At 41.1% G+C, this 144,179-nt stretch overlaps 1 protein-coding gene across 1 annotated transcript; it reads left to right on the top strand.

Moving 5' to 3' along the window:
• The first annotated feature begins 35,110 nt into the window (after positions 1 to 35,110).
• On the top strand, positions 35,111 to 37,876 carry LOC147461100 (uncharacterized). The gene is made up of 7 exons (XM_086500059.1): positions 35,111 to 35,496; positions 35,565 to 35,645; positions 35,743 to 35,928; positions 36,338 to 36,505; positions 36,602 to 36,655; positions 36,861 to 37,016; positions 37,378 to 37,876. Exons 1-7 carry the CDS (start codon positions 35,326 to 35,328, stop codon positions 37,744 to 37,746), a joined length of 1,185 nt encoding a protein of 394 aa, XP_086356185.1. The 5' UTR covers positions 35,111 to 35,325; the 3' UTR covers positions 37,747 to 37,876.
• Positions 37,877 to 144,179: the final 106,303 nt, after the last annotated feature.

Raw genomic sequence — 144,179 nt, 5'->3', positions numbered from 1 at the left:
GAAAAATGTTTTATACGGCTAATCGGTAATTATTCGGAGATACGGTGTATATTGACGTTTTATATGTATAATTTTTGTTATACGGGCGTATAAATGCAACGCAGCCGCGTGGTACATAATGAAATAACCTGCAATATGAATTAACCTGCAAACACATTGCCTATGTCTTTGCAATTTTGTATGCTCATAGCATATGCCAAACGCGCGAAGTCGCCACATACCCAAGATTCACATATGAACCAACTCTCCAACATAAGGAGTAAGAGACATAGCGTCCCAAGCATAAGGGTTACAACTTGCCTCAAGCAAGTCAACAACATGCTCTACAGATATGACACACGCATTGATCGAGTAGACGAGAGTATATGCAACTACTAAGGACATTCTCGCATCATGCTACCAAAGCCATACCCTCCGCAAGCACACATGGTTATGCCCCCTCCGCGAGAGCCATGTCCATGTCGTACATGTAGGGTAGAAGCCGTGACACACATGGAGTGTATTCCGAAGTAATTTGACACACACATCCATCTACTACGACTCAACCAAGTGTTCTATCGTAAGCATACCATATCAAGCATACAAGGTCGTATGCCTTCTCTAGGGGCATTCCTTGTCATGGATGATATCAAAACATCTAATGTACACTGTACTTGCAGTCATATTTCCAATTCCCCCGCCCAGGTTGTATGCTCATAGCATAGTCCAATTGCGGGAATCTTCAAGGCAAGATGCCCAAATTGTAGTGAACAGATGTTGGTATTGACGTACAAAGATCATGGAAAACAAGAATCGTCCTTATCAAGCAATTTCAATTGAAATTGGCTAGTGCCGTGTGGCGAGTATTTTTGCCTGCTGGCTGAAAGAAGTGTCAAGAAGTCGGCCATGCCGAGCCCTATGAACCCTTCATCAAGGTGAGCCACATGGTGTGCCGATCTCCTTGAGTGTCCATTGGCACAAAAATTGATCTGCCGATGATCCGTGCGACAGATCAGTGCGGCAGGTACTCAAGCCATGCTTGAGTCGATTTCGCAAGTTAAGCATTGAGGAGATGCCAACAATGAATGCCAAGAGCACCATACTAGGCGCATACCTTAATGGGTGTTGAGATACCTCAACTACCACTTAGCACTTGAGGAGTCAATACAAGCCGTGCTTGTAAAAGACAAACAAGCCATGCTTGTTACATGTCAACGATCCATAAAAAAAACAATTGATTGCATAACTCATTCATGAAGTAATGCCAAAACGTAGACAGAAATACCTGGAATCATGTCGAAAATCCGTGAAGGCATCATAGTACTGGAAGGCTCCTGCTCTTAGTCGAGCATGCCAAACATCGCGACTATCTTCATCAATCCTTGTTGGCATTGCTTTTGCTCTCGAAATCTTTTTGCCACAAGCATAATCCTTGAAACTACGACCTTGTCATGCATGGTATGCTTGGTAGGCCTTGCACTTTGCTCGAAATTTTGGACATCCGTAGATTTTCCCAAATCGACTGTCCATGATTAATTCCTGCAGCCTTGAGGATCGTCCATCCTCACATGGTCGTACAATCCCCGCACAAATGCATATGGTTGTGTTTGTGGTGCATGTGGGTGGACTGGCCTATTGGCAGCGGGTGGGAAAGGCCCCCTTTTAAGGGGATGACCAATTAACTCAAGGCCCAAAGGGCGGCCGCATCTGAATGAGGGGGTTGAAAGCCATGGCGGCAGCGGGCAGTAGCGCAGAGGAGGAAAAGAGAGAGAGCTCGTGCTCTGCAAGGCTCCTCACACCACCATGAAGCAACGAGACCTCATGATCTCCGCCTTGCGCATCTGACAAGCCTACGCATGTAGGGTTGTACCGAGGTCGACCTCGATCCTCATCCCGACTAAGGGCGCTTGCCCACGGTTGCCCACGGTCCTTCAACCTGCTCGACTTCGTTCCCGCCTAAGCAGCCATGCCCGCCATGTTGCATGAGCATGCTAAGAAAAGACCACACCCTCCTCCTTCTTTCCCAGAATAGCATGAGGCTCTGATACCAATGTAAGAAACTAGGCAACTAGGCCCCTCATAGATCCTCCTCCCAACCTCCCTTTATAGGGTGGGCTCCTAGCCCCTTGCCCTAGACGGATCCCCTGTCCACACTGCCTAGCCCGGCCCGTGGCCGTAGTCCCTCTGCCTAGCCTAGTTCTTAGGGTACAGGACCCGTGTCCTGACAATTGGAGCAATATCTACTTGCGGAGTTTGAACTTCAGTCTCTAGACCATGAGATCGATAATACAGGTCTTGTAGTTGCTCTATCGAAAAGAGACCGTGATTGCGTTGTCGTGCCATGGCACGTGCATAATGTGAAACTAAATTATCTACCTCACTCTCAATGCTTTTGCTATGTGGGACCAAATGCTATTATATGTACATAGTGTGATATATGCGAAAATAGATGCCACGGTTGCAGCTCTGCATATACCTTGCGAGGACAGCGAGGCCCTCGACGTGGCAATATGGCATGCTTTTTCACATAAATATATGCCTATTTTGCTTTAGAAATGTACGAATGTCAAGTGTATCGAACTGGCACGCTCGTTTTGCCTAGAAAGTTCAATGCGGGCGATCTCAGTCAAAAATAGCAGGTTTCACGTGCGGGCAGAAGAGATGCATCTAGAGTGCTTGGCAAGTGATAAAATGAGGTTCAAGATGAAATTTAAGCCCAATGGGATTTTTCCCAGCTTGTTTGGGCATTTTACGGGCAAAAAAGGGTATTTTTGGGCTAAAAATGACAAAAAATGGGACCTATAAAATGGTCAAAAATGACCCAAAAATGGTAAAAAATGGCTCAAAATGCCACATCACTCATGGTCCCATGACTATGAGAAGTAAGGGAGCATTTTAGAACAGGAATATGAGCACTACAAGCTCCTTTGGGAAGGGATACAAAGCCTGCACCTAAGGTACGCTAGTGCAGTCCCGTGCTGTTCCAACCCTGTATTCGAGGCTGTGAGGCCACCAATGAGAGTTTCCCCTCTTCAAATAACTACTTGGGAATGAATAATGAAGTTCTGAAGCTTCCATGAAATAGCTACAACGGAGAATTGAAGCGTTTCTGTAGGGTTTTTATCAAGGCGAAAGAGCACTGCAACTGTGTAATTGGCAGTGAGGCTACACCAAATCATCACACACACAAGAGTTGGAGTTGATCTTGGTTCTTTTTCAAAGAGAAGATTTCATGGCTAGAGTTTTGTTCAAGTTTTGAGTGTGTTTTTAGCCTCAAATCTTCTACGACTTGCTTGATTTTTTGCTGCGAACTCTCATAGTCAGAGGCCCGACGCTTTCCTAGCTGCACTCCGCACTAGCTTCTTGACACAAGTTTGGTGAACCCGACGCAAAGTAGGCTAGGGTGAGGGTTGAAAAGCTTCATTGAAGGTATCAAAACAAAAGTTTAAAGCTATGGAGCAACAAGAGCAACAGGGGATTCGGTTTGATCCTATCACAATGCAAATGTTTCAAGCTTTTGCAGTGTTTATGTAGCAGCAGCAAGCTGCGGAAAGGAGGGAGCTTTCCTCAACTAAAGCGCTTCAATCTGTGGTGAAGAAAATGGACCAATTTAAAGGTAAAGATGTAACAAAGTATCTTTGTGGATATGTAAAGGAGATGGAGCTTCATCGAGTGCCCGAAGCAGAGATGGTTCAAAGTTTTGAACTAGCTGTGGTTCCCGAGATCAGAGAGCATGTAAGGGGAATTAGAAGTGAGCATGGGGAAACTTGGGAAGCATTCAAATTATCCTTGAAAGAAGATTATTTCATGGAAGACTCCGAAAGGGTGACAAAGAGGACTTTTCTAGAGTGGGTAGTTTGGCCAAAAGAGGGACTTTCGCCTACCGAAATGCTAAGGGAATTTGAATGCCGCTATGATAAACTTTCAAGGATTGAGAAGGCTACCCTAAACTCAGAGAAGATAGAGCTCTTTTTGCAAGCTGCAGGTAAAGATATTCAAGAGAAGTTAGAGTTAATGCTTGAGGATAAGGATGCAGAACATGGCTTAAAGACTAATTGGAATGAGGTCGAAGATGCAATTTCACTACTAGCTAAGCGACAACGACGAAGAGACAAGATGATTGTCAACCCTACTCAAGCCCCAAGTATTCCCGAGAATCCCATGAAGCCTGTGATTGGGGTTCCAAAGAGTGACAAATCCATCCTCAATGATATTGTTAAGGGAATGCAAGAATTGAACTTAAAGCTTACAAGGCTAGAAGAGAAGGGGCAACCATCAGGTCAATCTACAGTGCAACGACTTCAAAGCAGAGAAGGTTTTGTAAATAGATGCATATGGTGTGATAGTATTGACCGTGGAAGGAGGGATTGTGAAAGTTTCAAAGATGCTTGGACAAAGGATCTTGTTTTTTTTAAAGATGTCAAAATTCACTTAAGTAAACATGTAAGCTCTTGGGTACAAACTTTGGCAAAGGTAGAATGAAGAAGCTAGTCAAGGACATGACTACCAGCCATGCCATCTCAATGGTTGAGGAAACCACCTATGGGTTGAAGGTGGAGCCTATAAAGCAAATAGGAGTCAAGGTTGGAGAAGAAGCATCTAATGGGATTGGAGAACTGTGGCCATGGGCAATAGAGTCTACTGTGAAAGGTAAAATGACTAAAGAGGTTTTACATGAAGCTGGAGACTCCATTCGTCTAGAAACAGGTTGGCATGACCCTATAGACTCTTTGTCAGTGCATGCATACATTGCCAAATGTCAAGCCAATGAGGCCGTTGTCGAAGAGAAATGTAGGCCTGAGAATGGGGATGAAGGGCCTTCAAAACGGGTGCCGAGGAGTGGGGGCAAAAATGACACAGTGCCTCCTAGATCACCTTCCCTGCAACAGATCCCTGTCCCCGAATTTCCTATGCAAGAAGCCTCTAAAGAAAATAAGAAGGATGCAACGAAAGCTAAAGCAAAGGGTCCAGCCTACAAGATCTAATCTTACATAGAGGCGGAAAAAGATCTCAAAAAGGTTTTGGAAGAAAGGATTTTGAACAGGAAGGTGGAATTTACATTGGGTGAGGTCCTTGGAATAGCAAAGAGGGAGTTCCATGAAGAGATAATTGATATCATCAAGAGGAAGCGGCAGTCTCTTACTGAATCTATCCATGTACAGGGTGAAGAAGAGACTTTAAATACACAAGGAGTACAAGTCTATGGTGAGCAAGGTGATCAAACTATTGCTGGATGCTACAAGTCAAGGGGAGGAGTAAAACAGGTTCACTTCTTGGACGATGAAGATGAAGTTGAGACCACTCACAAGAGTTACTACTTGAAGAGTCACTGGGCAAGAGCACTACTGAGACCCTAGTGAAAGTGGGAGACTCATTACGCTGTGATAGATCATGGGTCAGAAATTAATCTTATGTCAAAGAGTTTATATCAAAAGGGAAAATGGCCAATTGATATAAATCATGGATGGATGATCCGTGCAACAAAAAACTCATCAAGAAAGTTGTACGGAGCTTGTCCAAATGTAAAGGTGACTATAGGGGATGTGAAAGATGACAAGAATTTCTTTGTATAGGATATGTCTACATACCCTCTTATCCTTGGGTAGCCATACATCATTGTTACTCGCATGGAAACCAAGGTAATGGACGATGGGTCAGCTTATGCTAGGATAAGGAGCAGGGATCGGGGGAAGCGTGCAGTACAGTTCCTTAGTGTTTGTGTGGACCATGAAAGGAACCGTGAAAGTCTTAGAGAGCAACCCTTGCCAAAGACAAACAAAAAATTCAAGGACTACAAGGATATGAGGGGTTTTGGCCATGTACCATTGTAGAGCGGGATTGCAGTGGTACAAGAAGGGAAAGGTTCTCGCATGATGTATATACAAAGGAGATATTTCCTATAGATTTTGTAGGATTAACAGACTATGGATCTATTGCTTTTACAAAGTGGAGGACTTAAAGCGGGTGAACGACTACATGTAAATAGTGTACAAAGAGTTTTAAAGATGAATGTTTTTCTAGAAGATGGTGAATGCATTGCAGGTGTGTTTGATGAGTGTTTGTTTGTGGATACTATGCAAGACTTGGAGTCTTTAGTGGATTGCAATTTTCATATGATGGGAAGTGAGGTTGTGAAAGTTCGGTCAATAGAGATGTACAAAGTCATTGAGGATTTCAAAAATGCTCAAGGTATTGATGTACGAGTGGAGACTAAGGATAAGTCTGTGGCAAAGAAAGTGAAACTAGTGCCATTACCTCTACCAAAAGATTGCACAAATAAGATGGAACAAGCTGCTTTACAACCTAGCCTTCGTGATCCAAGCAAGATTGGACACAAGTTCATGCAGGATTGGACACAAGTTCATGCAGGATTCTTTGAAGGAGTTAAAGGTTGGTTGCGAGGACAGTTTGACAAAAGCTGAAAACATATGCTTTGAAGACATGCTTGCCAAACATGGAAAAGCTTTTGCATTTGAGCCTCATGAGATAGGGTGTGTTGATCCATCCATTGTTGCTCCTATGGTGATCTTCACTATCCCTCATGTACCTTGGAACTTGAGGCCTATTCCAGTTCCAAAGGCTCATTTGCCAAAACTCATTGAGCTGCTTAATGAAAAGATCAAGATGGGTATTTTGGAGCCTTCTTGTGCTCCATATTCAAACAGGTGGTTCACAGTTCCGAAGAAACATGGTTCTTTACGCTTTATTCAGGATATGCAACCTGTAAATAAAGTGACAATCAGAAATGTGGGTACAGGGCTAGTTGTAGATGAATTTGCAAAGGCATTTGCAGGAAGGGCAATATATTCTATGGGAGATTTTTACTCAGGGTATGATCAGTTCCAACTAGCAATGGAAAGCAGGGACCTGACTACCATGAGGACACCTTTGGGCCTGGTAAGGATGTGCACCTTACCGCAGGGAGCAACTAATTCAGTTTCACATATCATGAATGGTATGAACAAAGTCCTACGTGACTTCATATCTCAAACTACAATGCCTTTCCTTGATGATGTGCCAATCAAAGGATGTGATGTAGGTGATATAGATGTGGCTCTCGACTCGAGGGGGTGCCGCAAGTATGTGGCAAACCATATCAATGATTGTGATAAGATCTTTTGGACCCTTATGGAGCCTTCCTTGGCCTACAAACCGCATCAGTCATACACCTCCGCTGCTGCCTGTCAGCCCATGATCTTCCTAGCTGCTCCAACCTTTTGCCAAGATTTTGCTAGCCTGCACATATCTGTCCATGCCACCTTCTAGGGTTGACACACTTTGGCTGTACCAACGTGCTACCACTTGGGGTGGGGATGACATGCGTACAAGAAGCCCAAAGTGTGTCTCTATTGGACCTATATGCCTCAATTGTTTGGGACATCACTGGGGCTAAACAATTTTTGAAAGTGATTCATGGAAAACTTGACATTATTCACTTACTTAGGGATGTTATGGTCGTAGAGCGTGAATAGGGGATAGATCTCCCTAGCATTCTTCCTCCTTAGTGATTTGAACATTTTTTGGAGGGTTTATCAAACACACATGCCGACCCCTCCTTGAAAAGGAGCTATATGTGTTTGAGATTAAGCTCCTCCTCACCTTCGAGCCTAGGGCCCATTTTTGTGATGTGGCTTGTGCCGAAGGGCTAAGTGGAGCTGTCTCTAAATGAGCTAGCTGATCATGGAGCATTCCCATTCTTTGCTTGCAAATCTAGTGACTCCATTCCGAAATTGAGTAAGGCAATGTTGGATATCTCTTATGGCATGTCCCCAAGCTTTGGAGGGCTCTTGTGGGTATCAAATTGGTTAGTCCAAATGTGAGAGATTTGGTGATGAACTTTGGGAAGGGAAAAGAGAGAAGGGTCCGTGTGGAACCAATGGTTTCTACTTTTGGATGCCTAGTCATCCATCGCAATATAGAGAGGATAATGATCAGATAAGCACCTGGTGTGCTTATGTAAAGAAAGAGGATGCAAGAGAGCTACACAAGACAAGCACAAAGCACACAGAGATGGAAAGCTTCTTCTTCTTCGCACAGAAAAGAGAGTACAAAATGACTAAGTGCTAAAACTGAAAAGTAGCACATATGTACATGCGGTCACTAAGTGTGAACTCGCTAGAAGCGTACTAGGCTGGCACTATAAGTGTAGTCCAGCTATAGAATCACTGGCAGAGATCCTCCGTGTCGGTCACCTAACGTGCCAGTGATGAGTAAATGCCGTAAGCGGCCAAGACCCGTAGTGGATGCCAGCTCAAGATGTAGAGCTCGACATCTCAACAGCTTAGGCTTAGCTTTAAGCCGATTGAAGTTTGCAGCTAGGGACAATGCTATGTAACATCTGTCGAGCCTAGCTTTCTTAGCTAGTTCCCAATGAACTCTGCATCTTGACCTATGTCCCATAGTTGCAGGTTGTCTTTGAGGGCCTCCCACAAGATCTTCTCTTGGCCATTGAGTGTAGTGCCCTTTCTAAGGTAGTGGTCCTCAATGGATTCTACCATGTCAAAGTCCCCCATTATAGTGCAAGGCCCCAAGAGGGAGGATAGCTCCCTGTTAGGCCAAGGGCCTAGAGGTCAAGAGCCAAGTTTGAGCTTGGCTCGAGGGTTGCCTATTTAATGGCAAGAGGATGGGAGGAGAGATTAGAGTTCACTCCCTTGCCTCATATTGGTATTAGAGACACATGCTTTTTCTGAGACAAGGAAGGAGATTGTCTTCTTTTTTAAGAAAAGCTTTCGCATGTGGTGTGAGGAAGGTGACGATGATGCCATGGGAAGCAAGGCTTAGCAGTGGGTGGAGAGGGTAGGAGCAGAACTTCACCAAATCACTCACTCACTCTCTCTCTCTCTCTCTCTATGAGTTAGTGTTGGGCTACTAAGAAGTTTACGTCACAAGGACTTGGCCCAGTTTGCTACGCATGGGAAGTTCTCTCTCTTTCTCCCTTTAGTGCTAGTCGACCATTGCCATAGCCAAGATTAAAGCTCCCTTTCTCACTTAGCGCCCAAGAAAGTTAGGGTTGGCCCTTGAAGTTCAAAAAACAATTTAGGGAGGGTGCCCACATGCCATCCTTGGCTAAGAAGTTGGAGAAAAATGGGCAAAGGCAAGCTATGGCAAGTGGAAGTACGAAATCGTTGCAGATTTTGAAAGTACAAAATTTCAGTACAAATTTTGGAAACTTTTGAAAGTTTTTAAAGGTATACCTTTCTTCCAGAGTATTCGGAAACCCTTACCAACTATTCAAGATGGTAGTTGCAAAGAGCTATATCATATTAATTGGTGGTATTAGCAAAGTATTGTTGCTATCTTTGAATTGATAGTTTATGACATCAAAATCCAACACGGTTGTTTTCCAATAGACATTTACAAAGCCATGAAGCTCAAGTTGGGATGATGCTACAAATTGGTGGAATAAATTAGCAAGGCTTATCATTTCTAATTGTGGTGGTTTATAGTTGAGTCTGATCTATATCTAGTCACGACAACACTTTCTCTTATGTACCTCTTTTCTCTTGCCAGCACAACACAAAATTGCCATGGATTTGGATGTTCACATGTAGCATATTGTTGGAATTAGGGTTGCAGAGAAACACTAAAGCTTGGAGAAGACGAAGGAAGCTCAAGGCACACAATGGAGAGTGTATTACTTAGTGTGCAATGGAAAGATAGATAGCCCTAGAATGATGGGCGTATATACAATGCATGGGGGAAAAAACCTCCTAAAGAGGGAAAAAATGCCCCGGCGGTCCTAGTGTGTTCACACACATCACTACCACATGTATATGGTAACAAATCCCCCCTAGAGTGATGCGGTGACCGAGAGCGGGCACATGAGTAAAGGGAAGTGCCATGCCCTAAGGACATGATCAGTTCGCAAAGGGGAGTAAGCCCAAAGCTTTGCGGAAAGATTCAAGCTTCTCACGAGACAATGCCTTTGTGAAAAGATCTGCAAGGTTTTCCTGTGTTGGCACATAAGCCAAGATGATCTCTCCTACTGAGGGCCTCTCCCTGACATAGTGGTAATGCACCTCAATGTGCTTTGTGCGAGCATGAAAAACTGGGTTTCTCGCAACTGCTAATGCGCTCTGACTGTCAACGTGGATAGTGTTGGCAGTGTCCTATCCAACACCTAAATCATCCATAAGGCGTCTGAGCCATACACACTCAACTGTAGCTGTGAAGACTGCCCTGTACTCAGCCTCACAACTCGAAGTGGCCATAGTAGGTTGCTTCTTGCGCAACCATGATATACATGAACTGCCAAGCATGAAACACAAACCACTTGTGGACACTCGCGTGTCAAAACAACCAGCCCAATCTGAGTCTGAAAAAGCATGTAAGTCTGGAGGCAATGATCCCCCCTTGGGATAAACCAAGCCAAGATGTAAAGTTCCACTAAGGTAGCAAAAATCCTCTTGACAGCCTGCCAATGCTTAGACCTGTTGGGGTATAAAGCCCAATGTGGTTGCCCAGGTAAGTGGGCGGGCCGCCAGGTATGTACACATATTCTTTTGTAAAAACCTAATAAGAACTCACTATGCTCTACACATTACAGTAGAGCGAGTTCACCATATCGTCGTGCTCTTCTTCTCGCACTCTCTCTCGCGTCGCACTTCTGCTCGTACTCCTTCAACTGGTATCAGAGCTCAGATCGAGGCTCGGGGCAGCACTGCAGGAGCCTAGAGTCACCAACTCAGATTGGAGTGAAATTCTACAGGCGAAGACACGGCCCCAAATTCTGAGGTCATCTCGGCCATCGTTCGGCTTCGACAAAGGTCTGCGCAGGCCATTTTCGACTACGTGGTCTCGACGGGTGCAGATCCGACTCTGCAAATTTGGGGTTTTTGGCCTACGACTGCATGTGCTGAGGATATCGACACTCCCAGAGTGTTGTTTTGTGGCTGTCTACACATCGAAGGACGGCTCACAGTTCTTGGAGGCGTGTCACATACGACACGGGCGCATCTACACACAGATTGTAGGCGACATCCACTAGTTCATCAGGTAGCTTGTGTTTGCTGCTTGATATTCCAGATTTCATCCTGACATTGCAGGTACTTCCACATGGGATGTATTGTCAGAGATGATGTATGTCTGTTGAGGGTTTGCTGGCTGTGAGTCACACAGCAAACAACCGCCGCAGCGGTTACAACATACAGTGGGAAATATGTGGATGTATGACTTTGTGGGAAGTCTATGTACTGTCAGATTTACTGCAGCCTTTGTTGAGGGTCGAGTGAGGTTTTATTGAGCTGGGGGATTCTCGAATGTTGAGATCCTTTCGGTGATACAGGTCTTGGAGCGATCCCTCGAGCACCTTTAGATAGGCAGCTAGGATGTATTGACTGTGAGTTAGACAGTTGGGATTGCATCTTTGCTTTACTGCCGTTAAGGCATTGTTGTAGTCTATGCTTACAGGATAGTGACAGGACAGTGAGAGACAGTACAGGTGCAGGACAGGTTTACCCGCAGCTTATAGTGTCAGAGAGACAGTGTTTTTTGGTCTGTTTTTGAGTACACCAGAGCCATTTTACAAAGGAGACTCTGCCAAAATTTCTACAGAATCTGAAGCTTTCTTGGTTCATTTGACAGGTTGATATTGGTTCAGAGGTCAGTTTACAGAGGAAACTCTGCCGAATTTTTCCCAGGAAAGTAAACCACTGTGAAGCGTAGCTATGGCTGGATCACAGGACACTGCTCTTTACAATATCAAGAAGCTGGATGGAACCAATTTCCCATTGTGGAAGAAGCAGATTTGGCACGTGTTGGTACAAAAGAAGCAGATAAAACCTATAAAGCTCAAGGGGATAAAACTAGAAGATATGGACGAAGATGAATGGAACAAAATGGATGAATTGGCACTTTCTACCATTATGCTGACTTTGGCAGAAAGCATTTACTTCAATGTAGCAGACGAGATGTTGGCTTATCAAGCATGGCTAAAGCTGAGTGATCTTTATGAGAAGCAGAGTGCAGCTTCACAAGTATACTGGCTTAAGAAGCTTGTTGACTTGAAGATGAAAGAAGGGACACCTATGCCCAATCATCTGAATGAATTCAACACAATCTATAGTCAGTTGTCAGCTCAAGGTGTCAAGTTTGATGAACCTGTTAGAGCTATGTTCCTGTTGATCACATTGCCGGAAAGTTGGGACACTTTTCGCACAGCTTTGAGTAATTCTGCACCTCCAGATGGTTTGAACATAGCAGGTGTAGAAGGAAGTCTGCTTACTGAAGAAACCAATAGAAAGACAATGGACAAAGATAAAGGAACAGCCTTAGTTGTCAGGGGAAGGACCAAAGAAAAGTACAAAGGTGGAAAGAGGAATCAGTCTCGTAGCAAGTCCCGCAGTGCTAAAGGCAAGAGTGACATAGAATGCTACCATTGTGGCAAGAAGGGTCACATGAAAAGAGACTGCAGAGAATGGAAAGTAGAAAAAGGCAAAGAGAAAGCTGAAGACCATGGTGAGAAGAACAAGTCCTCAGTGAAGATTCAAGAAATAAATGTGACAAACACTGTTGCAGAGGATGACAGTCTAGTGTCAGGAGACATCTACTTCTTGAAGAATACAATGGACTCAGCTCTTCTTACAACATCTGATGGAAATGCACTGAGTGACTGGATTATAGACTCAGGGGCATCACTTCATGTGTCTCCAAACAAGGAGTGGTTTACCTCTTATGTGACCACTAAAGATCATGTTCGGCTAGGCAATGGGCAGACATGTGAGATCTTAGGTGTTGAAGATGTTTAATTGAAGTTTTAGAATGGCTCTTCTTTCACGCTAAAGAATGTGAGACATGTTCCCGCAATTACAAAGAGCTTGATCAGCAGAGGTTTACTTGATGATGCTGGCTATGTCACCATTTTTGGACAAAACATGTGGAAGATATGCAAGGGTTCTATGACAGTAGCACATGGAGTAAACTCTGGAGGACTTTACATGATTTATGTATCAAATGTCTCTAAAAATGTAGTCAATGTAACCGAGCAGCCGAACGTTTCTTTGTGGCATAGCCGGTTAGGACATATGTCCAAGAAGGGAATGGAAATCTTGTCTCGTTCTGGTTATTTGCCTGGCTTTTCATTTAATGATTTTGAATTCTGTGAACATTGTCTGTATGGTAAGCAAACACAACAGCCACATAAGCATAGAAGCAGTAGAAGAGATACACAGTTGGCACTTGTTCATAGTGATTTGTGTGGACCTATGCCTAACCTATCTCTAGGGGGAGCTTCTTACTTTATGACATTTATAGATGATTACTCGAGGAAAGTATGGGTTTACTTTCTCAAGCACAAGGATGAAGCGTTTAGTGTTTTCAAAACGTTTGTGACACTTGTGGAGAATTAGAGTGGCAAGAAGCTTAAAAGCTTACGCACTGACAATGGTGGAGAGTATGTTTCAAAGGCCTTTCAGGACTTTTGTGAGTCAAAAGGTATAAAACGTGAACTTACTGCTCCTTATAATCCTCCTCAGAATGGTGTTGCTGAGAGGATGAATAGGACCATACAAGAGAAGGTCAGAAGTATGTTGTCTAATGCACAGCTGCCAAATGGGTTTTGGGCTGAAGCTGTATCAATAGCTGTTCATCTTGTAAATAGATCTCCTAGCAAGGTTTTGCAGAAGGATTCAGTGCCAGAGATGGTATGGTCAGGCAAAATGCCCTCATACAAGCATCTCAGAGTCTTTGGCTGTGAGGCATATACTCACGTTCCAAAGGAATTTAGGAACAAACTTGAGCCAAAGAGTAGAAAGTGCATCTTTCTAGGCTATGGTAATTCTGGTGAGATGGGGTACAGACTTTGGGATCCCGAATCCAGAAAGGTTGTCCGCAGCAATGATGTTCACTTTAATGAATCCAAATATCATTCTAAACCAGAGAGGGTTGAGGAGATTAGAAGAGTTGTTTTCCAAGAAGATGGACCTGCACGTGCAAGACAAAATGTCAGGGCTTAAGAGGAGCAAGGACAGGATAGAGTGGAACCACAGGTTGTGGCTGAGCCTGAGCCACCTATTGTGCGTAGATCTGGACGTGTCACGCGACCTCCTGATAGGTTTGTTCCATCTATGAACTATGTCATGTTGACTGATTGCAATGAGCCTTCATGTTACAAGGAAGCAGTGCAAATGAAGGACTCCGGGAATTGGCAATTGGCCATGCAGTCAGAGATGACAGCTCTGCATAAAAACAAGACATGGAAGCTAGTTAAATTACCACAGGGAAAAAAGGCTCTACCCTGTAAATGGGTTTACAGGTATAAGATCACCGCTCATGATAGTCAGCCAAAGTACAAAGCAAGGCTTGTTGCCAAGGGCTTTAAGCAAGAACAAGGCATTGACTTTGATGAAGTCTTCTCTCCGGTGGTCAAGATGACTACATTGAGATGCTTTCTTGCATTGGTTGCCATATTAGATTTGGTGTTGCACCAAATGGATGTCAAGATAGCGTTCTTGCATGGTGATTTAGATGTGGAAATTTACATGCAGCAGCCAAAAGGGTTTGTTGAGAAAGGCAAGGAAGATTGGGTATGCCAGTTGTTAAAGAGTCTTTATGGCTTAAAACAATCACCGAGGGCATGGTACCATAAATTCCACAAGTTTATGCTTTCTCAAGGCTACAAACGTAGTGAGTTCGATCACTGTCTATATACAAAGAAGTCTAAGGATGGCAGTTGGCTGATCCTTATTTTGTATGTGGATGACATGTTGATTGCTGGCAAGCACTTGGAAGAAATCTCAGCTTTGAAGTCAAAGATGGCAAAATCGTTTGACATGAAAGACATGGGTGAGGCAAGTCATATACTTGGTATGCGCATTGAGAGAGACAGATCAAAGAAGTTGATTTGGTTATCTCAAACAGAGTATATTGACATGGTTTTGCAACGTTTCAATATGGAGAAGGGAAAGGCACTGAGTGTTCCATTGCCACCATATGTGAAACTTAGCAAACAAGATTGTCCTGTGTCTGAGGAAGAACATGCTGAAATGGATAAGATTCCATATGCATCTGCAGTGGGTAGTTTGATGTATGCAATGATTGCTACTTGCCCAGACATTGCATTTGCAGTGGGAGTAGTAAGTCGATACATGTCAAACCCAGGTAAGAAACATTGGGAGGCAGTGAAAGGAATATTGAGATACCTGAAAGCTACAAAGAGTATGTGTATATGCTATGGGAGTCAGGAGCTAAGTGTAAAGGGTTTTACAGACTCAGATTATGCAGGTGACTTAGACAACCGAAGGTCTACGTCAGGGTATGTCTTTGCATTGGCTGGTGGAGCAGTATCATGGCGTTCTAGATTACAAGATTGTGTTACTCAGTCTACTACAGAGGCTGAATAACAGATTTGGGAATTAAAGAAGAGATGCCTGTGCTATATTGTGATAGTCAAAGTGCTATACAATTGGCTCGCAATCCAGTTTATCACTCAAAGACAAAGCATGTGGATGTGAAGTATCATTTCATCAGGGAAATGCTCGAGGATAAGCAACTTCAGCTTGTCAAAGTTCACACCACAGAAAATCCTGCTGATCTACTTACAAAAGGACTTCCCTCAGAGAGCTTTGCGCATTTTCGCAAGCAGTTAGGTGTAGGGTAGTACATCACTTCTCTACATCTCTTGTATATTAGCTTGTATAGTAGCTTCTCTCACACTTAAAGTACCACATTGGACTTTAAGGGGGAGGTTGTTGAGGTATAAAGCCCAATGTGGTCGCCCAGGTAAGTGGGCGGGCCGCCAGGTATGTACACATATTCTTTTGTAAAAACCTAATAAGAACTCACTATGCTCTACACATTACAGTAGAGCGAGTTCACCATATCGTCGTGCTCTTCTTCTCGCACTCTCTCTCGCGTCGCACTTCCGCTCGTACTCCTTCAAGACCTTGGGCTATGCATAAATCTGCTGGCCTGTGAGACTACAAACTGAATATCTAGCCTCGTGTTGCATACATAAATGAGGCAGCCAACAGCAGTTTGGTAAAGAGTGACATCAGCAGGATCGCCAGCATCATGTAGACTCAACTTCAAACCTGTTTCCATGGGAGTGGCAATAGGTTTGCAATCCTCAAGTCCAAAATTACGTAGCAATGTCTTTATGTAACTTTTCTGACACAAGGCCCCAAATCTTTCATCTTGAAAGTAGCATTCAAATCAGCCTTAAATTCAACAATATGTCTCTCATTTGGTCCAGTGATCAGCAAATCATCGACATAAAGAAACACAATGAGAAGTACATCACCCTCACGCTTTACATACAATGTGCTTTCTGTTGGACTGTTACGAAAGCCTTGTTTGACCAAATGAGTGTCAGCTTTCTCATACCAAGCATGAGGAGATTGCTTCAACCCATACAAAGCCTTCTTACATTTGCACACTTTGTCCTCTTGTCCTTTTATGACAAAACCGCGAGGCTGGGTTACATAAACTTCCTCAAATATGTCACCATTCAAGAAAGCAATAACAATGTCTAAGTGATGTACATCCCAACCAAAATGAGCTGCCAATGCACATAGAAAATGAACAGTAGTCATACGACAAGTGGGAGCAAAAGTCTCTTCATAATCTATGCCTTTTTGCTGTGCATAACCCTTTGCAACAAGTAGAGCCTTATGGCGATCGATCTCACCATCCGGCTTGCGTTTCAACTTGTAAACCCACTTCGTACCAATGGCCTTTTTGCTAGGAGGCAAATCACATAAAGTCCATGTGTCATTTTCTATAAGTGCATCATATTCTGATTGCATGGCAGCCATTCAATTTTTTGAATTCTGTGCTTCATCAAAATACAGAGGCTCCTCAACATCATGCAAGCTAGACACAGCCAAAGCATAACAATCTGATGCATAAGATGCATGGTGAGATCCTGAACGAGTATGACTAGAAAAAGGTGCATCCAATTTACTGTCACGCAAAGTGTGCACCAGCCATTTTGGCATACCTCTAGCTTGCTCATTTTCAGCCCTTTCCTCATCAAGTACATCATGTACATCTGCATCAGTAATAGGTTGATCTAAAACATTTTCAGAAACCCCCATAGGCTGTACATTTGCCTCACTGGAACTTGCATTCGTATTTCCACCACTGAAAAGAGGCAACAGGTGTCATAAATGTCCAGTGAGCTTAAATTACTGTCTCTAGTACATGACAACAAGGGCTGAACAGAATCTTCCTCAAACACTACATCCGGTGAAACCAGAATACGTTTTGTTTGCGGATGATACAATCTGTAACCTTTGCTTTTAACACTATAACCAACAAAAATACATTTGACAGCCTTATCATCCAATTTTGTGTGCTGTGTTTGTGGCACCAAAGCATATGCCAAACAACCAAAAACACACATTCTATGCCATGCTTCATATGGAGTAATAGACTGCAAAGCTTTCGTAGGACACGTGTTTAGTACATAAGTGGCACACATGATGGCCTCAAGCCAAACAGAATGAGGCAAAGCTTGACTTTTGACCATTTGCACACTTTGTCCTCTTGTCCTTTTATGAAAAAACCGCGAGGCTGCGTTACATAAACTTCCTCAAATATGTCACCATTCAAGAAAGCAGTAACAATGTCTGAGTGATGTACATCCCAACCAAAATGACCTGCCAATGCACATAGAAAACGCACAGTAGTCATACTACAAGTGGGAGCAAAAGTATCTTCATAATCTATGCCTTTTTGCTGTGCATAACCCTTTGCAACAAGTCGAGCCTTATGGCGATCGATCTCACCATCTGGCTTGCGTTTCAACTTGTAAACCCACTTCGTACCAATGGCCTTTTTGCTAGGAGGCAAATCACATAAAGTCCATGTGTCATTTTCTATGAGTGCATCATATTCTGATTGCATGGCAGCCATCCAATTTTCTGAATTTTGTGCTTCATCAAAAGACAAAGGCTCCTCAACATCATGTAAGCTAGACACAACCAAAGCATAACAATCTGATGCATAAGATGCATGGCAAGAGCCTGAACGAGTACGACTAGACAAAGGTGCATGCAATTTACTATCACGCAAAGTGTGCACCAACCATTTTGACATACCTCTAGCCTGCTCATTTTCAGCTCTTTCCTCATCAAGTACATCATGTACATCTGCATCAGTAATAGGCTGATCTAGAACATATTCAGAAACTCCCATAGGCTATACATTTTCCTCATTGGAACTTACATTCATATTTCCACCATTGAAAAGAGGCAACAAAGTGTCATAAATGTCTTGTGAGCTTACATTACTGTCTCTAGTACATGACAGCAAGGGTTGAACAGAATCTTCCACAAACACTACATCCCGAGAAACTAGAATATGTTTTGTTTGCAGATGATACAACCTGTAACCTTTGCTTTCAGCACTATAACCAACAAAAATACATTTGACAGCCTTATCATCCAATTTTCTGCGTTGCACTTGTGGCACCAAAGCATATGCCAAACAACCAAAAACACGCATGTGCTCAATAGAAGGCTTTCTATCATGCCATGCTTCATATGGAGTAATAGACTACAAAGCTTTCGTTGGACACCTGTTAAGTACATAAGTGGCACACATGATGGACTCAAGCCAAAAAGAATGCGGCAAAGCTTGACTTTTGACCATGCATCGTGCGATTTCCGTTAGTGACCTGTTTTTCCTCTCAGCAGCACCATTTTGCTGAGGTGTATAAGGCACTGTACATTGGTGTTTTATCCCACGACTAGCCAGAAATGCATTAAATTCATGAGACATATACTCCCCCCCTCGATCGGAACAGAGGGTGCCCATAGTACATTTCGAGACATTTTCAGCCATAGCCAGAAATTGTTTGAAGCACATAAAAACTTCGGACTTCGCTTTAAGCGGAAATACCCATGCATGCATGGAGTAATCATCAATGAAATTCATGAAGTACAGGTACTTGCCCAAGGATGGAGTTTGCATGGGCCCACAAACATCACTATGCACAAGCTGCAACCTGCATGTGGCCCGAACTGAACCATCCTTTGGAAACTTAGAACGCTGCATCTTACCCAAAATACAGCCTTCACAAACATGTTTGACAGGTGCTTCAAGAGGCGGCAAAGAAGCAACCATATCAGATTTCTGCAAACGTAGCAAACTGGCAAAATTCAGATGACCAAAACGTGCATGCCAAAGTTTTGCATCTGAAATAGCCCTTGAATCTGCAACAGCATTTGCAAAATTTTGTCCACACTTTTCATACAAAGTGAGCTTATACAGCCCATGGCACAAAAGGCCAGATGCAACAATTTCCTCACCAAAACTGAGATCATGAACTGTACATCTGTCATCCACAAATTTGACTACAAGTCCAAGTCTAGCAAGTGCGGATACAGACAAGAGGTTCTTCTTGATCCCAGGTACATAAAGTGCATCAACAAGTGTGAAGGAACTGCCATTTGTAGCAGTAAGCACAATCTTTTCAACACCCTGAACTGGATAAGAGGCATTGTTGGCACAAGTGACAGAATTCCCATGAGGGTCAGACTCGAGAGAGGTAAACAATTCACGATGTGAGGTAATGTGTTTTGTAACACCACTGTCAAAATACCACACATGTGAATCTACAACAACTGACAAGCATGCATCATGGACAGCAGGATTGTAAGTGCACTCTGCGCTAAAATCCCATTTTGCATCAACATCAGCATTACAATCTCCTTTTACAAAAGACTCAACAATGGCTGCATTTGTAGTGGAACCAGCATTTTCAGTGGAACCACCCTCTTTCTTCTTAGCCTCGTTGGCCTTTATTTTAGGACACGACTTGATCAAGTGATCATTGGCTTTACAATAATGGCAACGCATCTTCTTTTTGCCTTTATCACCAGAATTTCCAGACGAATTGCTGCCAGCAGAAGCATTAGGAACAGAATTTTTGCCACTCGCAGTAGAACCATAAGAAGTGGTTGCATTGCTGTTACCACCCTTTCTTTGAGAAGCAATAAAAGCTTGTTCAACTGCACGCTGCCTAGTCCTGTTTTTTGTGGAATGTGACTCTTGCAACAACAATGTGCATAATACATCAAACTTGACCACTTCAGGATTTCCTTGGGTCATAAGTCTCCAAGTACTAGCAAAAGTCTGGTAAGAATCTGGTAAGGCATCAAGAACAGTCTGCACAAGGGAACTGTCTGAAATGACTTCACCTTTGCAGAAATAAGTTGCTCATTGATATCCTTGACACTAGCAAGGAAAGTGTCCATATCATCTTCCTCATGCATAATCTTCGACTCCAACTCTTTACGCAGCAAAGCAATTTTAGCCTCATTGCCACTTGCATAAAGACCAGCCAAGATATCCCAAACCTGTTTTGCAGATTTCGCTAAACGGATGTGAGGAAAAATGGTGCGCTTCACAGACAACGCAATCAATGCATGAGCCTGCGCATCCTTAACATCCCAACGAGCTTGTTCTCTTGTAGGCAAAACAACTCTAACAGCAGCAATCCTTGCAGCAAGACCTGCAACATCCTCAACATCGCCTACATCCTCAGAACCAAGACGTACATCAATGCCCTGCACAATGTTCCAGACGCCCTTTGACACAAGTACATGTTGCATCATATAAGCCCACATAGGGTAGTTGTCCCCATCCAACCTGTCCTCAGCAGCAAACATCTTGAACACATCTGTGTTGTTGTTGTCAGCCATGGTAAATGATGCACCTGATGTGAAAACTGCTCGAAAATAGGAGAAATCGAGTGAGAACAACACGTGCTATATAGCACAAACCGTAGAAGACTACAAGGCACCTGTTATGCAGAAAATGGCATTGACAGAAATTCTGCACAAAATGACGAAATAGCTTGTGTAGTACTACTTCCTGTAGTGGAAATGGAGGCCGAAATGAGCCCAAATAAAAAATCTGAGCAGACGCTCGCTAAAGCTCACTGAAATGGGAGAAAGTGAGCAGCCGTGTACTGGAGCAGCTGGCGACTAAGCCCGGGAGGACGCAACCTGCTCTGATACCAATTGTTGGAATTAGGGTTGCAGAGAAACATACACAACTTGGAGAAGACGAAGGAAGCTCAAGGCACACAATGGACAGTGTATTACTTAGTTTTCAATGGAAAGATAGATAGCCCTAGAATAATGGCAAAGAGGAAAAAAATGCCCCGACGATCCTAGTGTGTTCACACACATCACTACCACATGTATATGGTAACACATATGTTTGATTTTGAGAATCTTGGACAAGTTCCATTCGCTAATGCTCCACAATCAACTACTGTCACGTAGGGTACTTGCAGGGCAACAAGGTTAGATGATAGTTTCAAATTGCTTGACATCCAAGAGTTTAGAGCACTGCAAACATGCATGATTGTTTCAGAGTTTAATTTTGGAAAGTTTAATGAGAATGTCACCAAGATGTCTTATACGTTTATACAATTCATGCAACAATTACCCAAGGGCCAAGTTAATGGAAAAACTTGGGTTTCTACATTTCTCAGTTCTGGTGGGAGCACACTTGGTCTATAGGAGCAAGGCTACAATCTATAGGGGTTGCACCCCTCTCTCAAAAGAAGGTGGATGAATTGTTAAAGAATACCAAGCCACCAATTTTTAGGGGAGAGGAAAGGGCAACAAAGATACAATGAATATATTCTTGAGCAAATGGGATGGGATTCATGATCTTAGACACACTCAAGATGTGGTGAAGGCACCGTAAACGAGTCTGGCACTAGAAGGAAAGGCTTAAAAATGGTGGATGTCTCTCAAGGAGAAGGGCATCATACCCTAGACTTGGGAAGCCTTTGAGCCTGTGTTCAGAAAAGAATTTCTATCCACAAACACAACAGACAAAAATTGGTCTACTTGGAAAAAGTACTCTATGCATCAGCATAAGACACTATTGGAGTATATCTCACACTATTGTGATGTCATTCTCAAGCTGGAAAGTTGAAGTACCTTTCAAAAAGTGTGTGGGTTTATCCGTGGGTTGATAACAAAGCTTAAAAAGTTTGTCAAAACCCAAGACCCTAAGATACTCGAGGAGGCCATAGTGCAAGTGCATATACACAATAATCCCGATGAGAAAGCATTGCATATCACTCACATGTTTGACACTACTTATGCATTTTTATGAGACTAATGTGAGAACATACAGGGTGAACTTAATTAACGGTAGCAATATAACCATTATACTTAATTAACTTGGCATGAACAATACTTTTGCAAGAGAGAGAGAATTAGAGAACTTAACAACAGTTGAGGACTGGATTTATGTGGAGCTGGTCCCCCCTCCAATAGGCTTGGTATTATACCAAGTCTCTCTTCATGGAAGAATCTACAATACAGAAGCCTATTGGAGGGGGGACCGGCTCCACATAAATCCGGTCCTCAATTTTTGTCAAGTTCTCTAATTCTTTCTCTCTCTTGCAAAAGTATTGTCCATGCCAAATTAATTAAGTATAATGGTTATGTTGCTACCGCTAAATTAAGTTCACACTCTATGTTCTCAAAGTAGTCTCATATAAAAGCTCACTCTATTTCTCTTAATTCCGCTATTCTCAAAGTTCATGGGCCATTTCCATTACATCTCATGGTTCTTCTGCAAGTGGTAAATCACTTGTTCCTAATGCTTATGTTGAAATCAATTCGTCTAGGAATTTTGGTGAAAAGGGAAAAAACAAGATGCATTGCCATTATTGTAAAGATAATGATCACTTGACCAAGGAGTGCCCTAAATTGAAGGCAAAAGAGGCTTGAGGATGTCCCTCATGGGAATTTAGTCACTTGTGACAACAATGCCTCTTATCCAGTCAAGGGAGTTAAAAAGATTGTGTTGATTGCTATGAATGGTGGTTTTTTCACACTTGTTGATGCACTTTATGTACCTGGGATCAAGAAGAATCTTTTTTCTATATCTGCACTTGCTTAACTTGGTCTTGTTGTGAAATTTATGGATGATAGATGTACATTTCATTATTTCAATTTTGGTGATGAGATTCTTGAATCAGTCATTTTATGTCGTGGGCTGTATATCTCACTTTGTATGAAAAGTGTAAGAAAAATTTTGCAAATGAAGTTGTGGATTCTAAGGCTATTTCAGATGCAAAACTTTGGGCATTTAATTTTTTCTAGTTTGTTGCTGCGTTTGCAGAAATATGATGTGGTTGCTTCTTTGCCACTTCTTGAAGAACCTATTCATCATGTTTGTGAAGGCTGTATTTTGGGTAAGATAGATGATAGATGTACATTTCATGATCTCAATTTTGGGGATGAGATTCCTCAATCATGCATTTTATGTCGTGGGTTGTATATATCACTTTGTATGACATGTGTGGGAAAATTTTTGCAAATGAAGTTGTGGATTCTAAGGCTTATGTCATGCGTTGTATATCTCACTTTGTATGACAAGTGTGGGAAATTTTTTGCAAAGGAAGTTGTGGATTCAAAGGCTATTGCAGATGCAAAACTTTGGCATGCACATTTTGGGCATTTGAATTTTGCTAGTTTGTTGCATTTGTAGAAATATGATGTGGTTGCTTCTTTGCCTCCTTTTGAAGCACCTGTTAAGCATATTTGTGAAGGCTGTATTTTGGGTAAGATACAATGTTTGAAGTTTTCAAAGGATGGTTTAATTAGGGTTACGTGTAGTTGCAGTTTGTGCATAATAATATTTGTGGGCCCATGCAAACTCCGTCCTTGGGCAATTACCTTTCCTTTGTGAATTTTATTTATGATTACTCCACGCATGCATGGGTGTATCCGGTTAAGGCAAAGTCCAAAGTGTTTATGTGATTCAAGCAATTTCTGGCTATGGCTGAAAATGTCTCTAAATGTACTATGGGCACCCTTCGTTCCAATCAAGTGGGGAGTGTATATCTCATGAATTTAATGCATTTCTGGCTAGTTGTGGGATAAATAACCAATGTATAATTCCATATATGCCTCGGAAAAATGGTGTTGCTAAAAGGAAGAAAAGGTAGGCCATGGGTAGCCTATGAGCACGGTTAACTAGATGCTAGGGTAAAGCATTATGGGAAGTTGTTATAGGTGGATGGAAGGAACCAATGCCAAGTGCTTGATCCAAGTGAAAGGCATGCTATGATGCAAGGGGTGGGGCAACCCACTTGAGGTTTGGTAGGAGCAAGAATAAAACTTTGTATATATGGATTTGGTTTCTCATCGTGTTTGCCAGTGTGTGCAATTTGTAGAAGAATAAAGCAAAGTGTGTTGACCACAATAGAGGGCGCAAGAAGGTATGTATGGGCTAGTAGGTGCAAGCATGGGTAGTGAAGCAGGTATGAAGTGCAAGTTTGGCAAGGGAGGTCTTGAAGTGTATGTCCAAATTGCTAGAAGATTTGATCATATTGTTAGTCTTCTGGGTTGCATGATTTGTTATTTGACATTCGTTTTATTCGTGAATAATGGTCGATTAATACGTTTCAAAGATTTATTCGCGCGTATTATTTGCTGCCATGTCAGCTTTATTCAAAATAACGTTTCACTGTTTACATATCGATCGAAAGACTATTGATCGACAGGGTATCGATGAAAACAATATTAGTCAATTTTGAAATAGTATTAAAAGCCCAGATTTACGTGTTTTAGGTATAATTGCCTTCACCAACGTGTCAGGTTACCCCCTAACATAGAAAGGTTGAATTGTCACCACTTAAAAAATCCTTTGATTTTTTAAGAGAATAGATTATATTTAATGTTAAAACAATAAAAATAAAAAAATTGATAGATTTGAATCATCTATAATTCTAAGCAATAGAAGTTATTCTTTAACTCTATTGTTTTAGTATAAATAAATAATTCTAAGCACTAGAGGCTATCTTTTAAGCTATAGTGTCTTAGTGTGAGTGTATAATTATAAACACTAGAGGCTATACTCTTAGCTCTATTTGTTTAAGAGTGGATAAATAAATAATTATAAGCATTAGAGGCTATTTTTTAAGCTATAGTGTCTTAGTGCAAATGTATAATTCTATCCTACTTCTAAGTATGGATAAGATATACACATACATGTAGGGTCTTTTGATTGTCATGAACAAATGTTCTTACCTCCATATAGACATACAATAGGTCCACTTAGTGCCTCTTTGTTGTTATGAGATGATTCTCTTACTTCCAAGTGAGGTTTGAGGTATGAAGTAGGATTCACTTGGTTGTTATTGAGTTTATTCTCTTACCTCTAAATGAATATGGTGGATCACCTATAGCATTCACTAGGTTGTGATCAAGCGGAAGCTCTTACCTCCTAGTGAATATTAGTCATGCATAGTACTTAGGAGTGACATGGATGTTATTGAGCTCATTCTCTTACCTCTATGTTGATATAGAAATTAGAGGCTTCAATTATTTTAGGGTTGATTGGTTGTGTTTGAGCAGTAGCTCCTACCTCCAAGAGACATAGATAGTGGAATGTGAGATGACTCCATCGCTCATCTAAGTTGTCTTGAGAAAAAACTCTTTACCTCCTCCTAGTAGCCAGGAATTTCATATCCATTGGTGATTTTTCCTAAAATATTATGTTAACACTATTCATTCATCATTTTAATTTAGCAAATCATATCTATAACCTTTTGTCTTTCTCATTGCACGATTATGGTGAAAAATTATAATCATAGTGTATCTATTGATTGTAGGATATATTTTGTTGAAGTCAAAAAGCATGGTGCGAGGAAAAGAGTGGACATATGTGGAGGAAATAGAGTTTCATTTATAAAATGCAAACATTGTGGGCATAAGTGGCACGGCAATGCAACTCGCATGATCAAGGAAAATTTATTCGGCCCTAGCCCCAATGTGAAAGAATGTGGAGCACCACCTAAAGATATATGGGCCCATTTTGCAGGGTATGTAAAAAGATGAAAACAGTCAGGACTTCTCCCTAAGAGACAGAAGGGTATGACAGGTGGGTCATCTGTCAACATAGAAGAAGTGAGTGTAGATCAAGAGGACGTGCGAGCTGGCCAAGGACCTTTAATGGGAACAATCTGAACACCTCAAAGTCCTTACACTTTTCCAAATGGTGCCATGGGAGGGATGGATGCAAGTCCCGAGACATCCAGAAGAGCCGCTACGCCTAGGGCTCTACATGCAGCATTCGCTTAACATGACATGCTCGAATACATCTAAAGTGGATAGAAGCATTCATGGCTGTGGAATCCCATTTAATGCCATAAGAAATCCTATTTTCAAAGATGCACTAATGTCAACTGCAAAAAAAAGGATTCATCTATTTTGATTATAATAAAATGCAAACAGAGTATGTGGACAAAGTCAAGAGCAGTACAGAAGCGATTCTTAAGCAAACGGTGCTTGAATTTGTTCTAGAGTTTGACTGCACCATAGTGCTCCATGAATGGACCAGCTGTTTGAAAAAACCATTGATTAATGTCATGGTAATTTTTCCCAAAGGTGCAATGTTTTTGGAGGCCATTGACACCTCAATGAAAGAGAAGACATCTCTCTACTTGACGAAGGTATATGAGCGAGCTATTGTTGACTGGGTGGACTGAAGACTGTGACAACTATTGTATAGATAATGCTTCCAACTACAAAGGAGCGGGTTTAGCCATTATGAAAAAGTACTCAGAAATGACATGGCTTGGATGTGCAATACACACCCTAAATTTACTCCTAAAGGATATGGGGGAGGTACAAGGGTACTCTACTTGTTTGGATTTTCAAGTTATGAACATGGAAAGGGCTGATGTGGTTCTTGGTAGGGAGTGGTTGCATAGCCTAGGTCCATCACTGAAGCGTAGCTACGAGCACAACAGTGTGATGTTTGATTCCCATGGCGCATATGTGTTGTTGTTAGGAGAAAAGGATATACCATCATCACCACTGATTTGTACTACTGAGCTGATGCAACTCGTTTCTGATAATGAAATAGACCAGGTTTTCTTGTGTTACTCACTGTCTCATTTTCTTTTCAATCTTGAGTTTGTTGAACATTCCTCAACGCCGCATGCTTCTCTCTCCTCTATTCCACCAATTTCTAATTCTACACAAGCAAAAGTTTCTAATCAGTTACAAAAATTATTAAAGGAATTTTAAGATGTTTTTCGTAATGATTTACTCAGGTTTACCGCCGACACGTTCAGGTTCAAATGTCAGGACACGCCAAGGGTCGATGAGTTATTTGACAAGTTAACACATAAACGAATTTTTTCAAAAATTGATTTGAGGTCAGGATATCACCAAGTCCGTATTCGGCTTGCTGATATACCTAAGACGGCATTCCGAACACGGTTTGGACATTATGAGTTTTTGGTGATGCCCTTTGGGTTAACCAATGCGCCCGCAACATTCATGACACTTATGGATAGTGTCTTGAAACCATATCTGGGCAAATTTGTCATTGTGTTCCTCGATGACATTCTAGTTTATAGTGCTTCGTAAGAAGAGCACTTACAACATCTTAGGAAGGTGTTTGAGTTGTTACGAGCAAACAAGTTATATGCCAAGGAATCTAAATGTGATTTTCTCAAGGAAGAAATTCATTATTTAGGGCATGTTATTTCAGCTAATGGCCTATACATGGATCAATCTAAAGTGGATACCATCCGGCAATGGCCACCTCCTAAAAATCTGGAAGAATTACAGATCTTTTTAGGCTTTGCAGGTTTTTACCGAAGGTTCGTTAAAAACTATGCTCACCTTGCTGTACCTATGACGGACCAACTAAAAGACAAAGGTAAGTCTTTTCAGTGGGGTTCCGCTCAACAACACAGTTTTGAAACACTCAAGGATGCATTAGCTACAGCTCCTATACTAGCTATTGTCAATCCTTTGAAACCATTCGTTTTGGAAACGTATGCCACTGACCGTGCTATTGGAGCGGTCCTGTTACAAGACGGACGACCAATTGCATTTGAAAGTAAGAAGATGGATGCAGCTCATCAGAATTACTCTGCTTACGAACGTGAACTCTATGCAATAGTGTCTGCCTTAAAGACATGGCGTCACTATTTGTATGGTGCTCAGTTCGAGATTGTGTTTGACCATGAAAGCATCAAATGGTTTACACAACAAACAGATTTAAAGGGTCGAAAAGCCAGGTGGACCGAGATCCTTCAGGAATATGACGCCAAGTTAGGTATCGCAAAGGCCGATACAATATAGTGACAGAGACTCTCAGTCGAATGCCAGAGATCAATTCGCTATTGCTCACTGAACTTCGTAGTAGTGTATTTTTAGATTCTGTCAAGGGCAAATATGAGCAAGATGAAACATATTCCAAAGTGTGGAGCCATGTTCAAAAGAGGGATCCTTCTCACTCCAACGCAGGTAGTGCGCACTTAACCTCTACACCTAGTTCTCCTTTATCAAGTGATGAACTACAGCGATGGAAGAATTTTACCATCGACAATGGGTACCTACTCCACAAGGGGAGAGTTTGTGTAGCGATGGACACAGACATTCGGCGCCAAATTCTTTATGAATGTCATGATAGTCCAAGTGCAGGGCACCTGGGGATTAGAAAAACTTACTCTCTCGTACGACGACAGTTTTACTGGCTAGGTCTCTATGGCTTTGTTCAAGCTTATGTCTTGCATTGCCAAAAATGTCAAGTTAACAAAGCAGAGCGCGTGAAAGCAGGAGGACTCTTACATCCCTTGGAAATTCCCAATGGAAAATGGGAAAGTATCTCCATGGATTTCATAGTAGGTTTACCAACCACTATACGAGGTCATGACTCAGTATGGGTGGTCGTAGATAGGTTGACTAAACTATGTAAGTTTATTCTGACCAAATCAACGGTTAAGACACCAGAACTAGCAAAATTATTTGTGGACAATTTGTACAAATTGTATGGGTTGCCAAGTAATATTGTTAGTGACCGTGACCCAAAGTTTAACAGTCACTTCTAGCGAGCTGTATTTAAACAATTGGGTACACAACTCAACCTCAGTACAACTGACCATCCAGAAACAGATGGTCAAACGGAACGGGTTAACCAGGTGCTAGAGGATATGATTCGAGCATACGTTAGCAAAAAACAGACAGACTGGGAAGAATACTTCGAGTTTGCCTACAACAGTTCTAAGCATGTCACAACGAGCTTCAGTCCTTTCATGCTCATGTACGGGTTTCAACCTAGGTCACCAGTTACGGTGGGGTTGGCAATCGAAAAACTCCAACAGGTTAAGGATTTTCTCCAAGACCACATGGATATGCTGAAACTTGCTCGTCAGAATGTCCGACAACCACAGGATCGCTATAAGAAATACGTTGATGAGAAACGTCGGCAAGTTACCTTCGAAGAAGGGAAGAAAGTATTTTTACGTGTGCCAAAACATTCAGAAAGTATGAAAACTAGACCGACACCTAAATTATCTCCCCGGTAGTGTGGGCCTTTTAAAATACTCAAGCGAGTTGGTGATCGCACCTACAAGATACTACTACCATCACACTCTCGCATTCATTCGGTGTTTCATGTTAGCCATTTACGGAAGCGGTTACATGGGGACGACAACGTCATTGACCAACAGGGTTTTGGTTGATTACATTGAACCTCCTACGTTACCGCATGAACCTGAACGTGTTATGGATTATCATGAGTTGCGTACACGCCATCATGTACGACAACAAGCCTTAATCAAGTGGAAAGACCGACCTGAAGAAGGTGCCACTTGGGAAAACATTAGTGTTATTAAGAAGAAGTTTCCCACTTTTGTTTTTGAGGACGAAAACTCTTCTTTAAGGGGGGAGTAATGTCAGGACACGGGTCCTGTACCCTAAGAACTAGGCTAGGCAAGGACTAAGGCCACGGGCCGGGCTAGGCAGTGTGGACAGGGGATCCGTCTAGGGAAAGGGGCTAGGAGCCCACCTATAAAGGGAGGTTGGGAGGAGGATCCAAGAGAGCCTAGTTGCCTAGTTTCTTACATGAGTTGCCCATGCTCTTGTTGAAACCTTTCAAATCTCAACTTAGCTTCTTCAAATGTGTGACCCTGGAGCTGTAACATCCAATGTCATTAATGGAAACTCAAATGAACTTACCCAAGTAGGGACCAAAAACTCTATCCATCCACCCTTGGAAGGTAGCATTTGCGTTAACTAGTCCAAAAGGTATTCTCTTGTAGGCAAAACAACCATAAGGAGTAATGAAGGTAGTCTTCAATTGACCTTCAATAGCTATTCAGATATGAAAGTAGCCAAAAAACCCATCCATGATTGAGTAGAATTCATGACCTTCAACCTGATTGAGGATTTCATCCTAGAAGGGTAGTGGATAATGATTTCTTTTTGTGACTATGTTAAAAGGCTTGAAATCAACACATATCCTAAATCTTCCATTCTTCTTGGGCACAATAACTACTGGAGAGACCAATTCAGACTCCTCCACTCAAAAGATGAAATTTGCTTTCAAAAGCTTTGTTACATTTTCACAAAGTTCCCTCTCATAAATGACCCCCAACCTCCTAAGCTTTTGAACCTTTGGCTTGGCACCTTCTTTGAAGTTGATTCTATGCTCAACCCCTATTGCTCCTTGCAACTTTGTATATTCATTGGCAAATAGGTTTGGAAACTCTAAAAACATGTCTTCATACTCTTTCTTTTCCTTCTCAGTCAAGTCCTCTCCTAGCATGCTCCTTACGTTTACTTTGGTAGGCTCTCCAAGACACCTTGACTTTTTGTGGTTGGCCATCTTCATACGGATTGAATCATTCATTGACATCTTGATACCTACTTCCTTCATGATAGCCTCGGTCATGACACACACCTGGGAGCCTTACTTCTTCTTTCCCAGCATAGCTTCAACTATTGGCATCCTATCCACCTAGCGACTAACCCTCTAGGGTGAAACCATGCTTTGATGCTTTTCATTTTTGGAAGGAAGCCATGTACTCACACATTTTTTCCATTGCCTCCTCAATTTAGCGTTCAAAGCCACCAATTGACCAAAAGATATATTGGCCTTTTGATTTCATATGTCGTTGAAAATATCAGTCTTCAACACCCCGACCAAGAGGATAGTCCTTTGGACTTATTTCCCTTTGTCTCCACCTCTTTCTACTCTCTGGTTGATCTTCTAATTTAACCTTCCATTTCCTTGATCTTGTTTCCCTCTCTTATTTTGTCTCTTTCTCCCTATCATGCCTATCTCTCTTATTGGCCAAGACATCCACATCTTAATGCTCAAGGGTAATGATGTTGATAGACCTACCTTCTCCATTTGCAGACAACATTTGTGGTTGTTGTTGTGACGGTGGTGCTTCTAGTGCCTGCTCTTGATGGTTTTTTTCTACTCTCCCTCGACTACACCCATACAAGGGATACATCCCTCCTAGCTCTCTTGGTGGTTTAGGACAATCGGGGCATACTGGCCCTCTTCACCACATTTGTAGCATCTACCTTGTAGCCTTCGTCCCCTACCTCTCCTAGATGGCCACTCTTCTCTTTGATTCCTATCCATTATGTTAATACTCAATCCTTGCAACTAAATAGAAAGATCATGCAAAGCCTTAGTTGTAATAGGGTCTGAACTTTGAACCACTCAATCCACTCTATCATCCATTGCCATAGGAACCACTGGTTGCACCACTAGATTAACATGTGTCATATCTTGCTCCCACCTTCGTTTGATCTTTTTGCTTTTGCCCTCCCGAATTTCTAAAGATATTTCAAATGTAGTAGGATCCTCTTGATCAACCTTCTCCCTTACACTTGGATGAAGACAATCCATAAAATGACGCACTTTAAAGAAATCTCCTGGACGTACTAGGGGTGTTGCCTCTAATTGCACCCAAAGTCCTTTCTTGGGGGGTTCACTATGTGTAGAACTACCATATCATGTGCGTTCAAGACATGTTTGTAAAATCCCTATCTGTGAATTTTGTTAGGAATATAATATATCCTTTTCTTTCAAAATTTGTAAATTTTTTTCAAATTTGAAAAAATAATGCCCTTTTGTATATATATTTCTGTAAGTTTGAAGAACTTTAAATACCCTTCTGTTGAACTCACGTGATAGGTTACATTTTTATTAGGTGACCTCCCCGGGAGTCCTTTGTAGTGTTGCAAGAACTTTTGAAAGTTAGATGAACATCTTGTTGCAAACCTTTCAATTTTTTCATTGCTTCTAACGATGTTAGTCTCTTCCCAGACCTGTCAAAAATTTCCTGCTTCACCTGCTCCCACGTTTGCTTTTTATCTCCCTCCAAACCTTCAAACCACTTGTGATCTTCTCCTTTGAGTCCAAGAGGAAATACATGAAGCTTTGCTTCGTCATTCACAATGTGCATAGTGTGTGGATACCAAGTGTATGTTACTCAAAGTCAGAAATCCAGTCTTTCACATCCTCCTTCCTATGAACACTGACTGACTATATGCCATCTTTTTGAAGTCGCTTCTCCCTTGCGTGAGTAACTCCACAAAAGTTGAAGTCTCGCACCTCAACCAAACCACCACTTTTCTTCAATATTTCTCAAAATTCACAACAAAACCAATTCACCTAGGTGCACAACTGGCAAAGTTCTGCTTCCCAGCAGGATCACCAAAGGATGATGGATCAAAAGACACCGTGTGCACACTCACACACACAGACACCTCAACACAACACAAGGTATTCACTTAATTTCCTCACCTCACTCACCACCACTCAAGAGCTCAATGAAAATTATACCCACAAGCTCAATTCAATCTCCAAGGCTCTGGACCTACAAGCCCTTGCCTGCCCGTAGACACTACAAGGTGAGTCGAGTTGATCAACACTTGATGGGGACAAAATATACAATAGAAACCATAGAAACTCAAAAAATCTAGCCACAAAAGGACCCTTTCAAACCATTGCAAAAGCTTCACCAAACTCCACTCGCCTGACCCAAAGAAGGAAGAAGCTTTTTCTACAAGTTTTTAGGGATTAACAAAGCATGAGTCGGCATGTTTTATATAGCTTGAGGATATGAAAATAAGTGCACAACGATATGTATATAATGTACAACCATACATGAAGAAAAATGGTTTCATAGTGGATAGTGAATGCATTAATGTAACTTTAATATCATTTTATTTCCAATGAATGCAACGTAGGAGGTAGCACATGCTAGAGTGGCGAGCGGCCATACGTCCCACTTGGGCCGCATTGAGTATATATTTGTAGATTTTCATAGCATAGTTTTGAGAATGATCTGAATAAGAATAATCCTGAACTTTGGATCCGTTTTGTACAAACCAAAGATTACGATCGAACTCTGATGCTAATAGAGATGGAGACGGCAACATACCAAGGATACAGAGCCTTGTAGTGCATCCTTTCACCAACGTGTTTGTAACTTTGAGTTATCTGTTCAAGTTAAAATGAATTTCAAATTTGTTTTTAATTGTCAATTGATTTAATTTAACTTTTACAAACGTAGGAGGTTCACCGTGAGAGAGATCTTGAGCTATTGCGAGAGAGGAGGAGGTACGTAGGAGGATAGACAAGCAGCGCGCACGCGCTGCAGCCTCTTCACACGTTGGGGGACAACCTTCACGTGCTGAGGGGCATGAGGATCATTCAGACGAGTCTGACATTGATACATAGTCGTAGTGGCATCTAGATAGATGATCATGTTTTGAAACTGACATTGTTTATATACATACATTGATGATCTATATATTCAGTTTGCTTCAGTGAGTTCTAGTCTACTTACAATATAATACTGTTAAGTTTCTTCATTAACAATCATTTTTGTTTATACTCTCAAGTTTTGTCATTCATGTTCAGTTTATTTCACTCGTTTTTTTAAAACCGTATAGTGTCAAGGAAAAAAGAACATACCGTGATCATTCTATAAATTCACCGGTTTTCTTTTTGTTGTAGCGTATGTAGAACACTCCCGAGTGTGTACTTGCCACTTCAAATCTTGTTGTTGAGCGAGCGAGCGAGCGAGCGAGAGAGAGAGAGAGAGAGAGAGAGAGAGAGAGAGAGAGAGAGAGAGAGAGAGAGAGAGAGAAGACTAGAATTTTAACGTTGTAGAAAACTATTCCAAGAGACCTTAAAGATCTATCCGATGAGAGCCTTGTGTGTGTATGTGTGTGTGTGTGTGTATGAGAGAGAGAGAGAGAGAGAGAGAGAGAGAGAGAGAGAGAGAGACTTCTGTGTATGTGAGAGAGAGCTTTGTGTGTGAGAGAGAGAGAGAGAAAGAGAAAGCCTTGTGTGTGTGCGAGAGAGAGAGCCTAGATAATTAAGCAAGTAAAATATGGTTGGGCTCCCAAGAATCCCACAAATATGTGCTTAAAAAAAGAATGAAATAGTGCCGTTTAAACGACGTATTGAGCAATTTACGTCGCTTAAATGACTCCAGAAAATGATTATTATTTATGTCGCTTAAGCAATGATGAGCGTAGCATAAGCGACACCATTTTCTATCGCTTATAGGACATTTTTGCATCGCTATAAGCATCGCTTATGGGACGGTTCTATAACAAGGTTGATAGCGACGCTACTTTTGTCGCTTATGCAACGCAAAAAAGCGTCCCTAGTGACAAAGCATCCTAGTGGTGTTATATGTCGCATTTTGATTTTCTCTATGTTATCTTAAAAGTACTTAGATTACATCATGTACACATTAAAGCAATGAATTTATATCATTTTTATTATAAAGATTGTAGATGAATGTGACAAAAACTGAATAATTTTTGTGATGCCTAACGAAGGGACATATCGGCAATACACCACAACATGGCAATGTAGAATGATCCATGTTGGTAATGAGTTCTCGTACAATTGTAGTATTTTTACAATAAGGAAGTCCCTCCAACACTCGAGGAGAAACATAAGTCTCCCTTCAACACTAGAAAGAATAAAAGTGATGAAGAAAGAGTACATTCCCTACAATATTATTACAAATCTGGAGAATAGTGCCAACTCCACACAATACATACATATGGTCTTTTTTATTTTTATTGGCACAAACATCTCAAATGCACGAAATGCATGTCTCTCCATCTTTATTATAATGTATAAATTTTCACCTCCATACATCTTTTAATGCAAAATCTCATTTGTGATGCCAGGTCATAAATTTTTTTACAAAAGCTTCGAGAAAAGATGCTTCGAAACCTTCACAATAAAGAACGATATGAGATAAAAGATACAACACTATTCCTCTTGTTTAATTCACACCATTTCCACAATAAATCAATCAATAAAAACTAGTTATAATGCATATAGATACTCCGCATATGCTATAGAGAGACAGAGAGAGACAGAGAAAACGAACTTTTAAGAGTATATGCTAGGACGAAGAGGGAGATCATTGGAATAACTTATGTAAAAGCCGTCCTAGGGCGAGATTGTATATTTACCTTGGGAGGGATCCAAAGAGGAGTTAATTACGACGAAGAGAGGAATACAAATAGGGGGAAGAGATGCGGCTTCTTGATTGTGAATCCTATCGAGATGGGAAAGAGCCTGCTACAGCACGTATATTACGTGCTCATCAGCTGCTTCGCCATATTAAGCGCCGTCTCTGCCTCTAGCAGCTTATACCCGCGTTCGCTCTCTAACTTAACTCGAGCTAAGCAGCAAGCCACACCCGCCTTCTCTGTTGCCACCCTGCAGTCCTACCAGGTGCAAAGCCCTTTAATTATTTAGCGCAGCTGATCAGCTCTCTAATGGCGTTATTTGCTTTCATGCAGCTCTCTAATGGCGTTTTCATCGATTGTGTTCGGCTCTCCCCCGGCAACGACTCGATCTCCACGTCGGCTTCGTTTGCTGAGGTGTGTGAGAGAGAGAGAGAGAGGGAAAGAGAGATGATAAATGTGTGTGAGAGAGAGAGAGAGAGAGAGAGTAACTTTAGTTGTTGTCCCTTGAAAGGCTCGTGCACGATTTCCTACGGCTAGTTCTGGGTGGAGGAAACTGACCAACTCTGCTCGAGCTCATTTTGAAGCAGAGGTTCCCACCGGTTGCTCATCGCACCCAGAGTCGATGGCTGTCCAGCGGGGTGACATCTTTGAGGACATTGTTCATATCAAGACTCCTGACTCGGGTTTGGAACACCTCGTAAGACTAGACTCGCTACTCATCATCCTCCTCCTCCTCTCTCCAATGTGAGAAAGGAGCTCTTTCTCATCATTTTTCACTATAAGGTTCTACATCATGAGCTATTGCTCGGGAAGGAGTGCATGCCTAGCTAGGTGTGGTCGGGGTTAGGGGAGTGCTCGTCCCCAACCGCATCCAGCTAGGCGCGTGCTACCTCCCGCGTGACAACTCATGATGTAGTCTACAATGTGGGAATTATGATGAGAATTAGTCTACAACTCTCTCTCTCTCTCTCTCTCTCACACACACACACACACACACACACAAAGGTGTGCGGGGTTATCATTTTATGACATGTGCATGGAAGCTCTAGTGGACGGTTGAACTCATAATGTCTCAAACAGTAAGGGAGCATGGTCTTGTTTTGTAGTATGCTATATACTCATCGGTAACACCAGGCTACTTCACTGGTGCTGTATCGAGAATAAGCATCAACACCCCTTCTGTACAAGATGGTGAAGTCAGTATTGCCCAGATTTGGGTCGTGGTAAATCGTGAGGATAATGACAACTATTCCACTTTAGAGGCTGGTTGGATTGTAAGCAACTAACCCTTTTTTTTTTGTTCCTAACCAAAATAATGGTTCTTAATATTTTACTTTGTTCTCACTCTGTCACTCCTTGTATATTTCTAGGTGCAGCCCAGAGTGTTTGGGGATGGTGATCCACGTCTCTTCATCTATTGGACGGTATGTAACCGAAAAATGCCGACACGTCTGTCATATGATCCATTGATCCAATTTGCATTCATAAGCAAATTTTTCAATGACATAGCTGTGGGACTAATGTTGAACGTGCAAATTTCAGTTTAAAAAATGTTTCTTTGAAACCTCAAAGTTAATTTAACTGCAATATATGTATCTATATTGACTCTCATGAATTGTCTTCAAATAGAATGATAATTATGACCAAACTGGGTGCTTCAATCGTATATGCCCTGGCTTTGTACAAACCGACACAACGTGGACACTTGGAGAAAAGTTCCCATTAGGGGCTTCTGTACCAGGAAATGCGAATACACAAATATCGCACTATTTTGGCATTTACAAGGTATAAAATGCATGTGCGCGCTTGTGTGTGTGTGCACGCACGCACGCTCAACGAGTTTTCGACATTCTCCAATGTGATAAAGGAGATCTTTTCTCATGATTTTTCACTATAGGGTTCAACATCATGAGCTACTACTTAGGAGCGAGCACATGCCTAGTTCGGTGTTGTTTGGGACCGACACTACCAAGCCCCTAACCGCACCAAGCAAGGCATGCGCACCCTCCCTCGCAATAGCTCATGATGTTGTCGTATTTTGCAATGTGGGAATTATAGCAAAAATTATTATGAGAGAGAGAGAGAGAGAGAGAGAGAGAGAGAGTGTTTAAGAATACCAAATAGCTTGGTTTTTGCTAAAATGTAGGATCCAAACGATGGACTATGGTACTTTATGATAGATAACACTGTTGTGGGACATTGGGATCCCACTATACTAACCAACTTTCAAACTAATAATGCCGATGAGGTGCAATATGGAGGAGAGGTCCAAGTTGCAGTAGTTGGTAACCCAACTCAAATGGGCAGTGGGTTCCCGGCTTCTGATGGCTTTCCATGGGCTGCATACATGATAGGATTTGGGTATACACATGAGAGTCTTACTATAGAGTTCTTTGGCCCAGATGAAATCAGTGAGAGCGTTACCAATTCTGAACTCTATCCGGTTAGTGATCTCCAACTCAACGATGATGGAAAGGCTAGTGCATTCTTTTATGGTGGTTGGCAAGGCCAATAAATTATAATATCCTCGGCTCACTATTTTGTCCCTTGCAAGCTCACATGGACAAAAACAATAATGCTCCCGTCCAAGTTTAGCTCTTATGGATGCTATACACTAATACTTAACATGACGGTATTTTGGTAGTTCTTCCTAAAAAAAATTCTCTCTCCCTCTATTTCTCTCTGTGTCTTCGCCCTCCCACTGTCATCTCTCTCTCGCTCTCTCTCCCCCCCCCCCCCCCCCAACCCCCCCCCCAAAAGCGTTGACATCCTTGCCTTAATCAACTTTTCTTTTGATGTCACAGAGAGTATCTTCAAACATACCCTCTTATAATTCAAGCCAGCAGTAAAATTAGCAGAACCTATTTTGCATGTACTTTAAGTTGAGTGTTTATAAAGCATATGTGCAAAAACACCATGCGCAAGTAGTTACATTGGTATCAAAGGCTTGTGTCACTTGCATAAAGTTAATGCCTAGTTTCTCTATTGTAAAACCGGGCGGCGGGGGGAAAGGGGGGGGGGGGGGGGGGTTGGTTTTGCAAGCAGTGTCCAGGAAAAATCATTTTTCCAAACATACAAAACTCCTTTCCTTGGATTTGCCAAGAGAAAATTTTAGAAAAATAGGTTGCTTTTTTGGATTTTTCTCTCTTTTGAAGCGGAATTTCTCCTTTCCCCTCGTCCTTAGCTGGCATTTTTGAAATTGAAAATGGCACAATTTTAAGCTGGGACACATTTTTCCGGAACACTGGTTGCAAGTCTATATAGAGTTTGGAAGATGCGGTAGGCCAATATCAAAAACTCCAAGGTGGGTGTGCGGATCTAATGTTAACAAGTGGTTTGACATAAGATAAAGGAATTTGAGTAATTGTTTGGTTATGTTTTTTTTTTTTTGCAACTCACAATCGTGAGTAGAAGATTAAGTAAAAAATATAAAAATATGCTAATATAATATACTCACCATTGTGAGTTCTGAAAAGAAAAAAAGAAAAAAAAAGATGAAGGAATTTGATTAGTTAAACGTGCATTCCATAGATACCATGACATGTGTCTAAGAGCCTCGAGGGACTCACTATTAATAATGGGAGGAAGTCACCTGCGTGTCTCCAAATTAGAGAAAGTCCTCTATGTACGATATCTTACATCATAACCCACCCCTCTACATACGGAAAAGATATGGACATTCTTGTTGGGTTTTCCAAGCCCTCAATTATTTTGATGTTAACCCGTGGGAACAAGCCCTTGAGACATGCAAGTAAGATTCAGTTATATTTAGAAATTTGCATGGCTATGAGGCTTTATAGTACAAAGGCTATTGAATAAAATTACTACAAGCGTTTTTTTTTCTTATTCTCTGTATCGATCTCTCTCGCCCTCTCGCTTTTGTTCACCCTCCTTGCCTTGCACATGCATGCCATGGTTACACCAAGGTGGCACCCACCATAGCTGCTCTTAACATCTGGTATCAGAGCCACAAGCGTGGTGATCCTTGGCGCTAGTAAGGCATCGGCACTGTGTGCCAAGCCAGCAGGCAGAGAAAACGCAAGCGTCTCAAGAGGGGGCCATAAGCACATGGCACAAAACGCTGTGTGCTGCGTGGTGTAGGCCCTATTGATGACAAAGATCAAATCTAATGCAGGCATTTCAAAACGCATGCTGGAACACTGTTGGCAAGACTCGTAGATACTTGGAATGCTTAGTCAACGGGACATCATCTTAAAACGCACGTTGTTTAGCCTTTCAACGGGTTGCAAGCACGCAGTGCAATTGGAGCTATTTGCTAGCCTCTCGAAACGCTACATGGGATCCAACATCATTACTTGGCGGATGACTCTTGCGGTAGGCGGCCTTATCAACCATGCTCTCTCTCAAGAAGCTATTGTCCAAACAATCTTGAGCCCTCAACTTGTTGTGGAGCAAAAGTTTTGAGATCAATGTGCACAAGTCTATAGTGCATCCGGAAAGAGAATCCATGATACTATTTGGTTGCATTCAATCTCCTCCTCAGTCAACTAGATACTGCAGACAAAGTTAGAATATGCTTAGAAAGGTTGTTAATGCAAAAATAAAGCTGACAAAGAAAATTGTTTTATTAGCAACAATTTCCTATCACAGTTTTGTTTTCAATTTTGTCCAATATCAACATAACCATCTAGTTTTTGTTGAAAGCCTTGTTTTCTCTCATCATACGTCAGTCATATGAAAAAAAAAACTAGAAAACTTGTACGGGTTATAGACACTTCCACACATGCAAAGTGGTAAGACCTCTCAAAAATATTCGTTCTCAACCCATTTTTGTCCTGCTTTTCATGAGGTTACTAGGTACACCTTAAACCGCAGTGAACCAAAAACTCCACTCATTGGTAGCTAATTTTTGACCTACACCCTATCTGTTCAAGGGGGGGTTTACTATCATAGCATCAGGTTATGGATACACCAAAATCCTTGGTCATGAGAAAACCTAAAACTCACGGTTGCCGAGTACACCAAAAACTCGAGGTATCATGAGAGTGGTCTGTTTAGTTCTGGCTTGAGGGGGGCATTGTTGAGTTTTCCAAGCCCTCAATTATTTTGATGTCAACCTGTGGGAACAGGCCCTTGAGGCATGCATGCAAGATTCAATTATAGTTAGAAATTTGCATGGCTATGAAGCTTTATATGTACAAAGGCTATTGAATAAAATTACTACAAGAGTTTTTTTCTCATTCTCTGTATCGATCTCTCTCTCCCTCTCGCTTTCATTCACCCTCCTTGCCTTGCACCTGCATGCACGCTATGGCTGCACCAAGGTGGCACACACCATAGCTGCTCTTAACAGTCCTTGCAATGAGCCATCCGCCCTCATACGGATTTCGTCGGAATGTCATGGCCCACTATTTCATTTGAGATAACAAACCACCATGAAAAGCAACAAATATAATAAATACTGAACTAAAATAAACCAATCAATGCAATGTAATTTGTCAAAAAATGGGTAGCATTTGCCTTGTAAACTGATACAAATCTCAATCTCAAAACATATAATACTAGCCACCTACTCAGTAGGCTTCCTATATGGGATTTAAGGCACATATATGAAATGGATTTTTTTCTAAATAACAAATTATGCATACTCTTAAAACAACCATGAGAAACTTCACTTATCAAATCAAAACACATTACAAAACAACCCATTAAAAGATTAAACATTTTGAACAAAAACAACTACATAACTATCAACCTATAAGATTCAAAATAGTTACTCTTAGAATTAGAAAATAAATATAGATCTTTATTATACAAACCAATCCCATGAACTTTTCTCTTTCACATGCTTGAACCTAATTTGCAAATGAAGTCAATTTACCTTTCACATACTCATTGAAGACCTTGTAGTCCTTAGCATCAAGCTGGTATTTCTTATTATCTAAATCATATGCCAAGTTTGCAAGCGAAATTATAGACTCCAAGGATACACATTGATTGTCCAAAAGATCATATTTGTACCTCCTTTGCCCCCTTAGCTTTTTGATATCATGCAAGATGTATCTCTACATTTGCAAGCCGGTCAAGAAGATCAATAGGACCCCTGGTCTCTTTCATAGGAGCTCCCACTTTTCTTCTCATACACACAACTCTTCCAAGATACCATGTACCTTTATCTGCGCCTTTGCTAGTGCTACAAATCTTTCCTTTCCTCTTGCACCTTGTGTCATCTTGAAAGAAAAACCCTCAAATAGAAAAACACAATCTAGGCCTACTACAATAGAAGTTCATGTTTGAAACCTGATCGTTTTATCCATTGAAGAATAAATCCCACTTTTCACCCTTGTTACTCTGTCCTTAGACAGAGTTGTATTTCCATTTAGCTGAGTCACAAGAGTACTCATACACATTTTCATGCCATCTATCTCTACCAAAGAAAAAACCTGGCTTTTAACTTTCTCCTCTTCATCAACTATCTCATCAAACACATGGCATAACTCATATTCTGCGACTATCACCTCATCTTTGTCACATGTACTCAACTCATTTGCACCTTCTTCTATCTCAAGAGGAATGACATCAACAACTCCATAATCCAAAATTTAGTCATCTGCATTGGCAACCATTATATCTTCAAGATCTCTCTCTTGCCATGTGTCATGGCACCAAGAGATATCGTGAATGCCTAGTATTTTGCACACATCCTTCGCTTCACAAAATCCCTCTTAAAGATCATATTGTTTCCTTATCACAAGCTACAGAAATGTAGTCACCAAGATTGACTAATGGAACGCCAGGTGCATGATTCATTACAGTCTATATGCTTTCTTGCTTAGAGTGTGTTGTTGGAAAAACAAGCATGGAGCTTGATTTAATCTTGACAATCGTGTTTAGCACACCAACATTGCTTAGCAAGTCAACTCCATCATAACTCCTCTCATTTCTAACCATAATGCCAACTTTGCTAAAGAAATTTTTAAACTGTCTGACCCCTTTGCAGACAAAGGAGTTTCTAGATGTGTATACTTTTCTCTGAATAGCTTGATTAGAAGAACTACAAAGTGGCAAGAGAGTTGAATATCAAGGCATGTTCTTTGCTTATGAAATTCTCCTTGAGAGTGTATATCGCTTATTTCATGATCCAAGTGTGCCACATCCTAAGGAAACAACACAAGATATTTCTTAGAAAATGAATAACTATTACCTTCTTTTAATGGAAAACATAAAGAATGACACCTTGTCTAAACACTGAGTACCTGAAAAAGAAGGAAACCTTGCTGGAAGCTTTCACTCTCTCAAATAATGACAAAGTTGGAGACAAAAAATATCAATATATGAGGCTACTATTGAAAGATACATTTCTGTTCCAAGTGTTCTTTCTTGCTGAAATTGACTTCCAATGCGCAAATCCTTCAGACGTGCTTGCACCTTACGTCCTGCCAATCTTTGGGCTGATCTCCAGTTTTACCAGTCCTTTCTCTCCACATCACCCTCTTGAAATCCATGCTCATCAACCTTAAAATGTTGATATACAAGAGTAACACGATTCAATGTAGCGATATCCTTGCGAAGGATAAGTCTTCTAGAAGCATTATCTAAAGGGTTGACCAACTTTTTCCCATTATGGATGAAGTCCGAGTCATGCAATCCCAAGATACTTCCATCATAATCTATGTTCTCTATTAATGACCACCCTTTCCAAGGAATAGAGAATCGAATTATACCCACTTGAGAAGTGTAGTCATCTCTCATGAGTTTCCTTCTTTGAGCATCCCCATCATAAGCATGACTAATCAAAGGATCTACAATTTTTAAGATGCCGATTCCAAAGCAATGCTACTGCATTCCATTTCGCTTTAATGAAATTTTGAATCAAATTGGTTACATGTCAGCTGGATCACCAGGACAATCTTTGGTAGAGATAATGAATAAGTGGATTTACAATAAGAACCTGTGCCAAAACCAACGACCACCACAACCTCCTACACAATTGTGTTCTTGTTTACATCCACAAAAGCCAACAAGTTCATCATCCCTTGCATTCCACCTAACCATCCTATTTATAACAGTCTCATCTTCGACAATAATAACAGGAACACTGCCCATCGGGATGTTGTTTCTACCCATTTCAAGCTTGTAAACCTCAGCCACATGTTGAAATATATCCTCCGTGACCCCTGTTTATAACACATGGACTTCCTTGTTGCCCTCATGGTGGTTGAAATATGGGATCCCCCAAGGTTCAAAGTGAGAAAGTTGTGCATTCTTGTACCTCCCCAAAATTTAACAGCCTCAAAGAGACTCCTTGTCGTGTCAGAGTATCTCTTTCCCGGGGATCTCTTCCAATGTTTTGCGAGATATACATGAGAAATCTCCACAATGCTTGCTTTCCCTCAAACAAAATGAGGTTGTGCGCATTGATCATATCCATGCAAAAAAATTTCACATCACCTCTTCCCAAGACTTCAGAGACACTATCATGAAGGTTCCTGACTCTTACACTTAATGTTGCAACTTTGATTTTTGTGAACCACATTTGCTTTTTAAGTCTTTTAACTAGGATACACCTAGATAGTGCTATGCCAAGGATCTCTGCGTTAGTCATGTAATCAAATCTTCTGTCAAAACCTATATCTCTAAGCCCTCGACTATGTGTTGCCTGGGATTGGCGATAGACTCTCATCCAAAAATCCCGTTCCTTGGGAATTAATGGAGGTGCAATTTGAACACATTAGCCCATCAAATGGAATTCTTGCTTTGAAAACACATTGAACACACAACATTAGCCCATCAAATGGAATTCTTTCTTTTAACACACATTGAACACACAACAAAATCCTTGCTTTATTGAAGATCTTACTTACCATCCTAGCACTATATTATGTAATGACATGGAATTTGAGCATCACATCGCAGTGCATTGTAGACATGATTTGTCTGTCTCCAAATGGCCATTCTTATCACTACTAGAGCTCTCAAGAAAGTGTTCCCTCAGTCAAAACTTCTTGTGTGTATCTAGATCAATCTCGTTTTTCTCATGGTTTATCTATGCTAGCAAGTCATATTATTAATGCATTATGCATGTAAAATAGCCGGACCAGTATGATAGCGCCTAGGCTATCAACCTTAGAGATCACCATAGCATGCATAGGTATATGTTCCGTAGATCACCAGCCATTGATCTGGCTAGGAGGAGCTAGCGGATTGATAAGGCCACGTAGACTTATCTACTCTATGTAAAAGACTTGATTTTTGTGTCGTTTTCCTACTTCTCGAAGTTTCTTTCATGCAATGATAGCCACATTTTTTGTCGTTTCTTCATGCTTCTCATCCTAGACTCAGAAGTTTTAACTCTACACACCCAATAATGGCAGTATGGAGGTGGCTGAACTATCAAGCCAGGTGAGCAACTTGAGATAGAAGTGGAAGAACATGCTCATAATGCTCGAACAAAGGAGATTCTTGTAGCATACTACAAGAAGGTGGGTCTTGAAATTGATCCAAAGATCAAAGCAGAGTGCACCAAGGTAAGCTTATTTCTAGTCTATACTCAATATCATTCAAGAATGTTCACTTCTCTTTGGAAGTCACGGGTTCTCATTTGACATGCCCATTCAGGCTCTAAAACAAGGGGATTATTTGAGAAAGGATATCTGCAAGCGCAATTGACCAGTTTGAAAAAGTAATGCAACAAATGCCATATCGAGTAAAGCTGTTAGGTGCTTCTTATGGTCACTATGCTCCATTAAGCTTTCAAGCTGCATTTCTTATAACATCTTATTACTTGCATAAGGTTGGTCCTTCAGAAGCATGATATGATTTTTTTTTCACATTTGATTAAGTAGTATACCCATGAATACATCTCATAGAAGCTATCCATACACATACACAACCTGATGCATATATATGTACATACATAATACATGTATATTATATATATGTATGTATGTACGGAATAAGAGTGTGTGTGTTGGGAACTCCATCCTTAACTCCCCTGCATTAGGCCAGTAACAATCCTTGAAGAATAATTTATGGCATTGGCGGATATGTTGGCCGCATAATATTGCGACGATTTGAACAAGCAGTATCTGCCTTTGCAACACACACAAAATCCTAAGTTCAAAGGCGCCATTGAACTGAAATTCACAAACACGTTAGACTCTTATACCCTGCTTTACAAAAACCTTCCCACAACCAATGTTTGAGGAAAAGGGGTCTGAATCATACCTAAGATATATGAGTAATGTTGCAAGAAAAATCCCAATTCCCTGCTGGCGCTTCCAGATTTCCCTTGGCTGACCTGTGATTGGCACCGCATTTCTTTACGCACAAAAAATTTGTTTTCCTGTCGCACCAACTTTCAGAGCCGCCATTGAGCTGAGCCTTCCCTGTGCCTAACACTTCTCCCCACCTCCCTTTTGCGCAAAAAGCGTTGCAGCACGCGACGGGATGGATTTACCCCAAGTGAACATTTGAAGCTTGTGCAATGCTTGCAAAAAACCTAGGTTTAGTGTAATCCAAAATTGAAGGTGAGAAAACCTACAAAATTTAGAGAAAATTAGCATAATTTGGTGTATACACCTTCAAATTTAGTCAATTTACCACTAAAATTCTCAATGGAATTTATTTGATGGAGAGAGATCATTGCTAGACCCTCTTGGTGGTGGTGGGGATGGTCCTAGCTGAAAGGGTATACTAGAACATGTTGGAGTGCAATCTCTGATGGAATGTAGTTTTTTCCATACAAGATTGGCGGTGACATCCCTTTTGAAAAAGATAGTCTTCAAGATCTTCCAATCAAGTGTGTTCATGCTCTTGGGACTCATTCGCGAAGTGACCCAAGCGACAAAATGTCCTTCTTTGCTAGTTGTAGCATTAATAATTGTGTTGTGAATGTGTATGTGGGCAAGGAGAACATGCCAATTGGTGACTCTAGGAAGTAATGAATCTATGCACATAAGACTTCTTTTTCCTATCATTATTGGGTCTACTAGAAGTTTTTGTAGACTTTATGTGTAATTGTCATGGTGATACTATAGCACACCTACTCGGACGTAATGCAAATAACAAGATGCAATATTTTGATGATGAATGAGTTCTTCATCTCTTGGTTGAACGTCCTTGAGATGACGTGTTAGCTGTTGGTTCAATTTCCCTATGTTGAGATGTCAATAGATGGTTCAATTTCCCTGTGCTGAGATATCAATAGGTGGTTTAAATTCTTGGTGCTGAGTTGTTAGCAATTGGTTTAATTTCCATGTGCTGGTTTGTGAGCATGTGGTTTAATTTCTGTAGATTGAGTTGTTTGAAGCTAGTTTAAATTCCCTATGCTGAGTTGTCAAGAGCTGGTTAAAATTCCCTATGCTAAATTGTCAGCTTGTGATTTTATTTTTCTCTATTTTAGTTTCTCTAACATAATTAATGATGAGCTTCATGTTTATATAGCAAGCTGATCACTGTCTTTGTAGTCAGAGACATGAGTTTGTATGCTAAGTTATCATCTTTACATAGGCTATCATTGCAAGCTGACCAATGTCTTTATAGGCATCAGAGACCAATAATTTTTTGCGTGTTGATGTGGCAACCATCCAATGATGGCTAGCTTAGATTAGTACCGTGTATAATAATTGTGAATTCAGTGGTCCAGATGTACTTCCCCCTGACCCTAGACCTTGACGGTATGTACAAAAAACCCAGTGGATGTCTTGTGTGGAATCTACTTGATGGAGAGGGCTCATTGATAGACCCTCTTGGTGGTGGTGGGAATGGTCCTAGCTGGAAGGAAGCCCAAAGGGAGATATGTAAGAGGGACGTAGAAGTGAGATAGTGGAGAGAGACTTGGAAATGAGAGAAGTGATGAGAGAAAAGAGATGGGAGAAAATGTAGAAGGTAGGAAAGATAGAGGGTGAAGAGGGAGATAATAAGAGAGTATAGAGAGAAGGATGAGGGAGAGAAAAGAAAGGAGGAGAGAGAGAGAGATAAGAGAGAAGAGAACAAGAAGAAATAGGAGTGAGGACATATTTCAAATGATCTTTTCATTTCTTTTAATGAGAATCGTAGAAGATGCTCATGGACTAATGGAAATGAAAGGAAAAGAAAGAGGGGGTTGGGGGGGGACTTGTCTTTATCTCACACAGGCATGGGAGGAGATGGGATCTACGGTGGGATGATTGAGCACCGTAGATCTCAAGATCTCATGGACAATGTAAACTTGGAAAAAATGTAAACTCGGGTACAATGTAAACTCAAGTACATGAGGTTACTCCCCCCACCCCCGGGAGGCTTGAACCAACAACTTGGGGTATGAGAGCCATTTGGCCTAACACCTTCTGAATTAGTGTAGCAATTTTGGGTCCATTTGGACACTCCTAGCTATCTCAAAAGTGATATGGTAGAGTATTGGCCGTATTTACTAATTTTGAGTAACTAATGATTGCTTGAGAAAGATACGATAGAGAAAATTGGGAAAGCACTTTTCGAGAGATAAGCTATCTTATGTAGTCTCCATGCAATAGTTGGTCAGCTACATCCCACATATTGACATGTTATGTATGTGGTTCTCACTTTACTAGCATCATTATGGTGAGGCTTGGTAGACGACCAACATTTTGGTGTTGTTTCTGGGGATGAGGCAACCTAGACTAGAGAAAAATCCAAAGCATTCACAAAAAGTTCCATTAGTTCCTCTAGTTTTAACTAGAGTAAAACACTTTTGACTTTATCATTGATGAGAGGTGCTTGATAGTAAAGATATTGAGTACAGACCTCAGGAGCGTTAGTTTAGTAGGAAGAACTAGGAGAAGGGTCCTTGAGACTAGGTAGTAGTTGGGAAGGGTATCACCTAAGTACACATTAGAGATTTGGTAAGGAAAGTTAATTTTTTCCACATGACGCACTCTTTTTTCAAGTTCAGTAGGAGTGGGCTAAGTAGAAAATAGTCAAGACTGCATGTGATTTGAGGTGCATCGAAAAAAATTTAAAAATTGTCCAACTTATCTTTGGTGCAGACAGAGGCTTTTTGGGGATCAAACTAGGAAACTGGACATACAAGATGAAAGAAAAACTTATTTAGACCACCCCCATTGATTTTGGTATCGTTTAGACCACTAAAAACCTTGTTGGGTCCAAATCTGGTAAAAAACTGCCAAGTGTGAGGAAAATAAGGAAAGTAAAGCAATTTTTGGACCAAACATTGAAACCAGAGCAAGGATAGACCTCAAACCAAGGGAAATACTGTTGTGAAACCAAATCTGCAAAAAACTACAATTCTCAAGAAATTTTTGGCATGCCTAAGATAGACCTACCACACCGAAGAGTAAATTCTACAAAATTTGTAATTGATAGAGGTCTATTGGAACATTATACAACTCTTCAGAGCAAGTTTGGACAAGTTTGGAGCTGAGAAAGGGCAAGAAGCACCAAAAAAATTGAAAACCTTTTCAACGGGATCCAAAAGAGTGGCAAAACATGTTAAGTATGGAGCCTGATTTACCCTTGTAATTTTCTGTGGTAAAAGCGCACATTTGTAAGGCCCCCATTATGAGGAGAAGCCATCGTGCGTGAAGGAAAATCACTCACCGAAAACCAAAATTTTCACGGACAAGAATCAGGGGCAACTTTAAAGGCCTCGGGGGCCTCCGCCCCTGAGACTTTTTTTTTTCACCGGAATATTCTTTTTCGCCAGAATATTATGGCCAGACAGCGGCCGGAAAGTGGTCGGAAAACAACCGGTCGGTTGGCCGGTGGTCAGAAGTCAATGGCCGGTGGCCGAATTCAAAAGCGGACTTGTCTTCTCAAGGGCGGCCACACATGGGCGGATTGGAGGGTCCAATTTGGACTTATTCGCACAAGGGCGGCTACACATGGCTGTCTCTCATAAGAGAGGGCAACCCTTTTGGCCTATAAAAGGAGGCCATTTCTACACACATTTCATAGTGTGAAGTTGATGCAACAAGGTGAGTGTGAGGTGGTGAGAGTGAAGCAAGGCGGGAGCTCCATTAAGGGTATGATCCCTTTGTAAACTACTTCTTGTTTTGAAGTACTAAAGCCATTGAGTGGCTGCTTTCCCGTGGACGTAGCCCACATTGGGTGAACCACGTATATCGTGTGTACTCTCTCTCTCTCTACTCTATAATCTTGTGTATATAAATCTGTCTCTCTCCATTAAGTAATCTACTCAATTATCTATTTAGCTACGTCTTATTTTCTAACAACTGGTATCAGAGCAAGGTTTGCTCGTAGCTAAATTATCTCAAGGAAAGGATTCCTTGAATTGAGTGGGAGTTATGGCGGAGGAAGGGAAGCTCAAGATTGAGAAGTTCAACGGCAAAAACTACCAACATTGGAAGATGCAGATTGAAGACTATCTCTACCAGAAGGACCTCTATTTGCCACTAGGCGGTCTTGTGAAGAAGTCCGCAACAATGGCACATGAAGCATGGATTGTCCTTGATCGAAAGGCACTGGGAAAAATCTGGTTAAGCTTGGCGTCAATGGTGGCCTTCAATGTTTCGGAGATGAAGACCACGAAGGACTTGATGAATTCACTTGACGACTTCTACGAGAAACCATCGGCATCCAATAAGGTATTTCTTATGAAGCGCTTGTTCAATCTAAAGATGGCAGAGAATGGTTCAGTTGTAGAACACCTAAATGAATTTAACACAAAAATAAGTCAACTTCGATCAGTGAAAATCAATTCCGATGACGAAGTGCGAGCTCTCCTTATACTATCATCTCTACCGGATAGTTGGGAAAGCCTTGTGATGGCTGTAAGTAATTCTATCTCTGGCACAAATACTCTTAAGTTTGATGATGTTGTGGGTGTTCTCCTAAGCGAGGAAATGCGAAGGAGAAGCACATGAGAATCATCAAGTGCTTCACTATCAGTGGAAACAAGAGAAAGGCTAAAGGAGAGGTTCAAAAACCAAAAAGGTCGTGATCGCTCAAGGCGGAGCAAGTCACGCACAAAGTCAGTTCTTGAATGTTGGAACTGCGGCAAGAAGGGCCACGTCAAGAAGGATTGCTGGTCCAAGAAGAAGAAGGAGACACAGTTTCAAGACAACAAGCCAACATCGGAGGCCAATGTGGCAGGTAAAGTAGAGCAAGATGCTCTAATTCTCTCATTAGACAATGTGTCTAATTCTTGGATAGTAGATTCCGAGGCTTCATTCCATGCGACACCACACAAGCAACATTTCCAAGACTACACCAAAGGTAATTTTGGGTATGTATACTTGGGAGATGATGAAGCTTGTGAGATTGTTGGCAAAGGTACAGTTTCTGTCAAAACTGCTAACGAAAATGAATGGAAGCTTGAAGATGTTAGGCATGTTCCTTCTCTTCGCAAAAATTTGATCTCTACAGGACAATTGGACGATGAAGGTCACAACATTGCATTCGGAAACAAACGATGGAAGATCTCAAAGGGATCTTTGGTGGTTGCCAAGGGTGAAAAAGTCAGTACACTTTACTTGTGTACTGTTAGCACGCAACCTTCAGCTTGTGCAGCAACTACAGAAGTTGATAGTGCGGTGTGGCACTACCGACTTGGGCATATGAGTGCCAAAGGAATGCAAATCCTTCAAACAAAGAAGCTTCTACCAGGTTTGAAAGAAGTGGACTTAGAGTTCTGTGAAGATTGTGTTTATGGTAAACAAAAGAGGGTAAAATTTCAAAAATCAGGAAATGAAAGAAAAAATAAAAAACTTGAGTTGGTTCATTCTGATGTTTGGGGTCCTGCAAGTACACCATCACTTGGTGGCTCATTGTACTATGTAACATTCATAGACGATGCGACTAGAAAAACATGGGTTTATGTCATGAAGAATAAATCCGATGTATTTTCCATATTTCAAAGGTGGAAAGCCTTTGTGGAGAATGAAACAGGTACCAAGGTTAAATGCCTCAGATCTGACAATGGAGGCGAATATTGCAGCCAAGCTTTTGAAAGATTTTGTGCTAGCAATGGCATTCGGAGGCAAAGGACAACCCCAAGGACACCTCAACAAAATGGGATTTCCGAAAGGATGAACAGGACAATCATGGAACGAGCACGAAGCATGCGGCTACATGCAGGCCTACCACTTGAGCTTTGGGCGGAAGCTGTGAGTATGTCTGTGTACTTAATCAATCGGTCACCCTCAACGGCATTGGATGGGGGAGTTCCAGAAGAGGCATGGACAGGTAAACCGGTGAATTATGCATTTCTCAAAGTGTTTGGGTGTGAGGCTTTCATGCACATAGATAGAAGCCTAAGATCAAAGTTAGATGCAAAGTCCAAAAAGTGTTTCTTCATTGGCTATGGAGAAGGAGACTTTGGGTATCGCCTATGGAATCCTGAAGATGGTAAAATCTTAAGGAGTAGGGATGTAATTTTTAACGAACAAAATATGTACAAAGATTACTTGGAAAGAAAACAAACAAAAAAAGGTAAGGACAAAATGGTTTGCAGATTAAAGAAGAGCTTGTATGGTTTAAAGCAAGCATCAAGACAATGGTACTTGAAGTTTGATCGATGGATATTGGATCATGGATTCACAAGATGCAACTCGGATCACTGCGTCTACACGGAGAATTTGGGAGATGGAAAATTCATCATCCTAATGTTGTATGTTGATTGCAAGTGCTAACATGCAGGACATCAAAGACCTAAAAGAGGAGCTGTCCAAATCTTTTTCAATGAAAGATTTAGGTGCTGCAAAGAGGATACTTGGTATGAAAATATCAAGGGACAGGACGAAGAAGACAATAAAGCTATCTCAAGAAAATTACATCAAGAAGGTACTAGAAAGGTTTGCAATGCAAAATGCAAAACCAGTTTCTACACCTTTGGCTGGTCATTTGAAAATAACGAAGGATATGTGTCCAAAGACACAAGAGGAGATAGCCTATATGTCTAAAGTTCCATATGCTGCAGTGGTAGGTTCTCTAATGTATGCTATGGTCTAGACAAGGCCAGACATTGCACATGCAGTGGGAGTTGTGAGTAGGTTCATGGAAAACCCAGGTAAAGAGCATTGGAAAGCTGTGAAGTGGATACTTAGGTATCTAAAAGGGACAACAACAAATGCTTTGTATTTTGGAGGAACTGATATTTTTCTAGAAGGGTATGCTGATGCAGATATGGCAGGTGACAAAGATACTAGAAGGAGCACTACTGGCTATGTGTTCACGGTTGGAGGCACAGCTGTAAGCTGGGCTTCAAAGCTGCAGAAAGTGGTTTCACTTTCTACCACAGAAGCAGAGTATGTAGCAATGACGGAGGCAAGCAAAGAAATTATGTGGCTTCACAGATTCTTAGAAGAGCTTGGATTCAAACAAGACAATTGTGTCTTGTACAGTGATAGACAAAGTGCTATCCATCTTGCGAAGAACTCAGCCTTTCATTCAAGGACAAAGCACATTGAGGTGAGATATCACTTCATACGCACTCTTTTGGAAGAGGGACAACTAAAGCTAGGAAAGGTGCATACAAGTGAAAATCCTGCAGACATGTTTACAAAGGTGGTCAACAAGGAGAAGTTGAGCTTTTGCTCATCTTCAATCGGCATTCAAGGATAAGAAGCCAGAATGGAAAGCAGTCACAGGTTTGGTTTGGAGATCAATCTCCAAGTGGGAGATTGTTAAGTATGGAGCCTGATTTACCCTTGTAATTTTCTGTGGTAAAAGCGCACATTTGTAAGGCCCCCATTATGAGGAGAAGCCATCGTGCGTGAAGGAAAATCACTCACCGGAAACCAAAATTTTCACGGACAAGAATCAGGGGCAACTTTAAAGGCCTCGGGGGCCTCCGCCCCTGAGACTTTTTTTTTCGCCGGAATATTATGGCCGGACGGCGGCCAAAAAGTGGTCGGAAAACAACCGGTCGGTTGGCCGGTGGTCAGAAGTCAATGGCCGGTGGCCGAATTCAAAAGCGGACTTGTCTTCTCAAGGGCGGCCACACATGGGCGGATTGGAGGGTCCAATTTGGACTTATTCGCACAAGGGCGGCTACACATGGCTGTCTCTCATAAGAGAGGGCAACCCTTTTGGCCTATAAAAGGAGGCCATTTCTACACACATTTCATAGTGTGAAGTTGATGCAACAAGGTGAGTGTGAGGTGCTGAGAGTGAAGCAAGGCGGGAGCTCCATTAAGGGTATGATCCCTTTGTAAACTACTTCTTGTTTTGAAGTACTAAAGCCATTGAGTGGCTGCTTTCCCGTGGACGTAGCCCACATTGGGTGAACCACGTATATCGTGTGTACTCTCTCTCTCTCTCTCTCTCTCTCTCTCTCTCTCTCTCTCTACTCTATAATCTCGTGCATATAAATCTGTCTCCCTCCATTAAGTAATCTACTCAATTATCTATTTAGCTATGTCTTATTTCCTAACAAAACACGGGTGGACAATCCAAACCTTGTGAAACTCATTGGAAAAGCTTGAAATCACATATAGAGACCCAGACAAGTCACGTTGGGCAAAAATATCGAAATAGGGAAAATTTTTCTTTGGTGTGCCAAAGATAAAATTTTCACCAGAAGGATAACTTTGTTCATTTGACACCAATGTTATCTTCGTTAGGCTATGAGGACCCCATACAAGTGATCAAAGTTAGATCTACTCTCTCAGTAAGGTGTATCCATCTTAAGCACACCAAACATGCCCTGCACATAATAATAGAGTTTGGGACACATTGAGTGTAGTTGTTAGATATTTTATGATTTTGGGTTAAAATTTTTGGAATCACATACAATTTGAAGTGGTGGTGCGCAAGAAATCACGTCTTGGCAAGAAAAAGAACTAGACATAGAGAGGAGGCACTATGCCTAAAACAAAAGGCATTTTTCCAGGATTGAAGTACCTACTCAATTAAGTTGTTTGAATCCACATATGAACTTAAGATTTAGTAGAGTGTTGGGAAATTTGGGAGAAAACAGGAGTAGAGCATCCACGAAAGAGAGTGTTAACCAATGGAGACCTTCAAAGACTATAGCCGAAGAGGTGCTAGACACTTACTCCAACTCAAGTTCCAAGATGTCTTCTTTTTGGACTCACTTAAGGACTCGAACCTCACATGGTTCAAGCATATTTTGACCTTCTTTAGGACTAACAAGTATGATGCCCTGATTTATTTGGATCTTAGCAAGGAATTTGCATAAGGTAGATGAACACATTGTTGAGTTTAAAGATGAGGTTAGACAAAACAAACAATATACTTTCTATATGTATCAAAATGGGGTGCAATACCTCAAGATACAAGATCTTGATTCAATAGACAGATGGGGATTGAAAGTTGACACTCTAATTCCAACCAAGGTTGTAAAGGAAGAACCGCTTGTGCTAGAGTTAGAGGGATATGGTTTGATAGACACTAAACCTCTAAAGAGTATACCCAATGACAACCCTAGGCTTGGTGTCTATTGTTGGGAAGCCAACAATTTCATGGAATTAATTTGAACTGCTCATGCCAAACCAGGGCAGTCTACACCCTTGAAGATTGTGTATATTTTCAAGACAAGAGATAAGTGTCTAGGAGAGCTTCCCACTCACCTCTTTAGGGATTGTATAACAACAATTTTGTTATGATGACTCCAAAGGAGAGTGAATAAACTAGATACCAAGGATATTCAATTCAAGAATTCATTACGAGGACAATACCTAAAACTGAATAGAACATGGGGGCAAAAGAAGGAACCTATGATAGCATGGTCAATCAGAGAGGAAGCACCACCAGAGGCAGTCAACTCAATGATGGAAACAAGGGCAGAGATGCAAAAACCACCTTCAACAGGGGAAGAAAGAGTGACATAAGGACAAGAAGAGGTCCACACAGGTCACACCTACCAAGCAACTGGTTTGAAAGCCTAATGGGCAAAACACCAACTAGAAGAGCCAGAAAACAACCGTAGAGTCAGACCGACATATTTCTAAAAATGGGTCAAGAAATACATGTGACCACTTAGCAAGCTTCAGACAAGTTCAGAGAGCTGAACACATAACAAACTCTCACACATAGTTTGAGGGGTTTGGAATGACCTTAGAATGCATGGACTTGACTTGGTTCTAGACTATACCTCCTGGATCAATAAACAATCTACCAACTTTGGCAATGATATTTGTTGGTGCTTGCTCTAAAATGGGAATCAAACATAGCACTGTGGAAAGAATGTACAACTTCAAATAGAAACAAGGAGAAATGGTAAGAGATTGTGTGTGTCGAATGAGACAATATATTGAGATATGTCCGAAGTTCAAAATCCCAACCGAGGAGAGACTCGTCTCATTGTTTTTAGAGGGCTACTTAATAAGGACTTGCATGCTATTTTGTATAGAAAAAAATACAGCACTCTGGAAGCATGCAGCTTGGACGCAATTGGATTGGGAGACAATTGCAAGCTTTTTAAAGAGAAAAGAATTGTTAAGGATGCACAGAGTGAGCAAACCACATCTAATGTTCCAACACAAGTAGGACTAGTTGTGGTAGCTCCATTCAATGCTATAGAAGATATCCTTAAGCGCATGAACAACATGCAAAGGATGCCTACTATGAGAGGGCTAGGATAGGGTCCACCTTAGGGACAACCTATGAGACAAAAAAAACCTTTGAAATGGTCCACCATTGAAGGAAAATGGACAAACCATGAGAAGAAGAATGTTGTTATAAGCCAAAATACAATGTGTGTTGGGGTATAAAGCCCAATGTGGTCGCCCAGGTAAGTGGGCGGGCTGCCAAGTATGTACACATATTCTTTTGTAAAAACCTAATAAGAACTCACTATGCTCTACACATTACAGTAGAGCGAGTTCACCATATCGTCGTGCTCTTCTTCTCACACTCTCTCTCGCGTCGCACTTCCGCTCGTACTCCTTCAACTGGTATCAGAGCTCAGATCGAGGCTCGGGGCAGCACTGCAGAAGGCTAGAGTCACCAACTCAGATTGGAGTGAAATTCGACAGGCGAAGACACGGCCCCAAATCTCGTGGGAAAGCCTGCAGGGCTTGGTGTTGTCAGAATTTCATTCTGAGGTCATCTTGGCCACCGTTCCGCTTCGACAAAGGTCTACGCAGGCCATTTTCGACTACGTGGTCTTGACAGGTACAGATCCGACTCTGCAAATTTGGGGTTTTTGGCCTACGACTGCAGGTGCTGAGGATATCGACACTCCCAGAGTGTTGATTTGTGGCTGTCTACACATCGAAGGACGGCTCACAGTTCTTGGAGGCATGTCACATACGACACGGGCGCATCTACACACAGACTGTAGGCGACATCCACTAGTTCATCAGGTAGCTTGTGTTTGTTGCTTGATATTCCAGATTTCATCCTGACATTGCAGGTACTTCCACATGGGATGTATTGTCAGAGATGATGTATGTCTGTTGAGGGTTTGCTGGCTGTGAGTCACGCAGCAAACAACAGTCGCAGCGGTTACAACATACAGTGGGAAATTTGTGGATGTATGACTTTGTGGGAAGTCTATGTACTGTCAGATTTACTGTAGCCTTTGTTGAGGGTCGAGTGAGGTTTTATTGAGCTGGGGGATTCTCGAATGTTGAGATCCTTTTGGTGATACAGGTCTTGGAGCGATCCCTAGAGCACCCTTAGATAGGCAGCTAGGATGTATTGACTGTGAGTTAGACAGTTGGGATTGCATCTTTGCTTTACTGCCGTTGAGGCATTGTCGCAGTCTATGCTTACAGGACAGTGACAGGACAGTGAGAGACAGTACAGGTGCAGGATAGGTTTACCCGCAGCTTACAGTGTCAGAGAGACAGTGTGTTTTGAGCTGTTTTTTGGTCTGTTTTTGAGTACACCAAAGCCATTTTACAAAGGAGACTCTGCCAAAATTTTTGTAGAATCTGAAGCTTTCTTGGTTCATTTGATAGGTTGATATTGGTTCAGAGGTCAGTTTACAGGGGAAACTCTGCCGAATTTTTCCCAGGAAAGTAAACCACTGTGAAGCGTAGCTATGGCTGGATCACAGGACACTGCTCTTTACAATATCAAGAAGCTAGATGGAACAAGGTCAAGGTGTCAAGTTTGATGAACCTATTAGAGCTATGTTCCTGTTGATCACATTGCCGGAAAGTTGGGACACTTTTCGCACAACTTTGAGTAATTCTGCACCTCCAGATGGTTTGAACATAGCAGGTGTAGAAGGAAGTCTGCTTACTGAAGAAACCAATAGAAAGACAATGGACAAAGGCAAAGGAACAACCTTAGTTGTCAAGGGAAGGACCAAAGAAAAGTACAAAGGTGGAAAGAGGAATCAGTCTCGTAGCAAGTCCCGCAGTGCTAAAGGCAAGAGTGACATAGAATGCTACCATTGTGGCAAGATGAGTCACATGAAAAGAGACTGCAGAGAATGGAAAGCAGAAAAAGGCAAAGAGAAAGCTGAAGACCATGGTGAGAAGAACAAGTCCTGAGTAAAGATTCAAGAAATAAATGTGACAAACACTGTTGCAGAGGATGACAGTCTAGTGTCAGGAGACATCTACTTCTTGAAGAATACAATGGACTCAGCTCTTCTTACAGCATCTGATGGAAATGCACTGAGTGACTGGATAATAGACTCAGGGGCATTACTTCATGTGTCTCCAAACAAGGAGTGGTTTACTTCTTATGTGACCACTAAAGATCATGTTCGGCTAGGCAATGGGCAGACATGTGAGATCTTAGGTGTTGGAGATGTTCAATTGAAGTTTCAGAATGGCTCTTCTTTCACGCTGAAGAATGTGAGACATGTTCCCGCAATTACAAAGAGCTTGATCAGCACAGGTTTACTTGATGATGCTGGCTAGGTCACCACTTTTGGACAGAACATGTGGAAGATATCCAAGGGTTCTATGACAGTAGCACATGGAGTAAAGTCTGGAGGACTTTACATGATTTATGTATCAAATGTCTCTAAAAATGTAATCAATGTAACCGAGCAGCCGAACGTTTCTTTGTGGCATAGCCGGTTAGGACATATGTCCAAGAAGGGAATGGAAATCTTGTCTCGTTCTGGTTATTTGCCTGGCTTTTCATTTAATGATTTTGAATTCTGTGAACATTGTCTGTATGGTAAGCAAACACAGCAGCCACATAAGCATAGAAGCAGTAGAAGAGATACACAGTTGGCACTTGTTCATAGTGATTTGTGTGGACCTATGCCTAACCTATCTCTAGGGGGAGCTTCTTACTTTATGACATTTATAGATGATTACTCGAGGAAAGTATGGGTTTACTTTCTCAAGCACAAGGATGAAGCGTTTAGTGTTTTCAAAACGTTTGTGAAACTTGTGGAGAATCAAACTGGCAAGAAGCTTAAATGCTTACGCACTGACAATGGTGGAGAGTATGTTTCAAAGGCCTTTCAGGACTTTTGTGAGTCAAAAGGTATAAAACGTGATCTTACTGCTCCTTACAATCCTCCTCAAAATGGTGTTGCTGAGAGGACAAATAGGACCATACAAGAGAAGGTCAGAAGTATGTTGTCTAATGCACATCTGCCAAATGGGTTTTGGGTTGAAGCTGTATCAACAACTGTTCATCTTGTAAATAGATCTCCTAGCAAGGTTTTGCAGAAGGATTCAGTGCCAGAGATGGTATGGTCAGGCAAAATGCCCTCATACAAGCATCTCAGAGTCTTTGGCTGTGAGGCATATACTCACGTTCCAAAGGAATTTAGGAACAGACTTGAGCCAAAGAGTAGAAAGTGCATCTTTCTAGGCTATGGTAATTTTGGTGAGATGGGGTACAGACTTTGGGATCCCGAATCCAGAAAGGTTGTCCGCAGCAATGATGTTCACTTTAATGAATCCAAATATCATTCTAAACCAGAGAGGGTTGAGGAGATTAGAAGAGTTGTCTTCTAAGAAGATGGACCTGCACGTGCAAGACAAAATGTCAGGGCTCAAGAGGAGCAAGGACATGATAGAGTGGAACCACAGGTTGTGGTTGAGCCTGAGCCACCTATTGTGTGTAGATCTGGACGTATCACGCAACCTCCTGATAGGTTTGTTCCATCTATGAACTATGTCATGTTGACTGATTGCAATGAGCCTTCATGTTACAAGGAAGCAGTGCAAATGAAGGACTCCGGGAATTGGCAATTGGCCATGCAGTCAGAGATGACAGCTCTGCATAAAAACAAGACATGGAAGCTAGTTAAATTACCACAGGGCAAAAAGGCTCTACCTTGTAAATGGGTTTACAGGTCTAAGATCACTGCTCATGATAGTCAGCCAAAGTACAAAGCAAGGTTTGTTGCCAAGGGCTTTAAGAAAGAACAAGGCATTGACTTTGATGAAGTCTTCTCTCCGGTGGTCAAGATGACTACATTGAGATGCTTTCTTGCATTGGTTGCCATATTAGATTTGGTGTTGCACCAAATGGATGTCAAGACAGCGTTCTTGCATGGTGATTTAGATGTGGAAATTTACATGCAGCAGCCAGAAGGGTTTGTTGAGAAAGGCAAGGAAGATTGGGTATGCCAATTGTTAAAGAGTCTTTATGGCTTAAAACAATCACCGAGGGCATGGTACCATAAATTCCACAAGTTTATGCTTTCTCAAGGCTACAAACGTATTGAGTTCGATCACTGTCTATATACAAAGAAGGCTAAGGATGGCAGTTGGCTGATCCTTATTTTGTATGTGGATGACATGTTGATTGCTGGCAAGCACTTGGAAGAAATTTCAGCTTTGAAGTCAAAGATGGCAAAATTGTTTGACATGAAAGACATGGGTGAGGCAAGTCATATACTTGGTATGCGCATTGAGAGAGACAGATCAAAGAAGTTGATTTGGTTATCTCAAATAGAGTATATTGACAAGGTTTTGCAACGTTTCAATATGGAGAAGGGAAAGGCATTGAGTGTTCCATTGCCACCATATGTGAAACTTAGCAAACAAGATTGTCCTGTGTCTGAGGAAGAAAAGGCTGAAATGGATAAGATTCCATATGCGTCTGCAGTGGGTAGTTTGATGTATGCAATGATTGCGACTCGCCCAGACATTGCATTTGTAGTGGGAGTAGTAAGTCGATACATGTCAAACCTAGGCAAGAAACATTGGGAGGCAGTGAAAGGAATATTGAGATACCTGAAAGCTACAAAGAGTATGCGTATATGCTATGGGAGTCAGGAGCTAAGTGTAAAGGGTTTTACATACTCAGATTATGCAGGTGACTTAGACAATCGAAGGTCTACGTCAGGGTATGTCTTTACATTGGCTGGTGGAGCAGTATCATGGCGTTCTAGATTACAAGATTGTGTTACTCAGTCTACTACAGAGGTTGAATATGTTGCAGCATCAGAGGCATGCAAAGAATCAATTTGGCTTAATCGACTAGTAACAGATTTGGGAATCAAAGAAGAGATGCCTGTGTTATATTGTGATAGTCAAAGTGCTATACAATTGGCTCGCAATCCAGTTTATCACTCAAAGACAAAGCATGTGGATGTGAAGTATCATTTCATCAGGGAAATGCTCGAGGATAAGCAACTTCAGCTTGTCAAAGTTCACACCACAGAAAATCCTGCTGATCTACTTACAAAAGGACTTCCCTCAGAGAGCTTTGCGCATTTTTGCAAGCAGTTAGGTGTAGGGTAGTACATCACTTCTCTACATCTCTTGTATATTAGCTTGTATAGTAGCTTCTCTCACACTTAAAGTACCACATTGGACTTTAAGTGGGAGGTTGTTGGGGTATAAAACCCAATGTGGTCGCCTAGGTAAGTGGGCGGGCCGCCAGGTATGTACACATATTCTTTTGTAAAAACCTAATAAGAACTCACTATGCTCTACACATTACAGTATAGCGAGTTCACCATATCGTTGTGCTCTTCTTCTCGCACTCTCTCTCGCATCGCACTTCCGCTCGTACTCCTTCAATGTGGAAATGTCCATGAGAAGAATGAGAAGAATGAGTGCTATTATAAGCCAAAATCGGGATGAATAAGGTCTTACGTGACTTCATTCCTGAAATTACAATGCCTTTCATTGATGATTTGCCTATCAAAGGATGTGAAGAAAGTGAGAAAGATGAATCTTTGGATCTCAGGGGATGTCGTAGGTTTGTGGTAAATCACATAAATAATTGTGATAAAATTTTGTCTAGGTTGGAAGCAGTGAATCTTACACTGTTAGGGAAAAAGTATATGTTTGGTGTCAATGAAGTGCTCATTGTGGGGCACATGTGCGGACCATATGGTAGGATACCTTGTCCAACAAAGGTAGATGCCATCCAAAGAATGAAAGAAAGCATGTTTCTTTCACTAGCATCACTGAGGTTAGATGGTTTCTGGGAGCGGAGCAATGTGTCTTTTATGTTATTTGGATTCCACATTATGCACATGTGCTTCCTTATAGCATTTGAGATAATCTTGACAAAATAAGAGAAAATATAGCAATAATAAGAATAAATCTATAAGAAATTGTGTGTGTGGAGTTGGATAACCATGAACTCTTCCAAGTGGACATATAGGCTCCACCATTTCGACCATATCTCCCAAACCGTAGCTCCAAAAATTATATAACACAAATAGGGACCGAAAGATCAATTAACGCCTACAACTTTGTTGCTGAAAACTTTTTCGAATTCGGAATGAAAAACATAGAGAAAAATCCCATAAAAATATATGTATGTCTTTTCCCTTCCAAAAGTCTTCTGGGTGGTCCCCTCTTGACTTCACGTGCAAGCCTTGTGTCCACAAGTAAATTAGGCTTGAATTTGATAATATTTTGTTGACTCCAACTCCATAATTCATACGATTCTCTTCCGTTTCACTATTGACTTTTACTCTTCACCTGTAGTGAGCGTCAAGTAGTGACAATCGGGTAGAATCGGCATCCAGTTAAATTTTCTTTTTCATAGGGTTTGTTCCTACCTCTCCTTATTTTTGATATCCAAGTGTTTCAAAACCATAGTTATCTACAAAATAAATACATGGATATGTTTTTTGTGATTTTCATGCATCAGGTCCTTCCTCCTCTTAGGGTCCTTGAAGCCTTGCCACCAAGTGCATACCAAGAGAGAGGTGAAGAAAAATTTGAAAAGCGGTCCTCAGCACCAAAAACATTCTAGTGGCTAATGAGCCATGCATTCAAGGAATATCTTTAAAATTTCCTAGAGGTTTATATGGATGATCTTTGTGTGTACTTCAATAAACAAGAAATCCATTTTAAACCCATTTATGGACTCATTACTGCTTTTGAATGGATGGATGAGTATGAAGAGTCCTTCCAGAAGCTTGAATAAGCCTTGACATCAGCACCAATTCTGAAACTCCATACTAGAACAAGGTTTTCCATGTGCATGTCGATGCTTCAAATTTTTCTATTAGATGCATATTAGCTCAACCAAGAGAGGGAACAATGGATTTTTCTCTCTTATGCTAGCAGACAACTAGACCTAGTGGAAAAGACTACACCACCACTGAAAGGGGAGGCCTTTGAATGGTGTATGTAGTCAATAAATTTTGACGCTACTTGCTCGCAAACAAGTTTGTCTTTTTTGTAAACTACCAAGCCCTACTTTATTTGATGAACAAGCCATGCAATACGAGAAGGATAGTAAGATGGTTTATTATCCTACTAAAGTGTTTTTTTATAGTGGTAGCCAAGAAGTGCACCACACACCAAAGAGTTTAACACCTATCAAGGAAGACTTCGAGGGAAGCACCAAAAGGGGTAGATAGTGGTAGCCAAGAAGTGTACCACACACCAAAGAGTTGAACACCTATCAAGGAAGACTTCGAGGGAAGCACCAAAAAGGGGTAGATAATCATTTACCAGATGCATACATGTTCTCAATGGAAATGATCCCTTTAAGTTAGAAAACCTTGTATCTCTAATGACCCTAGCTCAAGTAGACTCACAGATCTCGCTTCCAATCACACCATGGCTGGTAGAGAAATCCACCCTATATTAGTTGTTGGCTGGAAGATTGTATCAACAAAGATTTGATTCTACTTTTGTGCATTATCCTTGAGGACAAGAAAACTATTTGAATCAAGCCCATATGATGGTAGTACAACTCCATTTTGTAAAATATGAAATCTTTAGATGGTTAGGAGTTTAGTGACCCACTACGAAGAGAGATGTTCATGCTTATGTGAAAAATTGTTCCCAATGTAAGGAAAAAGAAGCCATTACTCATCCCACGTCATCAAAAATCTTTGATGCAACAAGATGGAGTACATACTGGTACAATATCTGACAAATAGGACGTTCCCTAAATATATGAGTAAAAAAGTCAGAGAGCAATCGAGTTTAAAGCGGCCCACTACGCGATGATCGATCATCAACTCTATAGATGAGGAAAGGACCAACAACTTAGACTATGTGCCCATGAGGATGAATATCTCCCTGTCTTGGAACAAGCACATGTCGGTCTTGCAGGAGGTCATTTCTCTCACAAAACCACAACTAGAGCTATATTGATGGTTGGTTTTTGGTTTCCAACTCATAGATGCCAAAGAATTTGTGTAACGATGAAGATTTTGTCAATGTGCAAAAATGACAACAAGAAGTAGTATGCCGTTGCGGTGGAGAGGGGGAATAGGAAACACACCCGACACACAACACAAAGCCTCCCTAAAGCTTAGGGTATCCACAACACCCCTAACCTTTCAAATAACACCTTCAAATTGGCTATTTTGCACTACCAGATCCACCTTAGCACACGAAACAACTATCTCACACCTTGCAAAAACCCCTTACAACACAAATGCACCCACACTGCTCAATTCACCCTTTCCAACTCACAAAACACCCCGATTCTACCCTCTTGGTAACACTCTTCAAGATGCAGGCATACCCTCTGCAAGCATTGGCAAATACACAAAGAGCGAGAGAAAAGGAGGGGGATGGGGAGAAGCGACATGAGAAATAGGGGCAAATGCTTAGTAGTATTGCATAGGGAGATAATAAATTCAAGTATACAGATTCAATGGAAAGCGTAAAATACACAGGCTTGCAAACCTCCAATAACTCTTTGGCAAAAAAGCCCTCAAAAAATCACTTTTATGTCCTTTTACAAGGCTTGGCTAATGCTGAAGAAGAAAAAAATAAGGAGCTAGCAAGCTCGTACAACCAATTGAAGCTTCCTTTAGAAGTTTTTTTGCATTGCCACCACTTGGCATAGTCTATTTGGGCAACCTTTGCATGGCACCTCTCTCTGTCCAATTTGGCCGCCCGGCTCTCCTTCCACTTGCACTTGCACTTTTGGTATTTTGGACTCCTCTCGGATTGATTCTCTCTCTCTCTCTCTCTTTTCTTGCTTGATCTTTGTGGCGGGCTAAGCCCCTTGTATCGACCCTTGAAGCCATCAAATTCTCACTGTGTCCTTCTTGTTGTCCACTGGCGGGACCCCTCCCCATGAGAGCAATAGTGACATCGCTATTGGGGGGGCACCTTGCCCTAAAAGAAAATTGGCTCCTTAGAGGGCGCATGTGAATCCGGCACTAAGTGGGTGCTACCTGCCATGTCATCATACAACCACCACCGACTGCGGCGATGCCAGCACGCCCGACCAACGTAGGATGCCCCACAGGAACTGCCGTCACCTCCCTTGGCCAAAACCGGCACCAATCGCCACTTGCACAATGCCACTTGGCACACATCATCGCCAAGAAGCTCACACTCACCTCACATGTCTCAAATGGGTGCCCTCGTATGGGTTAAGGACCCTGCCATCCGGCCTCCCCCTAATGAATGTGGGGCAATTTAGGCCACATGGCAGCCCCTTGGGGATCACCCTCCAAACCCTTTTTTTTGTTAATCCATTTGATGTAAAGAAATCCTCCTCACCTTCAACAACTTGCCATTTGTGGCTCGGAACTCTGGTTCCCAATCAGCAAAGCCCGGTCACAACTGCATGATGTTGACTTGAAAAATCCCAAATTTAACCACAACTCAATACTTTTTGAGCCCCCGAACAGAGGCCGCAAAAACCGATCATAGCATCTGCAATCAATCCCGAACAAGTGCCCCCAGTCTTCCGGCTTCTATATCTTTTAACTCCGGGCTCTGTTTGACGTGTAGTTAATTCCTGCTAGCTTCGTTTGATGCATACACTGCTCTAGAACCTTGTTGAGGCTCAAAAGATGCCAGATTGCATGATTCCCCACGTGGTTAGGTGGGCACCACCTTACCCCCCTGTAAAACTTCACATGGCCATAAGCTGCAATCCGTGGCTCCTATCTGCAATTTGAAAATACATATAGTCTCCATAAATTGAGCACTACACACCTATACCTTGACTTCCACTTGGACCATCCATCCCCAACTGCCCTGTCTGGCAAGAATCTGCAACATACTGAATCTTTAATAAGTTGGGCTTTGTAGCGCGGTTTGATGAGCCGTCTAGACCTGCTCCTTCAACACTCCAAGCTCTACATTCTTGGACCAAAAATCTGCACCTTGCATACCCTTCATTTTTTCGTGAATTAGCCCCTTCTGGAGACCTTCTTGGCCTATAAGCTGCATTAATCATACATCTCCACTGCCACCTGTCAGCACATGCTCTTCCTATCTATTCCTGCCCTTTTCCATGCTTCTGCTAACCTGCACATATCTTCCCATGCCATCTTCTATGGTCGACACACTTTGGCTGTAACATCATTTCCCACCCCCTAGTTGAACATTTATGTTCAACCACATAAGATTGTTATGCCCCTACAAACTGCAAACACTGAACACATTATGAGGAAAGCCAAAACAACTTGACTGTATGTACATAGTTTTTATTTCCAGCATGTGAGAAGACCGTTTAGTTTGGTTGCCCAACCCCCTCCCTTAGAACATGATGCACTATTGGCATCAACTCCCTCTCAAAATATAGCTTGAGACGCACACCATTAACCCTATTCTTGAGAAAACGACCATCCATCCTTAGTAATGCATAGGTACCATTGGGAAAAGCTTGATGGACCTTGTAAGGCCATGTCCACTTCTTTCTGAACTTCTTATAAAGGTGAAGTCAAGATAGCTCTCATACTTCATCACTAGATCGCCCTTCTTAATCATCTTTTCTGGCAAATGTTGGTTGAACTTTGCCATTCTTTCTCTCGCTGCTTCACATAAAAGTCTGTTTGCTACTTCTTGATCCATCTTCAAAGTTTCAAGACTTGTAATGTTATCATGAAAAACATCTTGATGAGCTTTATCAATCCGCCACAAACCTTTCAGAGCCCCTAATTGCACATGTACAGGTAATACTACTTCTTTGCCATAGACCAACTCATAAGGAGTAAAGTTGGTAGCCACCTTGTAAGAAGTCTTGTAAGCCCACAAACATTTGTCAAGGTTAGATTCCCACCCTTCAACCTGCTGATAGATGTACTTGGTAAGCATCTTGACTATCTGCCCATTGGCACTTTCCACCAAACCATTGCACTGTGGATGGTATGTATGGAGATGAGAATCGATGTTGAATCCCCAACTTTTCTACTAGGGCACGCACCAACTTACTTCTAAACCTTTGTCCATGATCAGATATGAGCACCCAAGGTACTCCAAAACAACAACATATGCAATCAAAAATAAACTGAGAAACAGTATGTGCATTTACCTCTTTAATCGCTTTAGTCTCAACCCACCTGGTAAGGTAGTCAATGGCCACCACAACATACTTCTTACCGCTTGCTGACTTGGGCAATGGACCAATAGCATCCAAACCCCACTTTTCAAAAGCATCATGTGCTATGATAGCTCCTTGCTGCTCGGCTACGAGTCGCCTTTCACCCATTACTTGGCACTGATGGCATGTCTTGCACCAATAATGCACATCTCGCACAACAAAAGGCCACCAAAACCCACTTCTTAAGATACAAAACAAGAGTTGATCCTTACCTAATGTCCACTCTCCTTGTGGCACTGTTCCAATAGCACTCCATCTCTACCATGCATTATAAGATTTTCTCTTATCAGAGTGAACTTTCGAGCTCTTTGATCAATTTTCCTCTTTTGTAGTTTGGAAAGCCTTTCGGAACATTGACCTGTACTCAAGAATCATCGATGTCTTTTAAAGTCTCTCTACCTGCATAAGTAGCCGGTGCCACATAAAAACTTGACACCTGAGTCTGCACATGATCGCTAGCTAACCAATGTGCTTCCTAGTTCTATTCCCTTCTCACATGTTGAATTGCACCTCCTCAAAAAACTTCAATAGTTTCTTTGTAGAGAAAAACCAATTCTTGAGAGAATCCCTCTTTACCTACCATTTTCCCAAAACTTGTTTGATAACCAACAGAGCATCACCTTTCACTACTAACCTTGATATGCCAAATTCAATACACTACTTAAGTCCCAGATATAGAGTAAGATACTCCGCCTCATTGTTGGTGTGCACCTCTTCCAAGTCTTAAGCTTTGGAAAAAATGACTCTGCCGTGTGGATCTTGAATGACCACATCTCCACCCGCATTTTGTGTTTACCCTTCTGTAAGCGCCGTCAAACCACGTAGTGAACGCCCCTTCCAAGTCTCGCTCCTCCTTATCCTCCTCTCGCACTACCCTTGGATAAATTGGTAATTTGACCTCTTTGTTGACTAAAATATCCGCCGCCAAATGAGACCGACTCGTGTGATCTACTTTGAACTCGAACTCAAACTCTTTAAGCTCTATCACCCATTTTATGATTTGCTTCCATGGCTTCAAGTGTACCACCACTTCAGACAAAAGATTGTTAGCTGTCAATACATAAAATTTATGAACAATCAAATACACTTTGAATTTCCTGAAGGAAATGACTAAAGCCATCACCCACTGTTCCGCCTCTGTATAAGCGGTGTCGTGAAGCTCCGCTCCCATGCTAAGAAAGATGCTCGAAAAGTGCACATCAAGTTGTTTGAAGCTTACATGATTAATGAACAATGGTTAAGGCCTGGTAACAGGACAAGTTCAATGCTAAATGTATGCCAAATGCAGTTAAAAGGGCCAATAGATTCCGAAAATGATGCCAAAAATGAGTATTCTTGAAGGGAGCATAGATGGAAGATTATGAACTAAAACTGCAGTGCTTGAAGTGCTCTACCGTCCTGTCTTTACGGCGCGTCGATTGTAGCTACGGTGAAGAAGTTATGGCAGTTCAAAGTTTGAGTTGATTGCAGATCCATACCGGATTGGGAAACTGCAGCTGAGGTGACAGAAATGAAATGAATTCACGGGCTTGAAAGTTCTCACTTTTGGACACATCGTTCTTTTTAGTTCATGTGAGAGCGGAAAGTTTTTCCGGTCGCCAAGATATTTGCCGATTAAGATACACACGGCCGGCTCCGTACAGAGCCCCGGGGATTCACATGGATGTCTGTATGGTAACACGTGAGTGTACATGAGGGGGGTTTTTTTAGAGGTCATCATAAGTGTATACAATAGGGGTAGCCCCCATTATGTCATGCTCGTACTGTATGCATAGAGGGGGGGGATATTAAGTGTTATCCATTAGACACATACCCAACAAGCCATTAAAGAATCTTTCACATGAGTTTGTTGTTCTTTATTTCAAAGAGTTAATTCCTCCACTAGCAAACTAAGATAGCTATATCAAAATGAAAAATATGGTACCTCCCTGTCCGTTCCTTAGCTAACATCTTTAAGACTTGTTTCAACAACTTTTCCTAGATTTTGTAGGGGTTTATGCTACCAATAAACTTGACTAAGCTTCTTCCTGTGTAGTCAGTAGGCATCAATATCTTGGACATTCAAATCCTCATTAGCCTCTTCAACAGCATCATCATTAATACCACCGTCTGAATAGCCTGTGTCTCCACATCGCACCCTCATTTTATTTATTGTTTTTCTTCTTACACATCGTAACAAGTCACTTCTTCTCTTCTCTTGTCAAAGCAAACTCATAGCACAACCAATGCATGTCAAGAGTTTCTCTTCACCCACGATACCAGCTTTAACAACCATCATTGTAATCTATAATAAGTTTCCCAATCTGAGCCAATCAACGGATGCAAGTTTGAGGTTGTTCTCTAGATGCAATGTTGTCTCATGAGTGGATTGATTGGGGAATTCCAACAAGTTAGGGAATTGTTTGTCACTTGTGGGTGCCTTGGTCCATGTATCCAAACTATGCACTTCTTCATAAAGCACAGAACGTTTTGAGAGCTTCCTATCGGGGATGTCATCTCTTGAAATGCACCTATTGCGGGGATATGCACAACTTGGGGAAGTCCACGAATGGAGCAAGGTGGCAGCATGGGTTTCCCCTATTCCCTGGAGATCAACCACTTTCGCTGCATATCGACAAACATGGCAAATACCCAAAAAAGTATTTGCAAAGACCATGTCGCGATTTCACAATTGTCACACACACATACACATGTATCGATGGTAAAGCGAGCAAGAGCTAGTAGATGTAAACTTTGATATAACCTTTTTGCATGGGCGACACGGAAAGTAAAGCTAAGTCCACCCTTGCGAATGGGGGAGTGGATGACAATTACCCAAGCTATAAAGCCGCTTTCTTCTTTTTCTTCTCTCCATCGGTTTTAGAACCTTGCTACAATTCTTTAGAGCTACGAGAAAGGAGGATACCTATATTTTCTGCAGACTCTCGCTTCTCCTTGTTTCTCGACCATCTCCCCTGCACCCCTCCCACAAATGGATAACCTTGGAAAGTTTTTAGAAGCCATCGCACACGGGTGATAGGGGCAGTGGGGGAAGAGAGGGATTCAGGTCGCTACCCAGCGGTAGAATATCAAAGGTCATAATTGATAGAAGTTATTGCCCATTTTGATTGCAGAATGGTTCGAGAAACAAGAGAACTAGCACCCCTCCCACAAATGGAGAACCTTGGGAAAGGGTTTTTTGAGCCGAGTCCACACAATGTGAGTAGGGCATGGGGGAAGAGAGGGATTCAGTCGCACCCAGCGATAAATATCAAAGTCAAAATTGATAGAAAATATTGGGCCATTTTGATTATTTCTCCTCTTCCCCGCCCTACGTAGACTGACGCACTGTCGGTGTTTCTTCCCATCGCCGACCCCACTCCCCGCAAGCACAGTTTCACTCTTGAGCCCTCTCTCTCTCTCTCTCGCACACAAACACACACATCACACAACACACGTGCACGCGCACGCATACACACACACAATAAACTTTGGGCTGCGAGTAGCACATCGCCATGGAGACGTGTGTGAGGCAAGACTTCAACTTTCCGAAAGGAGGAGAAGTCCTACCCTTTGAAAGAATTGGATTATTCAAAAGACAGTTGAGCTTCTGAGGCAAGCCCGAGTACATCTTTTAATGATGGACCGCGCCCTTGCAACAGGTCCTCCCACATTATGGACCAATCTAGTTGGGACAATAAGGCTAAGTTACACGTTTCAAATAGCAAATGCTCCATTGACTCCCTGGTTTGGCTGGGACTGCTATGGACTCCAGTTTGAATTGAAATCAACCAAAACTTAACATCAAGAGCACCAAGGATGTGCTAAACGGTTTTGATCTTGTGTGGATCTTGTGCGCGAAAACGGTTTGATCAATAAGCCAGTAAATGGATCTGCTCAGACCAGTGGGTTTGACTCTACAAGGCCAGTTCTGGATGCTAAGGAGAGGGCATCCTCTCTCCAGAAGAGGTGTGCTGATTATGGCAAGGAAGGTTCAGATGGTATTGGGGATACAACTGCAGTACATACTATAGGCTTGGAGGGGCTTTTGCATCGAAAGACCATATTAGGTAAAGTGGGAAAATCCCAATTCCCAGGTTGGACAACTTTCAATATATCATGTATAAAATATAGAGATTTTGTCAAAAATTTGAGTTTTCTTAAGGTCTCATTCCACTTTATGCACATACAATACACAATGAAAACAACTAAAATATCATGGTTTCAATCAATTGGATTATTAGGAGAGGAGTATATTGCATCCATTATCGTTGTCTATGTTCTAAGTCCTACCTACAACTTATCTCAACATAGAGCTTGGTTTCTAGGTCCACCACTTGTCCAAGTTAATGTAAAAGTGACTCAAGGTTCACAACTTGTGAAAGCAAGGATCCATTGAGGAATACAATCCACTTGGCTATTTTTCCTTAATTTATTGCATGTGACATTTAAGCAAGGTCCACTTCTAATCTATAACTTCTTAATTTGAGGCATGGGGCATACATAAAAATGTAGCATATGCTCTATTGCCTCATAGGAAGTTGGTTTCAAGGTGCACTTATCCATGCTAGCCTATCTTGAGAAATGATGGAGCTTCTTCTCTCCTTGTTTCAATGGAGACTAGCTTGGACAAGTGGTGGACCTTTGCTTCTCTCTATGTTTCAATAGAGTTAGCTTGGACAAGTGGTGATCTTGGAACAAAACCCCCATGTAAAAAACTATCATGGTATTCCAAGTGATTAGAAAGATTACCATTTAAGATATAACCTTATAGGTTGGACAACTAGATCTTGGCTTGGAAAATGGTGGACCTTTGATTCTCTCCATGTTTCAATGGAGTCTATCTTGGAGAAATGGTGGAGCTTGCTTCTGTCCATGTTTCAATGGAGCCTAGCTTGAACAGTGGTGGACCTTTGCTTCTCTCTATGTTTCAATAGAGTTAGCTTAGACACTTGGATCTTCAAAATAAACCAACTACTATCAATGTTGCCTAGCTTGGACAAGTGGTGGAGTTTTCTCTACTCCATGTTTCAATGGATCTTAGCTTGGACAAGTGTTGGACCTTAAAACAAAAACCATGTACAACATAGAATGGATTTTCTAGATTTCAATGGAGTCTAGCTTTAACAATGGTGGAGCTTGTCTTCATCCATGTTTCAATGAAACTAGCTTGGACAAGTGGTGGACCTTGTAACAAACCCTCCCATGTACAACATATCATTGGTTTCTAAGTGATGGAAAATACCATTCAAATATAAATTATAGCTTGGATAAGTAGTTGACTTTAAAACCAAATTCATCTTAATACAATAAATACAGGTCAGCCAATTCCTAAATCTTGAGACCAAACCTCCCATGCTATTAGATAATATATTGGATAAGTGGTGGACCTTCTATTATTTTCCCATGCCTATTTAGACAACCGGTACACTTTGCAGCTATAAAGGTTGGACGAGTTGTGGAGCCTTGTTTCTATCCATGTTTTAATGGATCCTAGCTTGGACAAGTGGTGGACCTTGGAAAAAAGCTTCCATGTACAACATATAAAGTTTTCCATGTTTAATGGAGCCTATCTTGGACAAATGGTGAAGCTTTCTTCTCTCCATGTTGATTTGGAACTACCTTAGACAAGTGGTGGAGCTTTTCTTTTCTACTCTTCATAATACAATGAAGTATATGTTGGTTACATGGTGAATCTTAAGGCCAAACCTCCCATTTTACTAGAGATGATAGGTTGGACAAGTGGATCAACCTTCTATCATTTCTCCATGACTATATTGGACAATTAGTAGACATTAACATCTTCTAATTGTCTAGAGATGAGCTTGGACAAGTGATGGACCCTGCTTCTCTCTCCCCTTGGTTTACTAGTTTGAAGACTCAGTATATATACTTTCTTAGTCTAGCTTGAACAAGTGGTGGACCTTGCATCCACAATCTTAATTCAGTATAAAAAAGTATATGAAAAAATAACATATAATCTTGGTTTGAAGGTCAAGCATTAGTTCCAAATGCACATAATATAATTTTTCCACCCATATTAAAAAAAAGTTAAAAATGCAAATAATAATATATTTTCCAAATGCACATAATAATATATTTTCCACCCATTTAAAAGAAAGTTAAATATGTTATTACCAAATTGTAAAGTAACGTCAAGAATTATATCTTTCATCTTAATCATTTTTAATTTATTAATTTTCACATTGATGGATATTATATAATTTAAGGTACCATTCAACGAGAACATAATGCTTTAAATTAAAGATTCCATAGTTTTGTTTTCAAAGAAAATCTTTTCCAGATCTCTAAAAAAAATCTTTTCACATAAACTATATAATTGTTTTCAAGTCTTTTAGATTCTAAAACTCTTTCACATAAAGTAGTAATGACAAATTCTTGAAGCAAACATTTGTGCCCAAGAAAAAGATCCCTCTCACATATTTAAAGTCCATGAATTCTCTGATCCACACTTACAAGTTTTATTTTGACATCAAACATCAATTCTTTCATAGTTCCAAATAAATGCAACCTCGATATGAATTGACAAAAAATGAATTTCTTTTACTATATGACCCAACATAGGCCCCAATCAAATAAAAAATGAGTCCCCAAAAATTTGGGTGCACTCTAGCAATACATCAGAGTCCCCTTACAATAGGATGCACTCCAATAGTACATTGAAGTCCCCTTAGAGTAGGGTGCACTCCATTCAAGTGTTCATAAAATTGACACACCTTTAAAAAAAAAAAAGACTATATCAAATTATACAAATGTTGAAAGATACACACTAGAATAAAAAAAGCATCTTATAGCCATATTTATTCAATGCTTTCGTGTTGACAAGTACACACCAAGGACATAATTTGTCTCAGAATCACTATACTGATTTACAATTGTGTTATATGTATAGACTCTCTTATCTCTTGCATACAACCATCCTACCAACCATGGAATTATGGTTCTCTGCAAGAAGTTTTGAAGTTGCTCGGAAGTTTGCCTCCACATCTTTGGAAATATAAGATATGTCCCTGGCATGTTCCACATCACCCTATATGGAGTGTCATCAAAAATTAAGGTATTGTTTGCATCCAAATCCTCAAATATCTTCCAAATATCACTCAGATTTTTGTGATAAACCCTTGTAAATCCTAACATGATATTTGGATTTTGGCAATTTTTGTTACTCATAAACACCTTGAACTTGGTATACTGCTCAGGAAAACACTTTTGTGTGATGCGTTGCACCCTTGTTAAGTTATAGCAACTCCATATCCATAGCTCAAAGTATTCAGCACAAAAATCCAAAAAACTTTGTGCGTCTGGTCGCACCACATGATAAACTTCATCTTTGTCCTCCACAAGTCGCATGTGTTGAGCCCAAGATGGCATAGAATCTCCATGTTTCATTTCAACTGTCTTGAGAAGTAACCCCTCTAGATCCAAGATAAGTACTCTTTTGATGTCCTTGAAAGCAAGTGGTAGGTGATAAGGAGGTGATTCATTCCTTGGACAAGGTCTTGGAGGAGGTTGGATGGGTAATTCAATAGTTTTCTTCAATTTATGCCAGCATATAGCCAATCCATTTTTCTGTAATGGTTCTGAAATTAAAGAACAAGAACACTTAATGCAAACACAACAATAGACATGATTTTTACATTGTCTACCCTAAGGTTTTATTAGATACCAAAATCCATCTATGATCTACTCATTAATAGAAAGAAAGTCAAATTAAAATCCTGACTCTTTTTTATGCTACACTCTCTCTTAGTCTCAATACCATGGAGTTCAACTAGATTAAGTCAACTAATAACTACTACTTGTTGTTAAAGGTATGCTTGAAGTGTATAAGGCTTAACCAATGCTCTAGTGTAGAATGGGTATTTAGGTCTCAAGGTCTACCACTTATCCAAGCAAAGATCCATTTAGATATGGAAACCCAATTTTTCTTAATATAATGATATAGAGTGGACAAGTGGTGAATCCTGAGACCAAGCCACTCATGCTACTAGGGATAATAGGTTGGACAAGTGGTGGACCTTGAATGTAAACCCCCCATGTACAAAGTATCAGGGTTTTGGGTATTTCAATGGACTCTAGCATCTTGGAAACATGGTGGAGCTTACTTCTCTCCATGTTTCAATGGAGTCTATCTTGGATAAATGGTGGAGCATCATTCTCTCCATGTTTCAATGGAGCCTACCTTGGACAAGTGGTGCATGTTTGTTTCTCTCTATGTTTGAACAGATCTAGCTTGGACAAGTGGTGGACCTTGGAACAAAATCCCCATGTAAAACATATCATGGACATTACAAGTGGTGAGAAAAAATACCATTCAATATATAACCTTATAGGTTGGAAAAGTGGTGGACCTTAACACCCAATTATTATTAATATAATGACATAGAGTGGACAAGTGGTGAATCTTGCGACCAAACCTACTAGGAAAAGTACGTTGGACAAGTGGTGGACCTTGAATGCAAACCCCCCATGTACAAAATATTACTCATGCTACTAGGAATAATTTGGTATTAAGGTCCATGTTTCAATGGAGCCTAGCTTGGAAAAGTGGTGGACCTTTGTTTCTCTCTATGTTTCAATAGAATTTTCTTGGACAAGTGGTGAACCTTGGACAAAACCCCCATGTAAAGCATGTCATGGGCATTACAAGTGGTGAGAAAAAATACCATTCAAGGTATAACCTTATAGGCTGGACAAGTGGTGGACCTTAGCACCCAATTCCTCTTATTATAATGACATATAGTGGAAAAGTGGTGAATTGTGAGACCAAACCTACTAGGGATAATAGGTTGGAGAAATGGTTGACCTTGAATGTAAATCACCCATGTACAAAATATCATGGGTTTTGCGTATTTCAATGGAGCCTAGCATCTTGGAGACATGGTGAACTTACTTCTCTCCATGTTTTAATGGAGCCTATCTAGGAGAAATGGTGGAGGTTCCTTCTCTCCATGTTTCAATGGAGCCTAGCTTGGACAAGTCGTGGACCTTTGTTTCTCTCTATTTGAATATGGTTAGCTTGGACAAGTGGTGGATCTTGGAATGAAACTCCCATGTAAAACATATCATGGGCATTTCAAGTGGCGAGAAAGGATACCATTTAAGATATAACCTTATAGGTTGGACAAGTGGTGGACTTAACACAATATAATGACATAGAGTGTACAAGTGGTGAATCTTGAAACCAAACCACTCATGCTACTAGGGATAATAGGTTAAACAAGTGGTGGGCCTTGAAATAAAACCCCCTAGAGTGTTTCAATGGATCCTAGCTTGGAAACATGGTAAAGCTTGCTTCTCTCCATGTTTCAATGCAGCCTATCTTGGATAAATGGTGCAGCATCATTCTCTCTCCATGTTTCAATGGAGCCTAGCTTGGACAAGTGGTGGACCTTTGTTTCTCTCTATGTTTAAATAGAGTTATCTTGGAAAAGTGGTGGACCTTGGAACAAAAACCCCATGTAAAACATATCATGGGCATTACAAGTGGTGAGAAAAAATACCATTCAATATATAACCTTATAGGTTGGACAAGTGGTGGACCTTAACACCCAATTATTCTTAATATAATGACATAGAGTGGATAAGTGGTGAAATTGGGACCAAACCTACTAGGGAAATAGGTTGGACAAGTGGTGGACCTTGAATGTAAACGCCCCATGTACAAAATATCACTCATGCTACTAGAAATAATTTGGTATTAAGGTCCATGTTTCAATGCAGCCTAGCTTGGAAAAGTGGTGGACCTTTGTTTCTCTCTATGTTTCAATAGATTTATCTTGGATAAGTGGTGTACCTTGGAACAAAACCCCCATGTAAATCATGTCATGGGCATTACAAGTGGTGAGAAAAAATACCATTCAAGCTATAACATTATAGGTTGGACAAGTGGTGGACCTTAACACCTAATTCCTCTTAATATAATGACATAGAGTGGACAAGTGGTGAATCATGAGACCAAACCTACTAGGGATAATAGGTTGGACAAGTGGTGAACCTTGAATGTAAACCCCCCATGTACAAAAAATTATGGGTATTGGGTATTTCAATGGAGCCTAGCAACTTGGAGACATGGTGGAGCTTATTTCTCTCCATGTTTCAATGGAGCCTATCTAGGAGAAACAGTGGAGGTTCCTTCTCTCTATGTTTCAATGAGCCTAGCTTGGACAAGTGGTGGACCTTTCTTTCTCTATATGTTTTAATAGAGTTAGCTTGGACAAGTGGTGGACCTTGGAATGAAACCCCCATGTAAAACATATCATGGGCATTTCAAGTGGTGAGAAAGGATACTATTTAAAATATAACCTTATAGGCTGGACAAGTGGTGGACTTTAACACATATTTCTTCTTAATAAATGACATAGAGTGTACAAGTGGTGAATCTTGAGACCAAACCACTCTTGCTACTAGGGATAATAGGTTGGACAAGTGGTGGACCTTGAATGTAAACCCCTCATGTACAAAATTATGGGTTTAGGGTATTTCAATGGAGCCTAGCTTGGAGACATGGTGGAGATTGCTTCTCTCAATGTTTCAATGGAACCTATCTTGGAGAAATGGTGGATCATCCTTCTCTCCATGTTTCAATGGAGCCTATCTTGGACAAGTGGTGGATGGAGTTAGCTTGGACAAGTGGTGGGTCTTGGAACAAAACCCCTTTGTAAAACATAGCATGGACATTACAAGTGATGAGGAAAAATATCATTCAAGATATAACCTTATAGGTTGGAAAAGTGGTGATGGACCTTGATAAGTGGTGAAGGATACCATTTAAGATATACCCTTATAGGTTGGACTAGTGGTGGACCTTAACACCCAGTTATTCTTAATATAATGACATAGAGTGGATAAGTGGTGAATCTTAAGACCAAATCACTCATGCTACTAGGTATAATACGTTAGAGAAGTGGTAGACCTTGAATGCAAACACCCCATGTACAAAATATCATGGTTTTAGGGTGTTTCAATGGAGCCTAGAATCTCGGAGACATGGTAGATCTTGATTCTTTCCATGTTTGAATGGCACCTATCTTGAAAAATGATGGAGGTTACTTCTCTCCATACTTCAACGAGCCTAGCTTTGACAAGTGGTGAACCTTTGCTTCTCTCTATGTTTGAATAGAGTTAGCTTGGACAAGTGGTGGACCTTTGCTTCTCTCTATGTTTGAATAGAGTTAGCTTGGACAAGTGGTGGACCTTGGAATGAAACCCCCCGTGTAAAACATATCATGGGCATTTCAAGTGGTGAGAAAGGATACCATTTAAGATATAACCTTATAGGTTGGACAAGTGGTGGACCTTAATACATAGTTCTTCTTAATATAATGACATAGAGTGTACAAGTGGTGTATCTTGAGACCAAACCACTCGTGCTACTAGGGATCCTAGCTTGGACAAGTGGTGGACCTTGGAAAAAAGTCCCCCTGTACAACATAGATGAGTTTTTTCATGTTTTAATGGAAGAGAGATTCGACAAATGGTGGAGCTTGCTTATCTCCATGTGGATTTTAGAACTAGCTTGGACAAGTGGTGGAGCTTTGCTTTTTTACTCTTCATAATACAATGATGTATAGGTTGGTTACATGGTGAATCTTAAGGCCAAACCTCCCATCTTACTAGAGATGATAGGTTGGACAAGTGGTCAACCTTCTATCATTTCTCCATGCCTATAATTAGACAATTAGTAGAACTAGCATCTTTCTATGTTGTCTAGAGCTGAGCTTGGACAAGTAGTGGACCTTGCTACTCTCTTCCCTTGGATTATTAGTTTGAAGACTCATTATATATACTTGCTTAGATCTATATAATTACTCATTAGTTAGGTTACAAGTGGGTATGTAATTTGTTAGCCTCAAGGGACTTTGAATATTGAATAGTAAGACCAAGTGCTGGTTTGAAGATCTTTTGCTTATCTAAACTAGACTCTAACTCAATAATAAGTTTCATAAGTTCCACGAATTGTCCTATCTAGGCTCCAAAAGAGTCTTAATTGGTTTGTGCTAGATTATAACTTCCTTGATGGGGTAGAATCCTAGAAAAATGAGGCACTATAAGTTTTACCTTAGCTCAAATGGATTTTTCACTTAAACTCGACTGCAATTTGGCTATCTAGTCTTTGTCTCGATGGAGTTTAACACTAGATACATAGTAGTGATATTTAAGCTTCATGTCTCTTCACTTGATCGAGATATGAGACCATACTTTCAAGGTCACCACTTGTCTTACCTAAAGACCAATGTGAGACATGGGAGCAAGAAAGCCATCCGATATTGTTTTAAGGACTATTACATAGGCAATCAATAACTTAAGTAAAGAAAAAAAACTTGGATCTTTCACAATTAATAACTTAAGTAAAGCCAAAAAGACTTGGATCTTTGACAGTTTTTTTCAAACTAAAAAAGCACAATCTCATGCTAACAAAACTATAAATCACAATTGAAAGGTTTGAACAAGAAAAAGATCAACAATCTTAATAAGACGGATACTTTTCATTTCATTTGATGATTACAAACTAAAATAAAGTCTCTCAAGAAATTGATAAACAAAAAATGTAGGTGACTGCTTCATTATTTTGAGCAAAAATATCAAAATCTCTATTGATTGAGCTCCATCTAGTAGTATCCTTTGTAAGATCCTGCAAGAAGGAATAAAAAGAAAGATTTGTTAGATACCATGCACATGAGTGTTCAAGCATGTGTATCAAGAATATATGACATGTCACTAGTACCTTAGGGTTGCTTTCTATCCAGCCTTAGAAGATTGTTCTCAGCTTTCACCTTATTTATATAAGCCTTTGCTGTGGTTGCCTTCAAAACTCCTTTTGTGTTACAACCCAATTGCCTAGCTAAAGTGGTCAATTGTGACGCCTTCATGCTTTCAATGGGTGTACGCTCCTTTGCCAAGATCTCTTGTATTTGGGCTCTTCTCATTTCATTGCGTGGCTTGTGTCACTTGCATCTTCAATGATAGTTTCATCTCTGTCACCTTTTGCAGGTGGTATTCTTCTTGTAAAGAACACCTTAGCTGACCAAACATCATTTTTCTGCTTCCAATACTCCATGATTTGTTTGTATTCACTATCATTTGTCACTATAGGTTGTCCATAACGATTAGAAGCAATTAAATCACGCACATCCCTTCTCTCATCAAGCTGAATCAAGTATGGCAGTAGCTCCTCCAAGAGCATATTGTCAACCATCTTCTCAGCATCAAATTGTGGTGGAAAAATGCAATTGTTTGCTGGTGAAATACATCCCTTGTAAGGAGAGTCATCAATAAGCACTGTTCTTTGTGGATCACATTCAAACCCCATGGCAATTTTGGCTAGAGGCTTGAACATTGCCTCAACGTTTGGATTGTCGGGTCTAAACAATTTTTGAGTTTGAGCGGTGTAGCAAACATCTTGCGACCAAATTGCAAAGAAAGGCAATGTATCCTCAGCTAAGTTGTTTAGTGCTGCAAGGATTTGATACACATTATTCCTAGTAGCTGTCGACCAAATTGCAACATTAAACCTTTGTAAAATAGTCTTCAAGAATTGGATGCAACCTGGCCTGAGTATAATATATCTTTTTGAATCCATTTGCACTGAGTTGTGGTGTGAGGATGGTTGAGGGGAACGTTTCAACAATAGACCATTTAAATCCAATATAATTGTAAGCATGGATTTCTCAACATCTACGCTACATGACGTAGTACCAATTGGCAATAGCTCGTGAGTGGACTTTTCAGTCTCTTTTGATGTATGTTGCATTTTTGAAGCATCGATTTCTTGGTTCTCATTATTGGAAGCTTGCTCAAGTTGCACAACACTAGACTCTAGTATAGAAATATCATCCATCTTGGGCACTTTAGAAACCATAGAATCTATGGATTCTATAGTTGTTGACTGAACCATAGGAGCGTTATCCATCCCAGTTTGTGAATCTAAGAAAACACACACACAAATGGTATCTCAAAACCACTAGAATTTTATTCACCATATTTATATGTAGAACTCCTAGTAAGAAATTTATTTAAGGTAAAGTCGTTGTTAGAATCCTTGCAACCATTTTCAGCATTCGTACACCAAACACCACTTGTCTAAAATACAATCTACTAACTCAACATTTTCCATCCTACACTTTATTAAAGATGAGTACTTAAAGTGAAAACTAAAAGCCACCCTTGTTGAGGAAACATGGATACAAGGTCCACCAAATGTCCAACCTAGACTACAAGAAAATAATTAGAGATTTGGCTTAGATTTGGATTCAAAGGCCACCACTTATTCAAGTAAGATAACTCCACTTGTTTAAGACAGTAATGTTTGAAGCCCCACCACTTGTCCAACCTAGACATTGATTAAATTTTGGTAAGATTTATCACAAATCTAGAGTAGAATCAAGATTCTATGGCCAAGGTAGTCAAATATGTTAGACAACACACAAAGCATAAGAGCACTCTAGATTCTCGTTGAGCATAAACTAAACAATAATCAAATGTTATATTCACTTGAGATTTCATCCATGAAAAATGAAAATGATGCATGTACTTGAGATTTCCATCCATGTACAATACTTTACAATGTCAAGTAAAGTTATAGTCAGCAAACAACTCTTCTCCTGCTTCAACTTGACAAATAGTCTCAATGCATACATGGCCATATTCTTCTGACTTGATGTGTGAAGAGGTGCATTTATGCCAAGGTGGCAAATTTGGATCAAATGTATAGCGTACGTTGGGACAGACATTGTACTGTGAGAACTATTTATATAGCCCGACACGTTTCCTTCTTCTACACAACCAATAATGTATGATTGATCTTCCTCTTCTTCTATGTTTGGATCCTCTAGAAGAGAATATTTATAAGCTCTTGGAAATATTTTGCATATCTTTTTCCAGTCTTGAAATCTATACTTATGCCCTCCATAGTTTAGAATAGTCAAACCACTTTCCAGGGTAGTATGCACAAATAGCCCATAACCAGCTCCTTCAATACATGAAAGTCGCACTTCAAAATCCACACCGTTAATATGGAAAATTACATCTTTGGGAATAGGAAAAGTTGGTGTCCCAAAAGGATCTTCATGCCAATCATAGTGTGAAATACATCTAGATTTTTATCACTTAACTCCTTTGTGTCTGCAAAAAGAAGAAAATATTATGCATAAAATAATGACAATATCAAAGAAAGATATCATTATTTTATAGTCCAATAGGTCCATTGTATGGAAGACTTAGAGTGCCTCTTACATGGTGCCTCCAAGGTTTCCAAAAAATAAAATCATTGGAAAAAAAAGGCCACTGTGTCTCCAATCTATTGCCCATTTGAAGCATAGAGAGAACCAAGGTCCACCACTTGTCCAAGCTAGACATGGAGCATTGACACAAGATCCAACACTTATCCAAGAACCCTATAGTATATGTGGTAACATGGGATGCATTGATGCAACAAAAGTAGTCTAGCCTCCTCATCCATCTCTTTTTTCTTGTAGCCTAGAGGGATTAGTTTCAAGGTCTATCACTAGTCAAAAACTACACATAGAACATTGATACAAGGTTCCACCACATGTGAAACCTATCATCTCTAGTAGCATGGATGGTTTGATATCAAGGTTCATCGCGTGTCCTACCTATACTCTATTGTAGCATATAGATTCTGGTTTGGTGGTACTACACTTGTCCAAACTTGGCTTGTTGTTGATATCTGGAGGTAATCAAGGGTCCTCCACTTGTCCAAGTTAGGCATATAAAACAATTGCAAGGTCCACCATGTGTACAACATATGATTGATTATAGCATGCATGGTCTTATTTCATGGGCAACCATCTTCTCTCCAACATGTGTCCAACCTCGGCTCCATTGAAGCATGGAGAGAAGCAAGGTCCACCACTTATCAAAGCTATTATTTTCTCCCAGTGCTTTCAAAACCCATAATACGTTGTACATGGGGGGGGGGTTCTTGTTTCAAGGTCCACCCCTTGGCTAAGATTGGATCCATTGAAACATAAAGAGAAGCAAGCTCTACCATTTGTCCAAGCTAGGAGCCATTGAAACATGAAAACCCCATAATATGTTGTATACGAGGGGTGTTTTTCAAGGTCTACCACTTGTCTAAGCTATGGTCCATTGGAACATGGAGAGAAGCAAAGCTCCACCACTTTTCTAAGCTAGGATCCATTGAAACATGGAGAGAAGCAAGCTCCATTGTTTGTCTAAGCTAGGCTCCATTGGAACATGGAGAAAACAAGCTCCACCACTTGCCTATTATTGCATAGAGATTCTGGTTTGAAGGTCCACCACTTGTCCAACCTTGCCTTCATGTATGGAGATAATCAAGAGTGCAATGCTTCTCTAAGCTAGGGACATAAAAGAGTTTCAAGGTCCACTACATATACGATCTATGATGGGTTGTAGCATGGGAGGTTTCATTTTAAGGTTGACCACTTCTCCAGCTCCGCTTGTCCAACCTCAGATCCATTGAAGAATGGAGAATAAAGGTGTACCAACTCTCCAAAATAGGCAGGACAATCTCTATAAAACCCATGAATTGTTAATATATGCTATGCTGTGGAGTTTTGTTTGAAGTTCCACTCCTTATCCAAGCTACAATCCATTGAAGCATGGAACTAAGTAAGATATATCTCTAGTCCAAGATAGGATCCATTGAAACATAGAGAGAATCAAGGTCCACCACTTGTCCAAGCTATGCATGGGTAATTGATATAAGGACCACTACGTTTTCACCTATACTATGCTCTATCATGGATGGTTTCATATCCTACCAATTTTCCAACCTATTTAGTAGGTTGTATTATGGGGGTTTGGTTTCAAGGTACTTCACTTGTCTGAAGGTGGGTTCCATTGAACCATGGAGAGAAACTATGTCTACCACTTGTCCGAAATATGCTCCTTTAAAACATAAAAACAAGGTCCACCACTTGTCCAAGCTAAAGTTTCTCTCCATTGAAGCATGGAGAGAAACAAGGTCTACCACCTGTCCAAAATATGCTCCATTGAAACATAAAAGCAAGGTCCACCACTTGTCCAAGCTAATATAACAAATGGGTGTTGGTTACAAGGTGTACCACACTTGTCTAAACTAGTCTTCATGCAAGGTCTACCACATGTCCAAGCTATATGAGCTTGTTTTGAAGGTCTACCACACCTCTTGAAATTAGGATCCATGTAAGGTCCACCTTTTGTCAAGCTATGCATTTAATGAGTACTAAAACTAAGTAAATTGCAGTACTTAAATACCTTTCCAAGCTCATTAAGATTTTGGTCTCTAAGGCCGGCCACCACCACATGTCTAATCTATGCTCTAATTGATTACTTATGCTATTTCTCTCAAAGTCCAAACATAAGCTCCCTTCTAGCAAGGTTAGTTTAAATTTAGGCTCCAGCACCTGTCTAAGCTAGGTTCAATTTATGAAGCATCACCATTTAACCATGCTACGATCTAATGTATCATATCAAGGGGGTATTGATAAAAGGTCCAAAACTTATTGAGTTCAAGCTCTTAAGTAATTAAGTCTTTGTGAGTATTAAATGTTTTAGTTTTAGTCTACAGATCCACCATTCAAAAACTCAAGTAATTTACTATTTACATTCAAACCTTGAATGCTTGAGATAAAAAATACAAGCTCAATCAATACTATATAAAGCAAAATCTAACATTAAGAGTATCAAATCAGTAACAAGAAACACTAACATGCACAAGAAACTCAAAACATACGTGTCTCCATTTCCAAAAAGTCCTCCATTGACAGAGGATGGTGTTGTTGTTGTTCTTCTTCTCTTTGTGGAGAGCACTCCTCTGTAACAGGCACAATGTCGCCTGATTGCGAAGTGGATTGTTGAAGTCCAGCCCATTTTTCTATATCTTCATGAGACTTAACAAAGTCTAGCAGCATGGTCTCCATGCTTTTTGCCTCCTCCACACTATCAATTAAGCAGATAACTTCTTTTTTCTGTTGTATTCCTTCTTGTGCAACCAAGGAGCCATCACCAAAAACATCAACAAGCTTGCGGTCTTCAAAACAATATGTACGAATGTAGTGCTTGACCAAAGCTCTTTTTTTGGCCTCCAAATATTGCAAATCTGACATATCGTTATCTGCTACTTGAAGAAGAGAACAATCAATTGGCATGGGATGTTCCTCTGATCTTCTTCTCAGGTCTTCAAATGCATTGCCTTGTCCCAAGAAGGCAATAACTGTTAGGAATTGAATTGCTCCTTTGCAAGGAGCTGATGGAAAGTGATGCAATGCACCACAACAATGGTAGCTCAAATTATCTCCCATGGCGTGAAAGGCACATTGCAATTTTGTGAAGTTAGTGAAATCCACAAATGCAAGAAAGACAAATCCAGGATCTGTTGACCCTCCAGCAATAGCCAAGATCCCATCCAAAGCATTGTTAAATGTCTCCTCACTCCACTTCAAATTGCCTCCAACGTTTTTTGTCATATCTAAAACACATAAGCCAATAGGCACTTTATTATTGAAGTGGCGCATCAAGTAGAGATTGCCTTCCATTTGTAGGCTCACCACATAGATTGACCATGGCAAATCTCTAGGCTCAGTTTTTCTCCTTTTGAAGGTGAATTGCCCATTGCATGTATTTTATTGCTCCATCTGGAAAAGCCATTTTCTTTGTTCCACGCGTCAAACTAGATCTGATCCATTCCTCGCATAGCATTAAAATTGTTTTATAAACAACATCATTGATGTTATACATTTTGACCACCTCCTCCCAGTCTTTACATGGTGAAGACTCATTCAAATTGTTGAAGCCTTCAAGAAGTGCATCTTGAATCAATTTGTCTTGCTTCAACTGCTTGATTCGATCATACATGTCAGTTGCATCACCATCCTTTGCACTCTTTGACAGTAAAATCTTCTCATCTCTAATCTCTTCTTGAATAGTCTTTACCTCTGATTCCTCAAGGCCACAAAGATATCTAAATACAGTTGTTGGGGGTTTCTTATTCTCCTCTTCTAGATTTTCAATGATTTCTATCCAGCAATCATAAACTAAATCAGAGTACGTGACCATGTGTGCCTGTTTAGCAATCCAACTTGCTGCTGCACTCATTCTTGCCAATCGAAGAAAACCCTGAAAAGAAATAGAGAAATAATTAAACTATTGAGCAAGATTTGTTAATTAAACACTATCAAAAAGACAAAGAAAATAACTTACATCCCATCCGGCACGAGATGCATGTCCCTCTGCAATTCCACTTGCTGCCTTTGGTGGTCGTCCTGCGAAGATCCATTGACTCCGTAAATGTCTCAATATTTGGCTGTAAGGTTGCTTGACATACAATGCCTGAGCCTCCTCATTTGCAATGGCAGATATAGCAGTTGCAACAAATGGAGGAGCATTCACAACAATGCGAGCCTTTCTAAATTTATACACGCTAATCAGTCTTTCAAAGATCTCTTTGTTGTTTTGTTCATTGTGAAGCAAAACTTTTGCAGCATAGATTGAATGCTGCCCATCAAGAATCCAATAATGATAATCTTTAATTTTTTGCTCCTCTACCTCTTCTACTGCCAAAGGAGTCCCCTTCTTTGATTTTGCATTTCGAACAGGCATCAAATATGCACATGCTGCAGGCTTGGTCGTACTCCGTGAAAATCCAAATAACACACTTTCAGCGTGTTTTTTATCCATAATACGTGCATTATAGTGATCAGGAGCAAGCCAACAATTTTGAATAGGGATATCAAATTCCCTATATTGGAAAGGAAAATAATTTATGTACTTATTCATTCCACCTGTATCTTTTTCTTGTCCTTTCATGGCCTCAGCTTCTAAAACATCTGGATCCACAATTCTCATCTTTGACATTGAACCCTCTGTTGATGAGGATGCCAAAGATGCCTTGTCTACATCCAAAATGGAGCTAGTTCGCTTAGCTTCTACTTTCTGCACTTTTGCTTGCTTCTTTGTGGATGGTGGTCGTGAAGCTTTCACCTTTTTTCGTTGTAGTGGCAATGATGGAGCTTTGAAGTTGATCTGCTGTGATATTTGGATTTGATTCTGCAAACTTCCATCCTCGAGAAAACATTGTCTCTTCTTTGTTTCTAGACATGCGCTCCAATGCATATGCTCCTGGAGATAGTTGAAATTCTAGATTCATTGGAACTAGAATGTCAATGCATTCCACCTCTGGATGACTATCAACTACAGAGACAGATGCTTCCACAACTTGTCCAACATCTTCAAACAAGCTGTCATTATCCTTTTTGGCAATAAATAGATGCACCTTATGAAATTGTGCACCCTCTATACCATGTATGTCCAAATACCATTTCCTAAGATCATTGCAAGTATAGTCAACTGAGACAGCAACCCTTGCAACCTGTTTTTTGGAGCCATCTTTCCTGAAACAAAAAAAACCAAATGTTATTTTAACATATACTTTTTTGTAATGGATTAAGTTTGTGTGAATACAAGTTCCACCACTTGTTCAAGCTAGATCTAAGCAAGTATACATAGTGATCATTTAAGCTAGTAAACTAAGGGAAGGGAGAAGTAAGGTCCACCACTTGTCCAAGCTTAGCTCTAGACAACATGGAGAGATTGGAGGTCTACTAATTGTCTAATATAGGCTAACTATATTGAAACATAGAGAGAAGCAAAGGTCCACCACTTGTCCAATCTAGGGTCCATTGAAACATGGAGAGAAGGATGCTCCACCATTTGTCCAAAATAGGCTCCATTGAAACATGAAGAGAAACAAGATGCACCATGTCTTTGAGATGCTAGGCTCCATTGAAATACCTTAAACCCATGATATTTTGTATATGTGGGGTTTAAATTCAAGGTCCACCACTTGTCCAACCTATTATCCCTAGTAGCATGAGTGGTTTGGTCTCAAGATTCACCACTTTTCCACTCTATGTCATTATATTAAGAAGATCTGGGTGTTAAGGTCCACCACTTGTCCAACCTATAAGGCTATATCTTAAATGGTATTATTTACCACCACTTGGAATGCACATGATGGGTTTTACATAGGGGTACGGTTCCAAGGTCCACCACTTGTCCAAGCTAACTCTATTGAAACATAGAGAGAATCAAAGGTCCACCACTTGTCCAAGCTAGGCTCCATTGAAACATGGAGAGAAGGATGCTCCACCATTTGTCCAAGCCAGGTTTGATTGAAACATGAAGAGAAGCAAGCTGCACCATGTCTCCAAAATGCTAGGCTCCATTGAAATATCTTAAACCCATGATATTTCGTACATGGGGGTTTACATTCAAGGTCCACCACTTGTCCAACCTATTATCACTAGTAGCATGAGTGGTTTGATGTCAAGATTCACCACTTTTCTACTCTATGTCATTATATTAAGAAGATCTGGGTGTTAAGGTCCACCACTTGTCCAACCTATAAGGCTATATCTTAAAGGGTATTCTTTCTCACCACTTGGAATGACCATGATAGGTTTTACATGGGGGTTTGGTTCCAAGTTCCACCACTTGTCCAAGCTAACTCTATTGAAACATAGAGAGAAGCAAAGGTCCACCACTTGTCTAAGCTAGGGTCCATTGAAACATGGAGAGAAGGATGCTCCACCATTTGTCCAAGATAGGCTCCATTGAAACATGAAGAGAAGCAAGCTGCACCATGTCTCCAAGATGCTAAGATCCATTGAAATACCTTAAACCCATGATATTTTGTACATGGGAGTTTACATTCAAGGTCCACCACTTGTCCAACCTATTATCTCTAGTAGCATGAGTGGTTTGGTCTGAAGATTCACCACTTTTCCACTCTATGTCATTACGTTAAGAAGATCTGTGTTAAGGTCGACCACTTGTCCAACCTATAAGGGTATATCTTAAAGGGTATTCTTTCTCACCACTTGAAATGTCCATGATATGTTTTACATGGGGGTTTGGCTCCAAGGTCCACCACTTGTCCAAGCTAACTCTATTGAAACATAGAGAGAAACAAAGGTCCACCACTTGTCCAAGCTAGGCTCCATTGAAACATGGAGAAAGGATCCTCTACCATTTGTCGAAGCTAACTCTATTGAAACATGGGGGTTTTACATTCAAGGTCCACCACTTGTCCAACCTATTAACGCTAGTAGCATGAGTGGTTTGGTCTCAAGATTCACCACTTTTTCACTCTATGTCATTATATTAAGAATATTTGGGTGTTAAGGTCCACCACTTGTCCAACCTATAAGGCTATATCTTAAGGGTTATTCTTTCTCACCACTTGGAGTGACCAGCATAGGTTTTACATGGGGGTTTTGTTTCAAGGTCCACCACTTGTCCAAGCTAACTCTATTGAAACATAGAGAGAATCAAAGGTCCACCACTTGTCCAAGCTAGGGTCCATTGAAACATGGAGAGAAGGATGCTCCACCATTTGTCCAAGATACACTCCATTGAAACATGAAGAGAAGCAAGCTACACCATGTCTCCAAGATGCTAGGCTCCATTGAAATACCTCAAACCCATGATATTTTGTACATGGGGGGGTTTACATTCAAGGTCCACCACTTGTCCAACCTATTATCTCTAGTAGCATGAGTGGTTTGGTCTCAAGATTCACCATTTTCCACTCTATGTCATTCTATTAAGAATATATGGGTGCTAAGGTCCACCACTTGTCCAACCTATAAGGCATATCTTAAACTTTATTCTTTCTCACCACTTGGAGTTACCAAGATAGGTTTTACATGGGAGTTTGGTTCCAAGGCCCACCACTTGTCCAAGCTAACTCTATTGAAACATAGAGAGAAGCAAAGGTCCACCACTTGTCCAAGCTAGGCTCCATTGAAACATGGAGAGAAGGATGCTCCACCATTTGTCCAAGATAGGCTCCATTGAAACATGAAGGGAAGCAATCTGCACCATGTCTCCAAGATTCTAGGATCCATTGAAATACCTTAAACCCACGATATTGTTTACATGTGGGGTTTAACGTCAAGGTCAGTCACTTTTCCAAGCTATTATCCCTAGTAGCACTAGTGGTTGGGTCTCAAGATTTACCACTTTCCACTCTATGTCGTTATATTATGAAGATCTAGGTTCTAAGGTCGACCACTTGTCCAACCTATAAGGCTAGATCTTAAAGGGTATTATTTCTCACCACTTGGAATGACCATGATATGTTTTACATGGGGGTTTGGTTTCAAGGTCCACCACTTGTCCAAGCTAACTCTATGGAAACATAGAGAGAAGCAAAGGTCCACCACTTGTCCAAGCTAGGCTCCACTGAGACATTTAGAGAAGGATGATCCCCCATTGGTGGAAGATAGGCTTCATTGAAACATGAAAAGAAGCAAGTTGCACCATGTCTCCAAGATTCTAGCATCCATTGAAATACCTTAAACCCACGATATTGTTTACATGTGGGGTTTAACGTCAAGGTCAGTCACTTTTCCAAGCTATTATCCCTAGTAGCATGAGTGGTTTGGTCTCAAGATTCACCACTTTTCCACTCTATGTCATTATATAAAGAAGATCTAGGTGTTAAGGTCGACCACTTGTCCAACCTATAAGCGTATATCTTAAAGGGTATTCTTTCTCACCACTTGAAATGTCCATGATATGTTTTACATAGGGGTTTAGTTCCAAGGTCCACCACTTATCCAAGCTAACTTTATTCTTCTCATAGAGAGAAGCAAAAGGTCCACCACTTGTCCAAGCTAGGCTCCATTGAAACATGGAGAGAAGGATGCTCCACCATTTGTCGAAGCTAACTCTATTGAAACATGGAAGGTTTACATTCAAGGTCCACCAGTTGTCCAACCTATTAACGCTAGTAGCATGAGGGGTTTGGTCTCAAGATTCACCACTTTTTCACTCTGTGTTATTATATTAAGAATATTTGGGTATTAAGGTCCACCACTTGTCCAACCTATAAGACTATATCTTAATGGTTATTCTTTCTGACCACTTGGAGTGACCATGAAAGGTTTTACATGGGGGGTTGGTTCCAAGGTCCACCACTTGTCCAAGCTAACTCTATTCAAACATAGAGAGAAGCAAAGGTCCACCACTTGTCTAAGCTAGGGTCTATTGAAACATGGAGAGAAGGATGCTCCACCATTTGTCCAAGATAGACTCCATTGAAACATGAAGAGAAGCAAGCTGCACCATATCTCCAAGATTCTAGACTCCATCGAAATACCTTAAACCCACGTTATTTGTACATGGGGAGTTTACATTCAAGATCAACAATTTGTCCAACCTATTATCGCTAGTAGCATGAGTGGTTTGCTCTCAAGATTCACCACTTTTCCACTCTCTATCATTATATTAAGAATATTTGGGTGTTAAGGTCCACCACTTGTCCAACCTATAAGACTATATCTTAATGGTTATTCTTTCTCACCCCTTGAAAGACTATATCTTAATGGTTATCCCTAGCTATTATTGCTAGTAGCGTGAGTGGTTTGGTCTCAAGATTCACCACTTTTATTAAGAATATGTGGGTGTTAAGGTCCACCACTTGTCCAACCTATAAGGCTACATCTTAAAGGTTATTCTTTCTTACTACTTGGAGTGACCATGATAGGTTTTACATGGGGTTTGGTTCCAAGGTCCACCACTTGTCCAAGCTAACTCTATTGAAACATAGAGAGAAGCAAAGGTCCACCCCTTGTCTAAGCTAGGGTCCATTGAAACATGGAGAGAAGGATGCTCCACCATTTGTCCAAGGTAGGCTCCATTGAAACATGAGGAGAATCAAGGTGCACCATGACTCCAAGATGCTAGGCTCCATCGAAAAACATTAAACCCATGATATGTCGTAGATGAGGGTTTACATTCAAGGTCCAACACTTGTCCAAGCTATTATTGGTAGTAGCCTGAGTGGTTTGGTCTCAAGATTCACCACTTTTCCACTCTATGTCATTATATTAAGAATATGCGCATGTTAAGGTCCACCACTTGTCCAACCTATAAGGCTACATCTTAAAGGTTATTCTTTATTACCACTTGGAGTGACCATGATAGGTTTTACATGGGGTTTGGTTCCAAGGTCCACCACTTGTCCAAGCTAACTCTATTGAAACATAGAGAGAAACAAAGGTCCACCACTTGTCCAAGCTAGGGTCCATTGAAACATGGAGAGAAGGATGCTCCACCATTTGTCCAAGATAGGCTCCATTGAAACATGACGAGAAGCAAGCTGCACCATGTCTCCAAGATGCTAGGCTCCATCGAAATACATTAAACCCACGATATTTCGTAGATGAGGGGTTTACATTCAAGGTCCACCACTTGTCCAAGCTATTATTGCTAGTAGCCTGAGTGGTTTGGTCTCAAGATTCACCACTTTTATTAAGAATATGTGGGTGTTAAGGTCCACCACTTGTCCAACCTATAAGGCTACATCTTAAAGGTTATTCTTTCTTACTACTTGGAGTGACCATGATAGGTTTTACATGGGGTTTGGTTCCAAGGTCCACCACTTGTCCAAGCTAACTCTATTGAAACATAGAGAGAAGCAAAGGTCCACCCCTTGTCTAAGCTAGGGTCCATTGAAACATGGAGAGAAGGATGCTCCACCATTTGTCCAAGGTAGGCTCCATTGAAACATGAGGAGAAGCAAGGTGCACCATGTCTCCAAGATGCTAGGCTCCATCGAAAAACATTAAACCCACGATATGTCGTAGATGAGGGGTTTACATTCAAGGTCCACCACTTGTCCAAGCTATTATTGCTAGTAGCCTGAGTGGTTTGGTCTCAAGATTCACCACTTTTCCACTCTATGTCATTATATGAATATGCGCGTGTTAAGGTCCACCACTTGTCCAACCTATAAGGCTACATCTTAAAGGTTATTCTTTATTACCACTTGGAGTGACCATGATAGGTTTTACATGGGGGTTTGGTTCCAAGGTCCACCACTTGTCCAAGCTAACTCTATTGAAACATAGAGAGAAACAAAGGTCCACCACTTGTCCAAGCTAGGGTCCATTGAAACATGGAGAGAAGGATGCTCCACCATTTGTCCAAGATAGGCTCCATTGAAACATGACGAGAAGCAAGCTGCACCATGTCTCCAAGATGCTAGGCTCCATCGAAATACATTAAACCCACGATATTTCGTAGATGAGGGGTTTACATTCAAGGTCCACCACTTGTCCAAGCTATTATTGCTAGTAGCCTGAGTGGTTTGGTCTCAAGATTCACCACTTTATTAAGAATATGATTGGGTGTTAAGGTCCACCACTTGTCCAACCTATAAGGCTACATCTTAAGGTTATTCTTTCTTACTACTTGGAGTGACCATGATAGGTTTTACATGGGGGTTTGGTTCCAAGGTCCACCACTTGTCCAAGCTAACTCTATTGAAACATAGAGAGAAGCAAAGGTCCCCCCTTGTCTAAGCTAGGGTCCATTGAAACATGGAGAGAAGGATGCTCCACCATTTGTCCAAGATAGGCTCCATTGAAACATGAGGAGAAGCAAGGTGCACCATGTCTCCAAGATGCTAGGCTCCATCGAAAAACATTAAACCCACGATATGTCGTAGATAGGGGTTTACATTCAAGGTCCACACTTGTCCAAGCTATTATTGCTAGTAGCCTGAGTGGTTTGGTCTCAAGATTCACCACTTTTCCACTCTATGTCATTATATTAAGATATATGCGCGTGTTAAGGTCCACCACTTGTCCAACCTATAAGGCTACATCTTAAAGGTTATTCTTTATTACCACTTGGAGTGACCATGATAGGTTTTACATGGGGGTTTGGTTCCAAGGTCCACCACTTGTCCAAGCTAACTCTATTGAAACATAGAGAAAACAAAGGTCCACCACTTGTCCAAGCTAGGGTCCATTGAAACATGGAGAGAAGGATGCTCCACCATTTGTCCAAGATAGGCTCCATTGAAACATGACGAGAAGCAAGCTGCACCATGTCTCCAAGATGCTAGGCTCCATCGAAATACATTAAACCCACGATATTTCGTAGATGAGGGGTTACATTCAAGGTCCACCACTTGTCCAAGCTATTATTGCTAGTAGCCTGAGTGGTTTGGTCTCAAGATTCACCACTTTTATTAAGAATATGTTGGGTGTTAAGGTCCACCACTTGTCCAACCTATAAGGCTACATCTTAAAGGTTATTCTTTCTTACTACTTGGAGTGACCATGATAGGTTTACATGGGGGTTGGTTCCAAGGTCCACCACTTGTCCAAGCTAACTCTATTGAAACATAGAGAGAAGCAAAGGTCCACCCCTTGTCTAAGCTAGGGTCCATTGAAACATGGAGAGAAGGATGCTCCACCATTTGTCCAAGTAGGCTCCATTGAAACATGGGAGAAGCAAGGTGCACCATGTCTCCAAGATGCTAAGCTCCATCGAAAAACATTAAACCCACGATATTCGTAGATGAGGGGTGTACATTCAAGGTCCACCACTTGTCCAAGCTATTATTGCTAGTAGCCTGAGTGGTTTGGTCTCAAGAGTCACCACTTTTTCCACTCTATGTCATTATATTAAGAATATGCGCGTGTTTAAGGTCCACCACTTGTCCAACCTATAAGGCTACATCTTAAAGGTTATTCTTTATTACCACTTGGAGTGACCATGATAGGTTTTACATGGGGGTTTGGTTCCAAGGTCCACCACTTGTCCAAGCTAACTCTATTGAAACATAGAGAGAAACAAAGGTCCACCACTTGTCCAAGCTAGGGTCCATTGAAACATGGAGAGAAGGATGCTCCACCATTTGTCCAAGATAGGCTCCATTGAAACATGACGAGAAGCAAGCTGCACCATGTCTCCAAGATGCTAGGCTCCATCGAATACATTAAACCCACGATATTCGTAGATGAGGGTTACATTCAAGGTCCACCACTTGTCCAAGCTATTATTGCTAGTAGCCTGAGTGGTTTGGTCTCAAGATTCACCACTTTTATAAGAAAATGTGTGGTGTTAAGGTCCACCACTTGTCCAACCTATAAGGCTACATCTTAAAGGTTATTCTTTCTTACTACTTGGAGTGACCATGATAGGTTTTACATGGGGGTTTGGTTCCAAGGTCCACCACTTGTCCAAGCTAACTCTATTGAAACATAGAGAGAAGCAAAGGTCCACCCCTTGTCTAAGCTAGGTCCATTGAAACATGGAGAGAAGGACGCTCCACCATTTGTGCAAGGTAGGCTCCATTGAAACATGAGGAAATCAAGTGCACCATGTCTCCAAGATGCTAGGCTCCATCGAAAAACATTAAACCCACGATATGTCGTAGATGAGGGGTTTACAGTCAAGGTCCACCACTTGTCCAAGCTATTATTGCTAGTAGCCTGAGTGGTTTGGTCTCAAGATTCACCACTTTCCACTCTATGTCATTAAATTAAGAATATGCGGTGTTAAGGTCCACCACTTGTCCAACCTATAAGGCTATATCTTAAAGGTTATTCTTTTCACCACTTGGAGTGACCATGATAGGTTTTAAATGGGGTTTGGTTCCAAGGTCCACCACTTGTCCAAGCTAACTCTATTGAATAATAGAGAGAAGTAAAGGTCCACCACTTGTCCAAGCTAGGTCCATTGAAACATGGAGAGAAGGATGCTCCACCATTTGTCCAAGATAGGCTCCATTGAAACATGAAGAGAAGCAAGATGCACGATGTCTCCAAGATGCTAGGCTCCATCGAAATACTTAAACCCACGATATTTCGTAGATGGGGGTTTACTTTCAAGGTCCACCACTTGTCCAAGCTATTATCGCTAGTAGCATGGTTTGGTCTCAAGATTCACCAGTTTTCCACGCTATGTCATTATATGAAGAATATCTGGGTGTTAAGGTCCACCACTTGTCCAACCTATAAGGCTATATTCTAAATGATATTTTTTTTGACCACTTGGAATGTGCATGATATGTTTTACATGGGGTTTTATTCCAAGGTCCACCACTTGTCCAAGCTAGATCTATTACATATATATTATACATACAATATTCAACTAGATTCCCTACCTATCATGTCCATAGCATGGATGCTCTAGCTTGAAGGTCCACCACTTGTCCAACCTATACTCTCTTATGTAAGGGAGATCTCGCTATAAATTCAAAACCTTCCCGCCTAAATTTAAAAATATCCCTCCCAAATCTTAAATATCCCGCCTAAATTTTAAACTATCCCGCCCAAATTAAAATTCAAACTTTTTTATAAAAATTTAAATTTACTACTTAAATTTAAAAATATTCCTACGCAAAATTGATTTTAAATTCAAGTTTACCCACAAAAGATATCATTATACACCTAAATTCAAATATGCAAACCTCAAATCATTATATTGTACATAAATTCAAACAAATTCAAATTAACAAGCCTAAACTGATATTAGTTTGCATAGATATGAATTTATCACACCTAAATTATGTCACCATGTTAGAGAAGTGGTTAGAGAATTTGAACAAGGTCCACCACTTGTCCAACCTAGATACCAAAAGGATTGGTGTACAAGGTATTGTTTGGAGGTCCTTATTTCCATTGGTCTTAAGGTCCACCACTTGTGGTAAGGGTCACCAAAAAGTGTATATATTCATCCAAAGAAATACACGTATTTTTGGTCTACATGTCCTAGTTTAAACATTTATGTCCATTAGGTGTATCACTAAACAACACTATACTATTTTGAGAAACAGAAGTTACAATCATATCTACAAATGGATTAGAGGAAAATCAGCTCAGCATACATCCAGAACTCGCTACAAGAATCGACTTTAACAGATCACGCAAGTAAGTCTTCCCATTCAATTTTACTAGTATTACAATGTGTTAGTTATTTGTGATATTTATGTATGTATATATACTATTGTGCATATCGTAATTAAGTGTAATTGTGTATCTGCATTATGTATGAGTATTACAATGAAATAACACAAATATACATACATACACATAGATAACACAGACGCACACATACATGAGCATGTATTTTTCAAGAGAGAGATAGCAAATACAGATAGATAGATAGAGAAGAGAGAGAGATAAATAACTGTTTTTTAAGAGAGAGAAGAAAGATAACAGATTTCACTGTGTTTATGTATGTGGAAGAGAGAAAGACGATGTATGGGAATATGTGCACGTATTTTCAAGAGAGAGACAACAAGATAACAGATTTCATTGTGGTTATGTATGTGGAAGTGAGGAAGACGATGTGTGGGAATATGTGCATGTATTTTCAAGAGAGAGACAGCAAGATAACAGATTTCACTGTGGTTATGTATGTGGAAGAGAGGAAGACGATGTGTGGGAATATGTGTATGTGTGCGGGATACGTTTAAACTATGTATCTCTGTCTTTTGACGAGAGAGTGTGTGTGCAAGAAAGTTACAGAGAACCATCTTCTCTATATGGAGAAAGACAGAGAGTGAGAGAGAGAGAATACCTGTTTTTTCTCTATTCGTGAGGTGTGCAATGTCTCCTGAGAAGACTGCCCGATCCTGCCCTTCTGGAAAGCGTTGTGTACGCTGCTGTTTCTTTGTCTTGTGCGCGAACTTCAATCCTGTGCACTCCACCTGTGTGTTGTGTACGATGCCGAGCTTGCTCCTCTACGCGCGCGTATACTCCAACTGTGTGCGATCCTGTGCGCTTTCTGTGTTTTTGCTGCTCGCCTGCTTTCTCTGTTGCGTGTTTTCTTCTCGTGCGCTCTCTGTGTGCCTAATCTTGATAGGGTTTATTAGAATGCCACGTATGCTACAAGTCCATGTTTTATCATAGGATTAAAAAAAACAAAAGCAATATAAAAATTAAACCAATTCACACGCCAAAATTAAAGAAATCATGGTTGAAAATATGAAAACATGCATAACTCTATACTAGGAATTCACTTAAAAAAAAAAAATCTTTGGGCGCTCCCCGACCGCCGGGGCGCTGCCCCCGGAACCCCGCTCAGAACAATATCCCAAAATCAACCTCCCAAGCCCCGCCATCGAGAGCGCTATATTCCACATCCCCATCAAGAGCGCTACCCCCCAAACCTCACGTGGAAGCGCTGCCTGCACCCCCTCCATTGTGGCATTGCCCTAAGACCCCCGCATCTGGAGTGCTAAATGGGAACATTCTTCATTAGTGAAATTTTGAACATAAATTATATTAGCATATACTTAAATATAATACAAATATTAACATATTAGCTATACTATACTACTAATTTACTATAGCAGTTCTAGATTATGTCCCATACTATATTAAGGTGCCAAAGGTTTGGCCTTATGGTCCTAGATTTAGCCAAGTGGTCAACACATATAGGACCAAGTGCACACTGTGCCACAAAACTTGGCCACCACACTTCACTTGCCAAAGTTTAGGCCACATGGTCAATCCTAACTTTCCAATGTTCTTATTATGTCACCTTTTGCCTCGTGGAAAACCTAGGCTTGTTTTCACATACTCAGGCACTTCAAGCCACAATAAATTGTCATTACTCTTCAACAACCCTTTTGTTCAAGTCTTTGAAAAAAAATTGTTTAAGTAAGCCACCCTAAACCATTTTCATTTAGGGGTGTCTAAAACTAGCTTTTTGGCAATTCGAGAAGAAAATGGTCAAAGTTTTATACTTAGTTTTAACCACTTGACCAATTCAAATATGGAAAGCAAGGTTTGTAATACTTTTCTTTGGACATCACACATTAAAACTAGTCCTCCCTCACTTGTCCAAGCTATGCTCTAATACAATAAAGGGCTTTTGGTTTCAAGATGCACCACTTTCTTCCAACCTTGATTCCATTAAAGAAGCTAGCTCTACTTAGACATTTAATAGCAAGGTTTGCAGCAGTTCAGATTGAACATTTTCCATGGCAGCTAGGTCCACCACTTATCTATGCTATGCTCTAATATAGAGTAAGGGGGTTTTGTTTCAAAGATCCACCACTTGTCCAAACTTGATTTGGGAACAGGTCCTATAATAGTTTGCTTTGGACATTCACAACATTAAAACTAAGAATCCACAACACCACCACTTCTCCAAGCTATGTTCTCTAATACACTAGGAGGTTTTTGGTTTCAAGAGAAACCACTTGTACGACTCTGTTTTTGGAAGTAAGGTCTTTACATAGTTCCACCTTGGACCTTGGACATTGGATACTACAACTAAGCCCACCACTTTGTCCAGATATCCTCTATATATAGCCAAAGGGTTTGGGTTTCAAGATTCACCACTTTTTCCAACCCTTTCTTTCCATTAAAGAAAAGAGGGGGCTTTATAACTAGGCCACCACTTGTCCAAAGCTATCTCTGATATGGAAAGGGGATTTGGTTTCAATAGGTCCACCACGGTGTTCAACCTTGCAAGACTCAAGGGATACTTGGACATTGGAAAGCATAGTCCTATAGAGTTGATAGGTGGCAGTGGGTTATTACACACAACTAGGTCCTACCCTATGCTCTCATATCGCAAAGAGGCTTTTCTTTCAAGGTCCACCACTTGTCCAACCTTGCTTCCATTAAAGAAATGAGGGGATACGTAAACATTGGCAAGCAAGGTAGCAAGGTTCTAAGGTGTTTCACCTTGGATATTGGGCATTATAACTAGGTCCACCACTTGTCCAAGCTATGCTCTGATAAAGAAAGGGGATTTTCGTTTAAAGGTCCACCATGTGTTCAACCTTTCTAATATAGAAAGGGGATTTTGGTTTCAAGGTCCACCACGTGTTCAACCTTGCAAGACTCAAGGGATACTTGGACATTGGAAAGCATAGTCCTATAGTAGTTGATAGGTGGCAGTGGGTATTACAACTAGGTCCAACCTATGCTCTCATATCGCAAAGAGGCTTTGCTTTCAAGGTCCACCACTTGTCCAACCTTGCTTCCATTAAAGAAATGAGGGGCTACGTAAACATTGGCAAGCAAGGTAGCAAGGTTCTAAGGTGTTTCACCTTGGATATTGGGCATTATAACTAGGTCCACCACTTGTCCAAGCTATGCTCTGATAAAGAAAGGGGATTTTCGTTTAAAGGTCCACCATGTGTTCAACCTTTCTAATATAGAAAGGGGATTTTGGTTTCAAGGTCCACCACGTGTTCAACCTTGCAAGACTCAAGGGATACTTGGACATTGGAAAGCATAGTCCTATAGTAGTTGATAGGTGGCAGTGGGTATTACAACTAGGTCCAACCTATGCTCTCATATCGCAAAGAGGCTTTGCTTTCAAGGTCCACCACTTGTCCAACCTTGCTTCCATTAAAGAAATGAGGGGCTACGTAAACATTGGCAAGCAAGGTAGCAAGGTTCTAAGGTGTTTCACCTTGGATATTGGGCATTATAACTAGGTCCACCACTTGTCCAAGCTATGCTCTGATAAAGAAAGGGGATTTTCGTTTAAAGGTCCACCATGTGTTCAACCTTTCTAATATAGAAAGGGGATTTTTGTTTCAAGGTCCACCACGTGTTCAACCTTGAAAGACTCAAGGGATACTTGGACATTGGAAAGCATAGTCTTATAGTAGTTGATAGGTGGCAGTGGGTATTAAAACTAGGTCCAACCTATGCTCTTATATAGCAAAGAGGCTTTGGTTTCAAGGTCCACCACTTGTCCAACCTTACTTCCATTAAAGAAATGAGGGGCTACGTAAACATTGGCAAGCAAGGTAGCAAAGTCCTAAGGTATTTCACCTTGGATATTGGGCATTATAACTAGGTCCACCACTTGTCCAAGCTATGCTCTGATATAGAAAGGGGATTTTTGTTTCAAGGTCCACCACGTGTTCAACCTTGAAAGACTCAAGGGATACTTGGACATTGGAAAGCATAGTCCTATAGTAGTTGATAGGTGGCAGTGGGTATTACAACTAGGTCCACCACTTGTCCAACCTATGATCTCATATAGCAAAGAGGCTTTGGTTTCAAGGTCCACCACTTGTCCAACCTTGCTTCCATTAATATAGCAAGGAGGATTTGGTCTCAAGGTTCACCACTTGTCCAACCTATGCAAACCTTTTTCATGTTGTAGCATGATTTTTGGTTTGAAGAGTATTTTTCTATAACTATGGATTTAACAATGTAATCTTTTTACTTACAGGATGGACTTTGAATCTGGGGAGAAAGTACATATGATACTTGACAATGAAATCGTTGGTATTGGTTGTGTGTGTAGAACAGATCCAGATTCCACTTGTGGTGGTACAAAGATAGGGCTGGGAAATGTCTCCATACTAGTGGAGGAATGCTTGAAGGATGTGGTCCTACCTTTTCCTACAATGGATACTTCATCTCTCCAAGGCTCATTATGGAGTGCTGTTCGATGGTCAAAGCTTCTTTTGCAATCTTTTGTATTAAATGGGAACTTAATTGATCCACACGAAAGCTACAATGGTGATGAAGAACATGATCATTCTGATCCTCTAGTTACAGATGCAATACCTATGACAAGCCCAGAATTTGAAGCAATGATTCGAGAGTCTTGGAGAAATCAGAGGGTCCTTTTAAAAGATGACACAATGATGCAAACCATGAATGAAGGGACCATCTTATATGTATTTCCACATGATTATGTCAACTTTCAGGAACTTGGTCCTGATTGTGTGGGTGTGGGTATTGAAAGAGAAAATGCAAGCATTCATGATGTGGTTGAAGTGGGTAGCATCACTTTGCTAAAGTGGCCCATCAAGCAGACAACAATGTTGAATGGGAGCCCATTACAACGCTTTGTTCCTGTTGATGGCATGCATGCTACATATGAGGATGTATCCAACGATGGCAATGTTGGAAAAAAACTTGATGGGAGTAATGTTGTCCAGTTGTCAAGGAAGAGACGATACACTTTCATGAACAGGACTCAAAAATCAAAAGCAGCACCAGCTTCGACTTTTTACCTTTCAAACAAATCAATTCAAAGGGTATCATGCATTGATTGTTGTGCACAAAAATGCTGCCAATTTGCAGATCGTGATATGGTGACAAGGTTACGACAACAATTTTGGGGAGAGTCTCAAAAATCACGCACTAATTATGTTTATGATGTTCTTTCTATATGTTATCAGAAAGATGAGAAGTCACGATACCAATTCAGGCTAAATGGCTCTATTGTTTGTTGTAGAGCATGGTATGAGCTACATGGAATACCAAAGACATCATTTTATCGATACAAGGAGAACTTTGAAAATGGTGTGCGCCAATATGTACATGGGAACACATGTACATTGAGAAGGGGACTTCAACATACTAGTTTAGCAAGAGCACTACTAAACGAGTTTGTGGAAAATAACTCTGAGAAAATGCCACATAGAAGTAGAACACTGCTAGATGGCTCAAGAGAGACTCAATTGGTGATTCCATCAACATACAAACAAGTGGATATTTTATGTGAAATCAACACGACACTTGACTAAATGGGCTATGAGAAGAAGCTATCCCAATCTTCTTTTGGTAGAATTTGGAACAAAGAGTACCCACATGTCACTTTAACAAAGACGAGTGAGTTCTCTAAGTGCAATATTTGTAGCTCAATCAAGGCAAGGTTAGAAGCTAAACCTTCTCTTGAAGAGAGAGCTCTTCTCTTGAGGGAGAGAGAAGTTCACATGGCACAACAAAAGAGTTGCAGAAGCCTATATTATGCATGGCGCACGTATTCAGAAACTCAACCACAAAAATATGTATGCATAATCCATGATAAGATGGATCAAAAGAAGACTGCCATTCCTAGATTACGCATTGTTCCCAAGGGTGTGGATTCAGGATATAATCTGCAGGTGGCATTGATTGGCATGATCACTCATGGACATGGAGAAGGTCATTACGGACACTTTGTCTTGAATGGTTTGTGGCCAGCTGATCCAAATCTTACAATTGGCTCAATTGCTAATTGTTTACATAACCTCGAGAGGATAGATAAGCATCCTCTTGGTGATCTAGTAACAAATGGACTTCCAAGGAGCAATATTTCACTACTACATGCTTTGAACTCAAGGGATGCTTTGGACTACCATAACTTGAGTGATGGAAAAGAGCCCATTGTGCAGTCGTCAGAAATTGCAGAAGAGGAATTGGGGTCAACATTTCGCAGATTGCCAGAGAACTTGTTGCTACAATTGGATAATTGTGCAGGGGAAAACAAAAATCGATACTTATTTGCCTATTTGTCAATGCTTGTTGCAAGGGGTGTTTTCAAAACCATCCAGCTGGGATTTTTAATGGTTGGGCATACACATGAGGACATAGACGCCATGTTTAGTAGGTTTTCAGAGAAGTTGAGAGTTACACAAACCTATACTTTGCCACATTTGATGGATACATTACGAAACAGCTCATCTTCATCTCCAGCTCCATTTTTTCTCACAAAGATCCCTGATTTCAAGCAATATTGTGATGGCTATCTTTGTGATGGACAAGACATACTTGTTGGACATTCCAAACCGCTTCAGTTCAGGTTCTTTATGCAAGATGAGACACCAATGATGCAATATAAGGCACATGTAGGTGTATCAAGTTGGAGTGGAAGTATTCGCCTTTGGAAAACAGACACAGAAGGCAAGCCAATGTTACCACATGGAGATCCACCTCTAGTACAAATGGCGGAGTATGTCAAGGCCCACGAAGAAGTCATTTTGGGGCTAAAGAACTATATAAAATTTTGGAAAAATTTAGGGAATGGTTCAAGTATTCCGCGATATTATAGACCCGTGATAGATTATTGGAGTAAGGTAATTGAAGAGATTGGAAAAGCAATCATATCAGAGGGAGTCTTGTATGAAATGTTTTGGCCAAAAACTCAAGAATATTCTCATCTACAAAGCACTACAATGAATTTGCAACAAGGAGCAGAAAGATTCCTAGGCCTTGAAGAGTTGAATGATCATTTTTGTGGGCCTCAACGAGATAGGCCAAGGGAAGAGTTTGACCCTATGTCTGATGTGCACCAAGGTGACTTTCTTATGCTTGTTCCGAGTGACACAGAAATCTATCCAGTGTGGCTTGCAATGGCTTTATCTGACATTGATAATGAGCCTACATCACCAAACTACAGAAAACTCTTGATTCAATATTGGGCACCTTGCGCGAGAAAAAGTGGGATGACAGATACTCAAGCTTACAGTAATTGTTGGAAGGGTTATTGGGCTGTCAACTATAAGGACCCACAAGTGTGGGAAACTATAGATGCAATTGTTTGGTCCTGGAGACCCAACAAAGAAGGACCATTTTCTAGAATAAAGATTCCATAAAGACATGCTCTAAAAGCCAAAGAAGGCCTCACTCGTGCACATCAGCCACACTTGGATCAAAGTTCAGATATGGTATCAAATGTGGAGTAGAATTATGTGGAGCTTCTATTGTGACTATACTAGTCAATTTGTAAACAAAATCTTTTTTGTATCTTCCTTTGTTTTATGTAATTTATAGTTATTATTCAAATCCATGTGTTGTACGTCCTCTTGACTTTTGGTGTTTATCAACACCACAATCCTATGAGATTTTCACTTTATTTACTAGCCACACACCTCAATTTTTCCCACTTTAAGTGGAAAATTCCCAAATTACATGAATTCGGTCGATTTGGAGATTCCCATAATGTGAGATTTTTACCAAAATACCTAATATGGTCTTTCGATAAGGTCTTTCTCTATGAGGTATGTTACATGTTGTTACTGGAAATGGTCGGATGACTTGTTTCTCACTCGGTAAAAGTTTGGATTGAAGACAAGTTTTCTATTGCATTTTGAGGCATGACACACAAGGTACTCATCAGCTGTTTGCACAAAGCTAGCTTCAGTGTTGCTGTGTATCAGCATATTACCCTCTGCAACACAGTTGTCAATACTAGGTCATTGGTATTTGAGGGTAGCAACCTCATTCGTCCCTTTCTCTTATTTGTACATTTGTCAATACTAGGTCATTGGTATTTAAGGGTAGCAACCTCATTCGTCCCTTTCTCTTATTTGTACATTTCTTTTTTCTTTGCTTTTTATTCCTGTGTTATCCCCTCTAGAAAAATTGTCGTCAGCCTACCTCAATGAACAGATGAGGTGGATTCCTTGTGATTCGGTCTTCTTGGCTTGTTGCATCAATGTTGATAGCAGTTGCAATAGAAAGAAGGTAAGGATTATACATTCTGTGCTTCAGTGACACGAATGCAGGGGAAGGTGGGTGATTGGTTTGACGGGGTGGTTGGTAGTGGCTACAATAGGAAGTACAAGATTTTACATCCACTCTCCAGACTGGAGTATTTTCCATTATTTCAACTAATCTATTCTTGTAAATTAGCTCTCGAGTCTCCATCAATGATGTGATTTAGCATGAACCTTCGGTGCTAATTGGTGAGTTAGAGAGAGAGAGAGAGAGGGAGAGAGAGAGAGTTTCTGCACACTCTCGCAGTAAGGTTTCTTTTGTTTAGTGGGGATGTGGAAGTATTTTTGCAGTGTCGAAGATGTAAATGGCATTTTCTTCCAGTGGTAACTTTTCAGGAGGATTTCCATGAACAGGAATGGTGCGACTAGAAAGGCCTCCTTCTTTGAACTCCAGCTCATCTCCAACGACTCCCCGCCCTAAGGCCATACCTATGGCTCCTTCGCTAGGCAATCGAGCAAGTTGGAATGGAAAAGATGACAATGGAGGTTGTTACTTTATCATCGAACTGTGCATTTTGCATGACAAAACTTGCATTATCATTGAGTCAAAAGAAAGAAGGAAAGTACAGTAATAAGATTTGATTAGGTTCAATTTTCATTTTTATGTAGTACATTTCTCTTCAAAGATATCTTTTTCATGTCCTTTCGGGGCCTCCTTTCCATCTCTTAAATCTTAAACTCATGCAAGTCTACGTTCAGTGTCCGGAAGAGTAAGAGTTGTTGTGCGACTTAGGCCCAGGAACTCTGAGGAGCTAAAAAATGATGCTGATTTTACTGATTATGTGGAGTTGATGCCAGAGGTCTTCTTCTCATTCCGTACCTTGTTACTTCATGGGAAACTTTACCGGCATTAGATCAAGACAAGTTCTATATTGTGCCAATGCCTTGTCTTAATCGATCTGTCTTTTGCACTTGTCACAGCTGAAGCGACTGAAGCTGAGGAAGAATAATTGGGACTGTGAGACGTTCTAGTTGATGAGACTCTGAATGAAACTGCTTCTCAAAAACGAGTCTATGAAGTAGTGGCAAAGCCTGTGGTTGAGGTCCTTCATTGCCCCCTGCCATTTTCAACCCATTTTGTTCAATAGATAGTGTTATAGACAGGGAAATAGAGTCTTTGGGTGCTTGTTCTTCGTGTCTAAAGATATTTGCTTAGATGTTGGTTTGGCTTGTGATAGTGGCCTGTTTTGCAAGATATTTTGTATGTTATGTTTAAAACTCTATCTGATTGTATATACTTGGCATCCCTCTTCTTTTTGCCTGTAGAGTGTGCTAGAGGGGTATAATGGCACTGTCATGGTATATGGTCAAACAGGCAACATGTAAAACTTTCTTTCACCCTCGGCAAGCTTGGGGAGGAAGATGATGCCGATCGTGGAATCATGGTTCGAGCCATGGAGGATATTCTTGCAAATACATCTTCTGAGCAAGGTTCAGTAACAGTCTCATATCTGCAGGTGCCTGCTTTTGGCCTCAGTTTACTCCGTACATGTACATGCTTTGTAATCTCCTTAAACCAAAGATACCTTAAATACATTAGTCTTCTTGAATGTTTGTGTTCCTAGAGAAATGCCTTTCACCTGTTAGTTTTGCAACGATGTACTGTGGTGCGCAGTTGTGCTTCATTTTGAACTTGTTAGGGTGTATAAAATTAATCAATTAGCTTCAAAATTCAGATGGCTGAACTTGAAAAGTTTTTAGGATGGTTTTATTACTTTGAAAAGGAGGCGCACCTCCCAAGAGCCTAATACTAGTTTATAGTGTACACCTTTTAATGAATCTTTGAGTTGCAAATACTGCTGTTTTGGGCCAATGATTCGCCCCACCCTTGACTGCATGCAGCTCCTATATCTGGTTGAACATACAACTGTCCAGCTCAAGATGAAGTTTTTGCTGTTATGCAACCAAAGGCAAATAACAGACTCGCTGCATTTTCCTGGTTTCTTAGGCACTTCATAGCCCTTAGATGAGACAATCACTACAGTTTTCCTTATGGAAACCATATGGGGGATGCATACGGTTATTAGAATTTGGAATATAGTATGATTTAGATCCCCAAGACATTCTATATGTCGGATACCATACTTGAGGTTGACTATGCTGTAAGGTCAGAGTAATGTGTCCAACTTGTTGAGGCCAACCTACGCTCAAAAAGGACGTAAAGAGTCTAAAAGATTCTGTACAATCTGAGCTGATCTCTTGTTTAGCTAATATGGATTGTACCTGATGGCGAACAAAAGAACATGCTTCTTGTGACCTTTAAGTATTTTTTGCAGCTTGAAATTGGCCGCCCACTTGCTTGAGAAACTTGCACTCCTCTTTAGCTATTGTTGAGTCTAAATTTCAATTTGTCGTAGACAGAAAGAATGGTAAATATGTTTGATCATATCTTACACATATTGTACACCAAATAATGTTTGAGTATGAAAGTGTGGTAATTCACCATATGAGTATGAAAAAAACTATGCACAGGCTAATATTGCTAACATCCCTATCCATTGCTGCATGCCCTGTATGGGGTTTTTATCAAGTTAGAGATGTGGACCATGTTCCAGATGCGTCCCTCTAGTATTTATGGTGTTTTTTTCTAGGCCAACATTTAGTATGAGGAGTTTCTTGAGGAAATTTTGGCTCAAGGAGTCAAAATGTGGGGTTTCAATGCAGAGATTGGTTGGAATTCTACCCGAGACCATACATTGGCTCGCAAAGGGAGCCACCATGAGACCATAAGCAACAACAAAAAGCTGTAATGAAAGTTGTAATGAAAGCCATGTATGCTCCAACCGAGCCATGGCATCCAACCCTAGACCATACATTGGCTGGCAAAGGGAGCCACCCTGAGACCATAAGCAACAACGAAAAGCCACGACTGTCTTGACCCTTGGGGTTGCCACCAAGGATAAAGCCCTTATGGGCCATAGCAGAAAAGACATTTTAGTTTGTTAATAGTCCCTTCATTTAGGAGCCCTTTAGGAGGAGGACTTGCAAACAAGGAATATTGGCTTTAAACTCGGATATGTGAGTATTGACTATCACAACACTTGGAATATACTTGCAAACAGGGATTATTTGCTTTAAAATTGGATATGTGAGTATTGACTATCGATTTTTACCTTAAGTTCTTCTAGCTATCCATAAAGCTTTCTTTTCTATGTAGTTACAAATTTTATAGTCTCAATTTGTCACATGGTCATATGGCTTGACAGGGTGTGTTATCTTGAGCTATAGTTTCTTGCCAAGACACTTCTAGCATACCTTGGGTCTGTGTGTCACACATACATAGTGTCTTTATTTGTATATAATTACAAATATGTTCTCAATTTGTCACATGGTCATATGGCTTGATTGGGTGTGTTATCTTGAGCTATAGATTTTTACCTTCAGTTCTTTTACCTTACAAAGCGATTATGGGTCACATTAGGTTAATATGGGACACTTCAGTTCTTGTAGCTATCCATAAGCTTTCTTTCTATGTAGTTACAAATTTCTCACATGGTCATATGGCTTGACCGGGTGTGTTATCTTGAGCTATAGTTTTTTGCCAAGACACGTCTAGCATACCTTGGGTCTATGTATCACACATACACAATGTCTTTTTATGTAGGGCATACCACCACTCTCAAGTTAGATTACTTTGACTCTATTGAGAATGTGTTTGATTTTAATGTGTAAGACAATCCTTATATCTCACGTGGGAGCCCAAGATGAGGTAACATGAGGTTGACAAATTTTTTGGAAAAAGAAATTATGTGATGAAAATCCCATGTGGGAGCCCAAGAAAAGGGTGTATTGATTTTATTTTTGGAAGAGGTCTCTGTACAAAGGAGACTGGCTAAAGTTTTAGGATTTATATTTATGTGCAAACTCAAAATCAAATATTGATGGCGCTTTTTTAAAATTTGCATTTTGCTTAAGCATAGACGTGCATTCATATCACATATAATTGTTTTGTTTTGTATGTAATATAGATGCACATGTGGACATGTATATTATGCCAGCCAAGGGGGAGGGCTATCCCATCATCCTAGGGAGGCCTTGGCTCATTGCTGTGAATGCAGATAAAAAATGGGGACGAGGACAATTGATTCTCAAAAAGGGGCAACATGTAGTATACGATTGGCATGAAGGAAAGCAGCTCGACATCAACTATGAGACCACGGCTGATGAAGAAAGTGAAGAGAGTTTTGGCTCAAGCGACGAGGAAAGTTCAACCACTACATCCAATAGCGAAGAAGAACCATCTTTGGAGGTAATGGGAATCATCTTCAACACATCAAAAACTCCATCAATAAAGGTTGACCCAACAAAGGAGCAAACAAAGGATGACAAAGGTGACCACAAGCACTTTGAAGACTTTGAGAGGATGCTTGCAAAAGATCTTACCCCTAAGGAGAAGCGGTCCTACATCGATATGCTCAAGAGGTATCGCAATTTGTTTATCACTGATTACTCACAAATTAGAGGTGTGGATGTTATAGAGCATGGCATAGAATTAAAACCAGGTACTAAACCTGTGGCTCAAAAGCTAAGGCGCCTAGGAAAAATACAACAAGAGGCACTTTTGACAGAGGTTAACCGACTCCTCAAAGCTGGTTTCATTTACCCTGTGTCTAACTCTGAGTGGGTGTCCCCAATTGTAGTAACCCCTAAACAGAACGGAAAATGGAGGGTCTGTGTTGACTACAAACCGCTCAATGCTGCAACAAAGAGGGATCATTTTCCTCTTCCTTTCCAAGATGAAATCTTAAACGAAGTAGCCGGCTATGAATGTTACACAGTGTGTGATGGGTATTCAGGGTATTTTCAAATCAGAATAGAAGAAGAAGACCAGTTAAAAACCACTTTCATCACACCTTGGGGTTGCTTTGCCTATAGAGTGATGCCATTTGGGCTCACAAATGCTCCTAGTACCTTTATAAGGTTTACAACTCTTGTCTTTCAGCCCTTCTTTGGAAAGTCAATTAGGGTTTTTATGGATGACTTCTGTATCTATAGTAGCCAAAGACTTCATTGCCAAAAAGTTGACTAGGGGCTTAGGAGGCTTCATCAATTTGGGGGATAGCTTAATCCTGAGAAGTGTCACATTGCAGAGTCACAAGTGGTATTGCTAGGTCATGTGGTTTCTTTGCAAGGAATTCAAGTGGATCCATCAAAAGTAAATGCTCTCTTGTCACTACAACCACCAACGACAACCAAGGAGCTCATGAATTTCAACCGCAATGTAAGGTACATGTCTCGTTTCATTCACCTTCTAGCGGAAGCTATTGCACCTTTGCACAAGCTAGCAAACAAACCCACATTTGAATGGAGAGAGGAACACGAATTATGCTTTACTGAAATAAAGGGTATTCTCAACTCTCTTCCAACAATAATGCCACCAAATCCAAAGGATACATATTACATCACGCCAAGTGTAGGAATGGAGGCCATCGGTGTAGTTCTCATGCAAAAAGACCCAAAAACATGCTACATGAGGCCAGTATACTTTGCAAGAAAAGTCATGACCGCTGCAGAGAAGGGCTACACCGATATGGAGAAGGTGGTATTCACAATTATGTTTGCGGTAAGAAAGTTCCGATCATATCTCTTACCTGCACCATTTGTCATTCTCACCATGGAAAACAATTTACCATATGTTGTGCAACACATGAGCCTCTCATCTAGGATAGCCAAATGGGTTCTAGAACTTCAAGAGTTCGAGTACTCTTTTCTTGTGGAAGATAACACAAGGGCAGGTCTTGCAGACATTCTCACATACAAAGTGAGAGAAAGGAAAGAGTCACCAAAGGCAGGAGACAAAGCTACACCACAAAATAATGAGGAGGAGATTGACAATGCACACATTTTGTGCTTTGATGGAGCTTATTGACGACAACACGATCAGGCAGCAGGGGGGGTTCTTATTCTAAGTCCACAAAGGGAAGTTCTTGTTAAGAAAGGTATCACCTTGGAAAATGTTCATTGTAATAATGAGGCTGAGTATGTCACCTTAAAGTTGGGGCTTGAAGAATGCAGAAAACTTGGCATCGAAAGACTTATAATAAGAGGTGATTCCTTACTAGTTATTAGGCAAATCCAAGGGATATGGAAGTGCAAGAACCCTACTCTAGTGGAGTGGCTTAGACAGGTGAAGGATTTGATAAAGAACTTTGAAGCTACAGAGGTACAGCATGTTGTGAGAACCCTCAACAAGGAAGTAGATTATCTCGCCAATGCGAAACTTCAGATCATGGTGGGATGTGTGAATCTCTACGAACCAAAGTACCAAGGCCAAGAGGAATTGAAGGACATCATATTTTTCCTCCAAACTGGTGAGTGCCCTAAACACTTGGATAAAGTGCAAAGGCATAGGTTGGTAAAAAAGGCAACTCCTTACCAACTCATAGGAGATGATCTGTATCATAAAGGGAAAGATTTGGTGCTAAGAAGGGTGCCCTCTGTTCAGGAAATAGAGAGAATCCTCTTTTCATGCCATGATGATGTCTGTGGGGGTCATTTTTCTCATGATATTATAAACAGGAAGATTTTGCAAGCAGGGTTTGTTTGGCCAAGTCTACACCGTGATGTCCAGAATTTGTGTAAGTCATGCAAAGGTTGTCAGATTGCTGGAAATCGACGACTCACTTACGAACCTCGAGTTCCAATAATTTCGTATGGTCCTTTTGAGAAGTGGGGTGTGGATGCAATAGGCCCCTTACCTCGCACATCTACCGGGAAGGTCTTCATCATTGTGGGAGTAGATTACATGACACGATGGGCGGAGGCAGCAAGTACAACACGAATTACAGCCGAGAAGGTATCAAAATTTATCTTTGATCACATATGCAGTAGATTCGGCACACTAAGGAAAGCTTTTCCATGCATGGGAACCCCCCCATATATTTTTGCCCTTTTATCAAAATATTTCCCATTATATAAGTTACTTTTGATTTTTTCTTCCTTTTTCACAAACGTTTTAGCCTTTATTAAATAAATAATACTTATGCTAATCAATCACGATGTAGCATAATAAGTAAGCTTTCTTTGTTGATCTCTCTTTTGACCTTAAAAATATTAAATATATATATTCTAGTATTTTTCAATATATTTTTTTCATGTATGTATATTATTCCACTCTACCAAATATTTTATTCACTAGTTTTCATTTTCAAACCTCAACCCCACTTTCAAATTTCAATAATACCTCCATCTAGATGATTGCCAATCTTTTCAACACTCTAGGTCATGTTTTCATACACATGAAGGAGCTTACACTTGAAGGCAAGAGAGAAGTCCACTCAAAGGGGACCACCAAAAGACTTTTGCAGCCACAAATAATACATTATTTGGCTGAATTTTTTAAGTAAAGAAGAACCCCGAATCTGAAGGAGAGTTCAACATGAAAGATGTAGCTCGTGATCTCAACTTTTAGCTCAATTTTTTTCAGAATTTTTGGAGTTATGAACACGGAGATATGATTTTTGTAGTGGACCCCTGTTTTCTCGTGTAATGGTGACACAGGCCATCCCACTTTTCTTCCTTCTAGAATGGCTATGGTTCTACAAGTCTTCAATCATGATTACAAGAGACAAGGCTCTTTTAATGAGGTCTTGGCTAGTCTAGAGTAATTCTATCACCATTTTTGGAGGATCCATCCTCATCAACAAATATCCACCTTCGACAACCTCTCTTAATTTTCTTACCTCTCTCTTCTCTCCTTAATAAGCTTATGTCTATCCAAAGCTAGACTATTGTAAATGTTTCCTATCCTCTACATCCTACCCACATTCTCTCTTTTTCTCTCTCTATTGACTCTGGTATTTTAAATAATGAGGAGACAAGATGGGAGCCACAGTCACATGCACCCCATTTTCCTAGTCACCAAAGTGGGACACTCACCTCAAATAGAAATATTGCTAAATCCTTCCCTCCTTCCCTATATAAGGAGGCCATGAGAGCTCACTTGGGGGGAGAACACACACACACACACACCTATCCATACACACTCTTGTGCTACATGCTTGTAGCACGAACCCTAATCACATAATCACAACACCATCATCATCACCATCACCATGCACAAAAGATGAGCACCACACCTCCACACCACTTGTAATTAAGGGTTGAAGGTACAATTTCAAGAAGAAGAAGGGTGGACACACTCATGATATTCCTCGCCATCAACTCCCATCTCTCCATTATGCCTCCTACGATCTTGTTCCCTTCTCATTTTCCTGCCATACGCTACCTATTGTATTCATCTTTTGCAAGCAATCAACACACTCCATCTTGGTGCCATACTTTGTGTCGCTTTGGATACATCTCATTCTGAGTATGGTATATTCTTGTTCCTTGCCATTTTTTTTTGGCCTATGTTAAGGTGTGCGGATTCGCCACCACACACACACACTCTCTCTCCCTCTCATATTCCTATCATCTTGCTACTTCCATCTTAAGGTGTGTGGATTCGCCACCTTTTGTATGAGAAGTGAGCATACTTGCATGTATCCCTAACCTCGTTATCTTCCTTACTACATGCACACGTAGCGAGCCCATTCTCACTCACTCACCACTCCTCTCACCTTATTCTCCGACCACCCCATTCCACATTTGGGCGTGGATATTGAAATTGTTTTCCACGCATGCTTCATTGTGTATATGTATGCGTCCTAGCCGCATATCTTGCTAGGTGGTGCCCCTATTGTGTATTCCCCATGATGAGGCCATTGTGTATAGTCTTGGTGTAGAGGCCATCGGGTCTATTTTTTTCACTTCCGCCTCTCAACACCATTAGAGATATTTTCAGATCGTGGTCCAGGGTTTAGAGGAGAGCTCCTAGATAATCTTTTGACAAAGTTAAAAGTCAAACATTTGCATTCTACACCTTACTACCCTCAGTGCAATGGGTTGGTTGAAAAGGTGAATGGAATGATATGTAAGATCATTTCTAAGCAGGTTGCGGATCGTCATTTGACCGCAGCTCTATGGGCATACAAAACATCTTTCAAGGTATCCACTCAATTCACTCCTTTTCATTTGGTATATGGACAGGAGGCACTCCTTCCTATTGAGGTGGAGATTGCAAGCCTACGCATTCTCTCACGTGGAGCAAAGAGGCCAAAAGAAGCTTTGCAGAAAAGAATTTTATATCTTCAACGACTTGAGCTTGATAGAGAAGAGTCCATCGACTATTACATTGCCCAAGCCACAAGCCAAAGGGACAAAATCAACAAGAAGCTCAAGGGGAAAGGATTGAAGGAAGGTATGGTGGTTCTTCGCTATGATAACCGACTTGATACTCGACTTGACAAAAAGTTTTTGCAAAGATGGGAGGGACCTTTCATGATAAAAACAAAGTTTGGGAATGGTAGTTACAGATTAGCAGATTTATCAGTAAAACTCCACAAGACCAGAGTCAATGGATGGAGATTAAAGCCCTACTTTCAACGTACCAATCCGTTGATAGGAAGTCATCTACCTACATCGTCTAAGCTCCAAATTGGCATGGCTCCCTTCGGCTTGGCAAATGCGCCACCTATTTTTAAAGCTTTGATGTGCAAAGAAGAACCAGCCTTGGAATCTCAACATACCCAAGGCAACCCTCCCAGCTCCGATTTATGGGATTGAGGTAATGAAAAGCAGGTCTAATGGAGTAAAAGAGTGTATATCACTCCTCCTTTTTTTAAAAAAAAAAGAAAAAAAAGAAAAAAAAGAAAGAAAAGAAAAAGGAAAAAACTCTTTTGTTTCATCTAGGAGCATGAATGATCCTAGATGAAGGGGGAGGGCTAATATGAGTAGCGTTAAATGGTAACCTTGCATTTGAACTACATTTCTACTCAAATGTATATATTTTTTATCAAAGTTTTAAGCTAGTGTTCATTCTCTCTTTCCGTAATAGCCTTTTTCCATACAAACACCTTACCCTTCTTAGATCTTTATGCATTTACATCATATTTCTCTCTTCATGCTAAATGTAAATAGTAGACTTAATTCTACTCTCCTAGTTTTTTTACTGCATATTCTTTTAACTAATTACCTTTACTAATTTAAATAGGTATCTACATCCCATAATTTGTAAATAAATAATTTATGGGCACTTATCTTACCCATCTTCTCTCAAGGGTAGGGTTAACCTTGTAGGCCTTCCCTTCCCCACCACTATGTGACCCAACTCTTGGATCATTTACTTGTGTTGGTCAACAAATCTTAAATATAATTTATATCCCCAATAAATCAAACTTTATTGGAGCTACCTCATTTGTTTAAGGTGGATTCTCTTTTGAAAAAAGCATGCTACACCTTGGATGCATGCTAAAGGGTCCCCTACAAGGAGACTTGGTTCAAAAGGTATTTTGGATGCATCTTGAATGCCTTAGCTCGTGGGAATACTTGAGGAACACTTCAAAATCAGCTTAAACACTTTGATAAGGTCAACTTTGCCTTTTACAGCACCCAATTCTGAGTTACAGGCTGAAAGATATGGTGAAAACAAGGTGCTGCGGACAATGTTACTGCAGGTCAAAGTTACAATCAGGTAAACCACAAAGGTGAAAAGTTTTCTTGACTTCTCCAACATTCTAAAATACCAATGGGGAGTTAAAAACCACTTTCATGTGGAGGGGTCGGCTCAAGATGCTTCCAGAGACACAACAAACAGGATGGGGACACTCTGCAGGAGCCACTGGAGGGACATCATGGTAGGGCCCACATACATTATCAAACCTTATGGAGCCTCCACGACTTAAAAGGCTATTTTTAATGACAAAATAAGTCCCTTATTTGCATAATTGAAGGAATGGTCAAAAGGGAACCTAACTATGGTTAATTACCTACCCTAGTTAAGTTTAACCTAACCCAAGGTCTTGTACAACTATAAAAAGGCCCTTTGGCAAGCACAAAAATACACACACTTACTCCATTTTTGCAAATAAGCTCCTCTAAGGTTAGGGAAGCCCTAATCTCTCTCTCCTCTTGTCTCCCTATCCATTTCCTAAGCTCGCTATCATAAGCGGCACCATAGAGAGAGCATCAATATGCTATTGCTACCATTCTCTTGCAAACATTTCTCTTACCATACTCATCCCTAAATAAGGATTGTAGATTCTATATGAGAGCAAGGATATCAAGTTCAATAATCCATCTCATGGTTTGATCAACAAATTGTTGCAATTGGGGTGTTGTCGTCACACTTTTGCTCTAAACGTATGTAAAATTGGTAAGCATATCTTGGCAGCTTCTCATATTTTGTGCTCATTGGGTTGCTTGTTTTTTGAGAAAGTTTTTTGTGCACCATGGTGTCTATTTTCTTGGCTTCTCTCCTTATGTTGTGTGTAAGTAAGTCTTGGGGCTGCATAGATGGAGAAGAGCTCTCTATGCATGCCGCCTTATGTGTGTAAGTAGTCTCTTCTTTTGGGAAAGGAAAGGAGTTGTCAAGTATTTGTGCATTATGGTGTTTTGAGTTTTGAGGTTTTGTGCTTGCTTTTCTTAGAAGTATATGAGCACTAATATGGTGAAGGTCAATCTTTGCATGTGAGTTTGTGGAGTGTTCAAAGGGATTGCTTAAGGAGGGTGTGTTGAATGGTTGAAGGGCATTTTGTGTTGAAGCACATAAGGAAGGTGTGAGTGTATGTGTGTGTGTGTGTGTGTTGTATATGGTTTGTTTTGGTTTCCTTCTTTCTCCATAAAAGAGGGTGGTGCCCCTAAGAAATATGCGTGTGTAGGGTCTCACGGAGTGGTTGTCTGGTGGGAGCCTTGAGTTGAGCCCCATCTCAAAAAATCCGCTCTCAATATGTGTGCCTTAAATCCCATATGGGAAGCCTACTAAGTAGGTGGTTAGTATCATATGTTTTAAGATTGAGATTTGTGTCAGTTTACAAGGCAAATGCTATTTGTTTTTTGACAAATTATATTGAAATGATTGGTTTATTTTAATTTTGTATTCATTATATTTGTTGCTTTTCATGGTTTGTTCTCTTAACATCTATTGCAAATGAAAACACACTACAATGTACACTTCTGTTCATTTGCAGTTCAACATGTATTTTTGCAAAAGAATGTGCTTCTAAAATTGTTATGTTACTAGTATACATAAAATAGTGGGTCATTACATTCTGTACGAAATCCGTATGAGGGGGGTTGGCTCATTGCGAGAACGTCCATATCCTGTCCATATGTAGGGGGGTATGCTAGCAAGTAAGAGACCGTATATAGGGGGGTTTCTCTAATTTTGATGCACGCAGGTGACATCCTCCATTACTAATAGTGAATCCCCCGGGACCAGAGCCGGCTTGGTCCGTGTCTCAGCTGGGATTTTTTCCTATTGTCCAGAGTTTGGGATGCTGGAGTAGTAGTAGTTTGATGAGTCTCATGCCCGGGATGTCATTTCATGCAGTGCTTGGCCGGCAGTGGTCGTAATTGGCAATACCCGGCTGCTGCTCACAAGAAGAAACTCTGACACTTTTTATCAGATGTGATGGGAAGGCCTTACTTCAATGCAATCACCTATACTTGCATCTTAAAGGTATGTAAGATTATATGAGAGGTTGATATCGATACGGGCATCGAAGTTCAAGATGATAAGGTTAGTCAACGACTCCTCACAAAGAATTCCGTGTTTGGCAGTGCTTTGTTAGATATGTATGCTTGGTGCCGTAGATTTTTTGCAGAGCTTCGTGTCTGGAATGTCGGCTCTTGCAATGCTTTAAAAGATATGTATGCCAAGTGTGGTGCCAAGCCCATTAAATAATGTCCAAGGGCCGCCCAATGTGGCACTAAGGACCGCCCAAGCATTGGACTTCAAAGTTTGCCCATGGTCGACTGCCCAAGGGCCGCCCAATGTGGCACTAAGGGCCACCCAAAAGGGGTTAAGTGAATATGAAGAGAAAGAAAAAAGGGAGGTATGGTGGGCGAGTAGGGAAAGGTAGCACAGAGAAGAGGGAGGGGACTCGTAACTCCTTGGGAGGTGCTTAGACGAGCAAGGCCAAGAAACGAGTAATGCTTAGGAGGTCGAGGCGCCCATGTTCGGCACCCGTTGTGAGATTTTTGGTGCTACCCGAAATCCTACTTTGCTACATCAGCAGCAGCGGGTGTTCTTATGCAGTGACGCCGACGCTACTGCTAAGGGGGGAAAAGAGCTATTAATAGCGATTTTTTTTGCATGAGATGGCTTTTCTGGGGCATGCGTGTTGGGAAGAAAACGAGCTTGAGAGAAGGAGGAGGAGTTAACAAGGAGATATCAATGAAGGGCAAGGCAGGGGCTCTCTCTCGCTCTCGTCCTCGAGGCAAGCAAGCTTTCCTCTCTCCCTCTTGAGCTTGAATGAAGCAAGCAAAGCAAGGGGAGTTCTCCCTCTCTATCGATCTCCAATCCAAGCAAGGCAAGTTCTCCCTCTCTATTGATCTCCAATCCAAGAAAGGCGAGCTCTCTCTCTTGATAGATCTCGGCAAGGCTTAAGCAAGGGCTTTGCAACCAAGGCAACCAAGGAGATTGGCTTAGGCAAGCAGAGATCAACAAGGGCTTGTAAGCAATCATATGAGAAGAAATAATCTTCGGCATAGATAGTGATTGAAGACAAATCCAACAGATGGAATCGACACAATAGGATTTTCCTCGTCAGCAGGCAAATTAGTTTAATCATCTCTTTTTGATGAATTGTGGAGCCGTTAATGGCCCGGAGTGATCTGTAATGGGAGTTTAAGATCCTAAACTGTCATTAGAATTATTTAATGGTGTCGTTAACGACACTTCTTCTTGATTGTGTAACAGTTTCGCCGGTGGTACCAATTTTCAAGAAAGTTTTGTGCGTCGATAGTGTTACCAAGTAATTAATTGCTGCTGTATTGTGCGGTGCGACAATTTTTCGCTCTCAGTTTTTCCACAGCCAGCAGCCCGGTGCTGACCTGCTCAAGTTTCGAACACATATCCCTCGACACTTGGTGAACTCGACGCGAAACCGAGCCGGGGTGGGAAAATTGTTGAAGCATATGTCTACACCACAAGAAGCAGCCATGCAACAGATGATGTTGCAGTTTGCATCATACATGCAACAACAACATGCTGCCCAGCAGCAACATAGTTTGCAAGAGTGGATTCGTAAAGCTCGTCAAAATGTTACGGAAAAGCTGCAACGGTTTGAGGGCCAAGATATTTCAAAATTTTGCAATTTGTATGAGCAGTCTATGGAAGATAATGGTACTGAAGACGAGGATTCAGTGGAAGGATTTCATCTGATTGCAGTGCCAAAACTTAGGGCCCGGATTAAAGAAATTCAAGCGGCTCAAGGGCCGAACTAGCAGGATTTTAAGAAGGCGCTGCAAGAGGAATATTTTCTGGAGGATTCTCAACGGGTGACCAGACGAGGACTAGACAGAGTTTTACGAAGTGGGTGCTGAAGAAGGGTAAAAATTTATCTGCATGAGAACTATTGAGAGAGTTTGAAAAGAAGCTTGATCAGTTATCATCAGCAGAACAACGTTCTTTGAGGGATCAAAAGGTAGAATTGTTTATTCAAGCTGCTGATCCGCGACTTCAAAAGAATTTGGTGCAAGAATTGGAGGATCCGGTAGGAGAATTGGGATTGACATCAGATTGGAAAATAGTATCTGAAGCGGTGAACATGATCGTAAAACGACAGAAGCGGGTTGATAAGCAAATCGTGATTGAAGTACTGGATGATGATGAACAAGAGATTAAAGAGAAGCCGCCCTCTACATTACCCAAAGTGGAGGGGCCTGTTCTTGACGATCTCGTTAAAGGTATTCAAGAACTAAATTTGAATTTTAAAATTGTTAAATTTGAAGGTTTAGCTACAAAGGCGTCTACTTCTGAACCTAAGCAGCAGCAGCCACCACGTAAAAATTGGGATCGATGCATGTGGTGCAATAGTGAAGACCACAGGTTTGTGAGAGAGTGTAATGAGTTTGATGAAGCTTATAAGAAGAATGTGGTTTTCTGGAAAGACAAGAAGATTCATCTCAGGGCTACAAGGGAAATGCTCCGCTTGAACTTTGGCAGAGGCGGAATGAAGAAGATAGTGGAGGAAATACAGCATAACGTTTCCCTTGTGGAAGCAGCTACATATGGGCTGCAAGTTTGTGGTAAGGAAGATGATGATGGTACAAGTGCAAAGGGCCAGTACGGGAAGTGCAAGTGCAGGTAGCAGGTAAGGTAACATATGGGAAGTTACGATAGGTGGGGAATTCAATTCGAGAAACCACTGGGTGGAACGATCCAGTGGATTCTCTTTCGGTATATGCTTATATTGCTAAATCTCAAGCCAATGAAGCTATGGTGGAAGAGAAGCGGAAAAGAGATGAAGAGGTGGCTGGGGCGTCAAAAAGGCGGACGAGATCCAACAATAAGAAAGAAGAAGTGCCAGCTCCTAAACCTGATCCGGAGGTGGTTATGGAAGAGGCTCCGAAGGACAAGAAGCAAGGTAAGCCTAAAGGGCCCTCGTATAAACTCAAGTCTGATATTGAACTGGCTATAGATTTGAAGAAAGTTTTTGAAGAGCGTATCCTAAATAGTAAAGTGGAGCTCACCTTGGGGGATATTCTTGGAATTTCTAAGCGTGATTTCCATGAAGAGATCATCGACATCATAAAAATAAAGTGACAAGTACCGAGTGATCAAGAGTCAGATCCAGTTAAAAGCCAAGTGGTTCGTCATATTGAAGCAATCTTGGAAGACAATGAAGAGTATTTAGCAGATCTTGAAGAAGAAGAGCCAAAGCCTGTGGTGGTTCCAAGCCCGATTGTACCTGAGGTAAGAAACATGCATTTTAATGACGGGTGAAGATGAAGAAGTTATACCCAAGAGTCACTTTTTGAGGACTCATTGGGCAAGATCCACGACAAAAACAGTGGTAAAGCTTGGCGACATTGAGGAGTCGGTCTTAGCCCTCATAGACCATGGTTCAAAAATCAATCTCATGGGAAAGAATTTGCACCAAAAGGGGAAGTGGCCTATTGATGTGGATCACAGGTGGCGAATTCGAGCTGCCAACATGATTCCTGGAGATCTTTACGGTGCATGCACGAATGTTAAGGTAACTATTGGGGATGTCTGTGATGAGCAAAACTTTTTTATAGAGGAGCATTATTTCTACCCATTGATTCTAGGACAACCCTACATTACGGCTGTGCGGATGGAAACTAAGGTGATGGATGATGGATCGGCCTATGCCAGAGTTCGAAGCCGAGATGGTAAGAAAGCGGTTGAATTTCTAACTGTATTTGTTGATCATGTTAGAAACAAAGACAGTTTACGTGATCGTCCAATGCCAAAGATACGTAAGGAGTTTAAAGAACAAAGATTTGCTCAAGATTTTCTTGGGGTGCCACTATAAAGCGGGACTATGGTGGTGCAAGTGAGGAGAAGTTCTCACAAAGAGAAACCTTCTCTTCAGGATTTTTGAGGTTGACATCGGAGGGTTCAGTATCTTACAGGAAATTTAATGATTTAACTAAATGGGAGAAACAACATGTTTCAAGCATTCAAAGTGACTTGCAGGGATGTGATGTGCTAGAACCGGATGATGTGATTTCAGGAATCTTTGAAGAGATCTCTTATGTTGATACTATGTCAGAGCTTGAGGATATCAAGCAGAACAGGTTAGAAAGTGGAACTGAAGTTGTTAAAGTGCACTCAATGGACATATACGAGGCACTTATGCATATTGAGGATGACTTGGATAAAGAAGTTGAAGCACAGGAAGAGACGAAGTACAAGACAGTTGCAAAGAAAGTGAGACCTGTGGCTACACCTCTACCAGAGGGAAGTGATGAAGTAATTAAAGAAGCTTCTCGATAGCCTATGCTCAGAAATCCTAAGAACATTGGGCACAAATTCACTAAAGAGACATTGCAGCAGCTGAAGGTGGGAGAAGATGGTTTTCTCAATGAAGAGGAAATCAAGTGTTTTCAAGGTATGCTTGAAAAACATGGTAAAGCTTTTGCCTTTGAGCCAAGTGATATTGGTTGTGTGGATCCAAGTTTTGTTGCACGTATGATTATATTCACTGTTCCTCACATGCCATGGAGCTTACGTCCTATTCCAGTTCCTAAAGCTCACTTGCCAAAGCTTATGAATTTTCTTAATGAGAAGATACAAATGGGAATCTTGGAACCATCATGTGTGCCATACTCTAACCGATGGTTCACTGTTTCAAGGAATAATGGTACTTTAAGGTTTATACAGGATATGCAGCTTGTTAACAAGGTAACAATCCGCAATGTGGGTACCAGCCCAATTGTGGATGAATTTGCTGAGGCTTTTTCAGGTAGGTCAATTTACTCTATGGGTGATCTTTATTCTGGATATGATCAATTTCAGTTAGCTTTGGAGTGCAGGGATCTTACTACGATGCGTATACCTCTCAGATTGGTAAGGATGTGCACTCTGCCACAGGGTGCTACTAATTCTGTAGCTCATATGATGAATGGCATGAATAAGGTATTAAGGGACTTTATCCCACATGTTACTATGCCTTTCATTGATGATCTACCGATTAAGGGCTGTGAGGAAGGCTCAAAAGATGAAGTAAAAGATAAGAGGGGGTGCCGACAGTTTGTTGCTCAACATATTGCTGATTGTGATGCTATTTTATCCAGCCTTGAAGAAGTTAACTTAACACTTTCAGGGAAAAAATCAACTTTTGGTGACTGAGGTTCTAATTGTAGGGCACATGTGTAGCCCAGAAGGTAGAAGGCCAAGTCTGAAGCTATTCAAAAGATGAAGGAAACGTGCTCTTCGGTTATCGAAGTTCGTCGGTTTCTGGGTGCATGTGTATTCTATCTTATTTGGCTGCCACATTTTGCTCATGTTGCAGAAGTGCTTTATCAACTATTGAGAAAAGGTAAAAGATTTGTTTGGGAAGAAGTTCACACACGAGCTATGAGGAAATTAAAGAAGATGCTCCTTGAGGCTCCGACCTTGAGGAAAGTCGACTACAAATGCGGAAGGCCAGTAATCTTAACAGTTGACACTAGCCTGACAGGTATTGGATGGGCTATAGGTCAAGATGATGAAGAAGGGAACATGTATGCGGTTCGATTTGGAGCAAAAGTGCTCAATGCTCGCCAAAGAGGCTACCCATAGGTTAAGAATACTTTATTGGAGCTTCAGTTGTGGTAGAGACAGATTGCTTGCCACTGATAGGGATGATTGCAAATTGCTCTACTCCGGATATTGCTATGCTACGATGGATAGCCCATATTAAATCTCTTAATCTTGAATTTTGTCATATTGCAGGTAGAGATAATCCTGTTGCAGATATGTTATCAAGAGCTAGATTTGAAGATGAAGAAGAGATGCTGACCACAAGTGATGATGTTGGCTTGAAGTTCTATTCGTCTTCTTATCTACATGCAAATTGTGGCAATATTGCTCATAGTTTTGAGATATTTTCTGAAGAGTTCTATGAAGGAGAATGGCTTTTGATTGGTCGCTACCTTAGCACTCTTACTAAGCATGAAGGGTGGACAGATCAAGAGTACAAAAAGATCAGGAAGAAAGCTTACGGCTATTTTCTGAAGGATGGCCATTTATGGAAGCAGCCAAAACGCTCTAAAGGAGTACCGTAGCAGGTTGTTTGTGATAAAGCAACTCAACAGCAGGTTATCAAAGAGTTTCATGAAAGTTTATGGGCTGGACACAGAGGGGTGTGGGCAACTTTTGTCAAGATTAAGGATCGAACCTGGTGGAAAGGTATGTATAAAGATGTGGCTCAGTTTCTGGAGACATGCCTAATATGCCAACAATATTCTAATGTTAGACATCGAGATGGATTGCATCCCACCTATCCATTGGCTATGCACTACAAGTGGGTGGTGGAACTCATTACCATGCCAGTAGGTGTCTGGAAGATGCGGTATATTGTTCTTGCAAGAGAGGATCTTACTAATCAGGTGGAAGGCAGAGCTTTGCGTACCAAAGCTACCAGTTCCGTATGCAAGTTCTTGCTTGAGGATGTTATTTTCAGGTATGGATGTGTTGGTAGAATTACTGTTGATAGAGGAGAGCTCGATGCAGATGAAGATCGGGATTTCTTTGCTCGCTTGGGCATTAAATTTGCTCTCACTACAGCATACAATCTAGAGGGTAGTGGTAAAAGTGAAAGAGGGCATCCGCCTATTGTTAAAGCTTTAGCAAAGGCATGCCAGGGACGTATTGGTGATTGGCCTAAACTCCTACCATTTGCTTTATGGGCTGATCAAACTACACATAGTTCTATTACAGGTTTTATGCCATTTGAGTTAATGTATGAGCAAAAACCCATTATGCCTACAGAGGAAGCGGTTATCTCTTGGAACGTAATGCCATGGGAAGAAGGTATCTCTACAGAAGATTTGCTTGCATTGCACATTCGCCAACTTGAGAGGCTGAAATAATGCTTAAAGAAGCAAGGTTGAAGAACAAGGCAACGTTTGATGATAAGCACATACTACGACCTCGTGCCATTAAAGATGGGGATTGGGTCCTTGTATATGACAGTAGCTTGGAAAACTAGTACACTGCTATGCGGAAAATGGTTAAACGATGGTTTGGACCATATGTAGTACTTCATGTTTATGATAATGCAACCTACAAGTTATGCGAGCTTGATGGCACTGAGCTCAAGGTTCCTATTTGCAGGGAAAAGAGTTAAGTTGTTTAAGCAACGAGATGGTGAGATTAATATTGGAGACTTCAACACAGATCAACCTTCTGAAGAACAATGTTATGTATGCATCAGACGATGAGTCTGATGATGCTCTTAATGATGCTTTATAAGTACAGTTGGCACAGACCGGAGGCTGTGCAGGTTCAGAGGGGGTGGATGTCGTACAACTCCGCTCCCATGCTAAGAAAGATGCTAGAAAAATGTACATCAAGTTGTTTCAAGCTTACATGATTAATGAACAGTCGTTAAGGCCTGGTAACAGGACAAGTTCAATGCTGAATGTATGCCAAATGCGGTTAAAAGGGCCAATAGATGCCTTAGCACTAGAATGGTAACAGGACACTTTTATGTCCTTGGACACTTTTGTGTCCTGTTAAGTGACCATTTTGCTTGAATTATTTGAAGAGTATGAAAATGAATTTCTAGGTGCTATATATCCACAAAGTTGCCTTATGAGCTGAAAAAAACTTAGCATTTTTTTTTTTTGGAGTATCGATCTCACCATTAACCTCACTCTTGCACAACATTTTTAAACCTAAATATGTGAAAAAACGGGTCTTGTTTTTGACTTTTTTTTCAATTTTTGGCAACTATACCACTCTAAACTTCATGTTTGTAAGGTTTAGATGGCTAGGGGTTAGGCCTTCATAGTTCTCAACATGTTTTGATGCTTGTAGGGAGAGCTAAGTGTTAAAATTGAAAGTTATGACCAATTTACAAGAATTGCATAATCCTGTTTTTTGACCAAAATTAGCACTTCTTTGATTTTTTTGGTGGCTTTCTTGATATCCAAATTCAATTTTGATTGTGTAGGTGTAATGTATAACATAAAGCTAATCTTCCTTGAGTTTTGGGGGACCTAATATGCTATATAGCATAGTATATGATGATAGTTGAGTTTTTTGATTGCGGAAGAATACGATACATTTTAGAGTAGCAAGTATAACTTTCTCAATATTGGTAGTTTCTTAGGCCAATTGTGTGTATTTTGTAGGTAGTAACCATATCTAATCATAGACTACAAACTTGGCTAGATATGGAGTAGTTTCTATGGGTTTCTAGAGGTCATAATGCTAAACCCAGTTTTTTCATGTTTGCTGTATTTAGCACTTTATCATTGCCCCCAAGGTTCCAATTGTAAGAGATCCATTATCCTTTTGACATGCTCCATGGCTCCTTTTGAATTCAGAGGCCCAAAGGAAACTAAGAAAACATGTATATAATATCTATATTGAGCATGACTATAGAAACTTTGATGATAGGTCTGCAGAATGGCAAAAATGCAACTTTTTTGTACCTACTTTTTTTGCCCAAAAAAAAATTAGTGAGGTAAAAGCAACCATTTGTTTCGGTCACCTACCCATTGAAGTTAACGAGGCTTTTTATCTCATGTCCTACAAAAATCCCCACTCTTATTTATATGCAATCAACCGTAAGAAATTGCTGGTTTGGGCAAAATGCAATGGTCCATCAACTTTGGAGGCTTGTAGTGACCAAGGGATGAGAAAAATTACAAGTTTCTCATCTTTTCCATATGTAGTAGTTATTGAACTATAAGCTCATGAAAGGATTTTTCAAAATGAGTGGATCTACTATGGTTTTGGAATTTTTTCCCAAAACCCTGAAAGGACACTTTTATGTCCTGTTAGGTTACCATTCTAGTGTTAATGATGCCGAAAATGAGTATGCTTTAAGTGAGCATAGATGGAAGATTATGACCTAAAACTGCAATGCTTGAAGTGCTCTACTGGCCTGTCTTTATGCCTCGTCGATTGGAAGTACGATGAAGAAGTTATGGAAGTTTGAAGTTCAAGTTGATTGTAGATCCGTACCGGATTGGGAAATTGCAGCTGAGGTGACATAAATGAAATGAATGCATGGGCTTGAAGTGCTCACTTTGTGGAGCACATCGGTCTTTTCAATTCAGTGATCGGAGTTCCGATCGCCAAGATATTGGCCGATTAAGATACACCGGGGGCCGGCTCCATACCAGTCTAGCCGGCTCGGTCAGCGTCTCAGCTGGGAGTTTTGCCTATTGTCCAGAGTTTGGGATGATGGAGTAGTAGTAGCTTGATGAGTCTCATGCCCGGGATGTCATTTCATGCAGTGCTTGGCCGGCAGTGGTCGTAATTGGCAATACCCGACTGACAAGAAAAAAACTCTGACACTTTTTATCGGATGGGATGGGAAGGCCTTACTTCAATGCAATCACCTATACTTGCATCTTAAAGGTATGTAGGATTACACGAGAGGTTGACATGGGCATCGAAGTTCAAGATGATAAGGTTAGTCAAGGACTTCTTACAAAGAATGCCGTGTTTGGCAGTGCTTTGTTAGTTATGTATGCCAAATGTGGTGCCATAGATTTTTGCAGAGCTTCGTGTCTGGAATGGCGGCTCTTGCAATGGTTTAAAAGATATGTATGCCGAGTGTGGTGCCAAGTCCATTTAATAATTTCCAAGGGTCGCCCAATGTGGCACTAAGGGCCGCCCAAGCATTGGCCTTCAAAGTTTGCCCATGGTTGGCCGCCCAAGGGCCGCCCAATGTGGCACTAAGGGCCACCCAAAAGGGGTTAAGTGAATGTGAAGAGAAAGAAAAAAGGGAGGGATGGTGGGCGAGTAGGGAAAGGCAGCGCAGAGAAGAGGGAGGGGACTCGTAACTCCTTGGGAGGCGCTCAGACGAGCAAGGCCAAGAAACGAGTAAAGCTTAGGAGGTCGGGGCGCCCATGTTCGGCACCAGTTGTGAGATTTTTGGTGCTACCCGAAATCCTACTTTGCCACGTCAGCAGCGGGCGTTCTTATGCAGTGACGCCGGCGCTACTTCTAAGGGGGGAAAAGAGCTATCAATAGCAAATTTTTTTGCATGAGATGGCTTTTCTAGGGTATGCGTGTTGGGAAGAAAACGAGCTTGAGAGAAGGAGGAGGAGTTAACAAGGAGCTATCAATGAAGGGCAAGGCAGGGTCTCTCTCTCGCTCTCGTCCTCGAGGCAAGCAAGCTTTCCTCTCTCCCTCTCGAGCTTGAAGGAAGCAATCAAAGCAAGGCGAGTTCTCCCTCTCTATCGATCTCCAATCCAAGAAAGGTGAGCTCTCTCTCTTGATAGATCTCGGCAAGGCTTAAGCAAGGGCTTTGCAACCAAGGCAACCAAGGAGATCGGCTTAGGCAAGGAGAGATCAACAAGGGCTTGTAAGGAGTCATATGAGAAGAAATAATCTTCGGCATAGACAGTGATTGAAGACAAATCCAACAGATGGAATCGACACAATAGGATTTTCCTCGCTAGTAGGTAAATTAGTTTAATTATCTCTTTTTGATGAATTGCGGAGCCGTTAACGGCCCGGAGTGATCTGTAATGGGAGTTTAAGTTCTTAAACTGTCATTAGTATTATTTAATGGTGTCGTTAACGACACTTCTTCTTGATTGTGTATCAGTTTCGCCGGTGTTACCAATTTTCAAGCAAGTTTTGTGCGTCGATAGTATTACCAAGTAATTAATTGTTGTTGTATTGTGAGGTACAACAATTTTTCCACAGCCAGCAGCCTGGCTCAAGTTTCGAACACATATCCCCCGACAGCGGTCTCCCTTGGACTAATGACCTTGCTTTCAAAGCAAATAGGCTTATAACTTCTCCCCACCTTTTGTAGCAGCACTGATCCAATAGCCACCGTGCCCACCGTCATAGCAATATAGAAATCATCCTTTTGGTTGGGAGGGCACAATGTAGATATAGCTGACATAGAATATCTTTCACTTGGTCAAATGCCTCTTGAGCTTCATCATCCCATTGAAATCCGTGTACCTGTTGAGCCCTTTTTTGAATAGAGTAATCATATTGAGACAACATCCAAAAGAAACGAGACAAATAATTTAACTTATGCACGAACGACGCCAACCCTGTCGCAGTGGTAGGAGGTTCCATAACAACCAATCCCTTCACCTTATTTGGATTTGCTTCTATTGCATTCTGTGATACCACATGACCCAACAGCGATGCCCTTGGTTGTGCTAACTTGCACTTCTTTGGGTTCAATTTCCCTCCTTCGTCATCTAGCCTTTGAAAGCACAGCCTCAACTTGGACAAATGTTACGCCCTGGAACTATAACAACCAATATCATCCATAAAAACTCTGATGAACTTACCCAAGTATGGCCAGAACACCTTGTTCATCCAATCTTGAAATGCAGCATACGCATTCACCAGTCCAAAAGGCATCCTGTGGTAGGCAAAGCACCCCCATGGCAAAATGAAGGTAGTCTTTAGTTGATCCTCCAAAGAAATACCAATCTAAAAATACCCTGAAAAACCATCCCTAATAGAATAATGTTCATGCCCGGCAACCTGATTTAAAATCTCATCCTGAAATGGCAGAGGGTAGTGATTCCGCTCGGTCGCATTCAAAGGCTTATCGTCTACACATACCCGCCATTTTCCATTCTTCTTTGGAGTAATGACAACAGGAGAAACCCACTCAGACTCTTTCATAGAATATATAATACCTGCCTCAAGAAACTTGTTGACCTCCTTCCATAGAGACTCTTTTTGAATATCTCCCAGCCTCCTTAGCTTCTGTGCTTTTGGCCTATATCCCTCTTTAAGTAGGATCCAATGCTCCACTCATTTAGCTCCTCTCAAATTTTTATACTCCATTGCAAATAGGTTGGGATAGGATGCACAAAGGTCCATATAGCCTTCCTTCTCCTGCTTGGTTAAATCTGTACCTAGCATATCTTCCACCTCTTTAGCCTTCAGACTTTAGACAGGGGCTTGCATACCTTTACTTGCACTAGCATAATCTACGGTGACTCCGAATAAATCTGTATCTAGCTTCAATAAATCTTCCTCTCTCTCTTCCTCTTCGACACTGGTGGACCCTTCATTATAAGTCAACTCGGTTTCATACTCGTAACTGGTGCTATAATCGCGATTATCACCCCCGGCTGATGGATGAAAGCGGCTCTCCTTGGTCTTCAGACCCAGCATGATTTTCCCTCGTAAACACCCCCTTCTCCCAATATTTCTTGACCCCAATTGCCAACAACCATGGTATCGCCAGTATAATTGGATAAGCATTTTCACCTGCTTTCATGACAAAACAATCAATTAAGCATTCAACTCCCATAACCTTTACCTTGACATCATGTGCCACTCCTACACATGGAGCTTTAGCATGATTGGCCATCCTCATTTGCACATTAGATCATCTGACAACAGCTTTAATACCAATATCCCTCATAGCAGACTCTGTGATCACACGGACCTCGGCACCACCGTCAATGTAGGCTTGAACATGCTTCTTTTTTTCAAGCAAAACATTCTTTACTAGCAGTACATCGGTAGGACTCCCCACCCTCAAGGCTAGATTCTGTATCGCATGCACATCTCCTCCTACTTGGGGAAGCCTCGTACTGACACTAATTGACCACTGCCTCCTTAATTTAGGATTCAATGCAAGCAGATGCTCAAAAGTGATGTTAGCCTTTTGATTTTAGACATCTCTTACCGGATCATATTCAGGATTAACACACCCCAACAGAAAATCCTTCTAAGTAATTCTTCGCCTTCGTCTTCTTTTGCTTGGCTCTGGCTGCTCTCTACCTTCGTTCACCTTCTCCCTACCCTTCTTTGCTCTAGTTTCACGTTTCATCTCAGTCTCTCTTACGGCTTGTGTTCTTTTGTTAGCCACAAATAATATTAACCCTTTTCACCATCATTACCCAACGGAGCCACCTGTGCTTGGTTTTGTACTCCTTGCTGCTCCCTTTGACCATTAAATTGCACCTAACCCCTGCCTCGACCAAACAGAGGATACATGCCACCCCTTTCTCTTGGTGGGTGAGGGCAATTTCGAGCATAGGGGCCCTCCTCTCCTCAATTGTAACATCTTCTAGGCAATTGCCTAGCCCTGCCTCTTCTTGTCCTTGCATGACCTCTGTCCATAACACTTAAACACAACTCTTGCATTTTTTCAGACAAATCTTGAACTATACATACCCATTGTTGAGAAACGGTTGCTACCCCTCAATTAGGTTGATTCTCCATTTGAACTTCTTCTCTCGGATTTGAGGTCGGATTGGGAATCATTGCTTCATATCCCAACTCACCTTGCTCAATCATCTTAATAATTTTTTGGCTCTTAGACCGTGCAATAGTAACAGCCCCGTTGTAATTCTCCGGGCCTTCGAAATCCAACTTTTCCCGAACTTTGGGATGCTAACAAGCCATAAATTTTTCCAATTTAAAGTACTCACCACCATTAGCCATCTGCATGGCCACTGCAAAATCTCTCCAGCTTCAAAGTGGGTGAGGAGAACACCAAACTCCTCGTTCACATCCTGCTTCAAATTCTTCAACCTTTCATCCAGATCGATAGAAGATACCTCTTTATGAAAATCTTGCAAAAAACGGGCCCGTAACACCGGCCACATAGTTCTTGGATCGCCTTTCAAGGCATAGAACCATGTATTTACTCTTCCCCGCATCAACAACGGAATCGTTTTCATTTTTCTATCTTCATTTGGCATATGCAGTGATAGCATATACAACTTGAAATTGGCCATTCACTCTTCCGGATCTTCTTCTCCGGTGAATTCTAGTCCGTAACTGTGCGCTGCCATCTCTCCTTGATGGAAATAATTGTCTTTGATAAAAACCGATGAGCAATCAGTTGCTCCTTAGTGGGGGCACCAAAAGATGGAGAGGGGGAATAGAGAACACACCCGACACACAACACAAAGCCTCCCTAGAGCTCAAGGTATCCACAACACCCTTAACCTCTCAAATAACACCTTTAAATTGGCTATTTTGCACTACCAGATCCACCTTAGCACACAAAACAACTATCTCACACCTTGAAAAAATCCCTTACAGCACAAATGCACCCACACTACTCAAATCACCCTTTCCGACTCACAAAACACCCCGATTCTACCCTCTTGCTAACACTCTTCAAGCTGCAAACATACCCTCTGCAAGCACTGGAAAATACACAAAGAGCAAGAGAAAAGGAGGGGGATGGGGAGATGCAACATGATAATACGGTGTCGTGCAGTTCCGCTTCCATGAAAGGAAAAAGAGCAGAGAAATGTAAGCTAAGCTTCTTTGAAGCATACACATTAAGTGAGCAGTGATCACGGCTTGATAACAGGTCAAGTTTAATGATTAATGTATGCTAGATGCGACTTAAAAGGGCCAACTCATGTCTTGATGATTCTAAAAAGGACTATGCTTGAAGTGACCACCTATGAGAGATTATGATCTAGAATTGTAGTGCTTGAAGTGCTCTACCGACTTGTCTTTACGGCTCGTCGATTGGAGCCATGGTGAAGAAGTTATGGCACTTTGAAGTTTAAGTCGATTGCAGATCTGTACCGGATTGGGCAACTGCAGAGCTGAGGTGACAAAAATGGAATGAATGCACGGGCCTGAAGTGCTCACTTTGTGGAGCGCGTTGGTCTTTTTAGATCAGCAAATCGGAGTTCCGGTCGCCAAGTTATTGGCCGTTAAAGATTCACCGGGGGCCGATTCCGTGCCAGCAGACCAGTCGCCTTGACCGGAGTGCCATCTGGGAGATTTTGGCTTTCGCTCAGATTTTGGAGTGCAATAGAGTAAGTTCTTGATGAGAATCCTATCCGAAATGTTATCTCCTGCAGTGCATTGATAGCATGGTATATTGCCAGCAGCAGTACTATGATAGTCTACATGTAAGTCAAATGTGGTGTACGTCTCATAAAATGAAAAAAGTGCTTGAAGAGCTTCGTGTTTGGAATGTCATCTCTTGGAATGCAATGATTGTGGGATAACTCCAACAGAGGTAGGGCTAGTAAGTTGGATAAATGCAATCACGTACGCTTATATCTTGAAGGCAAGCATCACCATGCAAGACGATATGGGCATCAAATTCATGATGATATTGTTAGTCAAGGGCTATTGGAGGAAAATTTCATGCTTGGCAGGCTTGGCTAACCATGCCACTAACCATCCCTTGTTTGAGATGCATGCCAAACATGGCAGTGTGAAGGTAGTGGCAAGGGAACATGCTTAATGGCCGCCCAAGGTAAGGAAGTTGAAAACAAAATCCATTAACACAATGGACGCCCATTGTGTGTGAAGGGGATAAAATAAAAAAGGGATGCATGGCGGGCAACAAAAGGCGGCAGACAGTTGCTGACGGATACGCCGCGACGGACGTCAACATAGCGAGAACAAACCTAACATATAATGTCAACTGAGGACGGAGCTCGACCCACAGGTGCGTGGAAGCAAGCAAAGGGTGTCAACCTCTGCTCGACCGACTAATGACTACTTCCTACAGAGATATCAAGTCTACATGCCATCGGTTCTGTGAATGTGAGAGTCTCCTATGATGCTACCGCAAGCCAAAAGCCCATTAGATGTTTTCAAAACGTTACGAAACTTGAGGGATATCCTATCAACACCAATAGGCCACTCTCCCTAAGGCCCGTGACCAAAAAAACCTACCCAATACCCTCCATGCAGAAAACGCGTAGGATGTTTGGCCGGTTTTTGCAGGTCGACGTTTCCAAAAACTAAAGTGCCTAATGTGTAGCTCTACTCGCTCTGATCGCGTGGATATGCTGAAATGCAAAAACGGACAACTCACCGAAACTCCAAAAGTAGATCACGGGTGAATCTGCCAAAACACAGACGAACGCACGTGATGTAAGCATCAACGCGTAGCTCTCCTCATGGGCAACACACTATTGCTCTCCGTTTGCGATTCCGACCACCGTAGCTCTTGTAGCACATTCACACTCTCTCTCACTCTCTCGCAGTCTCCCAACGACATAGAAGATCAGATTATTAGAAGTCTCCTTACAAAGCTTTAGGTTTTGGCTTATATACTAAGCCTTAGAAAACCTAATGTCCGACCAAAATGACCCTAGGCTTCTATAGAGCTTAATTACAACACTGTGAGCTGGCTTTGCTCATCCAACAAGCATATGTGGCTTAAATACAATTGCCGACTTAAAATATAAAGTTCCCGTAAACATTACAAAAGTGGCCGTAATGGCTCAAAATAATAATAACAGGATATTTGATGATGTCCATGAGCTTGTATCTTCACATTACAGCATCCATCTTCGTCTTCATCACTTCATCAACATCTTTATTTGAAATCTTTAGAGAATATTTGAGGAATCTTCATGGAATCTTTGTGGAAGCGTTGTTCAAAGGTTGACCTGTCAACACTCTCCCCCTCGGAAGTCTTGTTGTCCCCGACAAGACCCTATGTCTGCAGTGGACTTGGTAAGTGCTTCATGTTTTGGTGTTGGTTGAAGCTTTTGTTGTTGCAGTTGCTTCTACCAGATTCTTTGTATGTTGTAGAGGTACCTTTTTCTTGTACATGTAGTGTAGTTGAAGCCATAGCTCTCCCCCTCCGATTGGTTGTTGTAGCATGAATAAGTCGAGTGGGGTTTGTTGTTGCAGCAAGTCTTTATCTTGGTAGCTCTGTATTGTTTGTTGTTTGGGTGTCCTTGTGCATGTGTACCTGTAAACTTGAAGCCTTTTTGAAATTTTTTAAAGGCCGCTCCCCTTTGATTTTCTAGCTTATGAGCATGTAGTTGTTTGGGGATGTCGCTGGTCTTCTTTGGTGTTTTTATAAGAAAAATAGTAAAAATAAAATGTGGCGTATATTACAAAATGAAGGTCTTGGATACCTGGATAGGACTAAAGGGAAAATCCCAGTGGTAAAAAAAATGCCTTTAGTCACCATTAAATGTGAGGCTATATGTACTTATGTTTGATGTAACCGAGTTTTGTTGAGTTAAACTACTTATGGCTGTATGGCTACTATTATTGACTGGATATACATTGGATAAGTGTTAGTAGCTTGAAGTCAGAGTCGTTGTTGTTGTTGAGAAAATGCTTATGAAACCTGTTACCGCTTCGTCATTGTCATTTTTTTGTGTAAGTGCATGGGTGGAACACAAATCGTGTCAAATGCAAATGTCCAATGATGGGACATTATATATGCTTGCACAGATAGATGCATGGGAAAAAATATGCGGTGCGAGAAGAGTTTGAATAAGTGCTTCGAGGAGTGAATGTAGCTAGAGAAGCAAAAATATATTTGACTTCAAGAGTTGCCGTTACTCATAAGAGGGGTTTTTGTCGACGAGGTTTTTTCCACTCTCCTCACTGTGTTCATGTGCGTGAGTGCTTTCTTGACTACTCTGCGACTCCACCATTTAAAATAGTAGACTTCGACTCTTATGCTCACCTATCTAGCATGAGCGACCCCATTTTACAATATGCTCAACTCTTCCAGCTTGAGCTATAATCTAAATATCTAGACTCATAGACCACAAAAAATATTTAGACATGAGGCTTGGGTCTGACGCTTGCTCATTTAGTGGCTCAGCTGCCCGACTCTTGACTCTTATGCCATGATTTTTATGGCGACTTGACTTACTCTCGGGAGCTTTTGACCAAGAATAGGTTTTGAAATTCAAAACTCCCATCCTCGAAGAGAGGATTTGTAAAGGACCATACTGGCAATATTGGTTTCTTTTGCCATACTTGGGTGACCTTGGTTGTCAAAATCTCTTTTTGTTGTTGTTGGTCCCTTGGTCGAGAAGATTGGCTCGCTCCATTCTCCGTAACACTTTGTCTATCATGTCTTGACATTTCTTGAGAGCTACAGATGACTTCAATCTTCTTCGTTATGTGTTGTTCTTTTGGCACCCATTTGTATCTGCATCGTGTGATTATCGTGTCTTTGCAAATATCCTTTGCCTTGACTATGACATTGTCCTTGATTTTGCCTTCTATGAAATCGCGATTATTTTCATGCTGAAGTCGTCGCATTGAAGAATGTTTACCTGGCATCTTTGGTAGCCAGATTCTCCGATTTCCTTGACAGTAACCTTGTGCTTGAAGAATTGTAGATGGCACTTCCCATGATGTTTTTGATGTGGTATTGAGATGTACAAGAGTGCCATTTTTGGTATTATTTACCGATGAAGTCCTATGTTGGTATGAAGGCCAGCTGGATTTGAAATTTTCTGCATACCTTTGGCAAGCCTTGTTGGTTGGTTTCCTTTGGTGATATAAATATGAGCTTTGTTGCTTTTGGGGACGCTTTTTGAAACCTTTATCCACCACATAAGCCGAGGTCTGTGGTTTTGGTAACCAAAGTTTCTTTTGACCCTCATAATAGCCTTGCTTTGCTAAGATGTAGTGGGAGGCTATCCATCCCATGTTTTTATCTTTCGTCAATTGGCTAGGATCATTTACCCATATTGGGTCCTTGATCTTTATTTCTTCAGCTTTAATGTAGACCTTTGAAAACCTTTGGCGATGGTGATCTTGCAGTGTAGGGTATTTCGGTTGAAAGGTTTTCTTCGGAGTCTGCCTTTCATGTGGAAGCATGTGGTCAGTTAATATAGAAGCTCTATCTTGAACTTTTCTGGGTTGGATTGAAGACTCTGATTTAAGGGGCTTCTTCCGTTGGTAGGACATTTGTGGGCTCATTTTGGCTTTGCCTTTGTCGAAAGTCGATAATCTTGGAGCAGTAGTAGGTTGGATTTCTTGAGAGCTAGTCGTGATGACCATTGTTGAAAATTCAGGTTCTTCTGCCAATGTTTTTGCCCAGTGCTTGGAAAAAATCAAATGTGTACTCATTTTGGAGGAATCCACCACTAGGAATTTGTCTTTGATTACCTTTGACCATAGTGTAAGGGTAGCTTTCGCAATCCCTAAACTTGTGACGGCTATACCATGTGATATAGGAACCTGTACCTAAATTTCATACAGCTCTCGCTTATCTAGAAGTAACCACAACCCATAAGACATGACATTAGTCGTGGCTGTGCAATCTATCTCTACTGTAAAATTGAATTTCAGTTTCTCATGCACATCCAACGAGAATTCAATCTTCTTGTTTGCTACCAAGTAGGCTGATGTTCTCTTTGCTTTTGGTACTTGTCTTGGACTTGTGTGCCTTGGAAGCTTTGTCATCCTCTTTTATGTTGAACTTCTTTGTCATTTGACTGGTTGTAGCATGTTCCAAGTGCTTACTATCTTCTGCTGTTGTAGCTGCTTGTTGGTGTTCATTGCTAGTTTCTAACTGTGACGCCTTGATTCTTGATTTCAAAAGCTCTTTGTAACTATTTACTTCTTCTAGCACTTGAAGGTCATTCAATGGTGACTTTTCTTCTTGGAAATGTTTTGAAGCTTGTGTAGCAGGATGTTGAGGTTGACTCTCTTCTTCTGATGCAATGGTCATTGTGGCCTTTGGTTTCCATTGTTCCATGGGTTTTTGGAGAGTCTCTTCTAAAAAATATTCATTCATATCCTGTATTGCTTTTCCTTGGTAGTCAATCTTGGACTCAGTCATTTCTTGTTCTTCTGTGGATTCTATGTCTTCAGTTACATCTTCTTTTAGCTTCTCATACTCTTTGATTTGTTTAATCACCAATGAAGAGTCCCCAGTAGAGAATTTATTTGGTAGACTTTCAGCTTCATCCATTAATTCTATTTGCATGTCTTCCACTTGTAACCTGGCACTAAGATTTTTTGTTACCTCTGCCACCTCTTCTTGTGTTGGCTCACTATTGCCAGAATCTTGGCTTCTTTTGCTCTCGAACCTTGAACTGCGAGCTTCATCTTCATCACCTTGTGGATGCTTTGACTTGTCCTCACTGAGGTTCCTTAAACGATCTTGAATCAGCTGATTCAATTGATCTTTTCTGAAAGCCTGATTCTCTATGATAATGTCGTTGACACCCTTGACTTCAAGAAATTGTGTCTTGAGCCTATCTTTTGTGCTCCGCGTGACAAGACCTGCTTCTTTTCCGGAGATCTTGTTGGGGATTCTTTCTTCCGTTCCCTTGTTGTCACTGTCTGAACTTTTCTTTTGGCTTGTTGCTTCTCTTCACTAAATGACCAATGGCACATTGGTCGCAATATGTTGTTATCTCAACATGTGCAGCCTTTGGACGAGGCAGCTCTCCGTAATACTGCTGATAATGGTTTCCTATGGTATCTAGATACATATATGACCTCTTCTTTGCATGCATAAACCTATAGATTACGACTGACTTAGGTGTATCCACTGGCTTCGTCTCTTTATCCTTCATCGTCTTGTCCTTGAGAAGCTGAAAATAGCTTCCATTATTGCTTTCATACAAGATCAAATCACTATCTATGCTTTCTAGCAGTTGTAATGCTAATTCTTCTACCAGCATATGGTCTTTGACGCGGGGCTTCTGCATAGCCTTAGGGCTATGTTTCTGAGTTGATTTTGGCGAGGTTTGCACCGAGGGTGAAGATCGAACCGATCTTTGTTTTCCGTTTCCCTGGATGGTGCTTTTGGGCGGGGTCCAAGTATATGACTTACAAGTTGCCCACAATTGCTAAACTTATCCATATTTTTCACATCGGCTATTTCATAGTGCCTATCGTATTTGTCGATTACAATGACATCTTGACCTGACCTTCTACATTGGGCATTTTGAATTTCCAATGGTCTCTCCTCGGGCTCGGCATCTTCCAATGCTTCTTGAAATTCCACTTGGGCTCTTGAAAAGGACACTGGTTCTTGTAAAGTTGGACTTCTTAATCCCACTCTTGAAGATATAGGGTCTCTTTGTTGAGTTTGAACTCCCCCCATCCGAGAGGGTTCCATATCTGATGTTGGCATCTGTTCAATGCCTGATGATATGACTTGTTGTGATTTGTTAAGTAGCTCTTGAGACCGAGCTAGTTCTTTTTGAAGTTGTGCTATCTTCATAGCTGGTACTTCTTGTGCTGGTGCAGTGCACGAGACTTGTGTTGTGTCTTGTGTTGTGCCTTGTTGTGTGTCATGTGGTGTGTCACTCATTTCTGGATTGACAACTGTAGGTGTCAATTCTTCCAGGTGTGTAGTTAGAGGTAAACCCATGATGAGATGGTATACATTACCACCTTTAGACATGTAGTCTTCTCCTCTTGAGCCAAACGCTTTTGCTGCAAAATAATGATTGTTTTCTACAAGAACTTCATGACTTGTGACAGCCCTGTAGTATCGACCGTCTTCGTCTCCATAGAGGGTACCAATTTTCCATTTTCCATCTTGTGCTTTGTACAGAAAACTACTTGGAGGATATGTGTAGATATCTGTAAGTTGATCTTTGTACAACATTTCTATCTCATTGTCAATGTATTTTTTGTGCCTCATGTAAATTGATCCTAGACAGTCTTCCATGAAATCTGGATGTGGGTGTAGTACATTCTTCGCTGTTTCAACTTCCACATATTGAGATGTCCTAGTTTCCTTTGTATCTTTATTTGTCTTGATGTACAAATTCCGATTGAGATCCTCATAGCATGGCAGTCCTTTGTACTGGCTAATCAGATAGATCCAAATTTGCTCGCTTGTAATTTTTGTGGATGTACTTGAAGCTTCGTCTCAGGTGGTCTGATTCCTTTGAGACGCCATTGCTTTTGTCTTGACTCCCTTGTTGTACCTGTTCAGTGATAGCTCTAATTACTTGCCTCAATGCTAATAGAAATTATTAGCACCCTTGTGTCGGTCTTTTTTCGCTTGAGGTCCTTTAGCTTTTGTGGATGCCTTAATCTCTGAGTTTTCTGAATTGGGCTTTGCTTGCACTGCTTGAACTTCTTAGCTCCCTTGCTTGCCAAGACTGATACTGACTTGTCTGGCTGCTTGCTTTGCCTAGAGATTTTTAGCAGGCCTCGATCTATTGGAAGCACTGTGATAAGTTATGCAACTTACCACTATACTGCAATGACTGCTCCCTTCGTAGTGATTCTTGAGTCGAGCTAACCTGTGTTCACTTTAGCACACAATCTGCAAAATTCTATTTAGCCGGCAAACTTTTTCACAATGAACGCAAAATTCTTGATGTACCCTTGACAGCCACACTTGTGCCTTGAGCACCTTCCAACGGGTGAAGAATGGTTTTTCCAAAAGATAATTTCAATCTACTAACTTAGTAGTCTTCAAAACCGTGACCGTTTTCTCACAATTCTTTCGAACTGTCGGTTTTAGACACTCCTGACTTCCGGATGCATTTTGAGGCCTTAAACGATGTTTTTTTCAAAGTTGAACTAAATGGTTTCCGCAAGCATACGTTTAGTTGAAGTTCTTCTCTAAGATCTGTAGTGTCACTCTCAAGCTACGTTTTGATATAAAAACTTTTCCAATCTGATACCGTTTGTGAAAATTATGGCCAAAACAGTGAAATGCAGTTTAGAATGGTCAAAATGAGTCCAAATTCAATTTTGAAAAAAGTTATGGAATCCTTGAGACACTAGGAACACCCCTGTATGTTCAAAATTACAGTTGGTCCCTAAAACTGGCCTAGAGACATCCTATGCATAGGATGTCTATATGCTCAGAATTTAACAAAATTTGGTCCAGAGAGTCCCCTCAAGTCTAGCAACACAATGGTATGCCTAGAATTTTATTTGGACCTAAAAATGGCCTTGAGACATCCTACGCGTAGGATGTCTTTTTGCTCAGAATGACTTGAAATTTTCACCCTAGCTTCTCCTTGATGTGCTGATCACAGTGGTGTACTCATAGGTTGGTTTGGTGTCCTAAATCAAGCTGGAGACATACTACGCGTAGGATGTCTAAGTGCTCAGATTTTTTCCAAACTTGATCCCAAGATTCTCCTAGGGCTTAGCAACCCAATGGTATGCTTAGATTTGAATTTGGATGCCAATAGGTCAAGATTTGGGCTGCATAAGCTTCTAGTGCACTCCAAGAGTAGGAGGTCTGACAATTCTTGTCTTTGCTTGGTAAATAGGCCAAACAAGGTCCAAATTCACTTTTGAAAAAAATTATGGAATCCTTGAGACACTGGGAACCTCCCTATATGGACAAAGTAGAATTTTGACCACTTTATGACCCTAGAGACATCCTACGCGTAGGATGTCTTTTTTCTCTATTTCAGGTCAAACTTGCACTGTAGCTTCCCCTTGATGTGCTAAACTCACAGCTATTTTTACTTTTTGATTCTGACACCTATAGGTTGGTCAAATGATCAAGAATCTGTTCCAAAAGCCTGATGTCTGTTCTGATGAATTCCCAAGTCAAATCAACTCCAAATTGAACCAAATTTTCCTAGGAGGCTTATCTAAGGCTATATGATAGCATGGTATGGTCACAATAGAATTTTGGTTTCAGAATTATGCAGTAGACATCCTACGCGTAGGATGTCTTTTTGCTCAGAAGGAACCCAAACTTGGACCAAAGATTCCCCTAGTCTTCAGCAACCCACTGGTATGCTTAGATTTGAGTTTGGATGTCAAAAGACCCCAAAACTAGCTATTCTTGCCTTTTTCAGTCAAAAATGCTAAAGTCTGTTCAATCTTCCTTTCACTGACCCAAATGAGATGAAATTTATCACATGCACTCAATACAACATTTAGAACATGCCTTTGGAGTCATCCCATGGTTTGGTCTCAAAATTAGGCCTTGGACACAATTTAGATAGGATGTCTGGCAATTCTTGTCTTTTGGCTTTGATCTGTCAAAATCTGGTCAAATTTCCACTTTCCAAGTGAAAATAGGGTAGAACCTACCTTCTAAACACACTGGTAACCTCAGATTTTCCAAGAAGTGCCTAGATCACCTTGTAGACATCCTGTCCCTGATGCTTCCTTATGCTATGAGCTAGTGCAAGTATGCTTCACAATTGCAAAAACATGCAAAAATCAATCAATTTAAGCCTTTTCTCAAATTTTACGTTTTCTGACTCCGCCTTTTGGCTTTTGGTCAACAAAAATAGGGAAAAACACTCAAGTCAATATGTTACTAGGTTAAAACCTACCCTCTGAACCCACTGGTAACCTCAGTTTTCCCAAATTCCCTGCCAAAAGTGCCATGGAGACATCCTACGCGTAGGATGTCTATTGTCTTAAATGCAATTTTTTTCTGGCAATAGTATTCCCAATGCTCTGTAGAGCTCTCAGCAATAATCACAGAAACTTTTGGACATCAAATCAGCTTCCAAACACAATTTACCGTCTTTCGTACTTAGCATTTTCCACTTCTCCGATGAGCCTAACAGCAAATAAGACATGCATAAAGTACTCTAGATCAACAATCAAGATATCCTACTTACCCTACTCCTACTCATCATGTGAGATGGTGACTTTGATGTCTTGGTTACTTCCTAGCCTCACACGGACTCTCAAGTCAACCTACCACCACATCTATCACTCCAACTCTTACTGTCTACACCACAACCTACTACTACCTAATATTACCTAAGACGGAAGATCTAGGCTAGACACACGCTCCCTAGACTCCTCCTAAGACCTAGAGATTCCACCACCCTCTGATCCTATCTAAATGTAAAATAGTACTCTGGCAAGCCAGAGGGACCTCTATCCTCAAGGACTAGTCTCGCTCACCTACTTAGGGCCCTCGTCCCCGGCAGCTGCGCCAATGTTGGACGGATACGCCGCGACAGTTGTCAGCATAGCGAGAACTCACCTAACATATAATGTCAAATGAGGATGGAGCTCGACCCGCAGGCGCGTGGAAGCAAGCAAAGGGTGTCAACCTCTACTGGACCGACTAATGACTACTTCCTACAGAGATATCAAGTCTACATGCCATCGGTTCTCTGAATGTGAGAGTCTCCTATGATGCTACCGCAAGCCAATAGCCCATTAGACGTTCTCGAAACGTTACGAAACTTGAGGGATATCCTATCAACACCAATAGGCCACTCTCCCTAAGGTCCGTGACCAAAAAAACCTACCGAATACCCTCCGTGCAGAAAACGCGTAGGATGTCTGGCCGGTTTTTGCAGGTCGACGTTTCCAAAAACTAAAGTGCCTAATGTGTAGCTCTACTCGCTCTGATTGCGTGGATATGCTGAAATGCATAAACGGACAACAGTTACTCACCAAAACTCCAAAAGTAGCTCGCGAGTGAATCTACCATAACACAGACAAATGCACGTGATGTAAGCATCAACGCGTAGCTCTCCTCGTGGGCAACACACTGCTACTCTCTGTTTGCGATTCCGACCACCGTAGCTCCTGTAGCACACACATACACACTCTCACTCTCTCGCAGTCTCCCAACGACACAGAAGATCAGATTATTAGAAGTCTCCTTACAAAGCTTTAGGTTTTGGCTTATATACTAAGCCTTAGAAAACCTAATGTCCGACCAAAATGACCCTAGGCTTCTATAGAGCTTAATTACAACACTGTGAGCTGGCTTTGCTCATCCAACAAGAATCTGTGGCCTAAATACAATTGCCACTTTAAATATGAAGTTCCCGTAAACATTACAAAAGTGGCCGTAATGGCTCAAAATAATAATAACGGGATATTCGATGATGTCCATGAGCTTGTATCTTCACATTAGCACATCCATCTTCGTCTTCATCACTTCATCAGCATCTTTATTTGAAATCTTTAGAGAATCTTTGAGGAATCTCCATAGAATCTTTGTGGAAGCGTTGTTGAAAGGTTGACCTATCAACAACAGCGAAGGCGCAGGGAAGAGGAGACGTGCTTGCGCCGGCCAAGGAAGGCTTTTTTTGAGTTCGGCGAAGAAGGAATAACCGCATAACAGGCCCTCACGATCATTTTGGTACCGATTTTGGTGAAAACCCTGCAGGGTGGACTTTGGCTGCCATATAATCTAGCAGGCTTTCCCGCGCCACGTCAGTCTCATGGCACCGTGACTGCGTGGTGGGGCCTTATTTTGGAAAAAAATATAGCACGAGAAAGAGGAGGGCATGAAAAAAAAAGGGATGACGAGCATGAGCAAGAGATGAGGAAGGCGGGGAGGAGTTGGAGCAAGGAGAAAAACTCCCTCTCTCTCGCTCTCATGGTTGGCAAGGTACAGGAGGCAAACCTTCTCTCTTTCTCTCTCTCGGCTAAGCAAGGAGGACACACACTCTCTCTCTCTCTCTCTCTCTCTCTCTCTCTCTCTCTCTCTCTCTCTCTCGTTCTCGCTCATGCGCGGAAAGACAAAGGAGGCAAAGCTCTCTCTCTCTCATATGAAGGGAAAAGGGGGTATTTCTCTCCCTCGAGGGTAAATAAGGAAGGGCAAAGATATTTCTCTCTCTCTCTCTCTTTCAAGCTTGAACGAAGGAAAGGACCAAAGATCTTTTCTGTCTCTCCCTCTCGATCTTGGACAAGAAGAAGCCAAGGCTTGGAGCTTGGTCAAGGCAATTGCATGCGAGAAAGGTACTTTGAAGGGGATTCCAAGCGAGGTTAGAGCAAGCCAAAGAGGAGAAGGTAGATCGAGGTCGAGGCTTGAGCAGGAAAGGTAGGAAAGGAGATTTACAAGCAAACGGGATCTTGAAGTAAGCAAGCACGGTTGAGATGGCGAGGTGGGTCTTGAACCAAAGCAAGAGAAGAAAGAAGGAGAAGGCATGCAGTTTGGTAATAATTGAAGCTTGATGATCTAGGTAGTGAACTGAATTGACACTTGCAGAATACGCAAGGTATTTGAAGGAGATAAAGCGACATAAGAAAATTTTCATCACCAACATCAGTCCGAAGTTGATTAAGCATTTTGTTAAGTCCGATGTCGTTAACAGCCAGGTTAATCTTGTAAGCGGGAGCTTAAGCTCTTAGTTAGTAGATGATCCGAGTGACGGTGTTGTTAACATCCCGCCTTGGCTAAGGATTAAATTGTACTCAAGCGTTAATCAATTAATTGATGATTACGGTGATATCTAGATTCAGTTACATC

The sequence above is a fragment of the Adiantum capillus-veneris genome, chromosome 3, assembly GCF_014529385.1.
Source record: "Adiantum capillus-veneris isolate H3 chromosome 3, ASM1452938v2, whole genome shotgun sequence".
NCBI lineage: Eukaryota > Viridiplantae > Streptophyta > Polypodiopsida > Polypodiales > Pteridaceae > Adiantum > Adiantum capillus-veneris.
The sequence above is the reverse complement of the archived record's forward strand: the minus strand, read 5'-3'. Positions and strand labels throughout refer to the sequence as shown.

What these genes read in the sequence shown, in the direction of transcription:
- LOC147461100 (XM_086500059.1), top strand. Translation starts at nt 35,326, where the DNA reads ATGGGAAAGAGCCTGCTACAGCACGTATATTACGTGCTCATCAGCTGC. An exon ending in CCACCCTGCAGTCCTACCAG is followed by an intron (nt 35,497 to 35,564) that starts GTGCAAAGCCCT and finishes GCTTTCATGCAG; the next exon opens with CTCTCTAATGGCGTTTTCAT. An exon ending in ACTCGGGTTTGGAACACCTC is followed by an intron (nt 35,929 to 36,337) that starts GTAAGACTAGAC and finishes CTTGTTTTGTAG; the next exon opens with TATGCTATATACTCATCGGT.